Source organism: Hyperolius riggenbachi, chromosome 2 (assembly GCF_040937935.1).
Source record: "Hyperolius riggenbachi isolate aHypRig1 chromosome 2, aHypRig1.pri, whole genome shotgun sequence".
Classification (NCBI taxonomy): domain Eukaryota; kingdom Metazoa; phylum Chordata; class Amphibia; order Anura; family Hyperoliidae; genus Hyperolius; species Hyperolius riggenbachi.
In genome coordinates, this window is record NC_090647.1 from 284773901 (window position 1) to 284906328 (window position 132428).

The window sequence follows — 132428 nt, forward strand, 5'->3', positions numbered from 1 at the left end:
GTTGTGTTTTATTATGGAAAGGTTAAAGGATGTGGAACTATTATAAAATCGTGACAAAATTATTTTTACAAGGTTTTCAATGAGTCGCAAATAATTCTGAGTTTATTCAGGATTTTGCAAACTGCATGCAAATGTATACAGCTTCAAACTGGACCAAATTCTACATTGACAGGATTCAATTAGTCTATTTTTAAGCTGCATACATTTGAAAAAAAAAAGGAATAATCCTGCATTAACTCGGAGTTTATTACTTCTTATTAACCTTCACTAATTCCTCCCTCCTGTTTGGGCATCTGAGCAGTGCCTCTAAAACTATGTTGTGATCGTCCATCTACAGCACTGATCTTCTAGGAAATAGCCGATGCGACCATCTCTAATCGCTCTTGCAAGCGGACGCGTGGATTGTATGAACTGACGTCATCAGGATGCGCCGCTCATGGTTGCTAAGGAAACGGCCGTTAGTATTGTAATGGAAGAAGTAGAAGAAGAAGTGGTGGCAGCGCTGGTGTTACAGGTAGATAGAGCTGGGTGGGGATAGGAGCAGCAGTAGCGCAGCGCATCACGGTGCTGATTCGCCTTTCTTTGTTATTTGCTATTCAGGCTCACATTCGAGGCTTTCTGGTCCGCCGGAGACTCGGCAGAGTGCAGCAGGAGTATGAAGCCGTGCTGCAGGACATAGATGGGGAGGACGTGGCTTTGCAATGGGGGAAATGGTACCTTTCACCGCCACAGTTCGTACCTTTGGTGAGTGTTGTGTATGTGGGCAGCTCAACCCAGTGGTTTCATCACTACGTTGCTGGGCTGTCAGTAGCACATTTCTTGTCCATTAAAAAACAACTCAGACTTTCTACCCCATCATTTTCTGTAAATCCTGACAGATAATAGTCACCTGTGGCCTCTACTTTTGCTGATACCAGACTCGGGGCAGTTTCTAGGCTAAATTGCACCCAGGGTGAGGGTGTAATCCCCCCCCCCAGGGACTCACGAGCACATACTATGCCCTCAGTATAGGTCAATCAGGGGCAAAACCAGGATTTTCAAGGGGGGGTTCCTGAAATGTTCAATCAGGGTTCGATTCGATATGCGTTCGTTCAACGCAAATCGAATCGAATCCTGATCGGACATGTTGGATTTTATCAATTTGATCAGCGATCGCATGACAAATCGAATGGTGTAGAAGATGGGGCTGGGCATGAGAGGGATATGGAGGCTGCCATATTTATTTCAGGGGCAAAACCAGGATTTTCAAGGGGGGGTTCCTGAAATGTTCAATCAGGGTTCGATTCGATATGCGTTCGTTCAACGCAAATCGAATCGAATCCTGATCGGACATGTTGGATTTTATCAATTTGATCAGCGATCGCATGACAAATCGAATGGTGTAGAAGATGGGGCTGGGCATGAGAGGGATATGGAGGCTGCCATATTTATTTCCTTTTAAGCAATACCAGTTGCCTGGCAGCGCCTCTGCTCTATTCTGCTGCAGTAGTGTCTGAATCACACCAGTAACAAGCATGCAGCTAATCTTGTCAGATCTGACAATAATGTCAGAAACACCTGATCTGCTGCATGCTTGTTTAGTGTCTAGGGATGAAAGTATTATGCTGGGTACACACTATGAGATTTTATGGTCGATTTACTGTCAGATCGATTATTTCCAACATGTTCGATTTGCTTTCCGATCGTTTTCCGAGCATTTTCCGATCGATTTCCTATTAAAGTGCACGGAAATCAATCGGGAAATGCTCGGAAATCGATCGAAAAGCAAATCGGACATGTTGGAAATAATCGATCTGACAGTAAATCGTCCAGAAAAATCTCATAGTGTGTACCCAGCATTAGAGGCAGAGGATCAGCTGGATAGCCAGGAACCTGGTATTGCTTAAAAGGAAGTAAATATTGCAGCCTCCATTTCTCTCTCGCTTCAGTTGTCGTTAAGACAGCCACGGGCATGACTGTGTACAAAATATTGCAGCCTTCATATCTCTCTACGCTTCTGTCCGCTTCTGTGCACTTTATTTCAGCAACATGTAACATTATGTGCTGAAAAAAAAGCGGACAAAAGCGCACAAAGTGTGAATGAGGCCTAAGTGTAAGTGCTGCAGAAGATATCACTGCTATATAAACACATAATAATAATAATAATAATATGGAAGGGCATTAGACCATGACTATGATAGGATTAGAGTGTGAGCTCCTCTGAGGACAGTCAGTGACATGACAATGTACTCTGTAAAGTGCTGCAGAAGATGTCAGTGCTATATACATACTGTACATAATAATAATGTAGTAGGATTAGATTGGGAGCCCCTCTGAGGGATGGCTAAGTCACAAGACAATATACTCTGTACAGTACTGCAGAAGATGTCACACTACATAAATGCTAAATAATAATACACAAATGAGGGGGCATTTTGCAGGCTAAACTCTAAATACATATAGGGTGCATATCTGTTTTCCTTCTGTCCTGTTCATGTCACACATTTAAGAAGGAAAGAACTTGCCCTTCTCACCTCTTACACACAGTGATGGCTTATTAGTAATCACCTCTTGTCCCCCTCCCCATGTTAGATTATGCCGTTCACTGCTGCCTGGGGGTTTACTGCTGTCTGGGGAGAACAACGAAGAATGAGAAAGCCAGCCACATACATTCCCTTCCCTGGCTAATCATCTGCCCTGTCCTGACTCCTTGACCCTTCCAATAAACATATAGGAGCAGCGAGTGACAGCCAGAGGAGCTTGTGTGGCAAGGAAGGGCTGATGAATGCGGGAGTCTGACTGAGCCACACACACAGTTTTAGATTACCTGGCTAGCTGAGCTTACTGTGTGACTGTCGCTGCTGCAGTGCTCTCTCCCTGGTCTCTGCGTGGTGACATGGCAGGGCTGGATGTGGAGAGTAGCTGGCTGCCTCCCTGGGGGAAAGAAGTACATCGGGTGACCCAGCGGCAGCCGCTCCTCCTGCACACAGTGCAGTCTTCCTGGACTGGAGGAGTGTGTTTCTCCTCCTGGCTCGGCTCCATGTGCGCGCTGACAGGCGTGTGGGGGTGGGCTGGCTCGGCTGCCTCTCTTTCTATAGGCTGAAGAGAGGTGCCAGTTTCAAAATGCTGCCACTGATTTAAGAGAGAGCTGAGGGTGGAAGGGAGGGACAGAGGAAGACTCTTCTTTACTCAGCCGCCCGGAGTATCACGGCTCTCTGTAGTGAAGCGCCTATGCGCAGCAGCATCGCTGGGACAGTTGTATACATTTATACGGACGGTCTCGGCCCAGGGGGAGGTTCCAGACACCCGGAACACCCCCTTCCGTGCGCAAGTGTCAATGATGGCTAACCTTGGCACTGTAGCCGTGACAAAGCTACAAATCTCATCATGCCTCTGCCTCCCCGAGTTATGCTTACAGCTGTCAGAGTATTGCAATGCCTCATGGAGTTCCACCACAGCTGGAGTGCCAAGGTTAGCCATCACTGGTATAGGTAGTCAGGTATGGGTGTCCCCAGTATAGGTAGCCAGGCATAGGTGTCCCCAGTATAGGTAGCCAGCTGTAGGTATCCCCCAGTATAGGTAGCTAGCTATAGGTGCCCCCAGTATAGGTAGCCAGCTATAGTTGCTCCTAGTATAGGTGCCACCAGTATAGGTTAGCTAGGTATAGATGTGCCTTCAGTATAGGTATCTAGGTGTAGGTGCTGTAGGTATAGGTGCCTTCAGTATAGGTAACTAAGTAAATGTGCCTTCATTATAGGTTAGCTAGGTATAGGTGCAGCCAGTATCAGTTAGCTAGGTATAGGTGCCTTTAGTATAGGTAGCTAGGTATAGGTGCAGTTAGTATAGGTTAGCTAGGTATAGGTGCCCCCATAGGTGATTGGGGGGGGGGGGGGTGAGCCACAGCCACACTGAGACTCAGCTGGAGGGGGGGGGGGGGGGGGAGCAGACCGACTTCTCCCTATCCCTGGGGCCACCCTCCGTGCTCCCTCATCAGAGTAAGCGCAGGGAAGCCTCATATTGAGCAACTCACTTCCTTCACACTCCAATTGCCACTTACTTGCCGCTGGTCTCCTCTGCATAGCCTCGTATACACTCTCTACTTCCTGATTAGATGATTTTCTGATCTTGATTTTCTTTTAGTATTTGTTTCATGGGGGTTGAAAGTTATAGGTGTGTACTACAATTTAAAAAAATATGATTGCCTTTTTCTTCTTTATATGAGGTGAACGTCATTTCACCAGGAATGTAACAAGGTCTTATGTTTTTTTTCCAATATTGTTTAGGAAAAAGTTGGGAGGCATGGTGACACTGTTTTCCTTTTATAGGTTCTATTCAAAGATGCCCCTCTCACTGTCACTTGCACAGGAAATGGTTTACACAAAGATGCCACAGGACACACTGGGTCTTGCAGCAACAATGGAAAGGGGATACAAGCTATGGATATGGGACTTTACATGCCAGCAGCTACTGACCTAGAAGCAGAGCCCAGTGTAGCTCAGAGGGATTATCCAAATTCAGATTTCCTTCCTGCAAAGATAAATGAAGGACAAGAAAATTGCCATTTACAAGCAGACTGGGATAATGAAAGCTGGCGCCTTAAAAATGATGCTGTAGCAGGAGAACGCCAATTATCAGAGGGTGGTAGCACCAAAAGAGGAGACCTTTTACCAGAGACTGATGATCCAAAAAAGGTGTGCTACTTAGCTCAGGCTAATGCGTTAACTACTGGAGACCATCTGATAGCGAGTCATAGGCCAGAACGGGAAAGCTTCCTGCCAGAGACAGTTGTTCCAGAAAAGTTGCATCCCCACTCAGAGAAAATTGGCTCACAAATGAAACAGCCACTTGATTGCAGCATAATGTTTGTTATGGATCAGACATCTGAGAGTTTAGAGTGGACAAGAAAAAGCTCTGTTTGGAGTGACAAAACCTTGGATGCAGGTGAGAAAGTAAGAGGTCAGCTTTTTTGGGGAAAAAAATGTTCAGCATTAATTTCAGCTCTAGTATTTCTGAATAATGTTTGAATACTTTTAAGAGCATTTTGATTAAGTGAACTTTTTGTGTAAGCAACCTTGATCAAACTGTATTGCTGTGGTATCCCCTGCTTTTTGTTTCTCTTTATCATGAGAGTAGTGGGATCCAGTTGTACAATAGGGCCTCAAGTTTCATGTGCAGCTATCAGTGGCCATATATGTAGTGACCCAGTTGTTTTACCCCCATACAAAAATTAACAGATTGAGGAAAAACTGCTACTGAAAATGTTGAAGACTGATGTAAAACCATTCCGGTCGCTTGGAAATGATCTAATCAGAAAGGCTGAACAATGCAAACAAACCCCTCTTTCATTCATTGAGTATTTCAGTTTGTAGTCCACCTAATGATCCTTTTGCAGACTGTGCTCATAATGCTTTTTAATAGAGCACACACACACACTCACTCACTCACATAAAATCACTGCATATATGGTCTCACACACACTCTTATAAAATCACTGCATATATGGTCTCAAACACACTTATATAAAATCACTGCATATATGGTCACTATAAGCAGTACCCCATCTAAGCATCCATCCCCATTTTAGCTATTTAATGCTAAGCCTCTACTGCCTGCTCAGGCATTGACCTGTAAAATGTCTGGGACTCAAATTTCAGACTCGTGAAGACCTGGCTCTTTTGATTCGAAATAGTTGAGAAAAATGCATTCGCTTGAAAGTAAGCAGCTTTATAGTCCTAGATGTATACATTTCCCAGAACGTCTCAGGACAGCAACCCTGAGACTTGTCTCCCTCCAGCATTCAATGGACAGGAAGCTAGATAAAACATTTGCATATTAGATTAGATAGGGATTAGATAGGTATATACACATGGTTTCCCCTTACCCCATCAGTTGTTATCCTGTCCAGCAGGATGCTAGTGGTGGGGATTTGGCTGGCCACCCATGCTTGTTGCAGGAGCCGCGGCTTGTGTGATCCCCCTAGTCTGCGCAGGCTAGTTGTCCTCGCGCGGGATCACGCTGCACGCTAGAGCCTTCCCCAGGATACGGAAGTTCGTCGGATTCCGGAAGTCCCGCCCGCGGATCACGTGTTTGGCACCACACGTGACCAGAAGCCGGAAGCAGGAAGTCTCCTGGCCCGGCGTGCGCTCCAGAGCGGCGTTTAGCGCAGATTCCTCCTTGCTTACGGAGGTGGAGGCTGGCGTGACTTGTCGGAAAGAAAAATCTTCAGGACTGGTAGGATCTTCTGGGGCCTGTGATAAATGTGTTTTATTCTGTGGGCAGGGCAGGAATAATAGCAGGGCTATTAAACTTACTTAGTCACTTTTTTCAGTGTCTGTGACTATGGAGGCTGCCGGCGGATCTTCCTCCCAGGGCTCTGTGGAGTCAAGCTCCGTACCCTCTCTGGTATGCATCATTTGTGGTTCTATGATTCATATTAGCACTAATCAGAGGGTTCTCAGGCTGATTGATATTTTTTTTTTCTGTTTTTCTGTTTTATTATAGCCTAAAACTCGTAAAGTGGATGGGAAATCAGAAACTAGAGCTGATAAGACAGAACTTCCCAGCAGACCTGATAAAAATGACAGTGACAAACCCAAAGGCTCTGCAACTCACAAGCCCTCCAAGAAATGTGCAGTGTGCAAGGGTCACTTGTCATCATCTTCTAAACCCTTATGTCAATCCTGTACAGAGAAGGTTGTCAGAGAGGAATCGCCTTCAATGTTTAAAGACTTGAAAGGATGGATTAGAGCCGAAATTTCCTCAGCTGTGGAAACCATGAAAAGCTCGGCCGCCTCGCCACCTAGGGCAGATGGGTCAATGCCTGGCCCCTCTGGCTCTGTGGGGATTAAACAGTCAAATCCAACCCCTGCTGATAGTCCCCCTACAAAAAAGAGAAAATTAGATGTTATGCTTTCAGAAGATTCAGAAGGATCTGATGCAGGATCGGAAATTTCTTCTTTTGATGAAATTCCTTCAGAGACAGATAAGGTAGAAGAAAAGGGTAGCAAGAGTCATAAATTCGCCTTTTCTACGGACTTTATGAAAGAATTGTTAGAAGCCATGCACCAGGCAATGGGGATCACTACAGAAAAGAAAACGTTAACACCCCTAGACCAGATGTATGAAACGTTGTCAGACCCTCAGATGTCGTTTATACCGGTACACAATAGTCTTAAAGAAATCATTAAGAGAGAATGGGACAATCCTGAAAAGAGAGCCTTTTGGCCAAAATCTTTGGCCAAGAGATACCCGTATAGTGCAGAGGATCAGAAGTTTTGGGGAACCGCGCCTAAGCTGGACCCCTCTTTGTCTAAGGTGTCCAGGAGAGCGGATCTACAGTTTGAGGACTTCGGTTGCTTGAAAGATCCAATCGACAAGAAAATGGATAACATCCTAAGGAGAGCATGGGAAGCGGCGTCATTAAACTTCAAGCCGTCTGTGGCAGCTACAGCTGTGGCTAGGTCCTTGAAAGTATGGTTGATGGAAGTACAATCACAAATAGCATCTGGGATACCTAGAGGGGATATATTGAATATGTTTCCCAAGATCTTACATGCTACAAATTATTTGGCGGACGCGGCAGATGACTCGGTCCGTCTGACTGCTAGAACCACAGCTCTAGTAAATTCTGCCAGAAGAGGAGTATGGGTAAAGACCTGGCAGGGAGATACGTCGTCCAAATCTAAACTATGCGGTATCCCATGTGAAGGCAGACTTTTGTTTGGAACAAAGCTGGAAGAAACTTTGGAAAGATCTGCTGATAGTAAGAAGAACTTTCCAATTAAACGGAGGAATTTTCGTTTCAATCGCTCCTTTCGTTCATCAGGAAAACAAGAAACGGAGAATAAAAATACCCAGAAGAGAAAGTGGGTACCAAATAAGATGCAACGACCAAGAGGAAATCCGGCTTACACCAGTACGAACCCTCCATCAAAACAATGACGCCAGAATCCCGGTGGGCGGCAGACTGGCCCACTTCCTCGAAAGATGGCAGGAAACATTCCAGAGCAGTTGGCTGTTAAACATAATCTCACAGGGATACAAAATAGAGTTCATCAGGCGCCCACCAACGCAATTCTTTGTGACTCCCTCTCCAAACACTCCGGATCAGTCACAGGCACTGTTAAAAGAAGTAAACACCCTCCTGGAAAAGAGAGTCATCAGGCAAGTACCAAGATGCCAGGAAGGCCTAGGATTTTATTCCCCTGTGTTTCTCATAAAGAAACCCCAAGGCAGTTACAGATTTATCCTGAATCTGAAAAGGCTGAACAAGGCAGTACTTTACAGGAAATTCCGAATGGACAACATTCGCTCAGTGGTAAACCTACTGCAGGAAGGCTGTCTGTTAACCTCATTGGATCTCAAAGACGCATACTTGCATCTTCCGATTCATCTAGAGTCGCAACAATTCCTGAGGTTCGCAGTCCTTCTTCATGGAGAGGTAAGACATTTTCAATTTAACGCTCTCCCCTTTGGGTTATCATCAGCCCCATGGCTATTTACAAAAGTCATGGCAGAGGTTCTAGCTGTTCTGAGATTAAACTCTATTCAGATTATGGCCTACCTGGACGATTTATTAATTTGGGGTCCCTCTGTCCAATCGGTGGAACTTCAAATGAAATTTACACTGGATTTTTTGCAGTCACTTGGGTGGGTGATTAACTGGGAAAAATCATCCCTACAGCCGCAACAAAATATGGAGTTTCTTGGCTTTGAAATATGTACTGCTAATAAGAAACTTGTTTTGCCTCCCAGAAAGTCGACCATTTTACTGAATTCTGTTCTTTCTTTTCAGAGCAGGAGGATAATTTCGATAAGAAAAGCTATGGCATTACTGGGTCTGTTGACTGCATCATTCCCAGCAGTACAGTGGGGTCAACTTCACTCGAGAGAACTTCAGACCTGGATCTTATCCAAATGGGACAAACATCTATCCTCCCTAGACAAGAAGTTCCAAATTCCATGGAGTGTCAAACATTCTCTGCTATGGTGGCTAAAGACAGAGCATCTCTCCAGGGGAAACCTTTGGGATTTTCCAACCCAGGCTGTTATAACGACAGACGCAAGCTCCTGGGGTTGGGGAGCACATCTGAATACTCTTCTGGCGCAAGGGCAGTGGTCTGCTCATCTTCGCAGACGGTCTTCAAACAGCAGAGAATTGCAAGCTGTATGGGAAGCACTCCAATCATTTCAGGCTCAAATTCTCCAAACGCATGTGACTATTCGTACAGACAACAGTACAGTAGTGGCCTATCTCAACCGTCAGGGGGGTACCAGGAGCAGTGGTCTAAGATCCCAAGCATCAAAGATTCTGCATTGGGCAGAAAGGAATCTACTTTCCCTGAAAGCGTTACATCTCAAGGGGACCCTGAATTATCTAGCAGACTATCTAAGCAGACAAGATCTCTCCCAGGACGAATGGAGTCTGAACGAACAAGAGTTTCAGAGGATAGCAAATCTCTGGGGGGCCCCACAAGTAGATCTGTTTGCGAGACGAGCCAATGCGAAATGCCGTCTATTTTGTTCTCTGTGCCCGCGGGACGATCCATGGGAGGTGGATGCATTTTCAATCACCTGGAGTCATCACAAGATGTATGCCTTCCCTCCTCTGCATCTTATCTCAAGAGTGTTGAACAAGATATGTCGAGATCAAGCACAAGTAATCCTGATTGTTCCTTTCTGGCCAAAGAGACCTTGGTTTGCTCTGCTAAAACGTTTAGCTACAGATTATCTGATTCTTCCAGGTCGTCAGGATCTTCTGACACAGGGCCCAGCGCTTCATCCCAACCTGAGTCTGCTTCGGCTTTCGGCATGGAGCCTGAATGGAAAATACTAAAGGGCAAAGGGTTCTCTAATAAATTATCGGAAACACTCATTCAGAGCAGAAAGAAGGTTACGCGCCAAATATATCAGAAGGCATGGAAAACCTATAATTCATGGTGCTTGAAGAACGAGAGGGACTTGACACATTCAAATTCTGTATTAGAATTCTTACAGTGTGGATTTGAGAAAAGCCTTAGCATCAGCACTTTAAAGGTACAGGTATCGGCTTTAAGTGTCTTCCTGGAGAGAAGGTTAGCTGAGGAGTATATAATCCGGTTTTTTTAAAGCAGCAAAAAGACTTCGACCAATCGTTCAGTCAAAAATCCCTTCCTGGGATCTAAATACAGTACTACAGGCCTTATGTGAACCACCTTTTGAGCCGATTGCAGAAATATCTGAAAAACTGTTAACCCTAAAGACTGTTTTTTTGCTGGCAATAACAACTGCCTGAAGAATAGGGGAACTCCAGGCTCTTTCAATAAATGAACCTTATTGCATCATCAGCGATGACAGAATTACTCTGCGTCTAGATGTATCCTTTCTGCCGAAAGTATCCTCCAAGTTTCACAGATCCCAAGAGATTTTTCTACCATCTTTCTGTAATAACCCATCTAATCAAAACGAGAGCAAGTTGCATTGTTTAGATGTGAGAAGATGTATGATCGAGTACCTTCAACGTTCCAAATCATGGAGAAAATCTAATGCTCTCCTGGTGCTATTTGCAGGAAAATTCAAAGGCAAACAAGCTTCGAGACCAACTATTGCCAGATGGATTAAACAAGCCATTGCTTTAGCCTATGTTCATCAAGGAAGGCAGCTGGTGTCAGCAATCAAGGCACATTCAACCAGAGCAGTCTCTACTTCATGGGCAGAGAGGGCAGGAGCTACTATTGAGCAAATATGTAAAGCAGCCACCTGGTCGAGTCACAATACGTTTGTCAAACATTATAAATTAGATGTATTGTCAAATTCTGATTTATGTTTTGGCAGGAAAGTGTTGCAAGCTGTTGTCCCCCCCCTAGTTTGTTCTTGTCTGTCATCTCAGGGTTGCTGTCCTGAGACGTTCTGGGAAAGACAAAAATTACTTACGGTAATGTCTTTTCCAGAAGACGAAAGGACAGCACCCTTACTACCCACCCGGATATTTCTTATTAAAATTTATTTGAAGCATCATTCTGTGTGGAGTCTTTTTTTACAACTGATGGGGTAAGGGGAAACCATGTGTATATACCTATCTAATCCCTATCTAATCTAATATGCAAATGTTTTATCTAGCTTCCTGTCCATTGAATGCTGGAGGGAGACAAGTCTCAGGGTTGCTGTCCTTTCGTCTTCTGGAAAAGACATTACCGTAAGTAATTTTTGTCTTTTATTCATACCTGTAGCTTGTGTGTGTGTGTGTGTGTGTGTGTGTGTATATTTCTTCATCATGCTCATTGTCGTTGAACTTGTACCAGGAGATTTGCCATAAATGACTATTGTATTTCCCCCTCTCTTAGATCTCTCTTTAAAAAATCAGAAAGAACTTCAAATGCATAGGAGTCACCTAGCTATGGAAATACTATGGGTACAGCAAGCAATAGCAAGTAGAAAAAATGTAAGTCCTAGTCCCTGTAATGTGTTTTCCCTCTAGATTGTTATGTTCTGAATAACTAATGCAAACCACACACTGTGATAATGTGCAAGGCAGAACCTGCAAATGAATCATTTAAGAAATAAAATGTCACTGCAAGGAAGATGTAGAACCAGTCGGAAGAGAGAAGTTCTAGTGGTCTCACAGTCTAACAAGTCCCTTCTTGAATTGATCCAGCACTGCTCTCATCCTGTCACAGCTGCCTGCTTCCCCCTAGAGACCTCATCTGCAAATTCTATTTATGGACATTGGTCTGTTTGCTGTGTTTGATATGGCAGGGTATCTGTGATATGTCAGCAGAGTCACAGCCACACAACTTGTATGGGAAGTAATCCTGAACTGGGGCCACCTCAACTACTGTTTCACCTATCATCATCCAGGAACGATGCGCGGGTACACAAAATCAGATGCTTACCTAAAGAGAGGGAAGCCTCCGGATCCTATTGAGGCTTCCCTATCTATTCTAATGTCCCCCATTGCTGAGCGCGGGTCCCCAGAATAGCGACAAGGTATTTTTGCTAATCAGATCGGGGCCGCAGCGCCTCTTCTTTATTCATGGTTGTGCAATAGCCAACTGAGCCCGCCTGCCCATACACAGTGAGCTGGAGTCACGGGCTCCGTGCTACGTTGCATGAGCAGGCGGGCTCACGCGGCTACAGCGTGGCCATTAGTAAGGAAGTTGAGCTGCGCCCCGATTCGGAGGGGGCCACGCTCTGCGACGGGGGCTGCCGACAAGACAGGGAAGCCTCAATAGGATCCTGAGGCTTCCCTCTCTTTAGGATAAGAACTTGTTTTGAACTCAAGCTTTGGCTTGGGTTCACTTTAAAGTGAATCCGAGATAAACTTTTACTCATTGCAAAATTGTGTTCCTTTCATATACCGGTAGTTTATAAGGCATTCCTCAAGACAAATACTTTTTTGTTTTAATACTCTAATTCCCTATACACTAAACAAGCCTTGCCCACAGCTTCTCCAGAGTGCCTTGGAACTCTGAGCCTTAGTAGCAAGGGCTTATGGGAGCTCAGTCTGAGCAGCAGTAGGAGGAGGAGGAGGTTACTAGCCAGAGGCAGGGGGGAAGAGGGAGAGGGGAGTGAAGTTTACACAGGCTGAGGGCTGGAGATACAGATCAGTTTGCCTGTGTGTAATGTAACAAACAGAACATGGCAGCTCTCATTGTATCACAGGAATAAATAATCATAAATTGTTGAAGCTGTTTGCAGCTAGATTTGATGAGTACACTATCTAAACTTTAGATAAGATATATAGACAAGTTTGCTGTGAAGGAAGTGGCTTTGGCATCCTTTGCTATTTTTCTCTCGGCTGCTAGAGTGACTCTGGGGAGAGATGGAGAAGGCAGATACTTCTCCTGCTGGCAGTCAGAAGGAACCAGTGGATGGCTGAGAAGGTAAAGAGGGTTCCTTTACTATAATGCTAACCAGGCCATTTTGTAGCGCTTTGGTCCTGGTAAAGCATTAGTGGGTAGTCTGGCTAATACAACTGAAGTGAGAGTGTTATGAAGGCTGCCATTTTTAATTCCTTTTAAGCAATACTAGTTGCCTGGCTGCTCTGCTGATCCTTTGCCTCTAATACTTTTTAGCCTTAGACCCTGAACAAGCATGCAGCGGATCAGCTGTTTCTGCCTATTGTCCGATCTGACAAGATTATCTGCATGCTTGTTTCAGGTGTGATTCAGACACTACTACAGCCAAATAGACCAGGAGCACTGCCAGGCACTGGTATTGTTTGAAAGGAAATAAATATGGCAGCCTCCATTTACCTCTCACTTCAGATGCCCTTTAAAGACTAACTACTGACAGTTCATAAGTGTCACTTATGTATTTTAGGCCAATACTAATCAGCCCACTAAATATGAGGATACATCAAAGTGCTATGCCAATTCCAAATGTCAAGCTAAATAGTCTGCTTCTTCGAATAGATCTTTGTGCCATAAGTGTTTTCCTGAAACTCCTGACCCCTCAGCTGTCATGATGAAGTTTATGGAATTGATGAGATCAGATTTGAATTCCACTTTTGAGGCTTTTAGATCTGTTATGAACTTCACTGTGCAACCCTCTCCACCACCACCACCATTAGTACCGCCTCCCCTTTGGCTCAGAAGGTGCCACTGGTATCTCCTAATACCCTACCAGTCTCTCTATTAGTTTAGAAACTGGTTGTAGTTGTAGGGCCTGAAATATCAGCCAATGAACAAACCCCTGTCCCTCAGCATTTTGGGGTGTCTTCATCGGTTGATGATTCCATGGAGAAGGGAGAGGATAGACAGGAGTCGGGGTCAGAATCAGTTTCTAAAGATCCAAAACCTGTATTTCTTCACTGATGAAGACACCTCAGAAACATTTAGTGATCTATGATGCAGAACAGATTGCTGAAACTGCCCCTGCTAGTTCTGCTCGGGATGATATGTATCAGGGCCTTAAAGGCATGCAGGGTAGAACTTTACCAGTGTATCCTTCCCTGAAAAAGATTATACTATCTCATTGGAATGACCCAGAAAAATGCATTTATATTTCTGGATCCTTCAAAAGGAAATACCCATCCAAAGAGGATGATTCTGCCTTCTGGACTAAGTATCCAAAGTTAGATGCAGCTCTGTTAAAATCTCAGCCATCCAGGAGAAAGTGGTCTTACAATGTGGGCAAGGGAAAATCCTCTTTCCTGTTTTCCCAAACCAGCCTCGGCCAATACTTCTGAAAAACAAGGACCGGGGGGGAAGGCTACTCCATTTTCTACCAGAATGGAAAATTATCACTCTAAATCCTTTTATTCTAGAATTATTAGAGACAAGATACAGAATAGAGTTTGCCCCAAAACAAAATTTGTGGTAATGAGTCTTACCAAGGAAACAGACAAGACCAATGCTCTGAAGGATTCCATCAATTCACTGATAGCTCAGCAGGCAATATCCAGAGTTCTAACATCCCAGTATTTTCAGGGGTTCTATTCCAGAGTTTTCATGATCAAAAAAACCTTCTGGAAAATTCAGAATGATTTTGAACCTTAAAGAAAAACTGCATTTGAAAAAAAGGGCCCCTGGGGGGTGCTTACCGCAGGAGAGGGAAGCCTCTGGATCCGATCGATGCTTCCCCCGTCCCACGGTGGTCTTGCTGGGCCACTCCGAACGGCGGCCCTGTAAATATTTACCTGCCCCAGCACAGGTGCAGTAGCGGCTCTCAGCTCAGGCGGACTTAGCCAATCCCAGTCGGGTCCGCTCTACTGCGCAGACGTAAGTCGCCTGCGCAGTAGAGAGGCCCCGACTGGGAACGACTATTTCCACCTGATCCGAGCCGCTACTGCACCTGTGCTTGAGCTGGGGAAGGTAAATATTGCAGCGCCACAGCCTGACAAATTGTTGGCTGTGGCTTCGGAGGGGCACATAGAGACCACCGTGAAACGGGGAACAGAGGTCCGGTGGTAAGTACCCCCCAGGGGCACTTTTTTTTTCAATACAGAATCTCTTTAAAGGATACCAGAGCCGAAGGGCTCTGGTGAAAATGGAATGTGCAGTGGGTAGAGGGTTAAAAGCAAATACCGAACTTACCATGCCTCCCATTCCCCTCCGTGTTCTCCTACAATCAGTGCCGTTCTCACTGGTGACTCCAAACCTGGACATACTGCACCGCGCATGCACATTGTCTGTTCTGCTCCCCTATGGCTGCACAGGACAGGAGCACACTCGCTCCTGCGTCCCGGTGTGCGTTGTCTTCTTGAAAGATCCTGCCCTGGGGCAGCTTCAGCTTTGTCACTGATTCCTGGACATTGGTCTCCAGAATCTGCTGATACTGAGTGGAATCAATGTGTCCCTCAACTTTGACAAGATTCCCAGTCCCTGCACTGACCACACAGCCCCACAGCATGATGGAAACACTACCATATTTTATTGTACAGGATCTCCTCAAAAAATTAGCATATTGTGATAAAGTTTATTATTTTCTGTAATGTACTGATAAACATTAGACTTTCATATATTTTAGATTCAAATACACACAACTGAAGTAGGTCAAGCCTTTTATTGTTTTAATAGTGATGATTTTGGCATACAGCTTATGAAAACCAAAATTTCCTATCTCAAAAAATTAGCATATTTCATCCGACCAATAAAAGAAAAGTGTTTTTAAAACAAAAAAAGTCAACCTTTAAAATAATTATGTTCAGTTATGCACTCAATACTTGGTCGGGAATCCTTTTGCAGAAATGACTGCTTCAATGCGGCGTGGCATGGAGGAAATCAGCCTGTGGCACTGCTCAGGTGTTATGGAGGCCCAGGATGCTTCGATAGTGGCCTTAAGCTCATCCAGAGTGTTGGGTCTTGCGTCTCTCAACTTTCTCTTCACAATATCCCACAGATTCTCTATGGGGTTCAGGTCAGGAGAGTTGGCAGGCCAATTGAGCACAGTAATACCATGGTCAGTAAACCATTTACCAGTGGTTTTGGCACTGTGAGCAGGTGCCAGGTCGTGCTGAAAAATGAAATCTTCATCTCCATAAAGCTTTTCAGCAGATGGAAGCATGAACCCACTTTTGAACCAGAAACAGTGGCAGAAGCGCCTGACCTGGGCTACAGAGAAGCAGCACTGGCCTGTTGCTCAGTGGTCCGAAGTACTTTTTTCGGATGAAAGCAACTTTTACATGTCATTCGGAAATCATGGTGCCAGAGTCTGGAGGAAGACCGGGGAGAGGGAAATGACAAAATGCCTGAAGTCCAGTGTCAAGCACCCACAGTCAGTGATGGTCTGGGGTGCCATGTCAGCTGCTGGTGTTGGTCCACTGTGTTTTATCAAGGGCAGGGTCAATGCAGCTAACTATCAGGAGAATTTGGAGCACTTCATGCTTCCATCTGCTGAAAAGCTTTATGGAGATGATTTCATTTTTCAGCACGACCTGGCACTTGCTCACAGTGCCAAAACCGCTGGTAAATGGTTTACTGACCATGGTATTACTGTGCTCAATTGGCCTGCCAACTCTCCTGACCTAAACCCCATAGAGAATCTGTGGGATATTGTGAAGAGAAAGTTGAGAGACGCAAGACCCAACACTCTGGATAAGCTTAAAGGAATACTTAAGTCTGATTGCCTCCATGCCACGCCGCATTGAAGCAGTCATTTCTGCAAAAGGATTCCCGACCAAGTATGGAGTGCATAACTGAACATAATTATTTGAAGGTTGACTTCTTTTGTTTTAAAAAAACACTTTTTACTTTTATTGGTCGGATGAAATATGCTAATTTTTTGAGATAGGAAATTTTGGTTTTCATGAGTTGTATGCCAAAATCATCAATATTAAAACAATAAAAGGCTTGACCTACTTCAGTTGTGTGTAATGAATCTAAAATATATGAAAGTCTAATGTTTATCAGTACATTACAGAAAATAATGAACTTTATCACAATATGCTAATTTTTTGAGAAGATCCTGTAGGTAGCAGATGTTTTTCTTGGAATGGTGTGTTGTTTTTCCTCCATGCATAACGTCGCTTGTTATGCCAAAATAACTCAATTTTAGTTTCATCAGTCCACAACACCTTATTCCAAAATGAAGCTGGCTTGTCCAAATGTGCTTTAGAATACTTTAAGCGGCTCTGTTTGTGCTGTGGGCGGAGAAAATGCTTCTTCTGCATCACTCTCGCATACAGCATCTTTTTGTGTAAAGTGCGGCGAATGGTTGAACGATGCACAGTGACTCCACTGCAGCAAGATGATGTTGTAGGTCTTTGGTGCTGGTCTGTGGGTTGACTCTGACTTTTCTCACCATTCGTTGCTTCTGTTTATCTGAGATTTTTCTTGGTCTGCCACTTCAAGCCTTAACTTGAACTGAGCCTGTGGTCTTCCGTTTCCTCCGTATGTTCCTAACTGTGGAAACAGACGGCTGCAATCTCTGAGACCGCTTTCTGTATCCTTCCCCTAAAACATGATGATGAATAATCTTTATCTTCAGGTCATTTGAGAGTTGTTTTGAGACCCCCATGTTGCTACTCTTCAGAGAAACTTAAGAGGAGGGAACTTTCAATTAATCCCCTTTACTCTCTCATAATTGGATTCACCTGTATATGTAGGTCAGGGGTCACTGAGCTTACCAAGCCAATTTGAGTTCCAATAATTAGTTCTAAGGGTTTTGGAATCAATAAAATTACGCACCTGCCTAATTTTATTTAAACAATTATTGCACACTTTCTGTAAATCCAATAAACTTCATTCATTTTGCAGTATGTGGTTAAAGCCCTTTTGGGTGAGATTTCTTGCATCTAGTACATACATTGCTTGTAGACAGACTTGTGCTAGACATATGGATGGTTCTGGCTTTTGTTGGAGCTAGTGACCAGGAAAAGAACTACAGTTTAGGGAGTGAAGTATTTCACTCTTTTACTACAGCATATGTATTTATTTAAAAAAAAATGCAATAGTTGATGCAATGCTCAGTAGCCTTCCATGTTAAATGCAGATTGTCTAACATGGCTTGTCTTCTTCAGTATCTAATGGTAAGACAGAGGCTGGGAATCCAGAACTGATGAGGATACTACTCTGAAAGACTCGTGTTCCTCAGTGCTCCTGCATTTATCTCACTGAGCAATGAACTGCAATGCAAAGACCTGCTGAAATTACTGGTGGACTACACATCCTGTATAGAGGGCATTTTTTTTCTTAATAAGACATTTCACTCTAATAAAAGTTGATGTATTTAAAATATGTATGTGTCCAGTTTACTTTCTACTGATCATACACAGTAGGACTAATTCAGTAAAGAATTAGATTTACGTAATGTAAATTCCTATCTACCATCTCAAAGAGGAAGTTTACCGAAAAGTAGTAGTAGATGGAAAATAATAAATCCGTACAGTATACTACTTTTCTCATTTCTACTCTATCAATTATTACAAGCCCTTATTTGCAAAAATATCAGTCATACACCCTCATGCCATACATATTTAAAAAGCTGAGTTCCTAAGGTAACAATTTCTGTATTCTTTTTTCATTTCTATCCCCCCCCCCCCCCCTTCTTTTTAAGTGTTTTTATTTTGGTACAGAGTGTAGAAAAATAACAATTTTATTACAGTACTTTTGATTTGGTTTGATTTGGTTAAAAAGAATTCAAATGACATAGGCCCTAATACACCTACATTCTATTCTCTTGCTTGTCATGGTTAAAATGATACCCTGTATATGCCTAATCGGATAGCTTTTTGGGCACACAGCATTTTCACCCAATGTAATGGTGTAATTTGTGCTTAGCAAAGCCCCTGGAGCATCAGACCATTTGATAAGTCACAAGTGTCACCATTCCGAAAACGAGAGACCCAGCCCTACTCAGATATTGGTATTTTTAAACATTTGGACTTTATGCAATTTTGCTGAAATTTGACCAGAACTTTGTGACTACAAAAAATTCACATGACATAGGCCTCAGCTCTAAAACACCCCAAATTCTATTTTGCTTGTCACGATTGAAATGATACCCCATGTACATATTCATATACCATTTTGGGCACACAGCAGAATGTTAATGAGTAGCACTAATGGCTTTTTTTTTTAAGGTCTATATTTTTTAGGCGCTAATTGTTACAATAAAGCCCAGTACACACATTTAGTTTTGATTAGCCAGTTCTACCACCTCCATATAGTATAAGACAAACAAATTGTGAATACTTGGAACAGATTATGTAGGCAAGCTCTCATACTACTTGGGGGTACAACAAGGTCTCTTAACATAAACACAAACACATTGATACTCAGACAAAAAAATGACACTGATAGTCCAATATAGTGTAGTACGTTCTAGAATATGGAATATAGTGGAAGAGTACAAAGAAATATACGCACAAACCAGGGTTGCCTCCAAGGCAACCACTGTACAGGCAGGCGGGAAGATTGTCCTGTCCCCACTCAGGATTAAGAAGTTGCTCTCTGTAGATCGGAAAAGAAAAAGGGGGATCCCCTCCACCAAGGGTGGATACAAGGCTATGTAATAAACAGGCGCCAGAAGAATAAAAACAATATCTAAAAATGTTACCGGTAATGCTTGGGAGGCAGTGGTGGACTTACCTCCTATAAGCAGACTCTAAAGACTGTGAATTAATCAAAATAACAATTTGACATACTCCACAGGAGTTATTTTGATTAATCAATTGTTATTTTGATGAATTCATAAACCTGGCCATGTTGCCTGCTTTCTTGTATAAAACAAATGTGTTGTGTATGGATACCTCCACTTTCTTGTACAAGACCTTACTTGTGTGATCTATACGGTAAGAAGCCAACATTTCAACAGCCAAGTCTACAGCCACCATGTACTTGTAGTCTTGGCTACTGCTTTCAACACCCAGACCTTATGGTTGTCATAGCCTCTGAATGGATGGTACTTAAAATCGGTACATCAGATGCTACTGCAGCCAAAAAGATCAGCAGGGCTGTCAGGCAACTGGTATTGTTTAAAGGGGTTGTGTGAAGGGGTTAAAAAAACAAAAACACGACACCTGGGGCTTCTATCAGGCTCCCTGCAGCTGTCATGTCCTGCGCCGTCCTCCTACTATCCTCCAGTCCCCGCTGCCAGTCTTGGTCTAATTATGCATCTATCTAGACTGCGGCTGCATGGCCGCGCTCGCTCCCGCGGGTGTCATGGGAGCTTACTGCGCAGGCGCAGTACAAGAAAACTTTGTACTGCGCCTGCGCAGTAAGCTCCCGATGATGCGCGCGGGAGCGAGTACTATTCGTCTAGTTAGACGCATTTAAGACCGGGACTGCTGGCGGGGAACCAAGGATCGTAGGAGGACGGTGTGGTACATAACAGCTGCAGGGGGCCGATAGAAGCCCCAGGTAAGTGTCGGTTTTCGTTTTTTTAACCCCTTCACAGAACCCCTTTTTAAAAGGAAATAAATATGGCAGCCTCCATATACTTCTTCCTTCATATTCTCTTTAAAGAGAACCCGAGGTGGGATTTACTTATGTTAGTGGGGCACAGAGGCTGGTTGTGCACACTAACACCAGCCTCTGTTGCCTCGTGTGCCTCCAGGACCCCCCTGCGCGCCGCTATACCCCCCGCAGTGCTAGCGACACACAGCGTGTCGCCAGCACAATGTTTACCAGTGCCGTGTCTGTTAGCGCCGCTCCCCCGCCTCCTCTGTATCGGCGCTACCCGCCCGCGTCCCTTCCCTCCCGCTGATTGGAGGGAAGGGACGCGGGCGGGTAGCGCCGATATTGAGGAGGCGGGGGAGCGGTGCTGACTGACACCGCATAGGTAAACATTGTGCTGGCGACACGCTGTGTGTCAGTTACGTTATAGAACGGACTCAGGTTCAAAGATGAGGAAGAAGAGTGCAGTCTTATAGTATCAAAACTTTGTAGAAAAACTTTATTAACACATATCAAAAAACATTAAAATGGTTTCTTCAATTCCACATAATTGATCTCCATATAATCAATAATATATCAAAAAGCATCAAGAAATTGAAACTGATGAAACTGGTAATGCTGTAATCTGGCTTGGCTTGATTGTATCCTTAACCACTTCAGGACCACAGTCTTTCTACCCCTTAAGGACCAGGCACTTTTTTTCCATTCAGACCACTGCAGCTTTCAAGGTTTATTGCTCGCTCATACAACCTACCACCTAAATGAATTTTACCTCCTTTTCTTGTCACTAATAAAGCTTTCTTTTGGTGCTATTTGATTGCTCCTGCGATTTTTACTTTTTATTATATTCATCAAAAAAGACATGAATTTTGGCAAAAAAATGATTTTTTTAACTTTCTGTGCTGACATTTTTCAAATAAAGTAAAATTTCTGTATACATGCAGCGGGAAAAATGTGGACAAACATGTTTTGGATAAAAAAAAACCCCATTCAGTGTATATTTATTGGTTTGGGTAAAAGTTATAGCGTTTACAAACTATGGTGCAAAAAGTGAATTTTCCCATTTTCAAGCATCTATGACTTTTCTGACCCCCTGTCATGTTTCATGAGGGGCTAGAATTCTAGGATAGTATAAATACCCCCCAAATGACCCCATTTTGGAAAGAAGACATCCCAAAGTATTCACTGAGAGGCATAGTGAGTTCATAGAAGATATTATTTTTTGTCACAAGTAAGCGGAAAATGACATTTTGTGACAAAAAAAAGAAAAAAAAAAAAGTTTCCATTTCTTCTAACTTGCGACAAAAAAAAAATGAAATCTGCCACGGACTCACCATGCCCCTCTCTGAATACCTTGAAGTGTCTACTTTTCAAAATGGGGTCATTTGTGGGGTGTGTTTACTGTCCTGACATTTTGGGGGTGCTAAATTGTAAGCACCCCTGTAAAGCCTAAAGGTGCTCATTGGACTTTGGACCCCTTAGCGCAGTTAGGCTGCAAAAAAGTGCCACACATGTGGTATTGCCGTACTCAGTAGAAGTAGTATAATGTGTTTTGGGGTGTATTTTTACACATACCCATGCTGGGTGGGAGAAATATCTCTGTAAATGACAATTTTTTCATTTTTTTTACACACAATTGTCCATTTACAGAGTTATTTCTCCCACCCAGCATGGGTATGTGTAAAAATACACCACAAAACACATTATACTACTTCTCCCGAGTACGGCGATACCACATGTGTGGCACTTTTTTGCACCCTAACTGCGCTAAAGGGCCCAAAGTCCAATGAGTACCTTTAGGATTTCACAGGTCATTTTGCAACATTTGGTTTCAAGACTACTCCTCACGGTTTAGGGCCCCTAAAATGCCAGGGCAGTATAGGAACCCCACAAATGACCCCATTTTAGAAAGAAGACACCCCAAGGTATTCCGTTAGGAGTATGGTGAGTTCATAGAAGATTTTATTTTTTGTCACAAGTTAGCGGAACATGACACTTTGTGGAAAAAAACAATTAAAATCAATTTCCGCTAACTTGTGACAAAAAAATAAAATCTTCTATGAACTCCCCATACTCCTAACTGAATACCTTGGGGTGTCTTCTTTCTAAAATGGGGTCATTTGTGGGGTTCCTATACTGCCCTGGCATTTTAGGGTCCCTAAACCGTGAGGAGTAGTCTGGAAATCAAATTCCGCAAAATGACCTGTGAAATCCTAAAGGTACTCATTGGACTTTGGGCCCTTTAGCGCAGTTAGGGTGCAAAAAAGTGCCACACATGTGGTATTGCCGTACTCGGGAGAAGTAGTATAATGTGTTTTGGGGTGTATTTTTACACATACCCATGCTGGGTGGGAGAAATAACTCTGTAAGTGGACAATCGTGTGTAAAAAAAATCAAAAGATTGTCATTTACAGAGGTATTTCTCCCACCCAGCATGGGTATGTGTAAAAATACACCACCAAACACATTATACTACTTCTCCCGAGTACGGCAATACCACATGTGTGGCACTTTTTTGCACCCTAACTGCGCTAAAGGGCCCAAAGTCCAATGAGTACCTTTAGGATTTCACAGGTCATTTTGCGGAATTTGATTTTCAGACTACTCCTCACGGTTTAGGGCCCCTAAAATGCCAGGGCAGTATAGGAACCCCACAAATGACCCCATTTTAGAAAGAAGACACCCCAAGGTATTCCGTTAGGAGTATGGTGAGTTCATAGAAGATTTTATTTTTTGTCACAAGTTAGCGGAACATGACACTTTGTGGGAAAAAACAATTAAAATCAATTTCCGCTAACTTGTGACAAAAGGAAGGCGTCTGCCAGGACATAGGAGCTGCCGCCCCAAAAATCCAAACCCACCAGCTCGTATGCCCTGGCAAACCTGATTTATCCATTCACACTGATCGATGTGGATGAACAAATCATTGCCAGAGTTCTTTTTTGATACAAAGTGTTTGCCAAAGCATATGAATCCCCAACACCACTCCTCGGCCCATATGCCTCGGCAAACATATCTTTTTGACTGCGGAGGAGAAATCTCGTCCTGCAGCGCTACATGCACCGACTTGTGTGTAAGCTGACAGACGCGCAATGTTCTGTCAGGATGCACCATCAGTGCTGCAGCTGATTGGTCGGTCTGGATAGAAAAAAAGACAAAACAATACAAAAAGGAGGGGAAGGCGTCTGCCAGGACATAGGAGCTGCCGCCCCAAAAATCCAAACCCACCAGCTCGTATGCCCTGGCAAACCTGATTTATCCATTCACACCGATCGATGTGGATGAACAAATCATTGCCAGAGTTCTTTTTTGATACAAAGTGTTTGCCAAAACATATGAATCCCCAACACCACTCCTCGGCCCATATGCCTCGGTAAACGTATCTTTTTGACTGCGGAGGAGAAATCTCGTCCTGCAGCGCTGCATGCACCGACTTGTGTGTAAGCTGACAGACGCGCAACGTTCTGTCAGGATGCACCATCAGTACTGCAGCTGGTTAGTCGTTCGCTCGGTCCACCTGGAAGGTTATTGGATGGAAAAAGAGAAAAAAAACCCCCAAAAAACAAGCAAGCAGCAAAGCAATTACTTCATTAACATTAATAACCTTTGAACTTTTTTAATAAAAAACTTAACATTGCAAACCAAACATTAACTTCTTTGCTTACCTGTTTTTTGTTTTTTTTTAACTTACCTCCCGAGGACAAACCTCTCCTCCCCCATGGAACAATGTGCGAAGTGCAAATCGCACAGAGTTGTGGCGAAATACATTACGCAATTTGTCCCAAGTGAAAGGAGAGGTTTCTGGCAGCCCTGTGTATTAGGGTCTCTGGAAACCCGATGTTTGGTTTCACACTGCATATTGACATATCCGGTGGGTCAAGCCCGCCGCACCGTATCGTCCAAAACAGACCTTCAGGCAATACCACAAGAGTAGCATTCGGCCTAGTAATGAACTGCGTCGCCATAGACTAACATGACTTCCGCGCCGATCGATATTGCCACAGAAGCCACGCAGTAACGTAGGCATGCACTAGCGTTAAGTCAAGCACTTCCGGCGTAGGGGGGGACCGCAAAGTGTGACTTTTGCTAGGCATTTTGCCCTAACGCATCGCAGCAGTGTGAAATAGCACGGAGAGACCCTTGTGTGCCTACCGCTGTGTGTGGAGTTCCCTACTCTCTAATAGTGTACCTGCTCATGGTACCTCTCAAAACACTCCCCTAGGCATAGGCCAGGCTGGTCAGGACAGGTGGGACAATAAACAGTGGTGTCACGCCTTATTCCAGCCCTGCTGCAGACACGACAGCGTTTTCTTCGGATTCGTTGACCTGGGGTAGTCGGAATTGGATAGGCGTAATGCCTTCCATGCAGCCGGCTAGTTGCATCTTGGGGTTGGGCCACGGCACCTCCTGGATACAGGAGTTCCATCACGATCTGTTTATTAAATTGAATAAACGAGCCAGTTCTCCCAGCCTTACTGTAGAGAACAAAGCTGTTGTAAATTGCCAATTGAATGAGGTAAAAAGACACTTTTTTATACCAGCGTCTTGTTTTTCGGGCAACTAAATAGGGCGCTAACCTCTGGTCATTGAAGTCCACCCCTCCCATGTTAGTATTATACTCGTGGACGACAAGGGGTTTTTCAATGACCTGAGTTCGCCGTTGAATTTCAACTGTCGTGTCTGCGTGAATGGTGGACAGGAAGTAAACCTCCCTCTTGTCCTTCCATTTCACCGCGAGCAGGTCGTCAGCACACAAGGCGGCCCTCTGCCCCCGTTGAAGTCTGGTGGTAATGAGCCGTTGGGGGAAGCCCCGGCGACTAGGCCGCACGGTGCCACAGCATCGGATTTTTTCTATTTTTAAGTGCTGAAAGAGGGCCACACTTGTGTAATAATTGTCCACAAAAAGATGGTACCCCTTCTGGAACAAGGGTGACACCAAGTCCCACACAACCTTTCCACTGCTCCCCAGGTAGTCAGGGCATCCGACCGGCTCCAATTTTGAGTCTTTTCCCTCATAGACCCTAAAATAAGATGTATAGCCTGTGGCCCTTTCACAGAGCTTATACAGTTTCACCCCATACCGGGCGCGCTTGTTTGGGATGTACTGTTTGATGCGAAGGCGCCCGGTAAAGCGTATGAGGGACTCGTCTACGCAGATGTCCTGGTCAGGGGTATAAGCATCTGCAAATCTGGATGACAGGTGGTCTATGAGGGGTCGAATTTTGTGGAGCCGGTCAAAAGCAGGGTGGTCACTTCGATGACAGGTTTCGTTGTCATTGAAGTGCAGGAAGCGCAGGATGTTCTCAAATCGTGTCCTGGACATGGCAGCAGAGTACAGGGGAACATGATGTGCTGGGTCCGTAGACCAATAAGACCGCAACACATTCTGCTTTACTAGTCCCGTGTGAAGGAGAAGGCCCAAAAAAATTTTCATTTCGGAAACTTGGACTGGTTTCCACCGAAAAGGCTGGGCAAGGAACTTTTCCGGATTGACGGTTATATATTGTGTGGCCTTACGGTTGGTCTCTGCCACAATTAAGTCCAAGAGATCCTGGGTGAAGAACAGATAGAAAAAGTCTAGGGCCGATCCTAGATTATCTGTCTCCACCTGGACTCCAGACTGGGCGGTGAAAGGGGGAAGTACGGGTGCGGAGGAATCAGGGGATTGCCAATTTGGGCTTGCCAGCACCTCTGGTAAATTAGGGGTAGTACGGGCCCGTCTTCTTGGTGGCTGCGACTGGGATCTTACTGCACGTGCCACCGAACCAGTTTCAACTTCCATGCAGGCCTGATCGGGCAAACACTGCGTTTTTTTGTGTGGATCCTAGTGACCCTAATAGATCTGACTGCGATCAGTAATGATCACTTACAGATACTATATAGTACCAATGTTGATTAGCGACAGTGATGACGCTAATTAGTGACTGTGGTGCAGTGGGCTGAGCACTAACTGACACTTACAAAGGGGCCTAGCTAACTGGCCTAACTGCTAACACTAGTGATACTAAAAAAGTGACAGTTTTCACTGATCACTGTTTTTAGATCACTAGGATAGTGACAGGGGGGTGGTGGTGAGTGGGGAATCAGAGGCAATCAGAAACAATCACAGGACAATCAAAGGCAATCGCAGGCCAATCACAGGGCACTCAATTCACGGGACAATCAAAGCCAATCACGGGACAATCAAAGCCAATCACAGGCCGATCAAACCAATCACGGCACAATCAAAGCCAATCGCGGGACAAAGCCGATCACGGGACAATCAAAGCCAATCACGGGACAATCAAAGCCAATCACAGGCCAATCAAAGCCAATCACAGGCCAATCACAGGCCAATCAAAGCCAATCACAGGCCAATCAAAGCCAATCACGGGACAATCAAATACAATTACAGCACAATCAAATTGAATGTCAGCACAATGAAATTGAATGTCAGCACAATCAAATGCAATTACAGCACAAACAATTACAATGCACTGGGAAGGTGATTGGGAGGGGGGGGGGGTCTGAGGGCGATCAGAGGGTGTGGGGGGTTGACTAGGTGTCCGCACGGGGCAGACTGGGTCCTGATCTGGTGGGTGGCAGACACAGGGGGTGACGATAGATCAGTGAGGGATTACAGGGGAGAATAGATGTAAACAATGCACTGGGGAGGTTATCAGCAGGGGGGGGGGGGGGCTGAGGGCAATCTGAGGGTCTGGGTGGGTGATCAGGTGCCCCCAAGGGACAGTTTAGGGTCTGCTCTGATGGGTGGTGGTGACAAGGGGTGATAGGCAGGTGATAAGCAGGTGATAGACAGGTGATCAGTGGGTAAGGCAGCTGTATACAAACGTATACAGTATACAGGGGGGTGGTCTGGGGGGGATCTGAGGGTAGGGAGGGTGATCAGGGTACCCTAGGGGGCAGTTAGGGACCTACCCTAGGGGATAGCGTCCCTAGATAGTGACAGGGAGTGATTGATGGGTTTTTAGGTGGGTGGTGGAGTGCTAGCAGTGGTGTGCTGGGGTGGTCAGGGGGGGTTCTGAGGGCTGGGGTGGTCGATCGGGGGGTCTGTGTAGGTAAAAGAGTGTGTTTATATACTTATCAGCAGGGCTGCCGTCCTCTCTGATGGTCGCACGACGAGTGACCATCAGCGGAGGAGGCAGCCAGTATAATACACTTTGTTACAATAACAAAGTGTATTATACACTCTGATTGGCCAGATCGCGCAAGTTTGAAACCCGCCGGCGCTGCTGATTGGCCGGCGGGTTTCCGAGTAGGGTGGGCGGAGCCTATTGCCGGCGGCGATCGCGTCATTGATGACGCGATCGCCGCACAGCCACCGCTGATGCCGCCCCCGCCGATGGGCGTATTACGGTCGTTTGGGCCCGGACTTTGCCGCCGCCCATCGGCTGGGGGCGGTCGTTAAGTGATTAAATAGATGTTGTGTTTCAAAGGCAACGACACATGTTCGTTTCGGGCTCTCTATACAATATATGTGCCCTTCATCAGGCTGCAACACAAAAATTCTAAAATAAATAAACAGCAAAGGAAAAAACATACATTCAAATCACAATTCCATGCAAACATCTTAAAAAGAGAAAGAAGACCCACAAAGATGATTGATGGTATATATCACACCTGGTTCACACAAATTCTATGAACCAACATACCAATCAGGATAAGTGTTAAGTTGTAAAGTTCAGACCCTAGAAGACCAGAGATAGATGCTACAAGGCTTCCACCAAAAGACCAAAGGAATAACTCTCCACAACAAGTGGAAAAAAGAAATCTGTTAGAAAGCCAGCAGCCATAGAGGCTTGCATCATGGACTAGTAAATATCAGTCCATGCACATGCCTGAAGGATAACACCGAAAGCTGCATGAAATCTTAGGTAAGAAACAAGAACAGACCTTAAGATACCAAGTCATCAAATATCAAACAAAGCACTTTAAGAAAATGAATGATATATAATGCAGAACATAAGGAGTACAAACCTGTATGGCTCAATCAAGAGGCACAAAGGCCAGATGTATATGTTACGGCCAGAACCCGAAGTTTGGCCACTTCTAGTTCTGGCCGGCCACTTCGGGTTCTGGCCGGCCAATGTGCGAAGTGGCCGCTGCGCTGCGGCCAATGTTAGAAATGGATTGATTCCTCTGAGGTTAATGTATCTTCTGGCCGCAGCGCAGCGGCCAAACGTATCACAACATCGTTAATTTATTGCAATTCAGCCGGCGGCAATGTAACAATTCAAGCCACCGGCTTTTTCTCTGCCTCTCTCTCTCCTCTTATGGGCAGCCGGCGGGGACATGCGTGTCCCCGAGAGTCGTTCGTGGCGCCAGGGCAGCAGAGCGGGGAGGCTGCAGACATCGCTTCTGCCAGCACCCGCTCTGCAAGAACGGCAGGATTCCCCTGCCACGACGAACGACTCCGGGGGGACACGCGTGTCCCCGCCGGCTGCCCATAGAAGAGCGAGAGAGGCGGGAGGGAGGAGAGAGAGGCAGAGAAAAAGCCGGCGGCTTGAATTGTTACATTGCCGCCGGCTGAATTGCAATAAATTAACGAAGTTGTTATACGTTTGGCCGCTGCGCTGCGGCCAGAAGATACATTAACCTCAGAGGAATCAATCCATTTCTAACATTGGCCGCAGCGCAGCGGCCACTTCGCGCATTGGCCGGCCAGAACCCGAAGTGGCCGGCCAGAACTAGAGGTTCTGGCCGTAACATATATAAAGAACAGGCATCTGAGCTCACCAAATGCACAAAAACGGTCTGGAAAAAATGCATACAAAAAATATCAAAAAAACTATAACAAATAGGTTTATGGCTCAACATATAGTGCCCAGAATAATCCCCCTAAGACAGGGCGGATCCATGTCCACCATAATATCACAATGCAACCCCTCATATATGCGGCAACAACATGTGCCATCAAAATATATCAGGGTAAATCCACACGCCATATGTATATCACAATATTATGATGCAACCCCTCATATATACGGCAACAGCATGAGCCATCAAACAAATAAGAGTAAATCCACATACAGATAAAACTGCGTATACCACCATATTGTGATATGGTTCCAAATCTAGAGGGCCCCCGCAACAAGTAACATAGCTATTGTGAAACATTCCCTAAATGGCACACATAAACAAGGTATATACTTACTCTCCCAAGGCGAAATAAAAAAAGATTGCTGCTAAGTTGGAAGTCCTATGAGAAATGGCGTACAGTGCTGTTTAAATACTGCACTCGGTGTCCTACACACGCTGTGTGTCGCTAGCACTGCAGAGGGTATAGCAGCACGCAGGGGGGTCCTGGAGGCACACCATGGGGCAACAGAGGCTGGTGTTAGTGTGCACAACCAGCCTCCGTGTCCCACTAACATAATTAAATCCCACCTCGGGTTCTCTTTAAGGGCAAAGAGCTCAGCGCTGCGGTTACTGTAAGACTCCTCCCTATTTAGTCTTTTGCTCAGTACCTGTGGTGACAGGCCCTTTCTGTTTGCCCTTACAGTACCGTAGACTGCTGTCTGAGCAGAGTACAAAAACTTGAACATTAGGATGCTGGAATAATAATTGTCGAAGTACACTACTAGGTGTAGTAAACGGTCGATTAAGTCCACCACAATTTTTTCCCTTGCACCCATGTAGGGAGGGCATCCAGCAGGTTGTCTAAGGCTGCCCTTTCCTTTGTAAATGTTGAAGGTATACGTATACCCCATTCCACTTTTGCATAATTTGTAAAGCTTTACACCATGATCGTGTAAACTGTCATTTACACGATCGTTTCCATATTTTATGTATTCTCTCCTGGCAGAGAACTGGGCTTGTGAGAGCAAAGTATTTTATGGCTGTAATCCCTTGTCAGGGAGCTATAGTCTGACTTGGAGAAAAACTGTTGCATAGCTGAATATTAACTCTTTCAGGCAGAGAACGAAGAAAAGCATCACAGCATATTTGTGTGCTATTCACTGTACACACACATGTCCATCATGTCACATAAGCTTCTACAGTGGTGTGAAAAACTGTTTGCCCCCTTCCTGATTTCTTATTCTTTTGCATGTTTGTCACACTTAAATGTTTCTGCTCATCAAAAACCATTAACTATTAGTCAAAGATAACATAATTGAACACAAAATGCAGTTTTAAATGATGGTTTTTATTATTTAGTGAGAAAAAAACTCCAAATCTACATGGCCCTGTGTGAAAAAGTGATTGCCCCCCTTGTTAAAAAGTAACTTAAAGGGACTCCGGGCAGTGCAGAAACTATGGAAAGATGCATATCATTTTAAAGCTTTCTTTCTCCTCTTTCCAATGATATATAAACCACCACCCTACGTCTTTTAGTTTTCGCTATTTTCGCGATTGAAATTGCCGCGACCGCGATTTCGGTCGCGAAAATAGAGAAAACTAAAAGGTGTAGGGCAACGATTTAGGTGTCGTCAGAAAGAGGAGAAAGAGAGCTTTAAAATGATATCCATCAAGCCATAGTTATATTGTATTACACAGGACGACACTTTCCCCAGTGTCAGCAGCTCCATTCTGCTGAATGCAGCTGCTGACTTTGACAAAAAGTCGCCCTGTGTAATACAATATAACTATGGCTTGATGGATATCATTTTAAAGCTCTCTTTCTCCTCTTTCTGACGACACCTACATCGTTGCCCTACGCCTTTTAGTTTTCTCTATTTTCGCGATCGAAATCGCGGCCGCGGCAATTTCAATCGCGAAAATAGCGAAAACTAAAAGGCGTAGGGTGGTGGTTTATATATCATTAGAAAGAGGAGAAAGAGAGCTTTAAAATGATGTGCATCTTTCCATAGTTTCTGCACTGCTCGGAGTCCCTTTAACTGTGGTTTATCACACCTGAGTTAAATTTCTGTAGTCACCCCCAGGCCTGATTACTGCCACACCTGTTCCAATCAAGAAATCACTTAAATAGGAGCTATCTGACACAGAGAAGTAGACCAAAAGCACCTCAAAAGCTAGACATCATGCCAAGATCCAAAGAAATTCAGGAACAAATGAGAACAAAAGTACTGTAATTGAAATCTATCAGTCTGGTAAAGGTTATAAAGCCATTTCTAAAGCTTTGGGACTCCAGCGAACCACAGTAAGAGCCATTATTCACAAATGGCAAAAACATGGAACAGTGATGAACCTTCCCAGGAGTGGCCGGCCGACCAAAATTACCCCAAGAGCGCAGAGAAAACTCATCCGAGAGGCCACAAAAGACCCCAGGACAACATCTAAAGAACTGCAGGCCTCACTTGCCTCAATTAAGGTCAGTGCTCACGATTCCACCATAAGAAAGAAACTGGGCAAAAACGGCCTGCATGGCAGATATCCAAGGCCCAAACCACTTTTAAGCAAAAAGAACATTAAGGCTTGTCTCAATTTTGCTAAAAAAACATCTCAATGATTGCCAAGACTTTTGGGAAAATACCTTGTGGTCCGACGAGACAAAAGTTGAACTTTTTGGAAGGTGCATGTCCCGTTACATCTGGCGTAGAAGTAACACAGCATTTCAGCAAACGAACATCATACCAACAGTAAAATATGGTGGTGGTAGTGTGATGGTCTGGGGCTGTGATAGATGGAACCATGAATTCTACTGTCTATCAAAAAATCCTGAAGGAGAATGTCCGGCCATCTGTTTGTCAACTCAAGCTGAAGCGATCTTGGGTGCTGCAGCAGGACAATGACCCAAAACACACCAGCAAATCCACCTCTGAATGGCTGAAGAAAAACAAAATGAAGACTTTGGAGTGGCCTAGTCAAAGTCCTGACTTGAATCCTATTGAGATGTTGTGGCATGACCTTAAAAAGGCGGTTCATGCTAGAAAACCCTCAAATAAAGCTGAATTACAACAATTCTGCAAAGATGAGAGGGCCAAAATTCCTCCAGAGCGCTGTAAAAGACTCGTTGCAAGTTATCGCAAACACTTGATTGCAGTTATTGCTGCTAAGGGTGGCCCAACCAGTTATTAGGTTCAGGGGGCAATTCCTTTTTCACACAGGGCCATGTAGGTTTTGAGGTTTTTTTTTCTCACTAAATAATAACAACCATCATTTAAAACTGCATTTTGTGTTCAATTATGTTATCTTTGACTAATAGTTAATGGTTTTTGATGAGCAGAAACATTTAAGTGTGACAAACATGCAAAAGAATAAGAAATCAGGAAGGGGGCAAATAGTTTTTCACACCACTGTATTTAAGCGAATACAGTCAAACACAAGTGCAGTCAAAATGCTCTGTACTTGTGTTTTGAAGCAATTCTTCTCATGTGGTTTAGATTACCATTCATTGTATGCATTTTCAATAATTCCTCGGCAACCATGCATCAATGTATGGCTGAAGACATTAGGCAGCACATTCTTTGTACTCCTGATGTCCTTGTGGAGTCGCATTGCTTGCCTGAAAACGCGGTCGAAATTGGCAAGCGTGTTAAAATTGCGTAATGTTATTTACAATGCAACATTTAGCCCCCCAGTATAGGTAGCCAGCAATAGGTGGCCCAGTACTGATTAGCCAGCCATAGGTGGCAGAGTATTGGTTAGCCAGCCATGGGTGCATATAGGGGATAAATCTACCCCTCAACGTCCCCCGTTGAAGGGGTATAAGCATTAGCCACAGTGTTTTTACAAAAGCCTAGTGCTTCTTTTTATCAAGGAGAGCGACCAGCCGACATCCTGACGGACCACCTAGAGTAGAGTCATGTCTCCACCTGCTGCCAGTGGTCAGTTGCCCCTAAAAATCCAACTTTATGAGTAGACCTTTTGCTTTATTCTTTCCACATATTGTGTTACTTTGACATACTTCACCATTGGGCTCCTGTTTTCTCTCTTGTATCTTTTGCTCCTGGGTGCTCACACACCCCATCCACTTTGTGTCAGCCATACAGTGGTTTGCAAAAGTATTCGGCCCCCTTGAAGTTTTCCACACTTTGTCATATTACTGCGACAAACATGAATCAATTTTATTGGAATTCCACATGAAAGACCAATACAAAGTGGTGTACATGTGAGAAGTGGAACAAAAAATCATACATGATTCCAAACATTTAAAAAAAAAAAAAAACTGCAAATTGGGGTGTGCGTAATTATTCAGCCCCCTGAGTCAATACTTTGTAGAACCACCTTTTGCTGCAATTACAGCTGCCAGTCTTTTAGGGTATGTCTCTACCAGCTTTGCACATCTAGAGACTGAAATCCTTGCCCATTCTTCTTTGCAAAACAGCTCCAGCTCAGTCAGATTAGATGGACAGCATTTGTGAACAGCAATTTTCAGATCTTGCCACAGATTCTTGATTGGATTTAGATCTGGACTTTGAATGGACCATTCTAACACATGAATATGTCTTGTTTTAAACCATTCCATTGTGACCTTGGCTTTATGTTTAGGGTCGTTGCCCTGCTGGAAGGTGAACCTCTGCCCCAGTCTCAAGTTTTTTGCAGACTCCAAGAAGTTTTCTTCCAAGATTGCCCTGTATTTGACTCCATCCATCTTCCCATCAACTCTGACCAGTTTCCCTGTCCCTGCTGAAGAGAAGCACCCCCAGAGCACTATATTTAACAGTGGGGATGGTGTGTTCAGAGTGATGTGCAGTGTTAGTTTTCCGCCACACATGGCGTTTTGCATTTTGGCCAAAAAGTTCCATTTTGGTCTCATCTGACCAGAGCACCTTCTTCCACATATTTACTGTGTCCCCCACATGGCTTGTGGCAAACTGCAAACGGGACTTCTTATGCTTTTCTGTTAACAATGGATTTCTTCTTGCCACTCTTCCATAAAGGCCAACTTTGTGCAGTGCACGACTAATAGTTGTCCTATGGACAGATTCCCCCACCTGAGCTGTAGATCTCTGCAGCTCGTCCAGAGTCACCATGGGCCTCTTGACTGCATTTCTGATCAGCGCTTTCCTTGTTCGGCCTGTGAGTTTAGGTGAACGGCCTTGTCTTGGTAGGTTTACAGTTGTGCCATACTCCCATTTCTGAATGATCGCTTGAACAGTGCTCTGTGGGATGTTCAAGGCTTTGGAAATCTTTTTGTAGCCTAAAGCCTGCTTTAAATTTCTCAATAACTTTATCCCTGACCTGTCTGGCGTGTTCTTTGGACTTCATGGTGTTGTTGCTCCCAATATTCTCTTAGACAACCTCTGAGGTCGTCACAGAACAGCTGTATTTGTACTGACATTAGATTACACATAGGTGCACTCTATTTAGTCATTAGCACTCATCAGGCAATGTCTATGGACAACTGACTGCACTCAGACCAAAGGGGGCTGAATAATTACGCACACCCCACTTTGCAGTTATTTATTTGTAAAAAAAAATGTTTGGAATCATGTATGATTTTCGTTCCACTTCTCACGTGTACACCACTTTGTATTGGTCTTTCACGTGGAATTCCTATAAAATTGATTCATGTTTGTGGAAGTAATGTGACAAAATGTGGAAAACGTCAAGGGGGCAGAATACTTTTGCAAACCACTGTAGGTGCCACCACTATAGGTTAGCCAGCCATAGAATACAGAGCAGGAGGGGGGAGCAGCAGCCGCACATGGGAATCTGCCACGGGAAGAGAGACCCGACTCCTCCCTTCTTCTCCTCAGGCCCCCCTCCGTGCTCCGCTCTCCATTGAAAAGATGTCCAACAGCAGCGGCGGGGTGGCAATAACTCACCTTCCGGGCTCCAGGCGATGTTCACGTGCCGCCGGGCTGCACTCTCTGTGTACATCACTGCTCACAGGAAGTAGTGTAAGTACTACTTCCTGTGAGCGGTGATGTACACAGAGAGAGCAGCCTCGCAGCATGTGAACATTGCCTGGAGCCCGGAAGGTGAGTTATTGCTAACACCCCGCCACCGCTGCTGGATATCTCTTAAATGGAGGGGGGAGCATGGAGGGGGACTCCAGGAAAGGGATGGAGGAGTCGGGTCCCTCTTCTGACGGCTGAGTCCCATGTGCTGCCGCTCCCCTCCTCCTTTACTGCGCCCCCCTCACTGCACCCCTGGCGGTCATCCGGGCTGCCCGCCCCTAGAAACGGGGCTGGCTGGATCCATACTGCATGTAAAATGCCCGCTAATGGTACAATTTGATGTAATCTGAGTAAAAGGATTCTATGATTGATTGGTCCAGAAAAGTATATCGATCCAAATATTGGATTTTACGACTGAATTGGAAGAGAGAAAATGCCCTAATTGACCTGTTTTGGGAACAATCGATAATTACCATCCAAATACTTTCGATCATAAAAATAGCCACGAAAGATCACATCTGATGAAAAAATTGTACCGTTAATGGGAACATTAACATGCGTTATAAATATTTGTGAATTGCACAGGACACTGTGTGCGTTATACCATACAAATTAATGTAAAGCATACATGCAGCAAGTTAGAATAATATGATCCGTTCTGGAGTTTTTACGGTTTGATTTCAACAGTACCTTTGATAATAAGACTATGCGAGCGTTAACGCTAAGGGCTCTTTCACATTAGATAATGCATGCATGAATCCAATTTGGTGCATGCATTATGACCCACGGCGTGATGTTGATGCGTCATGCAGATCAGCGACGCTAGTTCTAATTCACCCGACGGGAAAACGCTTGTGGTGTACGATTAAAAGCTCCCAGATGCGTTACAGTAGAACGCTCTGGAAAGCTTTGACTAATGTGAAAGGTAACATGAGTCAATAGACTTTCATATTGCCCTGCTTACCGCATCCTGGGAGCGATCCGTCAAAATGCACGGATCAGCTCCTAGTGTGAAAGAGCCCTAGTAGTGAGTGTTTGTAAACATTAGGGTTGTTTGTTACAGTGTACTGTACAGAGAGTTTCTAGTGTCTTAAATTTCCAGCTCGGCACCTGTGTAAACTGGACTGGGGAGTCTGGGATGTCAGCTGATTATAGAGAAATGTGGATCAATGGTAAAGTGTACTGCAGTTCTTGTACAGGGGGTGTGCCTCTTGTAACTGAGCACCCTCCTCTCTTCTCCTACACACAGTGGTTACCTAGCAACAACAAAGAGTCACAGCAACTAGATGATAGACAGGGAGAAGGGAAAGCTGTGTTTGAACAGTGTGTGCTTAGTACAGAAATAGTACTGTCATATACATGTAACTTTTGGCCTACGTAGAGAAGATCTTTTTGTGAGGCGGTTGCTTTTCAATCACTTTTTAAATTTTATCACACGGCTGGACAAGGATGGCCTCCCCTTTGGGGACACAGGGGGTCCCGCATGGCAAAAATGTCATGGTGTTTAGAAACGGAGACCCTTTTCACAATGGCCGCCGGATGGTAGTAAATGAGAAGCAGTTTGTGACTTTTGAGGCTTTTTTAAATGAGGTGACCTCAAGTATCCAATCTTCAACAGCTGTGCGCAGTATCTACACCCCACAAAATGGGCACCGTGTGACTCAACTCGGTGACTTAATGAACAGGGGTCAGTATGTGGCTGGAGGGAATGAAAAATTTAGAAAACTCGAGTAAGTATTTTTATTATTTTTTAATTTTATTCATGTCTGTCTCTAGACCACATAAAAATATACTTTCACAGACACATGCATATTAAACTTTTGGGCTTGGTCTGCCAGGTATTATATTTGATGTGCCTTCATATGATAATGATTGGATTGTATGGTATTATTGTCCCCAAAATATGCCTACCCATGTGCTCTTAGCAACTGATTTAACAGTATAATTTTCCAGAATGGGCCACAATGATGGATCTTGTGTTAAAGGACCACTATTGCGAAATATTGTAAAATTGAAAATACTTGAGTATACATACGTATAAAATTTAAATTTGTTCCAGGATAACAAGGAATATTATTTTTCTCCCTATGTCGCTGTCACTTGCAGTAGCTAGTACAAATCTAACATATCTGACAGGTTTTTGTCTAGTCCATCTCCTCATGAAGGATTCTCAAAGTTTAGTTCAGGATGTTAGCGTCAAAAAGGTTTGCAGTTTTTTTTTATTTTAGACCTTAAAATACAGATGTAATCACACCGCTTACCTACGTGCTTCAATTTTTTTGTAAATCGCTTTTCTAAGCGCTTTTGCAGAGCGATTTGTTTTTTCACTTCCTGACGCAAGTGAGGAAGTGAACTCTTTGACCCGGAAAAGAATAAATACAATGTATTTATTCTTAAAAGCGCTGGGGAAATTGCTATACAAAGCGATTTTTCAAGCGTTTTGCGATTTCACTATACCTTCCATTGAGGCGAATTGCCCCAAAAATGGTACAGGCAGCGCTTTGGTGAGCGGATCATAATCGAACTGCTCAGATGCGAACACTCTCATAGGGAATCATTGCACAAGCGCTTTTAGGGGGATTTTGAAAATTGCCGGCACTTAAAAAAAGGTGACAACGCCCTTACAAGCCCTTAAGGTTCCCCTTAAGTGATTACGAATTCTAAGTAGTCATTTTCAACCTATTTTAAAGACCACTTGCATGGTTATTGTACTGATCTTTTGCCACTAATGTTTCTACATTGCTGACCCAGAACTAGAAAGTTGTGCTGATCCAATCCTCTGCCTCTATTATTTCTCAGTCACCCAAAAGGAGCATGCAGATCAATGTTCTAAGTCTACTGGCTGCATGCGTATTCCATTTCTACAGCTTGATGACCAAGCAACTGGTACTTTGTAAAAGGGAACAAAAAAAAAATAGCCCCCATATTCCTCTCACTACAGGATTCCTTTAGGAATTGGAATACTGTTAAGTATACAACTGGCCAGGCAACTGGTATTGCTTAAAAGGAAATAAGTATGGCAGTCTCCATAACACTCTTGCTACAGTTGTGCTTAAAGGGAATGTCCAGGCTCCGTTAGAAAAAAAAAAAAAAAAGATCTACTTACCCAGGGCTTTCTCTAGCCCCTGGCAGCCAACGTCCCACGCTGCAGCTCCACTCTCAGCCACTGGCTCCTGGTCCCCCCGTCCGCTGCAGAGGCTGACCTCGGGAGGGTTATGGGGGTTAGCATTCCAATAAAACAATGGCATTTATGTTTTTTTTTTAAATCACACCGTTAAGAATGATCAATGAATTATGATTTTTTTGTGATCATTTTATTGAATGAGGGAACTGAAAAATGTTATTGAATTGAATCAAGTCCAATATATTAAAACATTCAAAGGATAACTATAGTTTCTTTTGTCATAGTTTTTTAAAATTCATTGTTTAATAAATGCATGAAATCTGTGGCCAGCACATAGGGATAATGAGTAGACACAAGTGCAAAGAGCCGTCTGATGCTGTATACAAGATGCAGGGGTAAATTTCTCAAAACCAGTGCTAGAAAAGTTGGAGCAAACACTGATGCCCACACCGTGGCTTCTGATTGGTTGCTCAAATCAACTGCTCCACTTTTGCACCTACATCATTCCAGTTTTACTCCCAATTTTTCTTGCACAGGTTTTGATAATGGTGCCCATACCCTAATCTATTTCACCCAGCAGATTCAATCACTGTGATCTGGCCAAAATCAAATAAAATTATCAATTGGGGTGGATGGTAGTTAGTTCAAAACTGGGTGTGACGATAGATTATGGCCTTCTATAGCAGAAAAACTAGGCACTTGGCCAGGGCTGGTGGCCTTTTAAGGTCTTCCCCCAATTAACTGTGCTCTCCTCAGGCCCCTGCAGAGTACTCGCAGTGGAGCGCACTCACCTGTCCAGCCAGCGCGCTCCCTCCTGTTTCCTTCTGTCTTCATCTCCCAATACTGATGCCTATTCTCCATGAACTGGCAGAGTGTTACGTGAGTACGCACTCATAGTTACATTGTTAGTTTGGTTGAAAAAAGACATTCGTCTATCGATTCCAACCAGAAAAAAATACATGAATAAGTAAGCATTAGGTATCTTTCTCTCCTGCAACGTCACATATCTCAGTTGATCCAGGAAAGGCAAAAAAAAAAACCCTTACAAGTCTTGGGCCAATTAACCTCTAATGCTGGGTACACACAATACGTTTTTCCGATCGATTTCAGATTCAATTCTGTTATCTTTTCTTATCTATTTCTATTCACTTCTATGAGAAATCATTCAGAAAAACGATCGAAAATAAGATCGGACAAAAATAAGATCGGACATGTCGGAAATTATCTATCGAACCATCTATCTAACACAAAATTGTATGGTATGTACCTAGCATCAGGGGAAAAATTCCTTCCTGACTACAGGTGGCAGTCAAATAAAATCCCTGGATCAACCTTGCTGGGAATTAACTAGTAATTATAGCTGCAGATGTCTTTCAATGCAAGGAAGGCATCCAAACCTCTTTTAAATGCAGATATAGAATTTGGGTGGTAAAATACTCCACATTTTAACAAATCTTACTGTAAAGAACCTCCTCCTAAATAGATGGCAAAACCTTTTTTCCTCCATACGCAGATCATGCCCCCTTGTCCCTTGTACAATCCCATGGATAAACAGCTCATCTGCCAAGCCTTTGTAACATGCGACTGGTGACAGAGAACAGGCATGGGGGGTTTGAAGAAGTACACAGGAGCGAGTGTGCTGGCCGGATAGGTGGGTGTGATCCCCTGTGAGTACTCTGCAGAGGCATGGGGGTAGACCTGGGAGGCCTGCTGGTTGGCCCTGCATTGCAGCAGTTCCATAGATTTATTTTTTTAATATAGATTTCAAGCTGAATCTATTAAAAATGTATTTGCAGTGTATGGCAGGAGTAGATCTGTCTCTGATCAGATTTCAATTAGAGAGGAATCTACAGTATCTCCTGGGCGCATCACCTGCCAATCTGCCCTGATCTATTTACTTTATCTATAAGCAGTGGGAAGAACAATGGACAGTCTGTACCTTTTTTCAAAGCTTTTAATACTGTATAGTCAAAGCAGCACCTACAAAACAAAGCTATATTAGCTTTCATTTCAGTCAGGAAATGTTACTTTTATGTGGTGTCTTTCTGTAAATCTTTTTTAAGTATGGTTCCCTGTCAATTCCTGAATGCCTTCACATAACCTGACCATGACCTCTGCTATTCAGTGATCTGTGGTATTGATTTATAAATGGCTCTTTTTCCACAGTTTTATTGCAGCGCTGTCCTTTGTACACCTATAATGGCATACTGCTTGCACTGATAAAACCTTGATGTAAAGACCCAACAGTATGAAGTAGAATACTGTGAAAAAGTCCCCATTCTAACCAAGAAGTAGAAAACATACTTTGCACACTGTTTTCCAGATCTTCCTATAAACATATGTATACAGTGGTGTAGCAATAGGGGATGCAGAGATAACAACCGCAGCAGGGCCCCTGGACCAGAGGGTCCCTCCTTCAACTGCCTTATTAGCTTTTTATTGGTACTAAGCTGGAAATGACCACCTCTATGCAGTATGTGATTTGTTTAGTTATAGCCATTAATAAACTGTTCTCCTCCCCAGCCTACACCTCTCTGACACTGTGGTTGTCCTTGGCAGGTTTTGGTGCTCCATATCAATTGTTATGTATAGAGCATTTGAGGACCCCATGTAAAACTCACACTGGGGACGAGAGCTCCTAAGCGATGCTACTGTGTTTATATCTGGTAAATGGAAAACCATTGGAAGTGCCAGTTCACAATGGCTTCTGCTTAGCATCTTGTTCGCATTTAGCTGCTTTTGCATACAGCGTTTTTCACTCCCTCCTGGAGACATGGAAAAGTGACACTGAAAGCTACATGTGGCTTTCAGTATCACCTAAGCACTGGACAACCAACTCAAAAATAGAGATAAAAGCACAGCATTTGCAAGAACAACATTAAATGGCAGAAAACAAAGGTACCAGCGCTGCCCATTCATTTGGCTGCTGTTTATATCCCCAGACCTCCGTGTGAACTGGTATCATGGTTACTTCAAGCAGTATGCATATAGACATTCTTATCCATAGTACATGGGAATATTGGTCATTTAATATGGCCCATGTACTGCTCAGTGAATCTGATGTACAGTGGCTTGCAAAAGTATTCAGCCCCCTTGAAGTTTTCCACATTTTGTCACATTACTGCCACAAACATAAATCAATTGTATTGAAATTCCATGTGAAAGACCAATACAAAGTGGTGCACATGTGAGAAGTGGTACGGAAATCATACATGATTCCAAACATTTTTTTACAAATAAATAACTGCAAAGTGGGGTGTGCGTAATTATTCAGCCCCCTGAGTCAATACATTGTAGAACCACCTTTTGCTGCAATTACAGCTGACAGTCTTTTAGGGTATGTCTCTACCAGCTTTGCACATCTAGAGACTGAAATCCTTGCCCATTCTTCTTTGCAAAACAGCTCTAGCTCAGTCAGATTAGATGGACAGCGTTTGTGGACAGCAGTTTTCAGATCTTGCCACAGACTCTTAATTGGATTTAGATCTGGACTTTGACTGGGTCATTCTAACACATGGATATGTTTTGTTTTAAACAATTCCATTGTTGACCTGGCTTTATGTTTAGGGTCATTTTGTCCAAAAAGTTCCGTTTTGGTCTCATCTGACCAGAGCACCTTCTTCCACATATTTGCTGTATCCCCCACATGGCTTGTGGCAAACTGCAAACAGGACTTCTTATGATTTTCTGTTAACAATGGCTTTCTTTTTGCCATTCGTCCATAAAGGCCAACTTTGCGCAGTGCACGACTAATAGTTGTCGTAGACTGAGACAGATTCCCCCACCTGAGCTGTAGATCTCTGCAGCTCGTCCAGAGTCACCATGGGCCTCTTGACTGCATTTCTGATCAGCGCTCTCCTTGTTCGGCCTGTGAGTTTAGGTGGACGGCCTAGTCTTGGTAGGTGTACAGTTGTGCCATACTCCTTCCATTTCTGAATGATCGCGTGAACAGTGCTCCGTAGGATGTTCAAGGCTTTGGAAATCTTTTTGCAGCCTAAGCCTGCTATAAATTTCTCAATAACTTTATCCCTGACCTGTCTGGTGTGTTCTTTGGACTTCATGGTGTTGTTGCTTCCAATATTATCTTACACAACCTCTGAGGCCGCCACAGAGCAGCTGTATTTGTACTGACATTAGATTACACACAGGTGTACTCTATTTAGTCATTAGCACTCATCAGGCAATGTCTATGGACAACTGACTGCACTCAGACCAAAGGGGGCTGAATAATTACGCACACGCCACTTTGCAGTTATTTATGTGTAAAACATGTTTGGAATCATGTATGATTTTCGTTCCACTTCTCACGTGTCCACCACTTTGTAATGGTCTTTCATGTGGAATTTCAATACAATTGATTCATGTTTGTGGCAGTAATATGACAAAATGTGGAAAACTTCAAGGGGGCCAAATACTTTTGCAAGCCACTGTATCTGATGACTCCCACAGAATGGCTTCCCATACCATTTCAGGTTGTGACACTCTGGTTTGATCACAATCTATAGGTTTTCCTTTGCACCCAGACATATGAAACGGTGATGTGTAACTGACATGTTCTGTAGTATTAGTGAAGGGCCCATGAGTGCTCTTTTTACCAGGTTATGTGTCATTAGATCTGATTTACTATTTTTTTTTCAAAGCTTAATAACAATGGAGAACATGCATGATCCTTCAGGTCTGGTCAAGATACTTAATAAATAGTTTGCTATTAGGTGGCAAAAAATGTATAAACCTCACCTCTGTCATAGCAAATCATTGAAAGAATTGCTGAATGGCTAGTGAAACAGCAGTCATGTGCAGGCTTTAATTATTAAAACAAAGTATTACCGCAGCTGCATGTGACTGCAATGGTACAGCTGCTTTTCCTCTAACCTTTTAGCAATCCTCCCTATTGTTTGCCATTGATCTGGCAAATGTGGCACCAAATTGTGTAGACCACAGTTCCCCAACCCTGTCCTCAAGGCCCACCAACAGTACATGTTTTGCAGGAAACCACAAACATGCACCGGTGAGGTAATTAGTGTCTCAGCAGAGCTGATTAACTTCCTCTGTGAAGTTCTACAAAACATACACTGTTGGTGGGCCCTGAGGACAGGGTTGGAGAACACTAGAGAGTTGTTTCAAATATGCTAACCAAGTTTTCTTCTGTTTCTAGCCTTGGAGAACCCTAGTAAATTAGATACAGGCATGTAATGCTGGGCATACACGGCGCGATAGTTGTTATCAATCGAGCCGCTGATGGCTCGATTGATAATATTCAACCTGTCCGATCATCGCGGCGGATCGACTCTGCGCTCGATGCCCGTGGGCGGACAATGAAAGAAACGAGTGGCTGATAAGGAACTGCCTGCGGGGACGAGTGGGAATCGATCCACGCGGACAAGCGGGGACGCGCCGGCATTGAGCTAGCGGCTCGATTCCGGCGCAGAATTGCACCGAGTATGCCCAGCATAAAACGTAGATGAAAGTATCTGCCCCTCCTTAATTACTTGTATTTTATTCACAGCAAGTGGGTTGAACAGATTCATGACTGGTGTGGTGATTTTTGAAATTGCAGTTTTATAGCATTCAGCTGATAAGTTGATAAAAACTGTTGTAATCTATCCTGGGGAGGTTTTCTGACCATAAATTCAACCTAAGTTATATAATGTATTATTGCAGCTACCTTCACACCGGCGCTAAGCCTCTGATCACCACTAAAGTCAAAGACTTTCAACAGGTACGTTTTTTAATTAATTATTTTTTTTTAACAAACAGCTTTAATAAGAGTTAGCGAACATTACAGATTTGTAGCACAATCAATACCCAATACGGGAAGAAGAAAAAGTGTAACACAGTAACAGTGATATACCTCAAAGGCTATTTGTTGAACTTGGTGGACGTACGGTAAGTCTTTTTTCAACCCAAATACCTACGTAACATATATTACAGCCAAATACTGAACAATTTAAAGTGAACCTTCACCAAGTGTGTGAAAAAAAGTTTCACTTACCCGGGGGTTTCACCAGCCCTTTGGAGATGTCATGTGTCCTCGCCGTCCTGTAACTATGCGGTACCCCGCCGCTGCTAAGTTTTGTTTTCAGCGACTGGCCAGTGTACCTGCGTGTCCCTGGCTGCACTTCTCCCTTGATCGCGCTCCCGTCGCCGTGGTGGTCCTGCTCAGGTGTACGGTGCAGGAAGGCCACAGAGATGGGAGCGAGATTGAGGGACGTGCATGGCCAGGGACACACAGGCGCATTGGCCTAGCAACTGGCCAGTTGCCGAAAACGAAACTTAGTGGCAGAGGGGGACCGGAGCATTGTTACAGACTGGTGAGGACACAGTAATGAAACTTTTTATTTACACACTCGGTTAAGGTTCACTTTCAAGAAATACATAAGCTATAAAGTTTTAAAAAAGAGGTAAATGTTTAAAGGGGGAGAATAGATACAAAAAGCAGGGGGCATTTGATGCAATAACTGTACTGTACATTAGAGCTGGTCAACCAATTTCCTTTTTGTGACTTTTTTCCCCTAACACTCCTTTTTTTTTTTATTAACGCTGCCGGGACTTTTGCAGGAGTAGGGTGAACCATTTTTCGGCTTTGTCCTGCACCCAAATTTCCCAGCGCCTTAATTACTTGTATATGTCTGGTGTGCCTGCTGGGGGACATTGATCGAGTGTCTGGGTGCCCAGCGCTGTAGCTGCAACGAGAGGAGGTGCTACAGTTTACATAGGCGCTAGGTAGCAGTGCTGTGGTGCTGAAAGACAGCTCCACATCACAAAATGTCATAATGTTTAGGCAAATGACTCTTATTCATCTGAATGAGGCTGGCTCAGACATCACCTAGGTGAAGACTGCAGTTGAATCTGCTGTTAACTTCTGAGCAATGTCAGGCAATAAGTTTCTTATCAGCAGGTAATTGCACTGTATATCTATACAATCACCCTATCACTACTATTGGCCGTTCACAAGAACTTTACTGTTGATTCACCTGCGTATTATTGGAATCTGCCTGTCATTTAATATTGCATCTCTAAATCTGATTATAGCTAATACCTGGCTTTAAGTTATTCTACCTACTGCAACAACCTGCCTGTCACTGAAATCTGCCATTGAGATACCTTCCTCTATCTTCTACTGGGCACCCGCATCACTGGGGTGTCTGCCTGTTAAGGTGCCCATACACTCGTCAGATTGGCAGCAGATAGATAAGAAATGCATCTGATGATCTATCTGATGTGTTTTTAGAACATTTTTTACCAGGATAGAATTCCAATAGATTTCAGTTTGAAATCTATTGAAATTCCATCTGATGGCATTCTTTTGCCATCAGATTTCCATTAAGGCCAATGCAAAATGATAAGCAATCTCATCAGATCGACCTTAATTTTCCACCCTGCCAGTTCGATGGAAATCCATCTAAATCGATCGAAATCGGCCATCGATCGGTCGATTGGCCAACCGATTTGCAATCGATCGATCGGGATCGATCGGTCGGCCAGAAAATCGGCTGAGTGTATGGGCCCCTTTAGTCAGTAGTGTGCCTTGTTAACAACTGCATATCACAGGTTAAATCTGCCTGCTGTTGCAGGTTTTTTTCTGTTAATAGTATCTTCCATGTTATCTGCCTTTCATTCATATCTGCATGTCAATGGAATATGAGGCATAAGCAGTTGGCTTCAAATGTTAATAAGGCAAATATATAATGGCCAGCATTTTTAAAGCACTTGATCTGGATTTTATTGCAGCAGTGCTGCTTTTATTGCTATTTAAATACCAAAGCTTACAGATAGCAGGATATTTTGGTCACCAGACCTTTTTCAAATGCTAGCACCACTGCATTAAAATCCAGGTTGAGTCTCGGGTCTATCTTGTTGTTTGGATTGTTTTACCCCCTAGGTTAAGGACTCCTGGTTCAACTCCCTGTTAAGAGGAATATACACCTACAGGACTTTTATTATAAGGCTGACATATTTATTTTGTTTTGGACAAAGCAAATTGCCCGACTGTCCTGCTGATACTCTGCCTTTAATACTTTAAGCCACAGGCCCTGAACAAGCATGCAGATCAAGTGCTCTGACCCAAGTCTGATCTGATTAGCAGCATGCTTGTTTCAGGTACCGTATGTACAGTGGTGTGAAAAACTATTTGCCCCCTTCCTGATTTCTTATTCTTTTGCATGTTTGCCACACTTAAATGTTTCTGCTCATCAAAAACCGTTAACTATTAGTCAAAGATAACATAATTGAACACAAAATGCAGTTTTAAATGATGGTTTTTATTATTTAGTGAGAAAAACAACTCAAAACCTACATGGCCCTGTGTGAAAAAGAAATTGCCCCCTGAACCTAATAACTGGTTGGGACACCCTTAGCAGCAATAACTGCAATCAAGCGTTTGCGATAACTTGCAACGAGTCTTTTACAGTGCTCTGGAAGAATTTTGGCCCACTCAACTTTGCAGAATTGTTGTAATTCAGCTTTATTTGAGGGTTTTCTAGCATGAACCGCCTTTTTAAAGTCATGCCACAACATCTCAATAGGATTCAGGTCAGGACTTTGACTAGGCCACTCCAAAGTTTTCATTTTGTTTTTCTTCAGCCATTCAGAGGTGGATTTGCTGGTGTGTTTTGGGTCATTGTCCTGCTGCAGCACCCAAGATCGCTTCAGCTTGAGTTGACAAACAGATGGCCGGACATTCTCCTTCAGGATTTTTTGGTAGACAGTAGAATTCATGGTTCCATCTATCACAGCAAGCCTTCCAGGTCCTGAATCAGCAAAACAACCCCAGACAATCACACTACCACCACCACCATATTTTACTGTTGGTATGATGTTCTTTTGCTGAAATGCTGTATTACTTCTACGCCAGATGTAACGGGACACGCACCTTCCAAAAAGTTCAACTTTTGTCTCGTCGGTCCACAAGGTATTTTCCCAAAAGTCTTGCCAATCATTGAGATGTTTTTTTAGCAAAATTGAGACAAGCCTTAATGTTCTTTTTGCTTAAAAGTGATTTGCGCCTTGGATATCTGCCATGCAGACCGTTTTTGCCCAGTCTCTTTCTTATGGTGGAGTCATGAACAATGACCTTAATTGAGGCAAGTGAGGCCTGCAGTTCTTTAGATGTTGTCCTGGGGTCTTTTGTGGCCTCTCGGATGAGTTTTCTCTGCGCTCTTGGGGTAATTTTGGTCGGCCAGCCACTCCTGGGAAGGTTCATCACTGTTCCATGTTTTTGCCAATTGTGGATAATGGCTCTCACTGTAGTTCGCTGGAGTCCCAAGGCTTTAGAAATGGCTTTAGAACCTTTACCAGACTGATAGATCTCAATTACAGTACTTTGTTCTCATTTGTTCCTGAATTTCTTTGGCTCTTGGCATGATGTCTAGCTTTTGAGGTGCTTTTGGTCTACTTCTCTGTGTCAGATAGCTCCTATTTAAGTGATTTCTTGATTGAAACAGGTGAGGCAGTAATCAGGCCTGGGGGTGACTACAGAAATTGAACTCAGGTGTGATAAACCACAGTTAAGTTATTTTTTAACAAGGGGGGCAATCACTTTTTCACACAGGGCCATGTAGATTTGGAGTTTTTTTTCCTCACTAAATAATAAAAACCATCATTTAAAACTGCATTTTGTGTTCAATTATGTTATCTTTGACTAATAGTTAACGGTTTTTGATGAGCAGAGACATTTAAGTGTGACATACATGCAAAAGAATAAGAAATCAGAAAGGGGGCAAATAGTTTTTCACACCACTGTACTAGAGTATAAGCCGACCCGAGTATAGGCCGACCCCCTAACTTTTACCTTAAAAAACAGGAAAAATTGATTGTCCTGAGCATTGCCGGGGGTAGGAAATGCCACAACTACAACACCACTCACAACCATGACCGGCCACAATCATACACAGGAAAAGCAGAACAAAGTCATTAGCAGATAGCAATAAATAGGTTTACAAAATTAATGTAAACTTTGTATTGCTAATGACATCCAGAATGCCCCCTCCACCATATGCTGGTGGTATTATGGTGCAGGTGAATCATGTATATATCAGCATGCATGACATATGTGCCCCCTCCACTATAAGCTGGTGGTATTATGGTGCAGGTGAATCATGTACACATATATCAGCATGCATGACATGTGTCCCCAGTGCCTGCTCGATCCCTGCCTGTGTCCCCTGCCATAAATTGGTAGAATGATTGCGCTCCTACAACTGGCTCCTACCAGTACGCTAGCAGCTTCTCTGAGTCCTCCGCCCGGTGTCCCCCGGCATATATGTGCTGTATAATGTTGCGGCTATATAGCATGTCAGTGGCTCATTTACCATCATGTCAATGGCTGCGGCTCCCCCACGCATCTCTTACCCCCCGCTGCAGCGATGTGGTCCGGGCTGGTATAGCGGTGCATGACATTCATTCACAGGACCACGCTGCCTGAAAGAGTCTTAACTGTATGACATCCTGCAGCAGCGCACGCAGTTAAAGGCGCCACTAGAGGGTGTCATAGACATGATTACAAGCAAGGCTGAGGTGACTCAACGATTGGAGGAGAAAAGAAAAAAAAAGTTAAGGGAAGAAATGACGACAGTAATTAGCCTTAAGGTGGCCATACACTGGTCGATGTGCCATTAGATCGACCAGCTGACAGATCCCTATCTGATCGAATCTGATCAGAGAGGGATCGTATGTGTCACACTCACCATAGACGTTCCTCCGGGCATCCCCGTGCGCGTCCTGCTGTGCGCACGCGCGGGGGTTCACTGGGCCTCTTGTGCTCACTTCCTGCTCGTCGGTGTGTGTGGTGGAATGCGCACGCGCGCAGAACGCTGCGCGCGCAGCACCTAGGGCACCGCGCATGCGCGCACCCGCGTGCGCGCGAACCCACGTGCGCGCGCACGCAGAGAAGTGCGCGCGCATGCGCAGAAGGGTTGCGCACGTCCTGCGCATGCGCAGGGCGTTAATTTCGGCGCCAATTGTCCCTATATAAGCAGCACTGCCCTTGACTGCAGTGCTGCTCTTTCTGATCAGCTAGTGTGCCGTTCCGGTTACCTTTGGTTCCAGTTTATGCCTGATTGATTGATCTCCTGCCTCGACCCTTGGATTGTGACCCCGACTTCTGCTTGATTGCCGCCTGCCTCGACCCTTGGATTGTGACCCCGACTTCTGCTTGATTGCCGCCTGCCTCGACCCTTGGATTGTGACCCCGACTTCTGCTTGATTGCCGCCTGTCTCGACCCTTGGATTGTGACCCCGACTTCTGCTTGATTGCTACCCGCCTCCGGACCTTCAACTTACCTTGGACTCCGCCTACTCCATTAAGAGTGTCTCCTGTTCTCCTGACCACTCGCTGAGACTATCCCAGTAGTGACCTGGTAGGGCACTAGGCAGCTAAGTTCCACATCCCCCTCCTGGGGGTGTGGTCCTGCACCCCCCTCAAGGGAGTGTGGGTGAAGACCCGTGGTCACCTAGACTCCACTACTGGGGAACGTCTCTTCCTTCGTGGGAGGGTCAACAGGGACTGAAGAGAAGTCCTAACAGTAAAGAGCAGCCACAAATGGAGACAAATGGAGCCCGTACCCCGGTGGAGATCTTATATGAGCTTGTGACGCAACTCCGTGTCTCAGTGGATGAAGTCCAGAGAGGCTACCAAGAGATCCGTGATCAGATCCGGGTGGCCGTTCCCGCTGCTGAGGCCGTGGCCGTCCCTCCCGCTGTTCCGGCTCCAGTGGGCCCGCCACCAGCTGGGGAGAGAGTGGTTCCCGTGGAAGGTGCTGCTTCTCCTCCTCCTGAACCAAGACTGCCCTTGCCTGAACGCTTCTCGGGGGACCGTTCTAAATTCCGGTGGTTCCAAAGTGCCTGCCGCCTCCACTTCTCCTTGTTACCCCGGACATATGCCAGCGAGGAAATTAAAGTCGGAGCGGTTATTTCTTTGCTTCAAGGAGAACCTCAGGCCTGGGCCCTTCGTCTAGTTGAACAACAACATCCGGCCCTAGGGAGCCTCAATACTTTCTTTGAGACCATGGCGGAGATCTATGACGATCCAGGGAGGGCCGCCTCTGCCGAGAGCGCTCTCCAATCTCTCAAGCAAGGAAGAAGACCGGCGGAGGACTATGTGATGGAGTTCCGCCGGTGGGAGGCAGATGTTACCTGGAATGATTCCGCTCTGAGGTTCCAGTTCCGTCAGGGGCTTTCTGATACCCTCAAGGATGAGCTGGCCAGGGTAGGAGTTCCTGATTCATTGAAGGACCTGATTCATCTGTTCATTCAGATCGACAGAAGGCTGAGAGAAAGACGCTCGGAGAGGTCCGGATCTGTTAGACCTGCATGGGGTGTGCCTAATCCCAGGCCCCTGCCTACTCCAACTCCATCGGGTCCTCAGGCAGAAGATGAATCTGAGCCTATGCAAATAGGTTTGGCTCGACCGGCCATCTCACCAGAGGAAAGATTACGCAGGAGGTCGTCCAACCTTTGTTTGTACTGCGGAGCCTCAGGTCACTTCCGTGTCAACTGCCCTATTAGACCTTCGGGTGAGCCTGAGTATGTGGTGTGTACGAGTGGTACCTTTTCCCCTCCGTTTTCTTCTTCTCACATACCACTCACTCTCTCGTTACAGGGGCCGCAAGGAAGGACCGTCCCAATTAAAGCTATCGTGGACTCGGGAGCTTGCTCATGCTTCATGGACCTTCAGTTTGCACAGCAATTTCGACTCCCTGTACATCAAAAACGCCAACCCCTGGTCATTCAGCTAGCAGATGGATCTGCCATCAGTTCGGGTCCCATCACCACAGAGACCCTGCCACTTCTGGTCAGCATTCAGGGGGAACATCAAGAATATCTGAGTTTCGATTTAATATCTTCTCCACTGTTCCCCGTGATCCTGGGAATGCCCTGGCTCAGAACTCATAACCCTGCAATTAATTGGGTCTCTCAGGAGGTGGTCTTCAAGTCGGACTATTGCCTGCGTTCCTGCTTCCCTCGAGCCGGTACCTTGTTCTGCCTGGATTCGCCCAAGAAAGATTTAATTCCAGTGGCCTATCATGACTTCCTGGACGTGTTTGACAAGGCTAAGGCAGATTCCCTTCCTCCCCATCGTCCATATGACTGTCCCATTGATCTGCAACCTGGAGCTCCTATACCGTTCGGGAGAACGTATCCTCTGTCTGAACCGGAGACTTTAATCCTGAAAGAGTACATTGAGGAAAATCTCCATAAGGGGTTCATTCGCCCGTCTACGTCTCCTGCTGGGGCCGGCATATTTTTTGTTGAAAAGAAAGACGGTTCCCTACGTCCCTGCATAGATTATCGGGAGTTGAACAAGATCACGGTCAAGAACCGCTATCCACTCCCTTTGATGCCTGATCTCTTCCTACGTCTTGGTTCCGCCTGCATCTTTTCTAAACTGGACTTACGAGGAGCCTACAATTTAGTTAGAATCCGAGAAGGAGACGAATGGAAGACGGCGTTTCGCTCTCGCTTTGGGCACTTTGAGTATCTTGTAATGCCTTTCGGCCTGTGCAATGCTCCCGCCACCTTACAGCACTTTGTCAACGACATCTTTAGAGACTACATTGATCACTTTATGGTTGTATACTTGGATGACATCCTTATCTTCTCCTCTTCCCAAGAGGAACACCGGACGCATGTAAAAAGGGTACTGGCCCGCCTTCGTGTCCACGGACTATACGCCAAACCTGAGAAATGTGAATTCGACAAAGTACACATACAATTCTTGGGTCTGAAGATTTCCCCAGGAGGAGTGGAGATGGATCCTCAGAAGGTGTCGGCTATTCTGGAATGGCCAGTCCCAGTGGACCGTAGATCTGTACAACGCTTCATTGGCTTCGCCAACTTCTACAGAAAATTCATTAAAAATTTCTCACAGATTGTGGCGCCTATTACCCTCTTTACTAGTACTAGCAAGGCTTTTCACTGGACACCCAAGGCTCAACGTGCTTTTGAAACCCTTAAGTCTTGCTTCACCTCAGCACCCATATTGAAACATCCGGATCCCGCAAGAGCTTTTGTCCTAGAGGTGGATGCCTCTGAAGTTGCCATCGGGGCTATCCTTTCCCAGAGGTTCGGGCCAAAAGCCATTCTTCACCCAGTGGCCTTCTTTTCCAGGAAACTTAGTAATGCGGAAAGGAATTATGATGTGGCTGACCGCGAACTGTTGGCGATCAAAGCCGCTCTTGAGGAGTGGCGCTATCTTCTGGAAGGCGCAGAACAACCGATTTTAATTCTTACAGACCATAAGAACTTGGAGTACCTCCGAACTGCCAAGAGATTGAGACCACGTCAGGCTCGGTGGTCGCTCTTCTTCTCGAGATTCAACTTCCATCTCACCTATCGGTCTGGATCCAAGAATACTAAACCCGATGCCCTGTCCCGCATGTATCATCCTGAATCGTCTCCAGACCCTGTTCCTGAGAACATCCTGTCTCCGCAGCACTTCTTGCTCATGCAAACTAGTCTATTGGATGCCATTAAACAAACTTCCTCTGCATCCAACAGTAGACCTCCTGAACTTCCCATGAGAGAGGGTCTATACTACTTTAAGGACAAGGTCTTTGTTCCTTCTGAGGTACGTTTACAAGTACTCCAAACTTGTCATGACGGCAAACTGGCAGGTCACTTCGGGGTCACCCGCACACAAGAGCTTATCCGAAGAAGGCTCTGGTGGCCTGAGTTAGCCAAAGACTGTCACTCCTATGTTTCTTCCTGTGAAGTCTGTGCACGGTCCAAGACCCCTCGTTCTAAACCGTGGGGACTGTTAAATCCTCTACCTGTGCCAACCCAACCTTGGAGCCATATCGCAATGGACTTTGTGGTCGAGTTACCTCCCTCTGAAGGGTTTACCACCGTCCTGGTTGTGGTAGACAGGTTCTCCAAGATGGCCCACTTCTTACCTTTTAAACAAGTCCCATCTGCTGCGGGGACCGCCCAAGTGTTTATCCAGGAAATTGTCCGGCTCCATGGGTTACCATCCGACATAGTCTCAGATCGTGGGACACAGTTTACTTCTCGGTTTTGGCAGGAACTCTGTAAGAAGTTGGGAATCCAACTTTCTCTCTCCTCTGCCTATCACCCACAGTCCAACGGCCAAACCGAAAGAACTAACCAGACCCTGGAGCAGTACATCAGATGCTTCACCGCCGCTTCCCAAGACGACTGGTACTCTCTGTTGGCCACAGCGGAATTTGCCTTCAATAACTCTGTTCACTCATCGACCCATCAATCTCCCTTCTTTATTAACTATGGTCTTCACCCCGCATTCTTACCCGACGTTGATGCTTCCTCAGCATGTCCTGGGGTGCAGGAGAGGATCTCGACCATTCAGGAGAACTTCAAGACTGTGCACCGGATTCTGGAACAGACACAGGAAAGAGGGAAGAAGTCTGCTGATAGACTCAGGAGAGTGGCTCCATTATTATCCCCTGGAGACCTTGTCTGGTTGTCCACGACCAATCTCAGACTCCACTGCCCTTCAAGGAAACTTGCACCCAAGTTTGTGGGACCCTTCCCTGTGTTACATCAAATCAACCCAGTGACATACAAACTGTCTCTCCCTTCCTCTCTCTGGGTGCATCCTGTTTTTCATGTTTCTTGTCTCAAGAAGGTGGTGAAGAATGTATTCCCAGGCCGCACATCTGACCCCCCTCAACCGGTCATTATTGAAGGGTCTGAAGAATTTGAGGTGGAAAAAATTCTTGACAGTAGAAGATTAAGGAACTCCCTTCAATATCTGATCAAGTGGAAGGGTTTCGGGGTTGAAGAGAATTCCTGGGAGCCTGCTGGTCATGTCCATGCGCCCTTATTGATTAGACGCTTTCATCAAAGGTACCCTGAAAAACCAGGACCTAGGGGCACCCAGAGGTTGCCCTTAGGGAGGGGGCAATGTCACACTCACCATAGACGTTCCTCCGGGCATCCCCGTGCGCGTCCTGCTGTGCGCACGCGCGGGGGTTCACTGGGCCTCTTGTGCTCACTTCCTGCTCGTCGGTGTGTGTGGTGGAATGCGCACGCGCGCAGAACGCTGCGCGCGCAGCACCTAGGGCACCGCGCATGCGCGCACCCGCGTGTGCGCGAACCCACGTGCGCGCGCACGCAGAGAAGTGCGCGCGCATGCGCAGAAGGGTTGCGCACGTCCTGCGCATGCGCAGGGCGTTAATTTCGGCGCCAATTGTCCCTATATAAGCAGCACTGCCCTTGACTGCAGTGCTGCTCTTTCTGATCAGCTAGTGTGCCGTTCCGGTTACCTTTGGTTCCAGTTTATGCCTGATTGATTGATCTCCTGCCTCGACCCTTGGATTGTGACCCCGACTTCTGCTTGATTGCCGCCTGCCTCGACCCTTGGATTGTGACCCCGACTTCTGCTTGATTGCCGCCTGCCTCGACCCTTGGATTGTGACCCCGACTTCTGCTTGATTGCCGCCTGCCTCGACCCTTGGATTGTGACCCCGACTTCTGCTTGATTGCTACCCGCCTCCGGACCTTCAACTTACCTTGGACTCCGCCTACTCCATTAAGAGTGTCTCCTGTTCTCCTGACCACTCGCTGAGACTATCCCAGTAGTAGAGTTGGGCCGAACCTCCGATTTTAGGTTCGCGAACCTGGTTCGCGAACTTCCGCGGAAGGTTCGGTTCGCGTTAAAGTTCGCGAACCGCAATAGACTTCAATGGGGATGCGAACTTTGAAAAAAAAAAATAATTATGCTGGCCACAAAAGTGATGGAAAAGATGTTTCAAGGGGTCTAACACCTGGAGGGGGGCATGGCGGAGTGGGATACATGCCAAAAGTCCCCGGGAAAAATCTGGATTTGACGCAAAGCAGCGTTTTAAGGGCAGAAATCACATTGAATGCTAAATGACAGGCCTAAAGTGCTTTCAAACATCTTGCATGTGTATACATCAATCAGGTAGTGTAATTAAGGTACTGCTTCACACTGACACACCAAACTCACCGTGTAACGCAGCGCAAACAGCTGTTTGTGTAGTGACGGCCGTGCTGGACTGGTGCGCACCATGGCGAGAGTGCAGGTTTTGGTGGCTTTACAGCCCATATGGTCGCCTGGCTGATGTAGCTGAATGACAGAACAGTGACTGTCCAGCTGATCAAATTTGGTCTGACCACAATGAGGCAACGACCTTATTATCGTGGGTGTGCCCCCCGAGACACTCATCTAGGCGCCGGTCATTGCTTCATTGTGATACGCAAGCCCCTTCACCACGGCAAGGTAATGATCACGAAGGGGAATGGGCGCATGTACATGCCTTTTCTTTTGTTGTTGCAGCTGCCCGCAGTGCAGCCAGAAAAATTAGGCAGTCATGTACACGCACCAGAAAAATTATTACAGCGGCCGCTGCTAGCAGCGGCCTAAAAAATTCAGCAATCCGCCTGGAGTCCCGGACCCTGTTGGTGGTGGCGGAGAAGGTAGTCAAGCGGCCTGCAGGCAGACATGCTGTGTGGAGGGACTGGGAGCGACTTAGTCTTCTTGGGGCAGGCCAGGCAGCCAGTCACACGGCGTGCAGGCAGAGATGCTGTGTGTGCGGGGACTGACTTAGTCTTGGGGCGGGCAGCAGCCCTCCGGGATCCATGCCTCATTCATTTTGATAAAGGTGAGGTACTTAACACTTTTGTGACTTAGGCGACTTCTCTTCTCTGTGACAATGCCTCCAGCTGCGCTGAAGGTCCTTTCTGACAGGACGCTTGCGGCAGGGCAGGAGAGAAGTTGGATGGCAAATTGGGACAGTTCTGGCCACAGGTCAAGCCTGCGCACCCAGTAGGTCAAGGGTTCCTCATCGCTGTTCACAGCAGTGTCTACATCCACACTTAAGGCCAGGTAGTCGGCTACCTGCCGTTCCAGGCGTTGGTGGAGGGTGGATCCGGAAGGGCTACGGCGAGGCGTTGGACTAAAGAACGTCGCATGTCCGACATCACCATGAGATCGCTGGAGCGTCCTGTCTTTGACTGCGTGGACACGGGAGGAGGATTAGTGGCAGTGGTACCTTGCTGGCGTTGTGCCGTCACATCACCCTTAAAGGCATTGTAAAGCATAGTTGACAGCTGGTTCTGCATGTGCTGCATCCTTTCCACCTTCCGGTGAGTTGGTAACAGGTCCGCCACTTTGTGCCTGTACCGAGGGTCTAGTAGTGTGGCCACCCAGTACAGCTCATTCCCCTTGAGGTTTTTTATACGGGGGTCCCTCAACAGGCAGGACAGCATAAAAGACGACATCTGCACAAAGTCGGATCCAGTAACCTCCATCTCCTCTTGCTCTTCCTCAGTGACGTCAGGTAAGTCAACCTCCTCCCCCCAGCCGCGAACAATACCACGGGAAGGTTGAGCAGCACAAGCCCCTTGCGATGCCTGCTGAGGTTGTTCTCCTGCCGCTGTCCCCTCCTCCTCCTCCTCCCCCAAAGAAACACCTTGCTCATCATCCTCTGAGTCTGACTCGTCTTCTGCACACGACTTCTCTTCTTCCTCCTCCTCCCCCCTCTGTGCTGCCGCAGGTGTTGAGGAAACAGCTGGGTCTGATGAAAATTGGTCCCATGCCTGTTCCTGCCGTAACGGTTCCTGGTCACGCTCATTCACAGCTTCATCCGCCACTCTACGCACAGCACGCTCCAAGAAGTAAGCGTAGGGAATTAAGTCGCTGATGGTGCCCTCACTGCGGCTCACCAGGTTGGTCACCTCCTCAAACGGCCGCATGAGCCTGCATGCATTTTCCATCAGTGTCCAGTTGTCGGGCCAGAACATCCCCATCTTCCCAGACTGTTTCATTCTAATGTAGTTGTAGAGGTAGTGGGTCACGGCTTTCTTCTGTTCTAGCAGGCGGGAGAACATGAGCAGGGTCGAGTTCCAGCGAGTCGGGCTATCGCAAATGAGGCGTCTCACCGGCATGTTGTTTTTGCGCTGAATTTCCGCAAAGCGTGCCATGGCTGTGTAAGACCGCCTCAAATGCCCACAGAACTTCCTGGCCTGCTTCAGGACATTCGCTAATCCAGGGTACTTTGCCACAAATCTTTGAACCACTAGATTCATGACATGTGCCATGCAGGGTATGTGTGTCAGCTTCCCCATATGCAAAGCGGCAAGCAGATTGCTGCCGTTGTCGCACACCACGTTGCCTATCTCCAGGTGGTGCGGGGTCAGCCACTCATCCACCTGTTTCTTAAGAGCAGCCAGGAGAGCTGCTCCAGTGTGACTCTCCGCTTTGAGACAAGACATGTCTAAGATGGCGTGACAGCGTCGTACCTGGGATGCAGCATAGGCCCTGCGGAGCTGGGGCTGTGTAGCTGGAGAGGAGAACTGCCACTCAGCCAAGGAGGAGGAGGACAGCGAAGAGCATGTAGCAGGAGGAGAGGAGGTGGCAGGAGGCCTGCCTGCAAGCCGTGGAGGTGTCACAATTTGGTCCGCTGCGCCCTGCTTGCCATCGTTCACCACCAGGTTCACCCAATGGGCTGTGTAGGTAATGTAGCGGCCCTGCCCGTGCTTGGCAGACCAGGCATCCGTGGTCAGGTGTACCCTTGACCCAACGCTCTTCGCAAGAGATGACACCACTTGCCTCTCAACTTCACGGTGCAGTTGGGGTATGGCCTTTCTCGAAAAATAAGTGCGGCCTGGCATCTTCCACTGCGGTGTTCCGATGGCCACAAATTTACGGAAGGCCTCAGAGTCCACCAGCCGGTATGGTAACAGCTGCCGAGCTAACAGTTCCGCCACGCCAGCTGTCAGACGCCGGGCAAGGGGGTGACTGGCCGAAATTGGCTTCTTCCGCTCAAACATTTCCTTCACGGACACCTGACTGCTGCTGTGGGCAGAGGAGCAGGAACCGCTCAAGGGCAGAGGCGGAGTGGAGGAGGGTGCCTGTGAAAGTGGAAGGGAGAAAGCGGCAGAAGCAGATAATGCACCTGATGGAGGAGGAAGAGGAGAAGGAGGGTGGCTTTGCTTTTGTGTGCTGCTGCTGCTTTTGCTCAGGTGGCCATCCCATTGCTGTTTGTGCCTTTTCTCCAGGTGCCTTCGTAAGGCACTTGTCCCTACGTGAGTGTTGGCCTTTCCACGGCTCAATTTTTGTTGGCAGAGCGAACAGATGGCTTTGGTCCGATCTGAGGCACACACATTAAAAAATTTCCACACCGCTGAGCCACCCTGGGATGTGGGCACTATGGGGACCTCAGCAGCTGATGCTGAAGGGCAAGTTGGCTGGCTGTACATAGGTGGCGATACATGGTGCCGGACTCTGCCACCAGCTGTTTCTGACGAAGAGCTGCCCCAGCTTCTTTCAGCAACTTCTCTCCTCCTACTACTCTCTGACTCCCTCTCTGAACTGTCCCCCTCTTCATCTCCTCTATTGGGAACATACAGAGGATCCCTATTACCGTCATCATCGTAGTCATCCTGCCCAGCTTCGCTTGCCTCAGACAAATCCAAACTTGCACCATCAGTAGGTCCTTCATCCTCCTGACACGTTACATCCATAGTGTTGCCGCGTAACTCAGACATATTAGCTGGTGAAAATTCATCTGGCTGTAACAACAATGGCTGTGCATCAGTGATTTCAACACTAAATAATTCTTGCGAAGTGTCAAATGCAGCGGAAGTGGTGCTAGTAGTAGCGCTGGTGGCTGAGCAAGATGAGGTGTTCTGTGTCGCTAAATACTTAACCACGTCCTGACAATCTTGGGAGGTGATGGGACGTGCCTTCTTCCGAGCACTGTACTGTGGGCCAGGTCCAACCGAAATTACATTTACACGACCTCGCGCAGACCTGCCGGGTGGCCTTCCTCTGGCTCTGGCACTACCTCTTCCTCTACCTGTTTTGTCCATATCGGGTATGCACGGAGTGGTATATCACACTGCGTGCACTCACGTAGGTAGGTGGGTTCACTTAACTGCACAGGTATGCGCACTGATGCGGTGGGTTCACTAAACAGAACAGGTATACAGTGGCGGGTTCACAGAACAGGTATGCAGTGGCAGGTTCACTGAACACAACAGGTATGCAGTGGCGGGTTCACTGAACAGGTATACAGTGGCGGGTCCACTGAACAGAACAGGTATGCAGTGGCGGGTTCACTAAACAGAACAGGTATACAGTGGCGGGTTCACTAAACAGAACAGGTATACAGTGGCGGGTTCACAGAACAGGTATGCAGTGGCAGGTTCACTGAACACAACAGGTATGCAGTGGCGGGTTCACTGAACAGGTATACAGTGGCGGGTCCACTGAACAGAACAGGTATGCAGTGGCGGGTTCACTAAACAGAACAGGTATACAGTGGCGGGTTCACTAAACAGAACAGGTATACAGTGGCGGGTTCACAGAACAGGTATGCAGTGGCAGGTTCACTGAACACAACAGGTATGCAGTGGCAGGTTCACTGAACAGGTATACAGTGGCGGGTCCACTGAACAGAACAGGTATGCAGTGGCGGGTTCACTAAACAGAACAGGTATACAGTGGCGGGTTCACTAAACAGAACAGGTATACAGTGGCGGGTTCACAGAACAGGTATGCAGTGGCAGGTTCACTGAACACAACAGGTATGCAGTGGCGGGTTCACTGAACAGGTATACAGTGGCGGGTCCACTGAACAGAACAGGTATGCAGTGGCGGGTTCACTAAACAGAACAGGTATACAGTGGCGGGTTCACTAAACAGAACAGGTATACAGTGGCGGGTTCACAGAACAGGTATGCAGTGGCAGGTTCACTGAACACAACAGGTATGCAGTGGCGGGTTCACTGAACAGGTATACAGTGGCGGGTCCACTGAACAGAACAGGTATGCAGTGGCGGGTTCACTAAACAGAACAGGTATACAGTGGCGGGTTCACTAAACAGAACAGGTATACAGTGGCGGGTTCACAGAACAGGTATGCAGTGGCAGGTTCACTGAACACAACAGGTATGCAGTGGCGGGTTCACTGAACAGGTATACAGTGGCGGGTCCACTGAACAGAACAGGTATGCAGTGGCGGGTTCACTAAACAGAACAGGTATACAGTGGCGGGTTCACTAAACAGAACAGGTATACAGTGGCGGGTTCACAGAACAGGTATGCAGTGGCGGGTTCACTGAACAGGTATACAGTGGCGGGTCCACTGAACAGAACAGGTATGCAGTGGCGGGTTCACTAAACAGAACAGGTATACAGTGGCGGGTTCACTAAACAGAACAGGTATACAGTGGCGGGTTCACAGAACAGGTATGCAGTGGCAGGTTCACTGAACACAACAGGTATGCAGTGGCGGGTTCACTGAACAGGTATACAGTGGCGGGTCCACTGAACAGAACAGGTATGCAGTGGCGGGTTCACTAAACAGAACAGGTATGCAGTGGCGGGTTCACTGAACAGGTATACAGTGGCGGGTCCACTGAACAGAACAGGTATACAGTGGCGGGTTCACAGAACAGGTATGCAGTGGCAGGTTCACTGAACACAACAGGTATGCAGTGGCGGGTTCACTGAACAGGTATACAGTGGCGGGTCCACTGAACAGAACAGGTATGCAGTGGCGGGTTCACTAAACAGAACAGGTATACAGTGGCGGGTTCACTAAACAGAACAGGTATACAGTGGTGGGTTCACTAAACAGAACAGGTATACAGTGGCGGGTTCACAGAACAGGTATGCAGTGGCAGGTTCACTGAACACAACAGGTATGCAGTGGCGGGTTCACTGAACAGGTATACAGTGGCGGGTCCACTGAACAGAACAGGTATGCAGTGGCGGGTTCACTAAACAGAACAGGTATACAGTGGCGGGTTCACTAAACAGAACAGGTATGCAGTGGCGGGTTCACTGAACAGGTATACAGTGGCGGGTCCACTGAACAGAACAGGTGTGCAGTGGCGGGTTCACTGAACAGGTATGCAGTGGTGGGTTCACAGAACAGGTATGCAGTGGTGGGTTCACAGCACAGGTATGCAGTGGTGGGTTCAATGAACAGGTATACAGTGGCGGGTCCACTGAACAGAACAGGTATGCAGTGGCAGGTTCACTGAACAGGTATGCAGTGGTGGGTTCACAGCACAGGTATGCAGTGGTGGGTTCACAGCACAGGTATGCAGTGGTGGGTTCACAGCACAGGTATGCAGTGGTGGGTTCACAGCACAGGTATGCAGTGGTGGGTTCACAGCACAGGTATGCAGTGGTGGGTTCACAGCACAGGTATGCAGTGGTGGGTTCACAGAACAGGTATGCAGCCAGACAGGAACAAGTTAAGCCTAACTAATCTTTCCCTGAGAGACAGTCTGCAGCAGCTCGCCCTACTCTCACTAACGCAGGCAGCACACGAGTGACCGTAATGGCCGCCGCTGCCTGCCTTATATAAGGGGGGGTGGGGCTCCAGGGGCTAGTGTAGCCTAATTGGCTACACTGGGCCTGCTGACTGTGATGTAGAGGGTCAAAGTTGACCCTCCATGTGCATTATGGGGCGAACCGAACTTCCGCAAAGGTTCGCCTGCGGGACACGAACGCGAACCACTGAAGTTCGCATGGAACCGTTCGCAGGCGAACCGTTCGGCCCAACTCTACCCAGTAGTGACCTGGTAGGGCACTAGGCAGCTAAGTTCCACATCCCCCTCCTGGGGGTGTGGTCCTGCACCCCCCTCAAGGGAGTGTGGGTGAAGACCCGTGGTCACCTAGACTCCACTACTGGGGAACGTCTCTTCCTTCGTGGGAGGGTCAACAGGGACTGAAGAGAAGTCCTAACAGTATGGCTGCCTTTACTGCAAACAGATTGTGAATCGATTTCAGCCTGAAACCGATTCACCATCTGCTGAGCTGCTCCTGCCGCCTGTCCCCCCCCCCCCCCCGTATACATTACCTGATGCTGGCTCCGGGTCCTCTTCTCCGCATTGCACGGCTCTGTTCCGGCTCCATTACGGCGCTTCCTGTATTACTCCGTGACCAGGAAGTTCAAATAGAGCGCCCTCTATTTGAACTTCCTGGTCACTGCAGTGACAGAGCCGTGCAGTGCGGAGAAGACGCCCGGGAGCCAGCTTCAGGTAATGTATACTTGATCGGATCGGCTGCCGCTAGCGACGCGCACTTTACCCGCGGGCGATCGAGGGTAATTTCCCGCAGGGCGCGATCGACGGACCGATCCGATTTCGGGAGAAAATCGGATCGGCGGCTGCGTTTACCGCGAACGATTGGCAGCAGATTCGATCCCAGAATCGAATCTGCTGTCGAAACGGCCGGGAATCGAGCCAGTGTATGGCCTGCTTTAGTGTGTGGGCAAAAGATGTGTGGGCAAAAGACATGGTTCCCACCAGAAACAGAATTCTCTTAATTTACTATATAAAATTCATTGACATCAAAACGTGGACAGTACAATACATGTGTTATGTAAGTAGATCAAGTATTTATCTACTTGTATACTGTATGTTTTTTTCCCCTGGCATAGTATGGCTGATCCTACTGCTTTAATAAGGGGCAGTGCTGCATTGTGGACACACAAAGGCCATCAACAAAGGGGCTTGATTGGCCTTTACATGAATGGAGATACGAGAAAGTAGATGCACACTGTCTGAAGGTGTAACAAGGAAGGGGATGAAAGCTGTGAATGCATTAGTGGTCCTTTCAAATTTCATAGTCATGGCCGTTTCTTGGGCTGTGCGACCCGTGCGGGCGCCCTGAGCAGGGGCGTCTCTAGCCATTTTGTCACTCCAGGCGAGAAAACCTGTGGCACCTCCCCCCCCCCCTGGGTTGCCCCCCTGATGAAAAGAATCGTAACGCAGCAATGTTTCTTCAGGAGATAAAAGTAATGCGGCAATCTTTCACCAGAAAATAATCATAAAGCAGCAATGATTCGCCATAAAATAATCGTAATGTGGCCAGCATTCACCATAAAATAATCGTAATGCGGCAGCGTTTCCAGAAAATAATCGTATGTGGCCAGCGTTCCCCAGGAAATAATCGTAATGTGGCCAGCGTTCACCAGGAAATAATCGTAATGTTGCCAATGTTCCCCACGAAATAATCGTAATGTTGCCAGCGTTCCCCAGGAAATAATCTTAATGTGGTAACGTTCCCCAGAAAATAATCGTATGTGGCCAGCGTTCCCCAGGAAATAATCGTAATGTTGCCAGTGTTACCCAGGAAATAATCGTAATGTTGCCAGCGTTCCCCAGGAAATAATCGTAATGTTGCCAGCGTTCCCCAGGAAATAATCTTAATGTGGCAGCGTTCCCCAGAAAATAATCGTATGTGGCCAGCGTTCCCCAGGAAATAATCGTAATGTTGCCAGCGTTCCCCACGAAATAATCGTAATGTTGCCAGCGTTCCCCAGGAAATAATCTTAATGTGGTAGCGTTCCCCAGAAAATAATCGTATGTGGCCAGCGTTCCCCAGGAAATAATCGTAATGTTGCCAGCGTTCCCCACGAAATAATCGTAATGTGGCCAGCGTTCCCCAGGAAATAATCGTAATGTTGCCAGCGTTCCCCAGGAAATAATCTTAATGTGGCAGCGTTCCCCAGAAAATAATCGTATGTGGCCAGCGTTCCCCAGGAAATAATCGTCATGTGGCCAGCGTTCCCCAGGAAATAATCGTATGTGGCCAGCGTTCCCCAGGAAATAATCGTAATGTGGCCAGCGTTCCCCAGAAAATTATCCTAATGCGGGCAGTGTTTCACTAAACCTGTAAAAAGAAAAGTATTTACTCACCTGCAGAAGACTCCTCTCCCGACCGACGATCTATCTGCAGCGGCGGCCACCACGTGTGACAGGCGGGGGGCGGAGGTAGGGGCGGCGCCGACGTGTCAAACTAGCGTGCGACGATCGCACGCTCTGTACAGAGAGGGGGCGGGTAGAGGGGGCGGACCAGTAGGCGGCGGCATCGCACATAATACCTAACGTGCGTGCTGCTTGCTCTGAGGAGGAGAGGAAGGGGGCGGACCAGTAGGCGGCGCCGGGCACAGGCTGAGCTGCCTGTCACAGCCGGCGCCGACCTGGCTGAAAGAGAAAAAAAAAAAAACATGCACAGAGCGGCGAGAGAGCGCCTACTACCACCAACGGCGCCATAGGCAAAAATCTATAGTTGCCTAATGACACAGACGCCCCTGGCCCTGAGCGCTGAAGAAGGGGGGCGCTGTAATGGAGGGGGAAGTCAGCCACGGGGAGGGCAGCCGACCTCTCCCTCCCTTCCTCTCCGGGCCGCCCTCCTGCTCCCCCCTCCGATGCAGAGCGCAGCAGCCTGCAGGGAAGCGCTGTAATAGTAACAACTCACCTCCCAGGTTCCAATCGCTGGTCACTAGCCGCTGGTCTCCCCCTCTGCACACACACACTGATACACACGCTGCTTCCGGCTAAACAGGAGGGGGGAGGGGCACCTACCTAATCTAACCTATACTGGGAGGGACCTACCTAATCTAACCTATACTGGGGGCACCTACCTAATCTAACATATACTGGGGGGCAGCTACCTAATCTAACCTATACTGAGGGGCACCTACCTAATCTAACTTATACTGGGGGGCAGCTACCTATCTAACCTATACGGGGGGGTAGCTACCTATCTAACCTATACTGGTCGGGCAGCTACCCATCTAACCTATACTGGGGGGCAGCTACCTAATCTAAACTATACTGGGGGTCAGCTACCAATCCAAACTATAATGGGGGGCAGCTACCTATACTGGAGGCACCTACCTGGTTAACCTATACTGGGGGCAACTATACTGGGGCACCTATGCCTGGCTACCTATACTGGGGTACCTATGCCTGGCTACCTATACTGGGGAACCTATGCCTGGCTACCTATACTGGGGGACCTATAGCTGGCTACCTATACTGAGTGCAACTAGACCTGGCTAACCTAAACTGCAGGCACTTATACCTGGCTCCGCGGGGGCACCTATACCTGGCTCCGCGGGGGTGGGGGGGCGCAATTTTTACACCCTCGCCCTGGGTACATTTTAGCCTAGAAACTGCCCTGTTCATAGTGTACCAACAGGCACAATCTTGCTCATGATACTAATAAAACATGTAGCCTTCAAGGGATGTGAATATGTGTTCTAGGCATTATGTACTTGTTATATGCACTCTTGTTACATAGGGGAATTTTTGCCCATGGTTTTTGTACTACTTCTTCTTGTCCATTACCTAACTCTATATGATCCATGGATCATAAAATCTCATTCCTGAAACCTAACCCTACCACATCACTCATATTAACTGCCTCATGATACATATCCTCCACACCCCACCTCCATGTTAAAGTGAACCTCCAGACTAAAAATCTACTCGGCAGAAATGAAAAGGCTTGGTGTTTATTTAACAGTTTCACAGCATCAGAACTTTGTTTTTCTTACCAAAGCATCATTTTTAGCTGCATTTTTAGCTAAGCCCCGCCCCATCAAAGAAAACTGTCCGGGCATTTTTCCCCTGATGTTGTGCAAAGCATGACGGGATTTCTGATGTTGTTGTTCTCGGCTGCCGTATGAATCAAAAGTAAAAACTTTTATTGTAGCTAAAGAGGGTTGAGCCCTCTGAAATGCGTTGCTTAGCTACAATAAAAGTTTTTACTTTTGATTTATACGGCAGCTGCCGTCTTATTTCCTACTTGCATACACTTGCACTGGCAAATTGTTTAAACCCAAATTTCTCAACCCACCCCATGACTGCCTGACAGTGCAGCCGCCTATAGCAGCATCAAAGCACTCAGGCTAGGTGGAAAATATACCAGAACAGCAGCCTGCTACTACAGCTCTGAAGGAGGCTATTGTCTGCACGCCTTGTGGAGGAGGACTTCTGCCAAGACTTGGTCCCCGGTCCAAGTGGGACAAAGCCTTTCTGCTGGCCACCCCGTATGGGACAGTCAGCCACAGATCCAGGTGAGAATATTACACGGCCGGCCATTTTTATTGAATGACAAACTGAGTGCGCTCTCCCCCACCCCTTGTTTTTCCACCCATCCCCCACATCCCATTGTCTACTGCAGATTATATACCACCTAGAGTGGCACCCAAGAGAGCAGCACCATCTGATGACAACTACACAGACTTGCACAGTATTGTCAAGATTGCTCCCTCCGTCCAACACAGGGGTTTAGGCTCCTTTCCTCTTCACAGGCAGCCTAGTGGTTCACATTGCCTTATACAAAAAATGTGAATGCACCAGACAGTGCACTGGCCCTAAATCATTAAATGAGAGGCGGCTTGGGGGGAATTCTCCCCCCTCAACCCCCCCCCCCCCCCCTCCGGCCAGTCTGCACCTGCATTAACCTTCTCTTATCTTTTCCACTAACCCTCCTAATCAGTGGAGTACCAATACCTCAAAACTGTGACACTCAACACCTCTGACACTGTGGTTGGCTTTAGTAGGTTTTTGTGCGCCGTATCAATTGTTATTTATAAGGTGCTTGGGGGGGGGCCCAATGTTAAACTTGGACCGGGGCTCATAGCTGCTTAGCTACGCCACTGCTCCTAATCTATGATTAACTCCAACTATTAAGCCTAACCTTCTATCAGCTTGAAGGGAATCTGAAGTGAAAATAAACTTATGATATAATGAATTGCATGTGTAGTACAGCTAAGAAACAGAACATTAGTAGCACAGATATGAGTCTCATATTGTTTCAAATACAGGAAGAGTTAAGAAACTTCACTTGTTATCTATGCAAAAGAGCTTCTCTTAGCTCTCCAGAAAGCAATGCTATATTCCGCAGCACTTAGACTTCAAAGAAACAATGAAAGACAACTTCAGATAAGATTTTACTGCAGGGAAGTTAAACCCTCCTGGCGGTTTGCTAAAAAATCGCCAGGGGGCAGCAAATCTTTTTTTTTAAATTTTTTTTTTTTTCATGTAGCGAGACAAAGTCTCGCTACATGATAGCCGCTGCTCAGCGGCATCCCCCCAGCCCCTCCGATCGCCTCTGGCGATTGGCGATCAGGAGATCCCGTTCAAAGAACGGGATCTCCTGGAGGGCTTCGCCCATCGCCATGGCGACGGGGCGGGATGACGTCACCGACGTCGTGACGTCAAAGGGGATTCCTATCCACCCCATAGAGCTGCCTGGCACTGATTGGCCAGGCAGCGCACGGGGTCTGGGGGGGGGGGGGGCGGCTGCGGCGCGACGGATAGCGGCGGATCGGCGGGTAGCGGCGGTGATCGGGCACTGCATGCAGCTAGCAAAGTGCTAGCTGCGTGCAGCAAAAAAAAAATTATGCAAATCGGCCCAGCGGGGCCTGAGCGGTGCCTTCCGGCGGCATAGCCCGAGCTCAGCTCGGGCTTACCGCCAGGAAGGTTAAAGGTTCATTAGCTCTGCTCTGTTTCATAGTTTAAAATGCAGAGTGTAGTTTGTAAACTGCAAATATTAGAAGATGATGCAATGTTATATTAAAAAAAAACTATATAACTGAAAATAAAAATATGAAACTCTGTTCTTTGCTACTTCTGTTCCATTAAATATCTGTACTACACATACAATTCATTATATCATACTTTTTTTCACTTTAGTGTCACTTGTTAGGTATTTTAGCTATATATTAACCACTTTACCCCCGCGCGTACGGATTTCTCCGCCCCTTTTTCCATCCTTTCACCCCCAGGGACGGAGAAATCCGTACTCTGCGCACTCCCGCCGCTGTCCGCGCTCCCGCTCGTAAACACGCCGCCCGCTCGCCCGGAGATCAATGAAAGGGAAAATCCATTCCCGTTCGTTGATCTCAGCCCCGCAATGATCTGCTGCCGCTCGGCTGAGCAGCCCGATCATTGTGAAAAAATAACAAAGTCCCAGCCTCTTTCTACTTCCTGCAAGAGTCCAGAAGGACGCTTGCAGGTCGTATGAAACAAATTGGTAATGGTGCCATCTTGTGGCCAAATAGTAAAACTACATCCTAACCATTTTTTACACACAAATAAACTTGTTTTACACAAAAAATTAACTCCTTACCTCCCACACTCCCCAATTTTATTTTTTTTGTAATTAAAAAAAAAAAAAAAAATTTACAATTAAAAAAAAATACATAAATAGTTACCTTAGGGACTGAACTTTTTAAATATTTATGTCAAGAGGGTATAACACTGTTACTTTATAAACTATGGGCTTGTAATTAGGGATGGACGCAAAACTGAAAAAAATGCACCTTTATTTCCAACTAAAATATTGGCGGCAAACATTGTGATAGGGACATAATTTAAACGGTTTTATAACCGGGATAAATAGGCATATACATTTAATGGGTTTTAATTACAGTAGCATGCATTATTTAAAAACTATAAAGGCCGAAAACTGAAAAATAATAATTTTTTTCCCACATTTTTTCCTATTTTCCCATTAAAACACATTTAGAATAAAATTATTCTTGGCATAATGTCCCACCTAAAGAAAGCCTAATTGGTGGCGAAAAAAACAAGATATAGTTCATTTCATTGCGATAAGTAATGATAAAATTATAGACGAATGAATGGAAGGAGCGCTGAAAGGTGAAAATTGCTCTGGTGGTCAGGGGGTAAAACCCCTCAGTTGGGAAGTGGTTAATGCCAGCATCAAAATAAAGCAGTCTAACCCAGTGTTTCTCATACCTGTCCCTGTGACTCCCCAACGGTGCAGGTTTTGCAGGCAACCTCTTCTATACACAGGTGAGGTAATTAGTGTCTTGGCTACACAGAATCCACCTAGCTGAGACACAAATTACCCCACCTGTGCATAAGTGAGGCTGTCTGCAAAACATGCACCGTTGGGGAGTCACAAGGACAGGTTTGAGAAAAACTGCCCTAACCCAATAACTTAATTTTTAAATTAGATACTGTAATCACCCATGTTAAATTGTACTGCTGGCTTCTTCTATGCTAGAATTTCACATGACATGAGAACCTATGTCTCAGTGATGCATATTTTAGTGCTGCTGGATTAGTAATAGTAAATGCTAGAAGCTGACTACTATATTAAATATTCACTATAGGTAAGCAGTTCCCTAGACTCTGAATGGCGTGATGCAAGTTTAGCTTCAGTCAGTATCAGTGAGTCAGTAGTTTAGGAGGGAGAGGTGTGTGAATTAGGTCAGCAGGAAGGGTGTTTGACTGCTCTCTCTGTGTACAGAGGTGAAGCACTGCAGAGTTCAGGAAGGGCATGAAGGACAATATAATTAATATTGGCAATGATATTTTCCCAACTTAATCTTGCTTTTCCCAGATCTACCGCAAGCCAAAAGTTGCAGGGCGCTGGAGGGAAGAATCCTACCTGCCTTGCATCATCCAGTAAGTATTTTACCATTGTAAGTACTTAAAACAAAATGGCAAAGCTTTATGAAAAGACTGATAATCTGCTTATAGAAGTGCATTTTATGTGAAATGAAAGCCCTAGTTCAGCTTCCCATGATTTTAAATGCATATAATAGTACATATGAATTACCGATGCACAAAGTTTTGTCCATTTCATGTCAAAAAAATGTTTTATGTGGAAACTGCCTGGCTAGCCAGGCCATGTAGATTATTTGGTACTTATCCGTTAGCCGGGCGCATCCGGCAGGTGGCGCTAATTACTATTCCCCCTCCAGGCCGCCATGGATAGTAGGGAAAGATGTAACTCTGGTGGAGTTTTGTCGCCACCTGCCGGATGCGCCCGGCTAACGGATAAGTACCGATTATTTTCCTGATGAGATGACGATTCATTTTTTTTTTTCATACATGGTAGGTCTCTGGTTGCTGTCCAAGCATCTCCCTCATCATCACCCAGAGGAGGTAGTCCAGGAGGGGTGGTGAGGAGGGAGCGGCCAGCCTTTCAATGTAACCACAGATAGCTTGACCACATTTACCCCCTCCCGCTGCTGCTAAAAAAAATACTCTTTTGTGGCCACCACTGCAAACACTACAGCTCAGCTGAGTTTTATCTCCCTGTTTCTGATCAGTGTGCATAACAGCTACTCCCATGCCTCTTATAAAAGGGTCTCATAAAAGAGCAGTGAAAATAGTTTCTTAATGTAAGCAGGGCAGGGTGATGAGAGGTACTTATGGCTTTTAAAAACACACTGGGAAGGATGTGGAAAGGGTTTGGTGAAACAGTGAACCTTCACAGCCCCTCCCACTGGAGTCTGGCAGACACAATGCTGTCTCCTAGATGCCTAGGGTGGCTAAAGGAACCTAGTCTACAACGGATGTAGACGTTAATTTTTTACAATTATTATTGCAAGCGGGGGAAAAAAATAGGAAGTGAAATTTGCTATATTTACCAAAAAGTCCAAATCTCTTCCTTTCGCTCATCTCTGCTTTCAGCATTAAAGTGACACCAAAGCGAAAAAAACCGTATGATATAATGAATTGTATGTATAATACAGATAATGAATAGCAAATAAAAGAGTCTAATATTTTTGTTTTCAGTTATATAGCTTTTATTTTGTAACATTGCACAATTGTCTAATATTTGCAGTTTACAAATTACTCTCTGTATTTTAAACTATGAAACAGAACAGAGCTAATGACCCTTTGAACTTTCCTGCAGTAAAACCTTAAACAAACAAGAAACAGTGAGAGACAGGTTGAGAAAAGTGCTTCAGAAAACAGCACTGTAGCTGACCAAACTTGGAGAGCTCAGAGAAGTTTCTTAAAGAAACTCTGTGTAACTAAAAAAAATGTCCCCTGTGGGGTACTTACCTCAGGAGGTGGAAGCCTCTGGATCCTAACGAGGCTTCCCCCATCCTCCTCTGTCCCATGGTGGCAGCGCTGGGCCCTCCCAAAACCAAAGCCGACAATTTGTCATGCTGTGGCACAGGCGCAGTAGCGCCTGTAATATTTACCTTCACCGGCTCCAGCGCAGGCACAGTAGCAGCTCCCCAATGGGATCAGGCAGAAATAGCCATTCCCAGTCAGGTCCGCTCTATTGCGCAGGCGATAGAGCGGACCCGACTGGTATCCAGAGGCTTCCCTCTCCCGAGGTAAGTGCCCCACAGGGGCCTTTTTTCGTTACAGATTCTCTTTAACTCTTCCAGTATGGGAAACAAAATGAGAGTTATATCTGTGCTACCAATGTTCTGTAGCTGTACTACACATACAAATCGTTATATCAAAAGTTTATGTTCACTTCAGATTCCCTTTAACCTCCTTGGCGGTAATCCCGAGCTAGGGTCGGGTGGAAAATCACAGCTCAGAGCGTTAATCCCGACCTGTGCTCAGGGTAGCCGCCGGAGGTTGTATGCAGAGCAATGCGCGCAGCGGGAGCGTTTCTACATACCTCCCAGGGGATCCCGACATTCTTCTTCCGCTCCTCTGAGGCTCTGCTTCCTCCTGATGAGATTGCCGACTGTTGTCATGACGATAACCGGCAATCTCACTTTAGAGTTGCAGCGCCACCCGGAGGATGGAGGGAAAACTGCAGAGCTGGAGCCAGGGAGGCGAGTGGTTGTGGAACTGCTGCAGATCTCCCTGGCAGCATGATTTTTTCCAGGTTTTAGGGTCTGAAAGGTTGCAAAAAAATTGCACCGCTTTTAGACCCTAAAATCATAACACCAAGGGGGTTAATACACCCTACATGTTTGCATTTGTGCAGTTTAAGCAGAACTGTTGAACATTTTTATAGAGAGCACTGCAGATTTTGCAGCTTTTCTAACTTCTCTGCAGCATTCCCTTTATGAAATGTGACAGGACAGGAGAAGTTAGGTTCACCTGTGGCTGAAGTTAGTGCATAGCAGTCATACCCATGCCCTCCTTTCACCTGGCTTGTGCTCCAGTAGAGTTCTGTAAGGTGAGGCCACAAATACATACATACATATAACATGAAACAAAACAAATGCCTTTGATAGTAGTACAGTAGAGAAAAGAAACAAGGCTGGCCATAACCACAGGCGTTACAAGTCAATTTCAGCATGAAATCTCACGGAAATTGGCCTCATGATGCTGCATCCGCCGCCTCATTTCCTCTGCCGCACTCCACCAATATGTGCTATACGGTAGAAGGTGCAGCTTGAGGGACAGTGACCGGGGGTTCCATCACATTTGTCACTCATCCCGATATCACACGCCGTTACCGCCATGCACCCGACTGACCATGTCTTCCTGAGATATTTCAGCGTGCTTGATTGATACATTAGACCGATTTTGGCCCAAAAACGGCTGGCTCGTTGATCAGGCACGCTTGTTGTGGCACCAATTTTCATCCAAGGTGATAAAATTATCGAATCGGATGGTCAATCGGGCCAGAAGATCTCTAGATGTAAGGTCCTTCTAAAATTATCAGGTGCACAATTGTAAACACACTCTCTAGTCATGTGGCTGACCTATTTGAGTGAGTTTGGATGTACATAGAGAAACAGATTATTCCTAGCTTCAAGAACAATGGTGTTACCTTTTAAAGGCACGATCTTGTGCCTGGGTGAATCTGCTTATCATTAATGCAGCAGGAGGTGTGAAAAATGTCAGTGTGAAGGAGTTCCATGATGCAACGTTTTCAATAACAAAAGTGTTATTTTTAACAATCTTTCAAAAGCAGCTTATAAGCAAGAAAGGAAAAACAAACATGCAATCAAATCTTAATTACTTAATCTTAATTATATAGTTGTGGCATTAAAGGACATTTGAAGATATGGAGGCTGACATATTTATTTCCTTTTAAACAATGCAGATTGCCTGGCTGTCCTGCTGATCCTCTGCCTCTAATGCTGGATACACACGGTGCGTTTCCGCACTCGATTTCCCGCTCGATTCGTTTATTTCCAACATGTCCGATTTTCATTTCGATGGATTGTTAGGTCGATTCGCATGTAAAGTATACCAAATCGACCTAACGATCCATCGAAATGAAAATCGGACATGTTGGAAATAAACGAATCGACGGAAATCGAGCGGGAAATCAAGTGCGAGAACGCACCGTGTGTATCCAGCATTATACCTGCATTTAAAGGGGGCTTAGATGCCTTCCTTGCGTTGGAAGACATCCATGGCTACAATTACTAGGTAATGCCTAATGATGTTGATCCAGGGATTTTATCTGATTGCCATCTGGAGTCGGGAAGGAATTTTTTCCCTTTTGGGGCTAATTGAACCATGCCTTGTAAGGGTTTTTTCGCCTTCCTCTGGATCAACAGGGATATGTGAGGGAGCAGGCTGGTGTTGTACTTTGTTCTCTGGTTGTTCTCTGGATCAACAGGGATATGTGAGGGAGCAGGCTGGTGTTGTACTTTGTTCTCTGGATCAACAGGGATATGTGAGGGAGCAGGCTAGTGTTGCACTTTGTTATACGTCCATTGAGTTCAACCAGAGTTTGTCTTTTTTCAACCAAAATAACTATGTAACTGTGGACTCTGAAAAAGGCATTCAGATCAGATGCTCTGACTGGATTAGCTGCATGCTTGTTTTAGGTGTGATCCAGATACTACAGCCAAAGAGATCAGCAGGATGCCATGCAGTTATTATTCTTTAAAAGGAAAAAAAATGGCAGCTACCATGGGCTAGATGCACGAACTTGCAGTAATATTGCCATGCACAGACATTGTGCAACAATAATACCCTTGCACTGCGTATCGCGAGCTATGCTATTAGCGCGACCTGCAGAAGTCAACTAGCCTGACTGTTGCTAAGGTACTGAACACTACTAACAGTAACACTCATTAACAGTGGCGTAGCTAAGGCGCTATGGGCCCCGGTGCAAGTTTTACATGCCCCCCCCCAAGCACTCTATACATAATAATTGATACAGTGCACCAAAACCTGCCAAAGACAACCACAGTGTCAGAAGTGCAAGAAGGGGATGGGGAACAGTTTGGTAATGATTACTAATATTCTATCTATAGAAGTGATCATTACCAGCACAGGGCCAATAAAGAGCTAATACTGCAGTTGAGGCAGGGTACTATGGGGCCACTGTGGCCCAAGGGCCCTGGTGCGGTTGAGACCTCTGCAACCCCTATTGCTACACCACTGCTCACTAGTAAAGCGCATTACCACAGCAACGGTCGCACTAGTTGAGTAGCTCAGGTCACGCTGATAGTGTAACTCGCAGTATACAGTGCCGGTACTAAAGGTAATATTGCCGTGGAATGTTTATGCACGGCAAAATTACCGCAAGTGCAATATCCCTCCTACTTCAGGTGTAATTTTTCAGTCTCTATATTCCATGCCAGAATTGTCTTACTTATTCTGTACTAATACTGTTCCTTTATTTGGCAGCATTTTCCGTAATGGTGATCTTATGACTCCTCCTATCCGTGTTCTTATATCGCCAACCATCCTGAAAGAATGGGAGCTAGTTTTAAGTCTGCTTACTGAGAAGGCTAACCTGTACAGCGGAGCGGTCCGAAGGTACACGCAATACCAAGTCACAAAACAGTACTGCCTTTTTCATTCAAGCCCTTCTATGGGAGCAGAAACATTAAATCAGACTCCTAACATAATTCACAAGGCATTCATAGCAATGAAAAGAGCACTGAAGGCAAACAAAAATATATGTTGAAAAGACAGAACAAGAGAAGTAAATCTATTTTACTAGACTACATAGAGTTGTAAATAATAATGGCAAACCAAACAGAAGGCTAGACTGCTCGTTGCAGTGCACTAAACATTGGAAACAAGAAAATCTATAGTTTTCAAACAATTTAAGGATATGTCCACAAGTCCCTTCACCAGTAGATCATTACTGCAAGAAATATGTAGCTATTTCAGAGGGAGGATTGCTGTCAGAACCATTGCTTACTAAACTAAACTGTGAAGTCATAGGTGTATTTAACAAATAGAAGTTATGGTGCACTACATTTATAACTTAGGGGTTGTTTGCCAAAAAAGTGAAATGTTAAATGGCAGTGACTGCATTCCTTATACTTTGCAAAGTCTAGACTGGCAGACTCTGATGCCTCAGATGTTTACCCTTCTCCTAGTGATTGCTTAGGGCCAATTTCCTAAAGTAGAAGAATACTTAAAGGACACCTGCAGTGAGAATAATATGGAGGCTGCCATATTTATTTCCTTTTAAACAATACCAGTTCCCAAGCAGCCCTGCTGATCTATTTGGCTACATAGGTTTTGCATAACACCAGAAACAAGCATTCAGTTAATCTTGTCAGATCTGCTGGGCATTATAAGATTATCACTGCATAAGGTGGTGCATATATTGTTGAATTGATGCAGCCCTTAATATATGGGATGGTAAGAGTGGCACACATCTCACACATGATTTACATATGTGTAGGGCAGAATGGGCTTTGCAACCCTCATGCTATATTTATATACTGTATTTGTACTTTGTTATAATGCCCTGGTTTTGTGCTGTAAGTATTTTCTATTCTCACAGGATCTGCACCCTAGATGGAGTCTCCCTCTCATGTGGTGCTGAGCTGGTATCTGGGGAATATTATGTTGCTGTTGGATCGGAAAGGTTTAAATGTCTTCCCTATGAGGAGCTCCTAACACCTGGAGGCAACAAGTAATCATTTTTATATCACCTCTACTATCCTTTTTTGTGATTCTTGTGTAACAATCTACTTTTCCTTTTTTTTTTTTCTGTTATACATTCTAGAAGTCGTGTTGGTGTGAAGCGCAGGACCCGTAAAGTTGTGGTAAGCAGAAAGCTTTCTGCATCTGGAATGCACATGTATTTTTCTGCATCTGCTAAGGCAGTACAGTACTGTGCTGTCAGTGAGTCAATAATTATAATGCCCTGTTGAGGAACCAGTATTCTTATCTGCCATCAGCTGTGCCCGTGTTTTGCATGATCTACTCTTGTTTACATAATGTGGTGTCCAAAGCAAAAAGATTAACATGTATGCTTAACCACTTGAGGACCTAGGGCTTTCTACCCCTTAAGGACCGGCCACTTTTTTTCCATTCAGACCACTGCAGCTTTCACGGTTTATTGCTCGCTCATACAACCTACCACCTAAATGAATTTTGGCTCCTTTTCTTGTCACTAATAAAGCTTTCTTTTGATGCTATTTGATTGCTCCTGCGATTTTTACTTTTTATTATATTCATCAAAAAAGACATGAATTTTGGCAAAAAAATGATTTTTTTAACTTTCTGTGCTGACATTTTTCAAATAAAGTAAAATTTCTGTATACATGCAGCGCGAAAAATGTGGACAAACATGTTTTTGATAAAAAAAAACCCATTCAGTGTATATTTATTGGTTTGGGTAAAAGTTATAGCGTTTACAAACTATGGTGCCAAAAGTGAATTTTCCCATTTTCAAGCATCTCTGACTTTTCTGACCCCCTGTCATGTTTCATGAGGGGCTAGAATTCCAGGATAGTATAAATACCCCCCAAATGACCCCATTTTGGAAAGAAGACATCCCAAAGTATTCACTGAGAGGCATAGTGAGTTCATAGAAGATATTATTTTTTGTCACAAGTAAGCGGAAAATGACACTTTGTGAGAAAAAAAAAAAAAAAAAAAAGTTTCCATTTCTTCTAACTTGCGACAAAAAAAAATGAAATCTGCCACGGACTCACCGTGCCCCTCTCTGAATACCTTGAAGGGTCTACTTTCCAAAATGGGATCATTTGTGGGGTGTGTTTACTGTCCTGACATTTTGGGGGGTGCTAAATTGTAAGCACCCCTGTAAAGCCTAAAGGTGCTCATTGGACTTTGGACCCCTTAGCGCAGTTAGGCTGCAAAAAAGTGCCACACATGTGGTATTGCCGTACTCAGGAGAAGTAGTATAATGTGTTTTGGGGTGTATTTTTACACATACCCATGCTGGGTGGGAGAAATATCTCTGTAAATGACAATTTGTTAATTTTTTTTACACACAATTGTCCATTTACAGAGATATTTCTCCCACTCAGCATGGGTATGTGTAAAAATACACCGCAAAACACATTATACTACTTCTCCTGAGTACGGCGATACCACATGTGTGGCACTTTTTTGCACCCTAACTGCGCTAAAGGGCCCAAAGTCCAATGAGTACCTTTAGGATTTCACAGGTCATTTTGAGAAATTTCGTTTCAAGACTACTCCTCACGGTTTAGGGCCCCTAAAATGCCAGGGCAGTATAGGAACCCCACAAATGACCCCATTTTAGAAAGAAGACACCCCAAGGTATTCCGTTAGTAGTATGGCGAGTTCATAGAAGATTTTATTTTTTGTCACAAGTTAGCGGAAAATGACACTTTGTGAAAAAACACAATTAAAATCAATTTCCGCTAACTTTTGACAAAAAATAAAATCTTCTATGAACTCACCATACTCCTAACGGAATACCTTGGGGTGTCTTCTTTCTAAAATGGGGTCATTTGTGGGGTTCCTATACTGCCCTGGCATTTTAGGGGCCCTAAACCGTGAGGAGTAGTCTTGAAACTAAATTTCTCAAAATGACCTGTGAAATCCTAAAGGTACTCATTGGACTTTGGGCCCTTTAGCGCAGTTAGGGTGCAAAAAAGTGCCACACATGTGGTATCTCCATACTCGGGAGAAGTAGTACAATGTGTTTTGGGGTGTATTTTTACACATACCCATGCTGGGTGGGAGAAATACCTCTGTAAATGGACAATTGTGTGTAAAAAAATCAAAAGATTGTCATTTACAGAGGTATTTCTCCCACCCAGCATGGGTATGTGTAAATATACACCCCAAAACACATTGTACTACTTCTCCCGAGTACGGCGATACCACATGTGTGGCACTTTTTTGCACCCTAACTGCACTAAGGGGCCCAAAGTCCAATGAGTACCTTTAGGATTTCACAGGTCATTTTTGTTTCAAGACTACTCCTCACGGTTTAGGGCCCCTAAAATGCCAGGGCAGTATAGGAACCCCACTAATGACCCCATTTTAGAAAGAAGACACCCCAAGGTATTCCGTTAGGAGTATGGTGAGTTCATAGACGTTTTTATTTTTTTGTCACAAGTTAGCGGAAATTGATTTTAATAGTTTTTTTTCACAAAGTGTCATTTTCCGCTAACTTGTGACAAAAAATAAAATCTTCTATGAACTCACCATACTCCGTACGGAATACCTTTGGGTGTCTTCTTTCTAGAATGGGGTCATTTGTGGGGTTCCTATACTGCCCTGGCATTTTAGGGGCCCTAAACCGTGAGGAGTAGTCTTGAAACCAAATGTCGCAAAATGACCTGTGAAATCCTAAATTGGACTTTGGGCCCCTTAGCGTACTTAGGGTGTAAAAAAGTGCCACACATGTGGTACCGCTGTACTCAGGAGAAGTAGTATAATGCGTTTTGGGGTGTATTTTTACACATACCCATGCTAAGTGGGAGAAATATCTCTGTAAATGACAATTGTTTGATTTTTTTTACACACAATTGTCCATTTACATAGAAATTTCTCCCACCCAGCATGGGTATGTGTAAAAATACACCCCAAAACACATTATACTACTTTTCCTGAGTACGGCGGTACCACATGTGTGACACTTTTTTGCAGCCTAGGTGCGCTAAGGGGCCCAACGTCCTATTCACAGGTCATTTTGAAGCATTTGTTTTCTAGACTACTCCTCGCGGTTTAGGGCCCCTAAAATGCCAGGGCAGTATAGGAACCCCACAAGTGACCCCATTTTAGAAAGAAGACACCCCAAGGTATTCCGTTAGGTGTATGGCGAGTTCATAGAAGATTTTATTTTTTGTCACAAGTTAGTGAAAAATGACACTTTGTGAAAAAAAAACAATAAAAATTAATTTCCGCTAACTTTTGACAAAAAATTAAATCTTCTATGAACTCGTCATACACCTAACATAATACCTTGGGGTGTCTTTTTTTTCTAAAATGGGGTCACTTGTGGGGTTCCTATACCGCCCTGGCATTTTACAGGCCCAAAACCGTGAGTAGTCTGGAAACCAAATGTCTCAAAATGACTGTTCAGGGGTATAAGCATCTGCAAATTTTGATGACAGGTGGTCTATGAGGGGGCGAATTTTGTGGAACCGGTCATAAGCAGGGTGGCCTTTTAGATGACAGGTTGTATTGGGCCTGATCTGATGGATAGGAGTGCTAGGGGGGTGACAGGAGGTGATTGATGGGTGTCTCAGGGGGTGGTTAGAGGGGAAAATAGATGCAATCCATGCACTGGGGAGGTGATCGGAAGAGGGTCTGAGGGTTTGGCCGAGTGATCAGGAGCCCACACGGGGCAAATTGGGGCCTGATCTGATGGGTAGGTGTGCTAGGGGGTGACAGGAGGTGATTGATGGGTGTCTCAAGGTGTGATTAGAGGGGGGAATGGATGCAAGCAATGCACTGGCGAGGTGATCAGGGCTGGGGTCTGAGGGCATTCTGAGGGTGTGGGCGGGTGATTGAGTGCCCTAGGGGCAGATAGGGGTCTAATCTGATAGGTAGCAGTGACAGGGGGTGATTGATGGGTAATTAGTGGGTGTTTAGGGTAGAGAATAGATGGAAACACTGCGCTTGGGTGGTGATCTGATGTCGGATCTGCGGGCGATCTATTGGTGTGGGTGGGTGATCAGTTTGCCCGCAAGGGGCAGGTTAGGGGCTGATTGATGGGTGGCAGTGACAGCGGGTGATTGATGGGTGGCAGTGACAGGGGGTGATTGATGGGTGGCAGTGACAGGGGGTGATTGATGGGTGATTGATAGGTGATTGACAGGTAATCAGTGGGTTATTACAGGGGAGAACAGATGTAAATATTGCACTGGCGAATTGATAAGGGGGGTCTGAGGGCAATCTGAGCGTGTAGGCGGTCGATTGGGTGCCCGCAAGGGGCAGATTAGGGTCTGATCTGATAGGTAACAGTGACAGGTGGTGATAGGGAGTGATTGATGGGTGATTGATGGGTAATTAGTGGGTGTTTAGAGGAGAGAATAGATGGAAACACTGCGCTTGGGTGGTGATCTGATGTCGGATCTGCGGGCGATCTATTGGTGTGGGTGGGTGATCAGATTGCCCGCAAGGGGCAGGTTAGGGGCTGATTGTTGGGTGGCAGTGACAGGGGGTGATTGATGGGTGATAGGTGATTGGCAGGTGATTGACAGGTGATCAGTGGGTTATTACAGGGAAGGACAGATGTAATTAATGCACTGGCGAATTGATAAGGGGGGGGGGGGGTCTGAGGGCAATCTGAGCGTGTGGGCGGGTGATTGGGTGCCCGCAAGGGGCAGATTAGGGTCTGATCTGATAGGTAACAGTGACAGGTGGTGATAGGGGGTGATTGATGGGTAATTAGTGGGTGTTTAGAGAAGATAACAGATGTAAACGATACATTTGGGAGGTAATCTGACGGCGGGTTTGCAGGCGATCTAATGGTGTGGGTGGGTGATCAGATTGCCCGCAAGGGGCAGGTTAGGGGCTGATTGATGGGTGGCAGTGACAGGGGGTGATTGATGGGTGATAGGTGATTGGCAGGTGATTGACAGGTGATCAGTGGGTTATTACAGGGAAGAACAGATGTAATTAATGCACTGGTGAATTGATAAGGGGGGGTCAGAGGGCAATCTGAGCGTGTGGGCGGGTGATTGGGTGCCCGCAAGGGGCAGATTAGGGTCTGATCTGATAGGTAAAAGTGACAAGTGGTGATAGGGGGTGATTGATGGGTGATTGATGGGTAATTAGTGGGTGTTTAGAGGAGAGAATAGATGTAAACAATGGATTTGGGAGGTGATCTGATGTCGGATCTGTGGGCGATCTATTGGTGTGGGTGGGTGATCAGATTGCCCGCAAGGGGCAGGTTAGGGGCTGATTGATGGGTGGCAGTGACAGGGGGTGATTGACGGGTGATTGATGGGTGATTGACGGGTGATTGACAGGTGATTGACAGGTGATTGACAGGTGATCAGGGGGATAGATGCATACAGTAAACAGGGGGGGGTGGTCTGGGGGGGGGTCTGGGGAGAATCTGAGGGGTGGGGGGTGATCAGGAGGGGGCAGGGAGCAGGGGGGGGGATAAAAAAAAAAATAGCGTTGACAGATAGTGACAGGGAGTGATTGATGGGTGATTAGGGGGGTGATTGGGTGCAAACAGGGGTCTGGGGGGTGGGCAGGGGGGGGGTCTGATGGGTGCTGTGGGCGATCTGGGGCAGGGGGGGGAGAAATCAGTGTGCTTGGGTGCAGACTAGGGTGGCTGCAGCCTGCCCTGGTGGTCCCTCGGACACTGGGACCACCAGGGCAGGAGGCAGCCTGTATAATACACTTTGTAAACATTACAAAGTGTATTATACACTTTGTATGCGGCGATCGCGGGGTTAACATCCCGCCGGCGCTTCCGTATAGCCGGCGGGATGTTGCGGCGAGCGAGCGGTGACAGGCGCCGGCGGAGGATCGCGTCACGGATGACGCGATCGCTCCGCCCATGCCCTTAAATGGACCGCCGCCTCTGTGGGTGAGGCCGTCCTGCAGGGCTCCACTTCCCCGCCGCCCCTGTGTAGTGGGCGGTCGGGAAGTGGTTAACATCCTCTATAATGAAACCCCTGTGTCATGCTGTCCCTGTGTAGCTTGGTCCATGCTTTTTGCTACTGCGCATGTGCTCAGCATGGACCCAGCCTCACAGAGACAGGAGGACGGGGACGGGTCTAGGGAGACGGGCGGCCGGGTGTGGGTGCGGCAGGTGCGAACACGTGCACATGTGCGGTGGCTGCGCACGCGCAGTAACATGCGGCGGGCGGTGGCGAGAAATAGACCCTAGAGCCTGTTTTTAAACCGGCTGGGGTCTGCTAGTTGTAATGTTTTCAGGGTTGGTTCACAGTGCGACGTTAAAGTCGCGTGTTATAGCCTTTTCTAACGTGTACAAATGCACTGCAATGCAAAGTCAATGCTACATTCACAGTGCATGCGTTGCGTTATAGTGTAACGCAGCACATTCTGTGAAAGTAGTGCTTGCAGTGCGTTTTGCACGTTATGGGCTGCGTTACTGTGTTTGCACATGCTCAGTGGATTTTGTTTTTAATAAAAAAAAACTAACGCATGCACCGGTTTGGGCGCATCAGGATGCCACGATAATGGTGCATTTGATGCGACGTTAAAGAGAGTCTGTAACAAATTTTTCGGCTGTATTTCTTCTGTCCTACAGGTTCCTAAAGCAAATCTAATGTGATCTGGCTTACTGCAGCCCTTTGTAGCTGCAGAGTCAGTGTAATCAATCATCTTATCTCTCTTCAGTCGTACGGTCTCTGGAAGGGGCTGACTCTTCATTGTTGTTTAGCTGTTAGGCAGGCCTTCCCTCCACGCCCCTCTATGCTCGCTCCCGTGAGTTTCATTAGGAAGTCTCTGCTCTATCTGGCTGTGAGGCTGCAGACCAGGAAGAGAGCTGATTAGTAATTACACATTACTAATAATATAAATAATACACTTGCCTATCAGAGTCTCCGGCTGCAATACTTATGCTGCTGTGCAGAGTGAATCAATGGTCTGCCTCTGTGTATTGCAGCCGGCTCTGAGACCCTGATAGGCTGATCGGCAGCTGAGATAGAGCCAGCACGAGAGGACCTACAGCGCATGCTTAGACTTGCGCTCCTCTCGTGCACGGCTCTCATGCACACTCCCTGGAAGCGGGCACACGCTCTGCCCGACGAACTTCCGGTTTTGGGGGCCATATTGCTTGTTTACAAAACAAGCAATAAAAGTGTGATTTACTGCTCAAAACAGCGGCGGGGAGCGGCGAAAATGACGCAGAGGGGGAGAGGAGAGCGCTGCAGACAGGCTGGTATGTTTATTTTGTTAAGTTTGCATGGATACAGATTCTCTTTAAGGTCCCATTGAAATGACAGCTAAACGCAATGCAATATAGCATAACGTGTACTAACACATTATGCTTTTGCGTGGCGTTACTACCTGCGGTGCGACCTTAACGTCGCACCAAAAACGCAACATCAACTGTGAACTTAGCCTCAAACTTACTGTTACCTAAATGGGATTTTAATCTGGTTTATTTGGTGCTTTCGTATTATACTTTCTACCAAATTGGAATGCCCCATTGAAAAGATATTTACCGTACTCCCCTTTGGAAATATTCATATTGTTGGAAAGTCGAAAGTCTTGACTATCATTTGCATTATGCCCCAAGCCAGTGCATAGTGCCGCCACTGCACACCAGACCCTCGCCCGCTTGCTATGCTTCAGCTGGGAACTCGGCTTGCCAGGTCAGTGCTGCTGGCAACCAAGTGTAGTGGATACCCCTTGTTCAACGCCCTCTAACTCAGGAACGGAGCAGCGCACCGACATCGGACATAAGGCGGATGAAAGCCAAGATTCTCGGCTTTCCAACAATATAAATTTCCAAAGAGGAGTAAATATCTGTTAAACAGAGGGCAGCCAAATTCAATAGACTGTATAATACGTGAGTACTGTTTTTTTCTTAACATTTTTCTTCTATTTTCTTGACTAATGTTTGCGCCCTTGTACTGCTCCTAATTTATATGTGTATTGCTCCAAGTGTTTTAGCCAATCACAGTGGAGGAGGAGAAATGTATGTTAACGGCAGAAACAGTTGTAAGCCAAATAGCTGCTCTGCTTTCTGTTAATTTTATTCAAATGTATGTAGTTTGGAACTGGATCAGTCAAATGCAGTTGCTGATGATTTATGTGGCCCAGTTCCAAGCTGCATACATTTTCATAAAATTTGCCTCAACTTAAAATTATTTGCATCTAATTGACCATGCCTACTAGCCATACAGAAGGTCAATTATAGCCCAATATGCAAACGATCAATCACTCCTTGATCGGAAATGTATAAGTAATCAATTCTATCAATCAACTTGTTCCCCTTGATCCTGAATAAATGAATTAGCTATTGATTATCCTTGCTCCTCTCAATACCCTCTCACCAATGTACTGTCTGATCATCCTTTTAATAGATTAACTGTCAAAAACCATTGGTAATTCAGGTATGCTGAGGGTGATCAATCAGCAGATGATTCAATCAAAGTGCTTGATTCTGACAAAACTTTTTTTTTACCTGATAATATCTGGCTTTACAATTTTGAATCTTTACACATTACAATTATGTACAATGTAGGTTGTGGTTGAGAGAAAATGGATGGTTGCAAAATAAACATCCCCTTTAGTATCTGTGTGTAGCAGTGTTCTTTTGTGTACAAGAAAGATGCAGTGCATGTCTTTGATTTTTATATTTGTAGGCTGGAAAGGTCTATAGTGTTTCACAAGATGGGGGTAGTGACTCAGCTCTTAATGACTCTCCAATCCAGGTAAGTTATTATCCGTTTTTTTTTAAATCTCTTTAGGACCTGAGAATGCAATGTTTTCATTTTGAGCTTTCTTATGTAGGGAGATGGACGCAAAGTATATTCCACAGGTGCAGTAACAAATTCTTCCAGTATCAAACACCCAGGCAAAGAGGAGGACTCAGTCTTCTATGCAAAGCCAGTGAGAGTGCGTCCAGTTCGGAAAGAGAGAGTGATCCAGAATGAAACTGATGGTGAGCAGGTTTCTCGATTCCTCTACACATTATCTTAGTAATGGCAATTCTATATATCCAGGATGTTTGGTTCTGTACATGATTTTCTTTTTATTTCAGAGGATGGGGGAGTATTTAAAGTCAAAGAAATACGACATGAGGTTGATGGAGCCCAAGAAATAAAAGAAGATTCACATACACTTGTGGAAGTCCCAGTAGATCAGGTAAGAATAAAGATCATGAATAGGACACTGCTGTGTACTGTGAACTAAGGCTGTGATGGTTAAGTTACCAGATGGAGTACAGTCCTGTTGTCTATCCAAACACAAAGATTCTGTAGGACCCATAGTGAAGCTGCAATGTCACAGAGTGTACTGTAAGAACACAGATGCATCATAAAACCTCCTTGTGCCACTGTGCCAGTGTAATCCTTGTACTACTTCTGTGCACCTTGAGATTCTGTTGCACACAATGTTAGGGTCTTTCACACATACATGGCTAAGGGCAGTTGCTGCATCCAGAGTGCTGCATATAGTTTCTTCACTGGGCCTTCCCATAACCTGTACATGCGTATAGGCCCCAGTGGCGTAGCTAAGGAGCTATGGGCCCCGGTGCAAGTTTTACATGGGGGGCCCCTAAGCACTCTATACATAACAATTGATATGGAGTACCAAACAATGCAAACGACAACCACAGTGTCAGAGGAGCAAGAAGGGGATGGGGAACAGTGTGTTAAGAATTACTACTATTCAAAGTATCTATAGAAGTGATTGTTACCAGCACAGGACTAATAGAGAGCTAATACTGTGATAGAGGATGGACCTTTTGGGGCCCCTCTGACCCAAGGGCCCCGATGCGGTTGCTATCTCTGCACCCCCTTTTGCTACACCACAGATAGGCCCATAGGTTTACATACAGTAAAATGGTGTAATTCTACTCCCTCAAACCAACTCAAATTTCCAGCTTTTGAGTTAAAGCAAACCTGTGTAAAAATGAGCTTGTCTAGCCATAGAGTTTGTTCATATAATTATCTTCTGACTAAATCTTGGTTACTGCCAGTTGAGGCCACCTCAGGTGTGAATGTAGCATGTGTACTGTGGCCCTGATGCACCTCAACGTGTTGGCGAGTGCTGGCCGAAAGCATCGTTCTTCTACTCACCTCGCCCCCTCCATCATTAGCCCCTCCTTCAGCCTTCCTCCCTCCTACATAGCAACAAAATGCATCTGTAAGTCACCTACGGGGCAAGTGATGTGTCTGTACAGTCTCGGCCCCAAACTGTTGCCCAAAGGTTTGACTTCTGATCCCTGCTGGGCAAGCAGTCCTAGCATGTGTGTATGAGGCTTATGTTTAGTAAAAATTGTAGCAATCAGTTGGTGTATTAGGCGTATTAATTCTAGGAATAGGAAAACATGCAGGACATTTAATAGCAGCCCGTTAGTCAGCTCCAGCTTAGTAGGTGAACTGCATTCATCCAACAACATCCAACAATCCAACATCCGTACAACAATACAAGCCCCTTCTCATCCATACAGTTGTTTAAAGGAAATGTCCGAGCTGGAAAAAAAAATAACATCTACTTACCAAAGGCTTCCTCCATCACCTGGGAGCCATGTCCCTCGCCACAGCTCCGGTGTCCCGGGTTCTCCTCCGTTCGCTATGGCGACCTCGCCAGGTCGGGATCTTCTGCGCCTGCGTGAGAGCCAATGTCAATTACGTCCACGTGGTCTCACCATCGTGAACAGAGGGGACGCTGGGCCACCAGCTGGGAATGGAGCTGCGGCGAGGGGCATGCTGGCTGCCACAGGCTGGAGGAAGATCCGGGAAAGTAGATGTCATATTTTTTTCCAGCTGTAAATGTTTACAGTTTCTACTTCCTGATTCATGGAAGAGAGGGGAATCAAATTACAACTTGTGATTAGACACAAATGTGAGGGAATTAAACAGGCTAAACTCTCTAAATACATTTAGGGTGCATTTCTCTACGTTTTCCTTATTTACTGTGCAAGAATTCAGGTCCACTTTAAGTTGACCAATAGAGTACATAAATACTTTAAGATATTTGAAAATATCAAAAACAACAAGTAATATAATTTTCATTTGACTTCAGAGAGAAGCAGATATTGTGCAAGAAGAAAATGTTTCAGAGGAGAAAAAGAGCCATAACAAAAAGGTTAGATAATATTATTGTCATGTATCATGGACTGTACAGTACTTATATGTTCCAATTAAAGAGGACATGTAGAAAAAAATAACGTAATTAATAACATTTTTGTTTAGTTTTTTGTTGTTTTTACAATATTAATTTATAAATGATTTAGTGTTTGGCCATTGTAAAATCTTTTCTCTCTCTGATTTACGTTCTGAAATTCATCACATCTTCATGACATCTTTAGTGCTGGCAACTTGCATAGCTAACAAATGCTTGGATGTTGTTTGTTCTGAGCTGTGTTCTGTGCCCCCAGAGAGCACTAGGAGAAGAAGGGCGCATAGCTAACCAACCTAGACTGTGATATCACTGGGAGGGCAGGGCTACATGCCAGTGTACAGCAATATACAATACAATACAATAACATTTCTATAGCGCTTTTCTCCCATAGGACTCAAAGCGCTCCAATATATAGAAATAGGAAGTGTTATTGATGCTGAAACCAGAAAAATTAACATAAAAGTGGGTATCTTGAATAATTTACTGCTTTATACTATATGTTGTAACATTGGCCTCATTAATGTATTGCTGTGTCTTTCCTCCCTGTCTCCTAGGACTGGAAGTCAGAGGACAAGGAACAGTTTGACTCCCCCCGACTTAAGAACAAAATCAACTACTAAAACCTGGTCTTTTAACTATTCTAAACTGTATTCTGAAAAAGAGCCAATAAACCGTACCACATCTCAAACCAAAGTACCACAGGCACCATTTGGTATCATCCCCATTTGTGTCTGCACTGAAACCACACAGCCCTGGGATATTTTATTAGAGTCAATAAGAACATTGAATCTAATGTGTAAACCAGGCTTTCTCAACCAGGGTTCCTTGAGCACTCTGCAGGGGTTCCTTGGCATTTTCCTCCATTGTGGGGAAAGCATCACAGAGCACATTATAATAGGGGGTACTTTAAAAAGAAGCACTAAATTGGGGGTCAGAATAATAATGTGCACATTACTAAAAAGCACTAGAACAAGGAGACAGTATAGTGAGTGACAGTATAATAGGAAGTAGGGAAATAAGTGGCCACAACTACTATTAAATAAATGAAGGGGTTCCTTGAGATAAAAAAAAAATATTTTCAGGGGTTCCTTGAGATCCCAAAATTATTTGCAGGGTTCCTCCAGCGTAAAAAGGTTGAAAAAAGCTGGTGTAAACTGTTAAAAATTGCCCATGGTGTCTATATGCAGACTATTTGTCTGAGTCTGTTCTGTTATGATCTCTCTTTAAGTTAATAAAGTACAAAGTATGAAAGTAGTTCTTACAGTACAGAGTGCAGATAATTCTTTATTTTAGCTGAAGTATCTCCTCTCTGCCTGTTTGAAGTAAGCAGTCCCGACTATTATACTGTGGAGCTATGATTTGAGACAGTGCCTGTTTTAAACAGGTGTGTGAAAATATGGTAAGTATGGATGTGGACCAAAGTACTCCATTTTCTTTTAATGTTGCCATTGGCTGGTCACAAGTAGACCTGGTCCATGAGATGCTAATCATTCCAGCCTCGATACAGTTTAGGGGATCCAGTGGAAAACCTCATAGTCAAGCTTCGCTCCCCACAATAAATCATGGAAATCTTGCCACTGCTAACATAAACCACTAATTTGCCCTCTGAAATACTTCATTAGTTAAAATTATATAATTTCTGGTAAATTCTAAAATTGCACAGTCATGGTGATTGCTTTGTTTTTCGCCTTTGCGTGTGCAACTTAACTTAACCTATTCGATTGGTGGTGTTGGATAGTGTTTAATGACATTAGTGTATGTATGTACTTGTTGGGCACTATGCTTTTAGCAGCAGTGAGTTTGCTGTGATTTATTGCATGGAGCTGCCGTTGGTCTATGAAGATCCCCTCAGCAAGACTAACACCAATTTGCCTGCAAGTCAGAATTATTAGATCTCTTTGATCATCTCTAGCTTAGGGGTGCTGCTAAGGTTTTTGTGGATCCAAGTGGCACAACATTTTTGCCCCGCCTCCCCTTCTCAGAGGCCCCTTCTCCCATTATAATAGGTAGCCAAATGTCCCCCCCAAAATGGGTAGTCCTCCAGTATAGGTAGGTAACCAAATGTGCCACCCCCAGTATAGGTAGCCCAGGTGTCCCCCTAGTATAGGTAGCCACCCCTGTATAGGTGGCCAAGGAGTCCCCCCAGTATAGATGATGTTCTTCTGGCTCCCCATTCCCAACACTCACACACCTGCAGATCGGAAGTGATCCGAAAAGAAAAGCGCAGCCCATAATAATCCAGTGGCAGACTTAAAATGCAGGAGATTGGGAATGACCTCACTTCTGCATCTGAAGTGTACTCTGTGGTCACTGTGTCGATCTCCTCTCTGTTCACATTGTTGCTGATCTGAGGTCTGTCTGTGAGTGACAGGATGCCAGCAGCAGCCATACAAGTCACAGACAGGGCTGCATGGGAGGCCCCTGCTGTGGGTGGGGCCCCAAGTGTCCGCATTGGTTTGCCTGGGATTAGCTGCACACCTGCTCTAGTCAAAAGTGGTCATTCTGTTGGGTTACATTGCCAAGAATTCCACATTAGTATGTGCCTTCATGATTGTTATTTCCCAATAGTATTGTAGATCCTGTGACACTTTACACATGTATTCCTAGAATACATATAATGTACATAGCAGAAATGGCTTGTGAATCTGTACTGAGGATCAAGTGTCACCTGAGATGATTATAAACGATTGTCATGCATCTGTACATAATTTTATTTCTGAGCATTATCGCATCTTCACAAATCCCTTTACTTCTCATCATATGTCTGACAATTCCTCAGGATCTATTTACCTATAGTGAATTCAGTAAACAGCTGTATTAAATAGCAGATAAGCAAAGAAGATGGGGAAAGATTGTGGGGGGGGGGGGGGGGGTTATAGTGGTGGAAAAATGTTCTAAACTTTGGTCACTCCCAGTTTTAGTTCAGCTGATTTGTGCTGACCTATACTGCAATCATGAATACTCATGGTCAATGAGTTACAGATACCGTATATCCACAAATATAAGTCGACCTCGTGTATAAGTCGACTCCAATATTTGACCCTCTTAAGCTGGAATTTTATTTTGACTCAAGTATAAGTCTGCACTTGGGGACTTTGAATAATTAACTGTTGCACTTGAGGACCAAGAGGGGTTAATGGCTGCACTGCATACAGTATTGCAGCCATTAACTCCTCCTGTCCCTCAAGTGCAGCCAATAACTCCTCCAGGCCCGCAAGTGCAGCAATTATTCACTCCTCTTCCTGCAGCCCAGTATTTTGCCCCACCCCTTTCCTTGGTAATTGTTGTGGCCAGGACTTTCAGACCTGTGCTTTCTTAGCATTTACTTTATCAAGAATGTGTCACTTTCCACTGGGTAAATTGCTGCAAATGGGAATGTCACTAATAGTACACACATTACTCTTTGTGCTCAGTGTTGCTGTGACTCGTGTAAAAGTCGACCCCTATACTTTTATTTAGTGAATCAGACCTACATTTCTAGACTTATAGTTGAGTATATACAGTAATTGTGGCTTGAATGCAAACTAGACATTGTATGCAGCTTGAATGAGCCAGTCAGATTCACTTCCTGCTGATCTGGATTGGTCCAGTTCCGAGCTGCTTACAATTTGCATGCCAGACTGATTTATTTGCATCTCATTACTGATTGCCTATCTCTAATCACAAAATTGTGATTTTTAGGTTCAACCTATTATTTTGCCTATTTTTTCAATCTCAAATATTCTCTGTTTACCTTATGCAGTGTTAAGTAGAAACAAGAGTAAAACAACTGGGAAACCATCTCCATACACTTACTATAAAAATTAAAAGCATTATTTGACGGCCTTCTGACTATATACGTACAGTACATATCTAGACAGACCAATTTTGTACACTTTGTAGCCAGATTGATAGTGGTAAGTTTACAAAACATACAATATATAATATAATATTTTATACAGGCATTCAAAGAATAATCAGTGCAAAGAAATGATAAATCCTATTAGTTTTGTACAGCGGGGGAAAGTGGTTATTAATTGTTGTTTGTGTCCTCATGTGGAAAAAAAAAATCTAACTGGAGGGTATCTAAATCACTAACAATAGAGAAAGCAATAAAGACATTAAAGGACAACTGACGTGAGTAGAATGTGGAGGCTGCCATATTTATTTCCTTTTAAACAATGCCAGTTGCCTGGCAGCTCAGCTGATCTATGTGGCTGCAGTAGTGAACAGAAACAAGCATGCAGCTAATCTTCTCAGATCTGACAATAATGTCAGAAACACCTGATCTGCTGCATGCTTGTTCAGGGTCTATGGCTGAAAGTATTAGAGGCAGAGGTTTAGCAGGACAGCCAGGCAACTGGTATTTCTTAAAAGGGAATAAATATGGCAGCCCCCTTATCCCTCTCACTTCAGTTGTCCTTTAAGTACATTTTTTGCAGCGTGGGAAAAAGGTAGAAACTCACTGAAGTTTATTGGTGTGTCTCGTCTCTTGTCCCTGAGATCACCAGAATATATACCTTTGAGGTCAGGAGGAACAACAGGTGAGGGGAATGGTCCCCAGTGGTGACACCAACAGCAGTAAGAACCTAAAGGAGACTCTAACTTATTTCAGTACTAAAGTCAATTTTTTCCTGGAGTTTCACTTTCACAAGATGCTGAAAAAGTTTTCTCCATTTGATTTGTAAACGTATTTTACTGTTAATAAATGAAATTAATAAACATTTTAAAAATAAAATCCAAGAACCAAGTGTACAATTTATGTGACCTGCATAGCTGTCAAGGTTCTGGAAAAGATACCTTTTTTGTTTTGTAAAATGTGCCTAGCGTAAAAACAGAAGTGTGTTAGGGTTGATGTGTTTCAGTGAATTCTATTAACTTTACCAGGCAAAAAGTATACAAGTAAGATACAGTATACTGTATACTGCACAGTGCATTCCTGTTACTGCAATAGTGAAAAGGCAAATTTTAAACTATATACATAAATAGCTTGTCCCAAAAGCGAATACAGTATATGATAATTTAAACACGTGAAGAAGTTCATGTAAGATAAATTTGCGTACATCGCCGCATGGTAATGTAGGTTTGCCCTTGTGTCGGGGATGCAGCGAAAACATCACTTCCGTTGAATTGCACTGTGTTGGTATGAAAGGCCCCATAGACTAACATTGGCCTAGCGGTGGGCTGCGGTAAAATACCACACCGCGCCAGTGTGGAAGGGCCCTAAAGGACAACTGAAGTGAGAGGGATATGGAGGCCGCCATATTAATTTCCTTTGAAGTAATACCAGTTGCCTGGTTGATCCTCTGACTCTAATACTTTTAGCCATAGACCCTGAACAAGCATGCATGCAGCAGATCATTAATGTCAGATCTGACAAGATTAATTGCATGCTTGCTCCTGGTGTTATTCAGCCACTACTGCAGGCAAATAGATCAGCAGGATGCCATGCAACTGGTATTTTTTAAAAGGAAACTTCTCATTTCAGTTGTCCTTTTACTTAACCCAATTAATGAAGATCCTACTTCCTTGTATTCTTCCTTAAAGAGAATCTGTACTCTAATATTCTTACACTAAAAAGCATACCATTCTATTCCTTATTTTCTCCTGTGCCCCTCTGTGCTGTTTCTGCCACTCCCTGCTGCAATCCTGGCTTGTAATTAACAGTTTTAGGCAGTGTTTACAAACAAACTAACCAGCTTGTAATAGGCTCACATAAACAGAGTGTGTGAGTCATACAGAGTGTGCAGGGGGCCTGCAGAGGGTGTGTATCGCTTCTAACCAATCACAAGCAGCCCTGCACATTCCACACACTCAAGCTTTAGCCCGACAGACACAACAGAGGAAAGTAGATAAGATTTATTACAGAGACAGTGCAATCAGGAAAAGCTGCAGTAAGCCAGAGCACATTAGAACAGGCATAGGAACTTATAGGATAGAAGAAATAAGACTGAAAAATTTGTTACAGAGTCTCTTTAAAAGGAAATCTACACACACACACACACACACACGCACGCACGCACGCACACACACACACTTCCCCTGCTATCATCCAATTCACTGGATCTAAACCTACCTGCTCCCCTTGTTCCCTGTGCCCCCCACTACTTTCAGAATTGGGTGGAAATAAAGCTGCATCATAGATTACACATGACAAGTCATCTACAATGAAATTTGAAGGTGGAAAACAAAAACTGCTGTCATTTTCCTTCAGCGTCCTTTGATTTCTCCCAAGTGTACGCTGCACATATTCATCAAAATTAGTGACATGTTTCACTTTGTGAAAGATGCCTCTTAAGTGGATAGCAATAGGACTGTAGTGTGAGTAAATAACCTATGCCTTGGCACTGCTAGATGCCAGACAAGGGTGTTACCTCTGGCTCCATAATCAGTCATTTATTCAATGAGAGGTGCATTTCCGAGCAGTGATCATAAATTCACTTCCAGAATCCAATCGTGTGCCAAGGAATTTCCAGATTCAATGTTTAAAGTGAACATGACTTCCCTTAACTGCTCTTCACAGTTCATTTCCTTTCTACCAAGTATCCCTCCGTGAGTCAGCATAGTAATGTCATATGGCCATTGATTGTGAATACAAATAATTCCAACCTATTCAATCAGATTTGGAAAGCAAATACAGTAGGATGTTGCAGTATTACATAATAGGCTGATTTGGTAAGTATCGTGCATGCAGCGCATTTGCGATTTATCTCAAATGCTGCAGTGTGAATGTATCCATAGGGATACATTAGTAGCAGCGCTTTACTGATCGCCAGCGATCAGCAAAGTGCTGAAAAAGCGGCAAGTGTGAACCAGCCTCCATACCACTCTTACCTCGGGTTCCCTTTAATGAACCCAAGATGCGCTAGATTTATATATTAAAAAAACAAAACAGTACTTGGTGTAGTAGCACAAACTAAGGATTCAGCATTTCTCACAATTATCTAATGTGACCCAAGTGAGGGCGGCCAAACAGAGGATAATTTGTAAACATTACAGTCCAGGATTTCAGGATCATTTATGTGTTCTCTATGGCTGTCCAGATCCAGTCACTATTAGTAAGACAGCCCCATCGCTGTAGACTATCCAACGTCCTAGTTTTGAGGATGACAAAACAGAAGTACTGTGATACAAAGCCTTGACACATACAGTAATGCCTCTGATATCAGCAAACTGTAATTTAGATTTCTAAAATGTCATGCTGGTAGCATGATAATGATTAAAGGTTGCGTGGTTTCTGCAGTGACTTATATCCTTGTTTTGTGAACTCTCTCTAGAGTGCCACAGGAAAATATTTTTACTGATACTGTGTTTACAATAAATATGCTGCATAATCTCTCTGCTCTCTCCTTTTGCCCATATTCAAGTCATCCTCCTACGTATGGGATCTTTTTTTTTGTAGGCAGGGATCAATTGCATGCGTTTTGCCGCAATGTGATAACGCTATTAATGCTTACCTATGGGGCTGCTGTGTTGTCAGGAGACATCTGCAATTCTGTATAGCATGTAAAAAAATACTACTTGCACTACTTTTCTGCAAAAAGCATGACATTTTTCATTGAAATTCAGTGGCTATAGAATATACTATAGCACAACCAGCAAAAGAGTCCTTTCACACTGTGCAGGTTGCTTGTGATACCAGCATAATGCTGCCAAAAATTTGCACCATTTATTTATTGTTTTTATAAAGCACCAACATATTACGCAGCGCTGTATGTTAGTTAAGGTTACAGACAATATTTAGGGGTGACATACAGCAATAAGACAATACAGGAATACATGTAAACCATATCACGCAGCACAGTATAAGTACAAGGTAATTCTTAGTCAGTCCCTGGATGGGAGCATAGATATTAGGCAAGTCGAGTTCACTCAGATCCATAGGATGGGTGTACAGTAATGGAGGTGCGTGATCAGTAAGGAGACATAAGGAAGAGGACCCTGCAAGAAGGCTTACAATCTAGAGGGAGAGGTGGAGACACGAAAGGTAGGGGACCAGAGTTCAGCTGCGGGTTTAGAGCACTAGTGAGGGGGGTAGGCCAGAGTGAAAAGGTGAGTTTTGAGGGCCTTCTTTAAGATGTTAAAGACCATGAATTAGAATGTCGTGCGACTATACAGTGAAGCATACAGAACAATGAAAGTATGCCTCACTGCCACTGTAAACATTCACATTATCGTGTTAATGCATACTACATTGGAACCCATAAAGCCACATTTGATGTGAAAGCCACGTAGTATATATTATTGCATCACATTGTGATGATATTGTCCATTGCAGCGTAATGGACTTAGGGCCCTTTTCCACAGGTGGCTAAACTGCAAGCTTAGTAAGCAGCTACAAAGTAGTAGGGAGTAGTTACCAGGCAGCAGCAAGCAGTTGTGAGAGTTTGAGTCTTTTCACTCATCAACTGCTCCTGGAAAAGGGCCCTTAGTGTGAAAGGGTCCTAAGCCTGTGTAAAACAACATGGTCAATGCACCTCCCTATTCTGTTGAATGGGCAGTATAGGTCAGCAGTAGAGGTTAAAATACCTTTGCAAATCGCATGCAGCTTCAAACTTGGCCAATCAAAATCCCTCAGGGCTGGGCTGTTTCAGTCGGGCTTTGGAATTCTCTGCGATTCCAAGTGCAATAGGCTAATGAGAGGCAATTGGGGTGATTCTACAGAAGTGATTGTGAGTTCTCCAAATCACAATCATGGGCCCTGCAATATTTTTCAAACGTTTGCGCTTCAATACAAAGTATAGGATTGCTGCAAAATCACTTCTCAATCAATTTACAAAGCGATTTTACTACCTACAATTACAACCACAATTGCTGTACAGATCAGTAGCATTATATTCAAAAGTTAAAATCACCAGTAAATGCTCTGGAAGACACTTGTGGATTCCACCACACTGTTGTGTAATTGTACCATTATAATTTAATTGCATTGTGTTAGCAATATTGTCTGCGCAGTTGAAAGTAGCCTCATTTTACTCAGAATCGGTTGCATTTACTGGCTCAATATTAATATGAATTTAATCATTCAGCATCCTTTCACACTGTTGCATCCAACAGCCAACATCATGTCATCACAACGCAATATTACTAGGGTGCTTTCAAATTGAGTGTGGTGTGGTGGAACCCATTGGAAAGGGCAAAGTGCACGTTTACAGTGGCAGTGAGCGCATACATTCCTTGTACCATATGCTTCACTGTATGGTCGCCCCCACCCCACACATCTAATGCGTATTGCAACTTTCCAGCACTGTTGCATTGTATTCCTACTGCAACACAACATGCACAGTGTGAAAGGACTTTAGAACTGGAATTTTCTTTCATATTTGCTCGCCAAAGCGCTGCAGCTTCTGCGTCGGCCCGACCACTACCGTCGTATTGCGTTGCACTGCGGGTACTGTGGCCTGTCTAATAGACAGTAATGGCCACTGCAACAAGCTGCAACACTGTTAGTGTGAAAGAACCTTCAAAGTCTAAGCCAAAGTGAATGGAAGAGGGAAGCCTCTGGATGCTCCAGAGGAGCCCTGTGTCCTCCTCGTCCCACCATTGCCATGCACAGACCCCCGGAACATATCCAACAAGAGTTTGTCAAATATATTATCATGGCCATTATGACCGCCATGTACAAGTGCGCATGTACTGCACCTGCCTGAGTACAGCCACGCCTGCACAGCAAGCCGGAGCCACCAATCTACAAGCATCTATGTGCTACTGTACAGGTACAGCCATACCCGTAAAAGCATGCTAGCGCACAAAAAGGAGTGCGGCCACAAAGTTCCAGAGAGTCCCAGGCTGCAGCAGTAGTCTCAAAGAGAACGTGGGAAGTCTCTGAAGGATCCAGAGGCTTCCCCTTCATCGGTAAGCATGAATCTTTTTTTGTTAACTTCCACCACAGGATCTCTTTAGGCCAGAAACCCACAAGGAGCGCTTTACTGAGCGCTTTGTGATGTGAAATGCTCTTGCTAATGTAATGCTATGTGTGTGTTCTCACTTGAGCTGTGTGATTTTATAAAAATCCCCCAAAGCATTGCATTAGCAAGAGCCTTTTCAAATCATTAGCACTTAGAAAAGGCTTCTAGTCAGTTTCTGGCCTTAAACATTCCAACTTACATCAAAGAAATTATTAAAACAATAACGATATAAACACAGTGGGACTATTCTGAGTCACCACACATTTCCATCCATTTGTGCATTACTCATTAGGGTTTCTCTTCAGTGCAGTGCTACTTGTATGTAGGTCTGTGCAGACGTGTCTCAATAATTTCAACCTTCTTTTTTCTTTCTTTTAAAGAAATCATCTTAGTGAAAAAAAATGTTTCTACAAAATATCACAGAAATCAAAGCAGTTATTGATAATACTTAAGCAAAAAATATAAAAAAGTAATAATACACAAATAACACAAAAAAGTTAATTCTTTCCCAATTTGCAATTCAAAGTTAAAAATTTTAGATATTCTGCTACCTTTATTATAGCAGTAGAAACTGTAGTGAAAATAATATGATAAAGAAAAGCTTATCTTTTTCACACTATTCACGTATACATTATGTAGTCAGTGTTTACTAGAGTGACCAGATTTTTGTGGGTCCAACCTGGGACGGGGAGGGGGGGCGTGGCGCGCATAGCGCGCCGCGGCGACAAGTGGGGAGGACTGAGGAGCGCGCAGCGACGAAGACTGGGGGGGGCTGCGCCGCGGCAAAACATGGGCGTGGCCATGACATTGTATAGGCGGGGCTAACGTAATGATGTAACAGCGAGGCATAAGAAAGAAGTGTTTACGCAATGATGTGGACAAACGAGACTTTGCATCATGGGTGTGCAGAAACTGTGTGATGCTAATAGTATACCGTAACCACAAAGCAGCAAACATAGCCATCTATGACCATTAAATAATAAATGCAGTAACAGTTACCCCGGACACCAGAAAATAAACGCAATGGGCAACATGTCAGCACAAAATAAATGCAATGCGGGCAACATGTCAGTATAAAATAAATGCAATGCGGGCAACATGTCAGTACAAAATAAACGCAATGCGGGCAAACATGTCAGTACAAAATAAACGCAATGCGGGCAAACATGTCAGTACAAAATAAACGCAATGCGGGCAACATGTCAGTACAAAATAAACGCAATGCGGGCAACATGTCAGTACAAAATAAACGCAATGCAGGCAAACATTTTACCAGAAAAGAAACGCAATGCGGGCAAACATTTCACCAGAAAATAAACGCAATGCGGGCAAACATTTCACCAGAAAATAAACGCAATGCGGGCAAACATTTCACCAGAAAATAAACGCAATGCGGGCAAACATGTCAGTACAAAATAAATGCAATGCGGGCAAACATGTCAGTACAAAATAAACGCAATGCGGGCAAACATTTCACCAGAAAATTAACGCAATGCGGGCAAACATTTCACCAGAAAATTAACGCAATGCGGGAAACATTTCACCAGAAAAGAAACGCAATGCGGGCAAACATTTCACCAGAAAAGAAACACAATGCGGGCAAACATTTCACCAGAAAATTAACGCAATGCATGCAAACATTTCACCAGAAAATAAACGCAATGCGGGCAAACATTTCACCAGAAAATTAACGCAATGCGGGCAAACATTTCACCAGAAAATAAACGCAATGTGGGCAAACATGTCAGTACAAAATAAACGCAATGCGGCCAACATGTCAGTACAAAATAAACGCAATGCGGGCAAACATTTCACCAGAAAATAAACGCAATGTGGGCAAACATGTCAGTACAAAATAAACGCAATGCGGCCAACATGTCAGTACAAAAACGCAATGCAAGCACACATTTCACCAGAAAATTAACGCAATGTGGGCAAACATTTCACCAGAAAATAAACGCAATGCGGGCAAACATTTCACCAGAAAATTAACGCAATGCAAGCAAACATTTCACCAGAAAATAAACGCAATGCGGGCAAACATTTCACCAGAAAAGAAACGCAATGCGGGCAAACATTTCACCAGAAAAGAAACGCAATGCGGGCAAACATTTCACCAGAAAAGAAACGCAATGCGGGCAAACATTTCACCTGGAAAAGAAACGCAATGCGGGCAAACATTTCACCAGAAAAGAAACGCAATGCGGGCAAACATTTCACCTGGAAAAAAAAACGCAATGCGGGCAAACATTTCACCAGAAAAGAAACGCAATGCAGGCAAACATTTCACCTGGAAAAGAAAGCATTTACTCACCTGGATTCCGCATATCTAATCAGCCTAGGCTAAGCATCCCTGGAAGGGCAGGGCTAAATCGTTGATTGTTACGATAAGAAATGTCAGTTAAATATATCATATAGGAGTCACACACAGTGATATTTGAGAAGTGAAATGAAGTTTATTGAATTTACAGAAAGTATGCAATAATTGTTTAAACAAAATTAGGCAGGTGCATCAATTTGGGCACCGTAAAAAAAAAATTAAATCAATATTCAGTAGATCCTGCTTTTGCAGAAATTACAGCCTCTAAACGCTTCCTGTAGGTTCCAATGAGAGTCTGGAATCTGGTTGAAGGTATTTTGGACCATTCCTCTTTACAAAACATCTCTAGTTCATTCAGGTTTGATGGCTTCCGAGCATGGACAGCTCTCTTTAACTCACACCACAGATTTTCATTTATATTTAGGTCTGGGGACTGAGATGGCCATTCCAAAAGTTTGTACTTGTTCCTTTGCAAGAATGCCTTAGTGGATTTTGAGCAGTGTTTAGGGTCGTTGTCTTGTTGAAAGATCCAGCACTGGTGCAGCTTCAGCTTTCTCACTGATTCCTGGACATTGGTCTTAAGAATCTGCTGATACTGAGTGGAATCCATGCGTCCCTCAACTTTGACAAAATTCCCAATCCCTGCACTGACCACACAGCGCCACAGCATGATGGAACCACCACCATATTTTACTGTAGGTAGCAGGTGTTTTTCTTGGAATGCTGTGTTCTATTTCCTCTTTGCATAGCGTCCCTTGTTACGCCCAAATAACTCAATTTTAGTTTAATCAGTCCACAGCACATTACACCTTATTCCAAAATGAAGCTGGCATGTCCAAATGTGCTTTATCATACTTCAAGCGGCTCTGTTTGTGCTGTGGGCCGGGTTTCCTCTGCATCACTCTCACATACAGCATCTCATTATGTAAAGTGCGCCCAATTGTTGATCGATGCACAGTGACTCCATCTGCAGCAAGATGATGTTGTAGGTCTTTGGTGCTGGTCTGTGGGTTGACTGACTGTTCTCATCATTTGTCGCTTCTGTTTATCTGAGATTTTTCTTGGTCTGCCACTTCAAGCCTTAACTTGAACATGTGGCCCTCCATTTCCTCAATATGTTTCTAACTGTGGAAACAGACAGCTGAAATATCTGAGACAGATAATAATTTCAGAGAAAATTAAAAGAGGAGGGAAACTTAAAATTGACCCCCTTAACCTTCCTGGCGGTAAGCCCGAGCTGAGCTCGGGCTATGCCGCCGGAAGGCACCGCTCAGGCCCCGCTGGGCTGGTTTGCATAATTTTTTTTGCTACACGCAGCTAGCACTTTGCTAGCTGCATGTGCAATGCGATCGCCGCCGCTACCCGCCGATCCGCCGCGCCGCGGCCCCCCCCCCCCCCAGACCCCGTGCGCTGCCTGGCTAATCAGTGCTAGGCAGCGCTGTGGGGTGGATCGGAGTCCCCTTTGACGTCACGACGTCGATGACATCATCCCACCCCGTCGCCATGGCGACGGGGGAAGCCCTCCAGGTGATCCCGTTCTTTGAACGGGATCTCCGATCGCCAGAGGCGATCAGAGGGGCTAGGGGGATGCCGCTGAGCAGCGGCTATCATGTAGCAAGACCTTGTCTCGCTACATGAAAAATAATTTTTTTATTTTTTTTTCAAAAAGTATTTGCTGCCCCCTGGCGGATTTTTAGCAAACCGCCAGGAGGGTTAAATACTCTTTCTCATAATTGGATTCACCTGTGTATGTAGGTCAGGGGTCACTGAGCTTAGCAAGCCAATTTTAGTTCCAATAATTAGTTCTAAAGGTTTTGGAATCAATAAAATGACCAGTGCCCAAATTTATGCACCTGCCTAATTTTATTTGAACAAATATTGTGCACTTTCTGTAAATCAAATAAACTTAATTTCACTTCTCAAATATCACGGTGTGTGTTGTCTCTTATATGATATATGTAACTGACATTCTTTATTGTAACAACCAACAATTTATAAAGGAAAATCATGACTATTAACAAGGTTGCCCAAACTTTTGCATCCCACAGTGTGTGTGTGTGTATAAATTAAAAAGGCACTGTAGTGACTTATAGTATAATGCAGTAAGCTGTTCAAGATACCCAATTTTGCAGTAATTTTCATAATATATATATATATATATATATATGAAAATTACTGCAAAATTGGGTATCTTGAACAGTTTACTGCATTATACTATAAGTCACTACAGTGCCTTTTTAATTTTAAAGTGACAATATGCTTGTGGAGACAAGGTTTCCCCTTCGCTGACCTCTTGACAAGTTCTCCACATTGTTTCGATTACAGATCAGCTGTGTACAGAGAAGCAGATAGACATTTCCCAGGTGGAAAAGGCGCAATGAAGACCCAGTCCCTATCAGTACCATTGCAGGCATATCAGGAGCTGTCAGATAACGGGAAGTAACATTTCTGAGCATTGTTGCCATGCTAAAATTAACAGTAGGGATAATAGAAGTGATCCAGTGTAATTTGAAAATGGAAGTTTTGTTATTTATTCATTGTATTTGTTCACCATATATGTGACTGGAGATATTTGTTTAAAGGACCTCTATCATGAAAATCTAAAAATTTTAAATACATGTAAACATATACAAGTACATTTCTTCCAGAGTAAAATGAGCTTACTTTTCTCCTATGTTGCTGTCACTTACAGTAAGGAGTAGAAAGCTGACATTACCGACAGATTTTGGACTAGCCCATCTTCTCATGGGGGGTTCTCAGGGTTTTCTTTATTTTTAAAAGCACTTAGTGAATGGCAGTTGCTCCGTCCAACTGCCAAAAAAGTGTGCAGTGAGCAGGGAAGCTGGACAGCACCTTTGTACAAATCTTTTTCAGGGAGTGTCTTTATAAAGGACATTCTGAGATTCCCCTATGGAGAGATGGACTAGCCCACAATCTGTCGGTAATGTCAGATTTCTAATACTTACTGTAAGTGACAGCAACATAGGAGAAAGTAATTTATGGATCATTTTACTCTTGAAGAAATGAACTTCTTATTTGTATGTGTTTCAAATTTTAACATTTTCGCGACAGTTCCTCTTTAAAGATCTTGCAGGTGACCGACGCCCCCTTTCCTCATCTCAGAAAGTTGTCAGGTATGAATTTGGCTAACTTGCCAGTGAACTGATTGCTCCCTATTTAGTGTATGAGTTGTAAGGCCCAGTGCACACCAAAACCGCTTGCAGATCTGCAAAACGCTAGCGGTTTTGGGAGCAGATTTCAGAGCGATTCTAGGCATGTTTAGAGTGGATTTCTAAACATGCCTAGCGGTTTTGGCTGCGTTTTTGTGTAGCAGATTGCACAAATTGTTACAGTAAAAGCTGTACTGAACAGCTTCTGCAACAAAAACGCCTGGCAAACCGCTCTGAAGTAGCATTTTTTAGAGCGGTTTGCGTTTTTCCTATCCTTTACATTGAGGCAGAAACGCTTCTGCAAACCGCAAACGTGCAGCAGGAGGCACGTTTGCGGTTTGCTACAATCCTCTAACCGCCGGTGTGCACCATCTCATTGAGATACATTAATCAAGCGGTTTGACAGGTGGATGCGGCCGGCGGATCGCATCAAAAACCGCTCGGTGTGCACTGGACCTATTTCTATATGGTTTCTATCAGAGGCTTTGGGCAGGTGCTTGAATGAAGGACAGACACATTTTGTGCAGTGATTGCCACCACATAAATATGACAATATTACATCGCTTGTGAATACATTTATAGAGAGTATTATCACTGTGGCAAACATAATACATAGGGTAACAAACCTGTTTTATTTGTTTCAGAAAAATATCAACCCTATTGATTTTAGAAGAGTAACTCCCTTTATCAGTCCCTGTGATGTGCGGTTTTTGTGCATTTTTTTATGCGTTTGTGTTTTTCTGATTGGCAAGTGTAGTCTTGATTTTTAAAAAGAGATACTAGTGGTTAAATCAGAACGCATTTCTATGCGTTCCTATACTTTACATTGAAATGCAAAACACATAATCGCACAGACTTGCATTTGCGTTTTTTTAAAAATCGAAACGCAGCAGTGGAAAAGGCCACTCAAGATTCTTATTTTAAACAAGCTGCACTTAAAGGGAACCTGAAGTGAAGAAAATTATTTAAAATAAACACATGACTTAGCTGCAAATGAATATTATATACTAACCTCACTGTCGGTTCATGTCAGAAGCTCATCATTTTCTTCTTACAGTGATCCCTTCCAGTTCTGACAATATTTTGTCAGAACTGAAATACACCAGTTGCTGTCAGTTATATATCAGCAAATGTCAGTTTCAACTGAATGTGCAAAGTAATGTCCATGTTTCCCTATGGCTCTAGTTGCTGATATTACAGTTTAATGGTGTGCTGACCAGGAAGCTGTTATGGGGTAATGGCCATTTTTAAAATGGAGGACAGAGAATTCCATTGATCACAGTGGACAAATGGGATGCAGGAGAGGCGGAAGAGATTGAGGAGTAGATTACACAGGAGGTAATTATGACCTGCGTATGGTTATTTTGACTTTTTATTTTCAGTTCAGGTTCTCTTTAAGAATCAGCAAATGCATGCGTTTTGGGCAAAAACGCAGCTAGTGGAAAAGGGCCCTAACACCCCTTCCCCGCCTTTCAGATTCTTCTCACTGGCTCTCCCCTGACCCCTTCCACTTCTTTCTGCACGCTGTGTTCCTGGAGGAGAGCAGAGTGCTGTGTGTGTGCAGCCTCCTGAACCAGGTAAACTGAAGGAAAAGAGCGGCAGTAAGGGGCGCTGCCTCATCTGGCCAGCCCCCTGGATCAAGTATGTTGTTTGTTTTTTTACTTTAGTTACTGTCTCGGGTTCTCTGTATGTACTTGATACTGATGTTAGGCCTCTTTTTCATAGGAGGCTGAACAAGGTGAATTCAGCGCCCACCAGCTACTTCTGTTCACAGGTGACCCCCCCCCCCATTAAGTTACATCTGAGCATCCTCAGACGTGACAAGTTTTTTACCACTGGGTAACACCACGATGATGGCATGCCTCTGTGTTACAAATGCTGCCATTCTGCTGCATTGAATTACGGCCAGCAGGCTTAACTGCCTGGCAAACGTGTGGAAAAGAGGCCTTAGTTTTGTGTAATGCAACCTGCAGCTCTAACACTATGTACACATTTTCTTGTTAAATCTATTTTTATGAAGAGTTTACATAGAAAAATGTTTACAGGGGAAACATAGCATAACAAAAATAACGGCAAGTGAAGTCAAATAAATGTGAGGAACAAACAAACTCAGACCCTAATGTAATACCTTTAGGCTAGTTTCACACCAGGACATTGCGTTTTAGGGGACGTTTTGGTCGCATAACGTGCCCCTAACGCAACGCCTGTTGCTCCCTGCTTTGGACGTCAGAGTGAGCCGCGTTGTGCAGCTCACTCTGGCGTCCGTGATGCCTTGATGCGTACTCTTGTGCGCATGCGGCATCACGTGGTCCCGCCGGCCAATCACTGCACAGAGCGGCCGCTCCAGGAAGTAAACACTGCACGTCACTGAGTGCAGTGAATATTAATTAGCCATGTGCCTGGCCGCTCTCCGCTCCTCCCCAACGTTACTGAGCATGTGCAAGCAGTCTAACGCGGCTCTGCCGCTTAGAAAGTACTGCATGCAGTACGTTGTCTGGTGGCGCAGCGTTACTATGTAACGCAACGTGGGCACTGTGAACAGCCCATTGATTTTTCATTGCTGTGCGGTGGGGTGCGTTACAGGCTGCTCTAACGTGCGCCTGTAACGTCCCACTGTGAAACCAGCCTAAAGGACAACTGAAGCGAGAGGGTTATGAAGGCTGACATATTTATTGCCTTTAAAGCAATGCCAGTTGCCTGGCTGTCCTGCTGGTTCTCTGCCTCTAATACGTTCAGTCATAGACCCTGAACAAGCATGCAGCAGATCAGGTGGTTCTGACGTTATTGTCAGATCTGACAAAATTAGCTGCATGCTTGTTTCTGGTGTTATTTAGACACTTCTCCAGCCAAATAGATCAACGAGGCTGCCAGGCAACTGGTATTGCTTAAAAGAAAGTAAATATGGCAGCCTCCATGTTCTTTTAACTTCAGTTGCCTTTTAATAGAACATAGTTCATATTATATTGAGGAAGTAACCGTAAACATGACAAACCATAAACAAGAACACTTTTTACGGCTTCATGAAGTATTAAAAACCAGATAACACTAGCCCTTATAAGAAACAAAGGAAAAAAAGGAAAAGAAAGCAAAAAGGTAAAGACAAGCAGTACTTACACACTTTTGCCTGGATAGATTCTGGGAATGATCATTGTACGGACTCACTGCCTGCAGCCTTTTCTGTACTATGGAGAAGGGGGGGAAATAGAAACAGCAGTTCTCAGATGATTACTTGTTTGTAATGTGTGTTTTAATGTGCATGTTGTCTACAGTAGCTGACTGTTAGCAATACTGATATTATTATGCAGGCAGCAAGTTTATTTTCCCCACATACGGATACTGAATTAGATGTGAATGAGCCCATTGCTTAACATGTGCTATTACATCTGGTGAGATTCTGCTTGGGGGGAAACCGCATGTGATCTCCTCAAGTGTGATCCCTGCCTGAGGCTGAACTGATTAGCCTTCTGTCCTTGGCATCTTGTAAATGGACATGCTCCCATGTGCGTGTGTGTATGTGCACACATCTCCAAGCATAAGTGTTCCCTAGTCTTCTGTACATGCCTCATAGTGTGGAGGATACCTAAACTCTTTACTGACACGTTTTATCAGGGCTGTGGAATTGTAATGTTGAGCTTCTTCGACTTTTATGGTACCTCTGACTCCATCTCCACAATATTTAATGTGTTAATATTGGTTTAAAGAGTGCAGCATACAAGGCTTTTCATCACTGACAAAGCTCAGCAATTTTAAATATATGTGAAGGTGGTTGTATGCTTTTGGGAACAAACCAAAGAATTAATGGCTAGGAACCTAAACCTACTGGCCACCCGAGCCTGTAACCACTAACATGAATGAATATAATCTTTAAGTGTGGGTGTAAAATCTATAGCTAAACCTATGTGGTGGCTTGTAAAAGAAATTACAAATTTTCATTAACCGTAAAATTCATACTAAAGATAAAAAAAAAATGTAAACAATGAGGCTAGGCTCACAGTGGGATGTTGCATTGTAAAGTTGCAACGCAACAAAAAAAGTGATAATGTGTTACCATTGCATTAAAGTAGGCAGAAAAAAAACAAGTCTTGTAAAAGTAATACCTTTAATACATTAAAGTAATACATTTTTACATTGCATTAAAGGAAATGTCAGCCAGAATGACCGACTACCCAATCTACTTACCCGGGGCTTCCTCCGGCCCCTTGCAGTTGCCATGTCCCACGCCGCAGCTCCGCTCTCAGCCGCCGGCCCGGGGTCTCCGTCAGTGCAGAGGCGGACCTTGCGAGGCCGTCCTCTACTGTGCCTTTGCGAGCACCGCTGTCAATCACTTGCACGTGAGCTGGAGTGTTCTGCATGGCCCCAGGCCCAGCGGCTGAGAGCGGAGCTGCAGCGTGGGACATGTCGGCTGCAAGGGGCTGGAGGAAGCCCTGGGTAAGTAGAACGCGGGGTAGGTTATTTTGGCTGACAGTTCCTTCTAGTAGGTACAGAAAGCATTGTCAATGAAAAGTATGCTTTCCTGTACCTGGTCAGGTGTGCGTTTAGAGGTAATACACTGCAACAGTGCGTTACCATAATGCTACAGGGTACAATGAAACTCTAATGTTGCACTGCGAACGTCCCATAGACTTTTATTGCAGTGCGGTAAGCTGCGTTATAAAATTGTATAACGCAGCTCAGCAACGTCCCGCTGTGAACCTAGCCTAAGGTTATATTTATAGAAACGCTATAAAGTAATTGCATAACAATCAGGATGGCAGAAGGAAACTTGCAGGAGGCTTTTTTTTTTTGCACCTGACTATCCTGTCTGAACTTTGACCTTGCCTCTGCCAGCCAGGAGAGTCCACACCTACTGGCACAAACGATAAAGGCATAAGACGCTGCCAGAGACAAAGTGTTCCTTCTAATATGAACATTTCCAAAGGTATGGTGGAATCCACCATGGAGGAAAACTGTTATCTGCCCTTACTGGCTTATGGAAAATGAACACCAGGGCGAGGAAGAGGAAGTTCAATTCACAGCAATAACCTAGCAGTATCACTGAAACAGGAAGTGAGGAGAATACTCCCCAGCACAATCATAGATAACAAAGTCTGGAAGAAATTCTAACCCTCCCCCCTATATTCCAAACTAAAAGAACATATAGGGTAATGAAGAAAATCTGCATTTGGATGTGTTGGCAGTACTATATAAGTTAACCAATCCTTGCTAGTAGATTTTGTGTCCATTTTTCATGTGTAAAAGGATTATTTTTCAAAGTAGAAAATACCTTTTTAAAATCTATTGATTACATTTCCAGTAGTTTCGTGATAGTTTATCAGAAGCTGGGTTATCTTTGAAAAGGTCATGTCAGATAGTACCTGACTTTCTTGTGGCAAAAAAACAGTGTGTACTACTGTGACCAGTGCTGGCACATAACTATGAACAGGTTATGAGGTGGGTGTGCACTTTGCCTCTCTTTCCTAATCACTTCCTCCACTCATACTCTTTCACACAGAAACAGGCTGGCCTGCTGCCCTGTTCTGGCTTCCAGCTGGCAGGACATTCACAGAACTGGGAACACACTGTTGAAATGTGGTATTGGTCAGTCACTTAGCAGAAGCCAGAAGCATGCCGGGACATGCTAGAACTGTAGTATAAATAACTATGCCACCTTCTTGCTATTTATATAGGAATGCACCCAAACTTATTCTTATATGCTAGCTTTTCTTTATTTTCAACACAGAGTACCTTATTTAGTAAATTCATAATGAGGGGAGAATTGCCAGTTGCAATGTTTGTGAAAAAGCACATGTGAGGTACTCACATTGTGCGCTATAGAGATCGCTATAGCAGTTATGATTCAGGTGATACCTGAATTGATCATCAGCAAAATGCAGGTAATATTGCTGCTCTTTAACCATAAAATGTGTATGCAGTCTTCTTAACATGTAAGCATTTTGTTCTATTTTTTTTATTTTTTACAGTAAATAGACCATTGGAAATAATTTCTGATACTGTAATTGCTGTGAAAATTCATCTTCATCAGTATTTCAATGGTATTATCCCATCAGTCACCTAACCCTAACCAATCCTCTGATTGCTAAATCTCCTTTAGGCCCCGTTCACACTGCACACATTTCCAGCCGCGTTTTGGAAACGCGTGCAGGTGGCCGACACGCACGACATCAGACATTGCATAGAGTGCAATGTCTGATGTTCACACTGCATGCGTTCCGGACCTGTGCGGTCCCAATGGCGCACGGAAGGGGGTGTTCCGGGTGTCTGGAACCACCCCCTCCCACCTAGACCGGAAATGCCTCCTGAATCTGAGCAGCGGCAGCCACTGTTATAGTGCAGCTGCCGCCTGCTCATGTGTGTGCGCCGGGATCCCCATCGGCCGCAGCGGGGCCCGCCAGCCGTGTGTGGGGGGAGCGCTGGCACCCTCTCAATTGCGGGACCCCCCAGCCAGGTGTAGAGCTTCTTCCCTGCAGCCTGCACTCTCCCGGGAGGCAGAGCAGGGCTACGGCAAGATGGCTGCCGAAGCCCTGCACTGGAGACTATTTGTGTCTCCAGTACAGGGCTTCGGGAGCCATCTTGCCGTAGCCCTGCACTCTGCCTGTCAGCACGGGAGATGTGATGCAGGAGGACTCGGGGAGCTGCGCGCCTGATGCCAGGAGAGGAGAAGACTTTTGTCAGGTAAGTGAATTGTTTTTTTTTCACAGGTGCATTTTTATTTTCAGGTGTCTGCTGCCTACATTGTGATTTTCAGGTGTCTGCTGCACACATTGTGATTTTCTGGTGTCTGCTGCCCACATTGTGATTTTCTGGTGTCTGCTGCCCACATTGCGATTTTCTGGTGGCTGCTGCCCACATTACGATTTTCTGGTGACTGCTGCCACATTGCGATTTTCTGGTGTCTGCTGCCCACATTGCGATTTTCAGGTGTCTGCTGCCCACATTGCGATTTTCTGGTGACTGCTGCCCACATTGCGATTTTCAGGTGTCTGCTGCCCACATTACGATTTTCTGGTCACTGCTGCCCACATTGTGATTTTCAGGTGTCTGCTGCCTACATTACGATTTTCTGGTCACTACTGCCCAAATTACAATTTTCTGGTCACTGCTGCCCACATTGTGATTATCAGGTGTCTGCTGCCCACATTACGATTTTCTGGTGACTGCTGCCCACATTGCGATTTTCAGGTGTCTGCTGCCCACATTACCATTTTCTGGTCACTGCTGCCCACATTGTGATTTTCAGGTGTCTGCTGACCACATTACGATTTTCTGGTCACTGCTGCCCACATTATGATTTTCAGGTGTCTGCTGCCCACATTACGATTTTCTGGTCACTGCTGCCCACATTACGATTTTCTGGTCACTGCTGCCCACATTGCGATTATCAGGTGTCTGCTGCCCACATTACGATTTTCTGGTGACTGCTGCCCACATTGCAATTTTCAGGTGTCTGCTGCCCACATTACCATTTTCTGGTCACTGCTGCCCACATTGCGATTTTCTGGTGAATGTTGCCCACATTTCGATTTTCAGGTGTCTGCTGTCCACATTACGATTTTCTGGTCACTGCTGCCCACATTGTGATTTTCAGGTGTCTGCTGCCCATATTACGATTTTCTGGTGACTGCTGCCCACATTGTGATTTTCAGGTGTCTGCTGCCCACATTACGATTTTCTGGTCACTGCTGCCCAGTGCCCACATTGCGATTTTCATGTATCTGCTGCCCACATTACGATTTTCTGGTGACTGCTGCCCACATTGCGATTTTCAGGTGTCTGCTGCCCACATTACGATTTTCTGGTCACTGCTGCCCACATTGCGATTTTCAGGTGTCTGCTGCCCACATTACGACTTTCTGGTGACTGCTGCCCACATTACGATTTTCTGGTCACTGCTGCCCACATTGCGATTATCAGGTGAATGTTGCCCACATTTCGATTTTCAGGTCTGCTACCTGTGTGATAAATGGGGGTCATCTGGTCACCTATACTAAAGAGGGGTGGGGTAATTTCGTTATCCATAATAAAGGGGGGTTATCTGGCTACTTAATCACTGCCACATTATATATATTTTGGCGAAACACTACTGCATCATGTGTATTTTGTAGGGAAACACTGCGCATTGTGTGTATTTTGTGGAGAAATGCTGTGCATCATGTGGATTTTGTGGGCAAACGCATGCGCGGTAGTGTGCGGCTTGCCAAAAGAGATCTATCAGGAATCCCCCCCTTGAAAATCCTGGATTTGCCCCTGCGTCCGGGAACGCATGCTGCACGCATTTTTTGCAAAAACGCGTGGCTGTCCCATTCACTTTTCAGTGATGGGATCAGCCACGCAACGCATACAAACGTGGATGGCGTGCGTTCATACGCGTTGCGTTTCGCGTGCGTGCCCGTCCGCGTTTGTAATGTGAACGGGGCCTCACATATAATCATAACGTCCCTTCTCTCTCTGCCTCCTTGAAGTTAACTCCTTCCTCATGCTTAAAGGGAAACAGAGACAGCGATACCTAAAGATTTGATACTTACCAGGGCTTCCTCCAGCCCCATAGGAACATCTGAGTCCATTACCGTCCTCCGACGGTCTGCCGTTCAGCCTCAATCAGTCCTGGTAACTTGCTCAATCGCAGTTTTCTGCGCATGCATGGGAAGTCTGTGCATGCGGAGAAGACCCCGACTGACACGACTGAGCCAGTGCTGATTGCAGCTGAATGGCAGACTGCAGGAGGACAGCGAGGGACTCAGATGTGCCTATGGGGCTGGAGAAAGCCCCGGGTAAATATCAAATCTTTAGGTATCGCCGTCTCTGGTTCCCTTTAAACCTTACCTTTCATTTAAACCTAACTTCGCTCATACTATCCCTAACACTAAAGCCTGGTACACACTTTCAATTATAATTGGCCAATCAGTGACCAATTTTACCACCTCCATGTCGTAGGAGGGTTTACCTACACAATCTGCCCATAGTATTCAATATCTGTTGACCCTCATACTATATTGAGGAGGTAAAACGGTTCAGTGATTGGCCAATTATAATTGAAAGTGTATACCATGCTTAACCCTCCTAAACAAGACCTAGCATTACCTGACACTCATCTTGTGTCGTCTTGCACCCAAGGCCACAGTGCTAGATAGGATAGGGCCTTGGGTGACTGCGGCCCAAGAGGTGGCATGACATTAAAGAGCGGTTTCTGCATGTAGAAGAGGATGCTGCTGTACATGGAAGTTACAAAAGGAAGGGATAGCTCAATATATAAAGGAAGAAAGCTGGCATAGGGGCAGAAAAAGTATAAATCTAGCCTTGCTTGCACCCAGATGTTTACTCCAAACACCCTCGCCGGGGGCAGATTTAGGGAAAATACGGCACTGGGCAAAAAGTAATGTGGGGACCCTTATATTTTCATACTGTATTGACAGTAAATGTGTGATGTCTACAGTACTTCACTTACGGAGCCCAACTGAGCAGCACTGGCTATAACCCCAGTATCCAAACCATACTACACACTCGTCACCGATATCTTCTGGGCCCATTAATAACTGTAGCATAATCACCATCTGCTCATGTATTTCATATCCAAGCACTGGTGCTGAATCCATTACGACAAAATGATTTGCTCATCTGCTGTGATAAATGCTTACCCAAAATGTGCTCATTTATGGTGAAATTGCTCTGCAGTGTTGGACTGTGATTTGCATGCATGAATAGCAGCAAGTCTGCACCAGCCTTAAAGGATATCTGAAAGTAAAACAAATTGAATAAAGTATAGAGAAGGTCCTCAGGCCTTACATTAGGAAAAGAAGCAAGTGTTTTACTTACAGCAAACAAAAGGAGCGATCAGCGTGGCAGGGTGGAAAAGGAAGAGGATAAAGGTGCTGCACTTGGTATCCACCTCGGTGGCAAAAGTATCTGTGTTTGAGACAAGAAGAGACAGAGCTCATTCAGGGGAACAGTACAGCAATAGATTGGGTGAATTCAGAATAATCTCACCTCTAGAAGTTGCTGGCGAACCTGTACAGGAGTAGCCAGCGTGTAGGCTTTTATCCCTCTAGCCAGGGATCAGGCACAAAGGCAGCTGGATTCCTCCTTCACTCGGATGGTTGTTGGCAGGAAGCGAGGGGCTCTGGGGTTGTACACCCTGTCTGTGTGCGAGTCAGCTATATGCAGTTGCACAAACAGATTGTGGTGGGTTTCAAAGCATCAGCTCCAGGAGTGAGGGATCTAAAAGCAAAGCTCCACGCTGTTTTGCGAGTCTTGCACAGGCAGTTCACGGGCAGTTGGAGTGGTGGTCGAATTGTAATGCAGCGATGCGTGTAGGAAAGAAGAAACAGTGGCTGCCGTATAGTGTTGATTGTTTATTAAAGTATATTGCAACATGTTTCAGGAGACCAAGTCCTCCTTTCATCAGGCAAAGAGTTACAATGGTGTTTTCAAGACAGTTAAATACATAATTTCCTCTGCCAAAGCTGCAGTTCAAATATTGATATACTACACATTTAGACTCATGGGAGTCTAAATCCTGAATCCACTGAGAATATTCTGCACATTGAACACAGAGGTGTTGTCCATCACTTGTAAACCCGGTTCAGATTGTGCCAAACCAGTTCAGGTCCATAGGCTTACACCCCCCTAGTGACCAGGCTATTTTTTACAATTTAGTGCTCTGCAGCTTTAATAGCAGGCTGCTGAGCCATATCACTTATCAGACAAATGAATCACCTCCCCACCCTTTTCTGCCTACTAAGCTTTCTGTTGGTGGGCTCTGATTGCTGCCAGCCAATCACGGCGATCCTGTCTCATAGGCATCAGCCTATGAGAGTGGATCGGGATCGGAGCCTTTCTAGGGGACAGCCGAGTGACACAGCTGTCCCCAGTGCAGTGCTGTACAATGTAAATAGGCAGTGGTTTTGCCGTGTAACAGTCTCCTAGCGGCGATTGCCACTGGTAGCTCCGTCACTCAAGCGGGATCAGTGTTGACAACCTATTGTTTTTTTACTGACAAAGACATCAAAATTTACTGACAAAGCGTTATTTTTTTTTACTGACAAAAACCCGCGCACTGAAAATGGGCATGGTCACGCAACAGAATATGGGCATGGTCATGGGTGGGGCCGAATATACATGACTTTAGCAGTGCTGTAAAAGGTCTGCCGGGGAAATTTGAGCTCTGCTATAGTGTTTCCCCAAACATACATGTAATTTTACATCATTTCACCAAAAATACACGTAATCTGGTAGAGGTTCTTCCAAAATACAGATAATATGGCAGTGGTTCCCCAAAAATAGATATAATCTGGCAGCAGCGGTTCCCCCAACATACACATAATCTGGCAGCGGTTCCCCAAAATACACTTAATCTGGCAGCAGCAGTTCACCAAAAATACAGATAATCTGGCAGCAGTTCTCCCAAAAAAGGTGCCCCCAGTATAGGTAGCCAGGTCTATAGGTGTCTCCAGTTTAGATAGCCAGGTCTATAGGTGTCCCCAGTATAAGTAGCCATGTGTATGGATGTCCCCAGAATAGGTAGCCAGGTCTATAGGTGTCCCCAGAATAGGTAGTTAGGTCTATAGGTGTCCCAGAATAGGTAGCTAGTGTAACAAGCCCCCTAGTGGCCGGACCACACAATGCCTCCCAATCGGTTTCAGCACATGGACCATGCAATCTGTGGTCGCAATCGGTGCGCAGAAACCGCTGGGATTTTGGCAGCAGACCGACTAGAAGGGAGCCTGTGAGTTACGGTAATACAAATTACACACTATTTCAGGGAATAACTGCCACCACCTCTGTTACCATGGAACAGAGGAACCCACTGACTGGCTGACTTTAGGCCTGCAAATAGAAAACGGTTGAACACACTCTATTTTATCTAGCTATCAACAATAGTAGCGACTCTTCAGAAGTCACGGTTCAGTTTTGTGTTGCTGAATAATAGGTGTAGCCGAGCAAATAAATGACGTTAGCGTCGTTTATTAAAAATGCAATATAAATAATTCATATATACAGAAAATCGTTGAAATCAATTATAGAGACAAATAATAGCGCAGTATGAAAAAATAAAAAGGGAATAGAATACTTAAGTTCCTGGAAATATGTCCTTTCTGGGAAAATCTGAGCACATGGAAAATGTCCTTTGTTTCAGTTCAGGAAAATGGCCGCCAGCCACGTGGTCCTCTGGCTGGCTTGATCCGGTGATGGTACACAGGGGAGGACTGAGGTCCGCCTGCAGGCAATGTGCTTTTCATGAAGCTGGTTTGGGGTGTGGCAACGCCTGCCCCCCCCCCCCCCCCCCCCGAATTACAAACCAATCACAGTTCATTCCCTCGAAGATTTAGGTTTAAACTTATAAAACGCTGTAATTCAAAACCGATAAATGCCACATTGGCGCTGATAACAGATTAATATTCCTCAGATTATGACAATTCCTATGACATCAGACTTGATTATGGTAGAGGATCCAGTTCCTGAGAAGCTTAATAACTTGGTTGTAGAGTACCCCTTGCCCCTCAAGACTGGTATCAAAAGATTCAGCAAGACACTACAAACCCAATGATACAACTCTCATAATTAAAGGGAGGGATTTTGGGGTTTCTACATGTAATTTTCTAATAAATGTTTTTCTATCATTATAGAGGCTCCCTATATTACTATGAATAAAACTCTCATAATTATCCTAGATGCTATATTCCGTAGAGAGGCAAAAAAATCATATACAGCATTCACTTACTCTCTGCTTCTGATAGAGTCAGGCAGTCTGGTCTCATGCTGAGTTTATCCTGTCTCTTCAAAAGGCAGTAACACTTGCCATTTGCTTGCTGCTGGGGAAGCTTTCACACCTGGGGCCATATGCAATTCACTTTTTCACCTGAGTTTTCTCCTAGGAGATAATTTTTCAACATCTTTTTAAAATAGATTTTTGGCATTGTATAATTGAAAAAGTACCTAAAAGTAGGTGAAAAGGCACTATCAAATTTATTTTAAGCATTTTCTTGCTTGCTGGTGGCTTAAAAGGCATTTTATTGACAAGTTTAAAAATATCACCTAGGAGAAAACTTAGGAGAAAAAGTTAATTGCATATGGGCCCTGGTGTCACTGGAAGGAAAGGGACTCCTTTGATCAAGTTAATTAACCACACAGGCCTTATCAGACAGCAGACTTGGCTTTCATGAAAAGAACTCTAACACCTGTGATTGCAACAGAGACCCCCAGGCTTGACTGCCTGGTATCCACAGACAGACGATTCTGATCTGACATGTCAACGGCAATCTGGGCAGTAAACCGATTGCAATTGTGTTTTCTTTTCTCACGGCTCTTCCGTGACAGCTAGGTCTATAGGTTTCCCCAGAATAGGTTGCCAGGCGTATAGATGTCCCCAGAATAGATAGCCAGGCGTATAGATGTCCCCAGAAGAGATAGCCAGGCGTATAGATTTCCCTAGAATAGATAGCCAGGTGTATAGATGTCCCCAGAATAGGTAGCCAGGCCTATAGATGTCCCCAGAATAGGTATCCAGGCGTATAGATGTCCCCAGAATAGGTAGCCAGGCCTATAGATGGCCCCAGATTAGGTAGCCAGGTCTATAGATGTCCCCAGAATAGGTAGCCAGGCCTATAGATGTCCCCTGAATAGGTAGCCAGGCATAGGTGAATATCCCCTGAATAGGTAGCCAGGCATACATGTTCCCAGAATAGGTAGCCAAGCATATAGATGCCCCCTGAATAGGTAGCCGGGCATATAGATGTCCCTAGAATAGGTAGCCAGGCGTATAGATGTCCCCAGAATGGGTTGCCAGGTGTATAGATGTCACCAGAATGGGTAGCCAGGCATTTAGATGTCCCCATAGAGGGTAGGCAGGTGTATAGATGTCCCCTGAATAGGTAGCCAGGACTTTAGTGTCCCCAAGCAGGAGGGGTGGCAGGGCAGAGAAGGGGGAACGGTGGGCACAATGCCGGGGAAGGGGGTACATCTACCCCCCTGCCCGCTTCCCTCACCTGGGGCATCCCCTTCCTTGCTCCCCCTCCAGAACTAAGTATTGTGCAGCTGGCATCAGCGGGCGGGGACTTACCTCTGCCTCGTTCCAGCAGGCGATGAAGCTCTGCATTGCCGCTAGTCTAGTCTAGACCAGAGCAGCGGCACGCAGAACTTCCTCCGCGCTTGGAACGAGGCAGAGGTAAGTCCCCGCCCGCTGCCACAAAACTTAGTTCTGGAGGGAGGGAGCGAGGAAGGGGGAGCCCCAGGTGAGGGAATCCCCCCTTTCCCGGGCCGATGTGCCCACTGCTCTCCCTTCTCTGCACTGCCACCCCTCCTGCTCTCAGGGCGGCCGATTAGCCGCCCTTTTACGGACGCTGCTGAATTCCTTATGGAATTCACGGCAGCTTAATTTGCATGAAAATTTACGATATGCCCTAAATTTACTGGCGGTTGGCAGCACTGGTGTGGATGTGCGCGATCCACTGTAAAACCCTGCCCCAGGACTTGATGCCTTTTAGCAATAGGCGGTCCTGGGACTGCCACTTTCCCAACGCTTATCGGCGTTAGGCAGTCGGGAACGGGTTAAAGCAAATCTGAAGTGAAAATAAGTGTATGAGATAATGAAGTGTGTTTGTAATACAGCTAAGAAATAGAACATTAGTAGCAAAGAAAAGAGTCTCATATTGTTTTCCAGTACAGGAAGAGTTAAAAACCTCTTATCTATGCAAAAAAGCTTCTGGGTCGAATACAGTCCTGTTTTCTGAAGCAACAGCCAAGAAATAGTGAGAGATAAGCTGCAGGGAAGTTCAAAGTCATTATTTCTGCTTTGTTTTATAGCTTAAAAGGCAGAGTGTGATTTCTAAACTGCAAATATGACAATGATGCAATTTTAAAAATAAAGCTATATAACTGAACACATACATCATATTTCTTTTTTGCTTCAGGTTTGCTTTAAAGAATGTATAACTGAGGAAGAACCTTGTGGGGTGACTGCACATCACTCTGAAGCTATATACAAATGCTAGACTAAACTCGGCCAAGGAGACCTTTATTGAGAATCTAGCACGTTTATGGATTGTGTCAGCAGAGTGCTGGCCAAAAGCATTTTTCTTCCCACTCCCCCTACCCCCAGCAAAACATCAGAATTCATCATCAGTGTGGAGAAGGATGACGCATCTGTACAGCCTCAGCCCCACACTGTAATCCGAGGAAATTAGTCCTGATCGCTGTTGGGCAACACAAGGCTTTAGATCAGGGGTGTCAAACTCAATAACAGAAGAGGCCAAAATCTAGAAACATAGTACAATCCGCGGGCCAAATTGTTTATTAAGATTTAACTGTCTCAAATAAAGTGGCATAACTATAGTGGATCCCCGCTCCCCTCCCCTCTTCTGCGGTGGAGCAGTTTAATATTTACCTGCTCCAGTGCTGCTTTGGTTTTTCTCTAATCTTCCTGACAGACACATGCTCTTTTGGCTCTTAAGCCTGGTGCACACCAAAAACCGCTAGCAGATCCGCAAAATGCTAGCAGATTTTTAAACGCTTTTTCTTATTTTTCTGTAGCGTTTCAGCTAGCGTTTTGCGGTTTTGGTGTAGTAGATTTCATATATTGTTACAGTAAAGCTGTTACTGAACAGCTTCTGTAACAAAAACGCCGGCAAAACCGCTCTGAACTGCCGTTTTTCAGAGCGTTTTTCCTATTCTTAACATTGAGGCAGAAACGCATCCACAATCCAAAAAATGCCTCACCCCGGGAGTATGCGTTTCTGCAAAACGCCTCCCGCTCTGGTGTGCACCAGCCCATTGAAATACATTACCTAAGCTTATCCGCAGCCGCAAGCGGATAGCAAAACACAGCCGAACCGCTCTGGTGTGCACTAGGCCTAAATGAATGTGACGTGATTGGAAGCTGGAGGTATAGATGTATAGAGCATGAAGCTGTTGGGAAGAATGGAAGAGACAAGAAGCAGCACTGGAGCAGCAGTGAAGCTCTCCAGGGCCACATAAAATGGCAGGGAGGGCCACATTCAGCCCGTGGGCCTTGTGTTTGACACCTGTGCTTTAGATGTACCCGCAGTAGATTGCCTAGAGCCTCACTGATGTTTCAGGTTCTCTTTTGCATCTTCTACATGTATGTAGAATGGGCCCTAAGCCCAGCGTGTTTCAGGATGAATTACAATGTGATAATACATGTTAGGGCTGGTTCACACTGGCCGCTTTGCTGATTGCCAGCGATCAGCAAAGCGCTGCTGCTAATGTATCCCTATGGATACATTCACACTGCGATGTTAAAGCGGACCCAAACCAAACATTTTTTTAATTCAAAATATTCAGTTGCACCACTCTGACACATACAAAGATAAATAAACACTCCTTTAAGCCTATGAGCATTTCAGTGCATGCTTTTCACCCTTCTCTTTTCATAACTAGGGTTATACAGGTGGCAGCCATTACTTCTGAGCTAAGTAGGAGGTTTTAGATCATGGGTGTGTTTATCATGCCTCCCTCATAGGGGCGTTGTCTGTGAAATCTCACACAAGCTGAGATCACCTCCCCTGTGACATCATCAGTAGCAGCCTGTTAAATCTCCTCAACCAGTTTGCCGGATTCTGTCCCAGCAATATGAAAGGAAAGGAGAGGTTCCTCCAATAAATGTAAAATATTTTATATTTGTCATCATGCAGCTGAAAAAAGGCTGCTATTTATTATTATAATTTAGAAAATAGATTTTATTTCTGAAATCTTGTATTTTTAATTTGGGTCCACTTTAACTATTTCGATCAATCGCAAACGCTCTGCATGCAGCATCTTTGGGGCGATTGCGCTGTGATTATCATTCTATTGACAGGAATCACAGGCACAAATTGCACAGAAATTGTGAGATTTGGCAGCCAAATCGCAATCAAGGACCTGAACGTGATCGCTGGGAAGTGGCAGGAAAGCGCCCAATGTGAACCAGCCCTTTAGGCTATGCAACAGCGATTTTGTGGAGATTGTACTTTGCGATTCTCATTTGGTAAATTTAGTGAGTAGCTAGCGTTTGCGATAGGAATTGGTGCCCTTCAGACAAGTTTATACACCAGTGTTGCCAACAGTCCGTCAAAGTACGGGCAGTCCATACATATGATGTTAAATTTACCCTATCCGTACTTAGGAACATGCGTCTGTCTAAAAAGTCAACACACTGCCGCGGTCTTGTGTGCGCATGTGCACACCGCAGCTACAGGCAACTTGGTCCCCAGCGGCAGCTCTGTAAGAAGCCTCAGGCTTCTATTTCCTCCTTCCGCCGCCCTCCAATCAGTAACGCTGATTTGTATGCTGGTGCCACTCTCCAGCCAATGAGTCAGGCAGCCAGCAAGCCTGCCCCTTCCAACCCTGTCCAGGAAACAGCAGCAGCTGTGGGGCAGAGAGGAAAACAGCAGCGTGCACTGTTTACCCTTCAGCCCCCGCTGCCCCCCCCCCCCCCCCCTGACTTCTTAGCGTCTCTCCCCAGATAACGGCAGCCAGACACAGAGCAAGGTATGAACTTTGAAGATGTGTGTCATCTGCTCTGAGCTACCTGGGGATATTTGCGCCATCCACAGTGAGAAATCAGGATGCAGTCCTGTAACCTCAGTGTGTGTGACATAATGCAGAACCCTGGCAGCCAGGCAGGGCTGCATGACACAAGCACACACGCACGCACGCACGCGCACACACACACACACACACACTCTAATCCTACCGTAGTCATATGCTATTATTCTCCCATATTGTTATGTATTTGTATAGCTCTAACATCTCCTGCAGCACATTAGAGTACATATTCATGTCACTGACTATCAGAGGAGCTCACAATCTAATCCTACCATAGTCATAGTCTGTCCTACCATATTATTATTATGTATTTGTATAGCCCTAATATCTTCTGCAGCACTTTACAGAGTACATAGTCACAATCTAATCTTACCATAGTCATAGTCTAATGACCTACATTTTTATTATTATGTATTTATATTCTACTGACATCTCCTGCAGCACTTTACAGAATACATAGTCATGTCGCTGCCTGACTGTCCTCAGAGGAGCTCACAATCTAATCCTGTCATAGTCTAATGTCCTAACATGTTATTATTTTTATTATGTATTTATATAGCACTGACATCTTCTGCAGTACTTTACAGAGTACATAGTCATGTCACTGACTGTCCTCAGATGAGCTCACAATGTAACTCCTACCATAGTCATAGTCTAAAGTCCTACCATATTAAGATTACTTATTTATATAGCATTGACATCATTTTTTTTCTATGGGGAAACAAGTCTTCACAGTTCAGAAGGGCTGTTTCACATGAGCCTTATGCAGTAATCACCTGCTTCAGCTGTTTCTCTCCTCCCAAAATTCACAAGAAGTTGCCTAAAAAGCCTGCTACTGACTCCGCCCACTGTCCGTCCAAAACTTGGGATGTCCAGTTTTTTTTGACCATTTTGTCCAGGAAAAATGAGAAATTGGAGTGGCAACCCTGTTATACACTATTCAAAACTCTATCTTAAGACACACTACAATAGGTTGAATTTGACGAGTTTAAACCCGCATCATGCATCTCCAGCGCGAACGAACCACATAATAGGACCTAATCTCGGTATATACGTCACTACAGTGACTACACAACACTCTCATTCAGCTAAGACCGGAAATGACGTCCACCATTCGTTCACGCAGCCCTTCCAGCCAGACAACGTGACTATCAGCGCCTACGTCAGCCTGCTGTTCCCTTTCCAGCTTCTCATTGGCCCTCACTCTGTGCTCTCGCGCTGTCAGCCCTGACTCATGGGCCACAGAGAATTGGCTGCAAGACTGTATCTCCCCCTCCAACAGCAACTGACAAGTACCACCCACCCCTTCTCACCCGGCCATGCAAAGGCCATTATCTATCTCATATTGGCTGCAAGCCGAGGGTGGAGAAACATCCTGTGCCGCCTCCTTACACTGTAACCTATAGGGACGTGCAGTAACGCCTCTTTTTCCGGTGTTGCTATTGGCTGGGATGCTGCATGGGCGGGCTAGAGTCTGGCGTTGTGTCAGAGGTGTCATAGCGGCCGGAACCTTCAGAGGAAGACAGGGGAAACCGGAGCGTACGGAGGCCTCTCACTGACAGCCCGACTTCAATGAACAGTTCGCCTGTGAGTAATGGAGCGCTGGCGGCTGGCTGCTTTCTGTACGCAAGTGTGATGCGAGCTGTGTGAGAAGTATCCGGACCCGGAGGTTGCGGGAGAAACCGGCATTGCGTGGGCCAGGCTGTGGCCCTAGCTGCAGGCAAGAAGCATAATAGCGGCCAGGGAGGGGGAAGGGAGAGGAGCCCCTTTTAGTCTGACTGTGCTCAGTGCTGGTAGACTCGTCTGTCTGTCTGTGTGTGTGTGTGGCGGCTCTGTCCACAGGAAAGACATCTGTCTGCTGCTGGACGCATGGCAGGCGTTGTTACATTGTATGAAAGGCAGGCCTGCAGCCTTTTGTGGTCATTCTTTAGATTAGAAGTTAACATTCTTATTTGTTACTTTCCAAGCTGTGCCAATGTCCGTACCTTTTTTATTAGACACTATAATGGCTACATTTTATATGAACATTGTGTATATGTGTATATATCATAGATACAATCTCTCAAAAGTTGTCTATTCAGCTGTGCAAGGATTCTGATTGCAATTTGCTTTACAGTTTTCTTTTTGTATGCACCTGCCTTAAAGCTTATGTAGCCAACAAACTAAAGCTCTATTTGCAAAAAGTTCAGAACACTTGACTTTAAATGGCAGGTGCCAAGCTTCAAAGCCACTACTGAAAATAAAGTTAAATGTGATATACTGCTGTTTGCAAGTAACTTTTTATCCAAGCAGGAATAGCACAATACATTTTCTGGATTTTTAGGTGGCATACAACACAGCTTGTTTCACGCTGTCAGGCAAATATGGTCCACTTGTGGATAGCAAAACACACATAGTAAATGGATCCTATGTTATTCATAGGATCTATTCACTGTCGATGGAATGGAAATGTAAAATGCTGACCAATGTAATTGTTCCAGATTGACTTGAATGAATGTCAATCACTTTTGGTCTCAATTTCAGCAGTATGGCTAGTTAGATTACGCTTACTCAATTGCTATATTTAAAGTGTACCCGAGATATGTGACATAAGAGAAATGCATATGTACAAAACATGTTAATAACCAGGCGGTTTTACTTGTTTCGTTTTACTGTCTGAAAGAGCTAATTTCTAGGCATGGAAGTGACAGCTTTTGTCTTGTCTGTACCCTGTCGGAAATGTAGAAAACATCGCTGATGAGCAAATTCCAGCCATAAAAGTGTTTCTGGCAGAATATAACTTTTGAGTGCAGAAAGAGATAAAATACATGAACTATAGATCTTTTTCTAACTTTGAGACACTTAAAGTGAACCAGAGATGAAGCACCCTCATGTATCTTACCATATATATCAGTGGGAACATTAGAGAAAATGCCTACCCTGCTCTCTTTCATTCTTCACTGCTCAGCCTGCTTGTTATCAGCCCTGATAAAATTCCTGACTGAGCATTCAGTCTGGCTTTGCTCAGGAATCATTGTAGCTGAGTCATTATAGCAGAGCCAGAAGGGTGCAGGCTTAGGCTTGAAAAGACATCAGAGAAGACAGACTCGGTTAAAATGATTCCTGAGCAAAGCCAGACTGAATGCTCAGTCGGTAATTTTATCAGGGCTGATAAGAAGCAGACTGAGCAGTGAAGAATAAAACAGAGAGCAGGGTAGGCGTTTTCTCTAATGTTCCCACTGATCTATATGGTAAAATACATGAGGGTGCTTTTGTCTCTGGTTCACTTTAAGGTGGCCATACACTTATAAATTTGCAGCAGATTCGACCATCAGGTAGATTTCTGGCAGATGCCTGTCAAGTCGCATCTGACTGGAATCTATCTGTGTGCGCCACACACTAGGAACAGATTTCCAATAGATTTCAGAATAAATGAAGAGAAGCCGGCACCATCAATTGCTCTTTTACAGTTTATTACAGACTGTCACAGGGTACACATAGTACAAACAACGTTTTGGAGCTATAGACTTGCTCCTTTATCAAGCCATGACATTCTAATGCAGTACAATACATCAGCAGTTTAAATACCATACTTAACATTCAAATGCATCAATCATCAGCTGAACATCCATGTCAGCCAATCCCATGTCGCTATCCATAAGCGGACCTGATTGGGAACTCGTGTGCAAAAAATAGTAGCCAATGAACAGCGAAAGCACTCCACCTGCACTGTGTGTCGGACCCCCAATGCGCCCATGGATGCTGGTGCAGCCCATAAGCCGACGTCACAGCCCATAGTACCACCCATCTGTCCGCACGGACTAGATGGGGGGGGGCGGGGCCGTAACGTTACTTGGACATTACCCGGGAGATGGAGGACGCGGAGGAGTCAGCACAGAATCCGCCCACCTCCCGTAGGCAGGACGTATGACGTCACTGTCTACGCCAGCTGATCACGTGGACGCTGTCCACCAATCACTCAGCATACAACTCCCAGTAGGCAGACTCGGCATCCGGCTAGCCGAGTCACCTAGGAGATATAAACAAACCCATTGGCTGCATGGGTCCATCCTCTGTCCGTTTTTAGGTATCCTTAATGTGGTGATATTATGCCTAGATCTGCTGTGCAGCGGCAGTGCTGGTCTGCGCTGTTATATGCGTGTGTGTTTTTCGCTTTATGCCCCCATATGCAGCCAATGGGTTTGTTTACATCTCCTAGGTGACTCGGCTAGCCGGATGCTGAGTCTGCTTACTGAGAGTTGTATGCCGACTGATTGGTGGAGAGCATCCACGTGATCAGCCGGCGTAGACAGTGATGTCCTACATCCTGCCTACTGGAAGCGGGCGGAGTCTGTGCGGACTCTGCCGCATCCTCTCTATCTCCCAGGTAACGTCCAAGTGACGTTACGGCGCCGCCCACCCGCGGCACAGTTCCCCATCTGGTCCGTGCGGACAGATGGGTGGTACCATTGGCTGTGACGTTCGCTTATGGGCCGCACCAGCATCCATGGATGCATTGGGAGTCAGACACACAGCGCAGGTAAGTGCTTTCGCTGTCCATTGGCTCCTATTTTTTGCACATGAGATCCCCATCAGGTCCGCTTATGGATAGTGACATGGGATTGGCTGACATGGATGTTCAGCTGATGATTGGTGCATTTGAATGTTGTGGAGTTTAAACTGCTGATGTATTGTACTGCATTAGACTGTCATGGCTTGATAAAGGAGCAAGTCTATAGCTCCGAAACGTCGTTTGTACTATGTGTACCCTGTGACAGTCTGTAATAAACTGTAAAAGAGCAATTGATGGTGCCGGCTTCTCTTCATTTTTTTCAAGATACTTGAGTGGTGATCGAGCTAGCCTGGGCACATCCAGTCTTCCTGTGGGGTAGTGCATTTCTTCACATTGCTATTAATAGATTTCAGAATGAAGTCTATTGGAAATCGATCTAACTGCATTATTGGACCATTAGATCCAATGCAACTCTATGGGCCATTGATCAGCTGCCAGAAGCAGAAGCTGCCAGCAGCAGATCGACCTAGATTTTCCATCCTGTCAGATCAAATCGATCAAAATCGGCCGCAAATCGATCGATCTGGGAATTTGATAGAATTGATTTCTGATCGATCGATTCTATATAATCGATTGATCTATGGCTGAAATCGACCAGTGTATGGGCCCCTTTAGGCTGCCATTGATTAGAGACCGTAAAACATTCAACCTACTTTGTAAATGTTTAAATATAAAAGAAGATTATGGGATACATTAATTTTTAGGAGTAGGAGGATAAATTGTTTATCTCATCAGTTTTTCACCTCTGGTTCACTTTAAAGTAATCCTGAGATGATGCAAATTTAAAATATATATCAATCAGTTATTCCTCCAGCCCTCTTCAGGGTGCTCCATCCCTTGCCGTCCTCCTGTACTGCCTGGATCCTCTGCAATTTTGCCCGGTAATCCCGCTGTGCATGCGTGGTCCAGTGTGTGCACCCCGTCGTAGGGAAAGTTGCACACCTGCGCAGGTGCAGTATGCTCCCGGCCGCAGGAGCGTGACAGCGCATGTGGTTGGACTGCACTTGCGCCGACTAGCGGAATTACCGTGCTGCATATCCGAGCATCCAGGTGGCCTGGGAAGACAGCAAGGGTCCAGTGAGTCTGAAGGGGTCTGGAGGAAGCCCCAGGTATGTATCCTTTTTTTTTTTTTTTTTTTTTCCCTGTCACTTTAAAGTGGGATGAAACTCTATATTAACTGAAAAAAATAAGACATAAATCATCCAATGAGAAATTACTTTTTTTAAATAACCTATTCTTTTTAGTGTTCACTGTCAAATTTAGGAGAAATGTGATCTGAAAAAAGAAAATAATAATCCTGCTGGTTTTAATCTTTACTGTTTCACGGTGATGCCAAAAGTGACATCACTTCTGCCCTTTTTCTCTTTTTTTTTAATTTTCCCTCCCTACTGCCACAGTTCACTGTCCCTCCCCCCTGTAAACATCACCTAGACCAGAGGTGCCCACACTTTTTTGGCTTGTGAGCGACTTTTAAGTCCGTGATCTACCTATGTACAATTTTAGGAGCACACTTGTATATACAGAATTGAAAATGTAGTGGGGTCGAGATCTACCATAAAGGCCTTCGCGATCTACCGATAGATCGGTATCCACCTAATGGGCACCCCTGACCTAGACAACAGGCTTATATCACCGTGTAAACTTATCAAAGGGGGGGGGGGGATTGTTACCTTCTTCTAGTCATAGTGTCCGTATTTTATCCCTAGCAAGCTTTTTCTCCTACCTGTATTTATATTGTAGAGAGAAGCCAGTCAAACTTTGTTATACCTTAGTTTAAAGGACAACTGAAAAGGTATGTAAAGGTATATACACATGTCTGATATTTCTGAACAACTTGCGACAGTTTGCCGTGTGTACGAATGATCGTTAGACTTGTGGCAGCAGTTTTGACGGATCCGTGGATTAACTGTCATTTAAACGACAGTTAGGTCCGTACATGTGTACAAACTACTTGTTGTTTGAAAGTCTTATGCTGGGCATACACGGTTAGATAGTTCTTATCAATCAAGCCACTGATGGCTCGATTGATAAGATCCAACCTGTCCGATCACCGCGGCGGATCGGTACCGCGCTCGATCCCCCGCAGGCGGACAATAGAGAAAAACGAAGCACTGATAAGAAGCGCCTGCGAGGACGAGCGGGAATCGATCCGCGCGGATGAGTGGTGACGCGCCGGGATCAAGCCGCTGGCTTGATACCGCTGCATAATCGAAGCGTGTATGCCCAGCATTACTTTGACACTAATAGATATTCAAACAACAAGTCATTTGATCTAGTCCATTATTCTATCAAGTCCATTGACCAGTCAAACGACATGTAAATTAGCTGTAATTAGCATTTCAAACATTTTGTCGTCTGTGTGTGCAAGGAGTCTGAACGACTTTTTGTTTGAATGACTAGTCGTTCAAACGACAATCGGGCATAAAATCAGACATATGTATGCACCTAAAGGCCTCTTTCACAGTGGGACGTTAAAGTCGCACGTTATAAAATATAATGCAGAGTAACGCACAGCAATGCAAAGTCTGAGCGACATTAACAGTGCACACATTGCGTTTAGTGTGTAAAGTGTAGCATTATTAAAGTGCTGCATGCTGTGCGTTTAGCAATTAATCTGCTGCATTACTTGTGTTGCACATGCTCAGTAATGTTTTTTTTTCTTTTTTAAAATGTTCCGCATGCGCAGTTTTTCGTTCCATAGTAAGTACATTTTCTAACGTGCGACTTTAACGTCGCACTGCGAAAGTGTATATACATTGTGTTAGGGCCGCGTTGTGCGACCGTAACGTCGCATCAAACGCAACGTCCTAATGTGAAAGTAGCCTTAAGGGGCCCATAAATCTAACTATTTTCCCGCCGATATACAGCAGATTCGATCACTGTGATCGAATCTGCTGTGAAATTGTTGCGCAAACGCTGACAGAATGATCGATTTCCGTCCTAAATCAATCGTTCCCGTCGATCTGTTTGTACGGAAGATTTTGCTCGATCGCTGGAGGGTCGGGAGTGCGTCGATAGCGACGTTCAAATGCCTGACGACCGACGCTAGCTGCAATACATTACCTGTTCCGCCGGCGCGTGTCCCCACTCACTCCGCTGTCTTTTTCTCCCCGCTGGGCTCCGAGTCCGACTGGCTTCACTGAAATTCCTGTCCCGGCAGGAAGTTTAAACAGTAGAGCGCCCTCTACTGTTCCCCGGACAGGAAGTTCAGTGAAGCCAGCCAGACTTGGAGCCCAGCGCGGAGAAAAAGACAGTGGAGACCGCGGGACTCGTGCCGGCGGAGCAGGTCATGTGTAGAGGGGGGATGTGGCAGCTTCACAGATGGTGAATCGATTTCATGCTGAAATCCATTCACAATCTGTTTGCAGTAAAGGCAGCCATACGATCCCTCTCATCCGATTTGATCAGAGAGGGATCTATCTGTTGGTCGATCTGATGGCAAATCGACTAGTGTATGGCTACCTTTAGAGGGATATGGAGGCTGCCACATTTATTTCCTTTTAAACAATACCAGTTGCATGTCTGCCCTGCTGATCTATTTGGCTGCAGTAGTGTCTGAATAACACCAGAAACAAGCATGGAGCTAATCCTGTCAGATCTGACAATGTCAGAAACAGCTGATCTGCTGCACGCTTGTTCATGATCTATGGCTAAAAGTATTAGTGGCAGAGGATCAGCAGGATGCCAGGCAACTGATGTTGCTAAAAAGGAAATAATTATGGCAGCCTCCATATCCCTCTTGCTTCAGTTGTCCTTTAAAGGACAACTGAAGTAAGAAAAATATGGAGGCTGCCATAATTTCCTTTTAACAATACCAGTTGCCTGGCAGCCCTGCTTATCTATTTAGCAGTAGGAGAACAGAGGCGCCAGCAGGATAAAAGTGGATAAAAACTTTAAAATTTGCTGGGAGGAAGTGGTGGACTTACCTCCATAAAGCAGACACGAAAGACTGTCTGAATAGTAGTCACATTTATTAATTAGTACCCCAAAACAGTGCAACGCGTTTCGCAGGCCCAGCCCGCTTCAGTAGACTGAGGCGCTACACCTGCTATTGCTGAAATTCTGTCTTGTCCCCATTTTTATTGCCTGATGAAGCGGGCTGGGCCTGCGAAACGCGTTGCACTGTTTTGGGGTACTAATTAATAAATGTGACTACTATTCAGACAGTCTTTCGTGTCTGCTTTATGGAGGTAAGTCCACCGCTTCCTCCCAGCAAATTTTAAAGTTTTTATCCACTTTTATCCTGCTGGCGCCTCTGTTCTCCTACTGCTATACCGTGTCCACCCCTGGTGGAGGGGTGATCTACCCCCTTTCGCATCTACAGAAAGCGACTTCTTATCCCTGAGTGAGGACAGGTCTAATCTCCTCACCTGCCTATACAGTGGTTGCCTGTGTGGTAACCCATGTTTGTGAGTATAATTTTCTCACGATAACCTTTACTTCATTTATGCTTAACATACTACACTATATTGGGCTCTCGGTTTCTCTACACTTTATCTGCTTATCTATTTGGCTGCCGTATTTTCTGAATCACACCAGAAACCAACAATTCACTAATCTTGTCACTTCTGACAATAATTTCAAACACCTGATCTGCATGCTTGTTCAGTATCTACAACTAAAAGTATTATAGAGGCAGAGGATCAGCAGAACTGCCAGACAACTGGTATTGCTTAAAGGGAAATAAATATGGCAGCCCCTATATCCTTCTCTGTTGTCCTTTAAGCCTGGTTGGATGTCCAAGCGTTGCATATTTATTTTTAGCTTTTTCAACTATGGTATTTGTTTTATTTTGTGATGAATGTGACGACTAGGGACATGTAAATGGAAATGTGCATGTTAATCAGCAGCTCCAGAATCTGATAAGCCCCATGCAAATTTCTAGTTTTTGGTTTGCTCATTCTTTGTCCTGTGTAACAAAACATTTGTTTGGAAATAAAAGAGTGCATTGGACCTTTTTTAGTTTTGGCGTTCTGAAAAACTGGTGAAATATCAGCTGCTAGATAGTTTGTCACCACCATATGTGATTTTTTTTTTTTTTTCTATATATTTTTTTTTCCAGCCCTAAATCAGTCCAGCACTCCCAAATCCCCTTGCATTTCTAGCCCCCTGTAGTGCCCCATATTTGTGTTTTTCTAATATTGGGAATAAACCATGCAATTTCCTGTCGGATCGACAGGAATCGTGCAGTTACAGTGGAGGAAATAATTATTTGACCCCTCACTGATTTTGTAAGTTTGTCCAATGACAAAGAAATGAAGTCTCAGAACAGTATCAATTCAATGGTAGGTTTATTTTAACAGTGGCAGATAGCACATCAAAAGGAAAATCGAAAAAATAACCTTAAATAAAAGATAGCAACTGATTTGCATTTAATTGAGTGAAATAAGTTTTTGAACCCTCTAACAATAAAAGACTTAATACTTAGTGGAAAAACCCTTGTTTGCAAGCACAGAGGTCAAACGTTTCTTGTAATTTATGACCAAGTTTGCACACATTTTAGGAGGAATGTTGGTCAACTCCTCCTTTGCAGATCATCTCTAAATCCCTAATGTTTCTAGGCTGTCTCTGTGCAACTCTGAGCTTGAGCTCCCTCCATAGGTTTTCTATTGGATTAAGGTCCGGAGACTGACTAGGCCACTCCATGACCTTAATGTGCTTCTTCTTGAGCCACTCCTTTGTTGCCTTTGCTGTATGTTTTGGGTCATTGTCGTGCTGGAACACCCATCCACGACCCATTTTCAATTTCCTGGCAGAGGGAAGGAGGTTGTCGTTCAGGATTTCACGATACATGGCTCCGTCCATTTTCCCGTTAATGCGATTAAGTTGTCCTGTGCCCTTAGCAGAAAAACACCCCCAAAGCAAAATGTTTCCACCCCCATGCTTGACGGTGGGGACGGTGTTTTGGGGGTCATAGGCAGCATTTTTCTTCCTCCAAACACAGCGAGTTGAGTTAATGCCAAAGAGCTCTATTTTGGTCTCATCAGACCACAGCACCTTCTCCCAGTCACTCACAGAATCATTCAGGTGTTCATTGGCAAACTTCAGACGGGCCTGCACATGTGCCTTTTTGAGCAGGGGGACCTTGCGAGCCCTGCAGGATTTTAATCCATTGCGGTGTAATGTGTTTCCAATGGTTTTCTTGGTGACTGTGGTCCCTGCAAATTTGAGGTCATTCACCAACTCCTCCTGTGTAGTTCTAGGATGCTTTTTCACCTTTCTCAGAACCATTGACACCCCACGAGGTGAGATCTTGCATGGAGCCCCAGAGCGAGGTCGATTGATGGTCATTTTGTGCTCCTTCCATTTTCGAACAATCGCACCAACAGTTGTCACCTTCTCTCCCAGCTTCTTACTAATGGTTTTGTAGCCCATTCCAGCCTTGTGCAGGTCTACAATTTTTGTCTCTGACATCCTTGGACAGCTCTTTGGCCTTTCCCATGTTGGAGAGTTTGGAGTCTGCTTGATTGATTGATTCTGTAGACAGGTGTCTTTTATACAGGTGACTAGTTAAGACAGGTGTCGTTAATGAGGGTGACTAATTGAGTAGAAGTGTCTAACCATCTGTGGGAGCCAGAACTCTTAGGCAGGGAACACACTTGACTGTTTTCGTACGCGTTTTCTGCACAGAAAAACTGAGAACTCATGTTAATCAATGAGCTAGTCCACACTTAATATTTTGTTCGCGCACAGAAAAAAAACTTACATTCTGCATCATGACTCTGCACATTTTGTCAGTTTTTATCAATTACATCAGCTGCTATGAAAAAACGCACGCGTTTTCCTGCACAGAAACACACTGTGCAGAAAAAGTATGCAGGAAAACGCGCGCAGAAAACTGAAAGACAAGTGTGTTCCCTGCCTAAATGGTTGGTAGGGGTTCAAAAACGTATTTCACTCAATGACATGCAAATCAGTTGCTATCTTTTAAGGTTATTTTTTCGATTTTCCTTTTGATGTGCTATCTGCCACTGTTAAAATAAACCTACCATTGAAATGATACTGTTCTGAGACTTTTCATTTCTTTGTCATTGGACAAACTTACAAAATCAGTGAGGGGGTCAAATAATTATTTCCTCCTCTGTATTCCTGTCATGTCCGATCTGTTTTCGATTGAGAAAGGAATCAATTTTGCAAAGTTTTCATTAGAAAATTGATTCCTTTATCGATTGGGAGCAGTTTGGATGTGTTGGGAGCAGTTTGGACATGATACAACTTTCTGTCCAATCACCCGTCGATCAAGTCGGAAATTGCATTGTGTGTTCCCAGCATACCTGCTATAAAGTGATTCTGAGACCACCTGTGACTGCTGAAAGATTGGGTGCTGCATTGTGACAGCCAGGTGGTCTGGGAAAATCAGCTGGGTGGTGACCTGGCAAACGGGGAGCACTGTAGTGATACTTTGTTATAATTCATGGTGGTCTTAAATGACACTGCTTTTTTGGGAAATCGAAATATCATTGATTTGCTTGTTGTCTTTTGTCACCGGGTGTTCATTTTTCTGTTAAGAGCTTTGGGAGCTGCATGATAATTACATCCTCCAAAGTGTGTTGCTGGAATCTGTTGTTTATATGTACTGTATCTTCAAGTGCTGTCATGACACTGACTCCATGGTTAGTGTCTCCAGAAAGGGTTGTTTATTTCTGCTTGCTTCTTCATCTCCTGGAGTTCTGCTTCCATTGTGAATGAGAAACAATTCATGTTGCTGCTGGTGTCTCTTATTCTGTGTCAATAAAGGTATATTTTACAGCTGAAGTAGCATCAGTTTAGATTTCAGCTAATGTGGGGAAGGGTGGAAATGCTCAGGATTTTATTATTGTACAGATTCCCCTTCACTTCCTGCCCTTGTACGGGCTGCATATTGCTCAGACAGGGCCCCAGACAGCAATAAAAGTAGATTCAGTAGACTTTTTAATCTAGAGCTGCTGATTTAGCTTTTGAGTTTTTCAAATTTCAGATGACCTGGCTCCTAAAAAATAATTCCCACCTGGCCAGATTGGACAGACTAGTCTATGAATTCTATATTAAATGCTCCTCCCTGATTTTACTCAGTACTGCTTGAACTAAAGCATTTTTATTTTCCTGCCGTTCTTCTGATATAAAGATTTCTCGCTTCCAGTCCTATGAGAACTGTTCAAAAAACAGGCAGTGTCTTAGGATAAATCAAATCTAATCATCAAACACCTAGATAAAAATCTGTGATTCTTATCTGTTCACACACTAAACACGGCTTTGGCTAGAGATTCAGTTGTTTTTACAATTTCCTGTTTGATATAGTTCAGAAAACAGTGTAAAGTTGCATAGACTTGCAGTGGAAATATTTCTTCAGGTTAGTATTTATCAGGGCTGTGGCGTCGG

The 132428-nt window shown here is 44.9% G+C and overlaps 3 protein-coding genes across 4 annotated transcripts in view; all 3 read left to right on the forward strand.

Moving 5' to 3' along the window:
* The first annotated feature begins 420 nt into the window (after positions 1-420).
* Positions 421-18134, forward strand: IQCC (IQ motif containing C). Its single transcript, XM_068265399.1, has 5 exons — positions 421-514; positions 601-744; positions 4305-4920; positions 11301-11398; positions 17918-18134. The coding sequence occupies exons 1-5, from the start codon at positions 437-439 to the stop codon at positions 17954-17956; spliced, it is 975 nt and encodes a 324-aa protein (XP_068121500.1). The 5' UTR covers positions 421-436; the 3' UTR covers positions 17957-18134.
* An 18153-nt stretch (positions 18135-36287) lies between these two features.
* On the forward strand, positions 36288-87299 carry DCDC2B (doublecortin domain containing 2B). 2 transcript variants are annotated; one of them, XM_068268889.1, is made up of 12 exons: positions 36288-36771; positions 43827-43884; positions 69295-69359; positions 74259-74390; positions 75376-75507; positions 75601-75640; positions 84122-84190; positions 84270-84420; positions 84520-84623; positions 86508-86570; positions 86998-87068; positions 87161-87299. In XM_068268889.1, exons 1-11 carry the CDS (start codon positions 36491-36493, stop codon positions 87019-87021), a joined length of 1119 nt encoding a protein of 372 aa, XP_068124990.1. In that variant the 5' UTR covers positions 36288-36490; the 3' UTR covers positions 87022-87068; positions 87161-87299. The 2 variants fall into 2 exon arrangements, with proteins under 2 accessions (XP_068124990.1, XP_068124989.1); XM_068268888.1 differs by lacking the exon at positions 86998-87068.
* A 33566-nt stretch (positions 87300-120865) lies between these two features.
* The window catches only part of PTP4A2 (protein tyrosine phosphatase 4A2), a 72823-nt gene continuing 61260 nt past the window's right edge, over positions 120866-132428 (forward strand). Inside the window, exon 1 of the mRNA XM_068268887.1 lies at positions 120866-121105. The gene's annotated coding sequence lies outside the window, so the exon portion shown is untranslated. The remainder of the gene's footprint in view (positions 121106-132428) is intronic.

What these genes read in the sequence shown, in the direction of transcription:
- IQCC (XM_068265399.1), top strand. Translation starts at nt 437, where the DNA reads ATGGTTGCTAAGGAAACGGCCGTTAGTATTGTAATGGAAGAAGTAGAA. An exon ending in TGGCAGCGCTGGTGTTACAG is followed by an intron (nt 515 to 600) that starts GTAGATAGAGCT and finishes TTTGCTATTCAG; the next exon opens with GCTCACATTCGAGGCTTTCT. An exon ending in CGCCACAGTTCGTACCTTTG is followed by an intron (nt 745 to 4,304) that starts GTGAGTGTTGTG and finishes TTCCTTTTATAG; the next exon opens with GTTCTATTCAAAGATGCCCC.
- DCDC2B (XM_068268888.1), top strand. Translation starts at nt 36,491, where the DNA reads ATGGCCTCCCCTTTGGGGACACAGGGGGTCCCGCATGGCAAAAATGTC. An exon ending in GAAAAATTTAGAAAACTCGA is followed by an intron (nt 36,772 to 43,826) that starts GTAAGTATTTTT and finishes GTATTATTGCAG; the next exon opens with CTACCTTCACACCGGCGCTA. An exon ending in CTAACACCTGGAGGCAACAA is followed by an intron (nt 75,508 to 75,600) that starts GTAATCATTTTT and finishes TATACATTCTAG; the next exon opens with AAGTCGTGTTGGTGTGAAGC.